Below are 144,179 nucleotides of genomic sequence, written 5' to 3'. Positions count from 1 at the left end.
ATATTCATTCATGGTGTGATGGAATGGGGCATGGAATGTGCTTGGGCGGCGGGTGGGGATGTTGTGCTATGGCCAGGGGGCCATGCTAAGTATGCAGGGTTAATGTTACAAGTGAGGCATTGTCGTGGAAAGTTCCCTCCATTACTTATTATGCAAGTGCACCAAGTCTGCCAGACGCTAGCACTTGCGCTGCCCATCTGCCCGACGCACGCACAATAAAGGTAACTATTACACATTAAGGAGTTGTAATGGCTTGTAACAACTATTATAGAAAATAAAATTTTAAAAAAAAAAAAAAAAAAAAAAAAATTTGACTCATAACAACTATGTTACAGCCCTCATAACAACCTGTTATACCCCTCTATAAAAATCATAACAATTGATTACGAAGCTAATATAGGTTTTTCATTTTAAAAAAAAAAAAAAAAATCATTAAAAATTTTTTTTTGAAGAGAGTAATAATCATTGCCTGATCGTAACAACTATTACAGCCCACCTGTATCATAAAGGTAACGGTGATGCCGTAATGGCCACTATCGCCATTACCGAATACCTTGGTTCCAAGCATGCAAGATGTAGAGATAGTTGATTTTGATTTTCCAAATGACTGTTTCATTATACGTGTGAGGCCCACTTAATCAAAGGATTACATGAGGAATAGGGATTTGATTAATTTCCGGGGCTGGGTGGGCATGCTCATCATTATTTATTGCTCGGTCCATATAAGCCCAAGCCCAGCCCATTCCCACTCCTAATTCTCATTATAAATTTGAAATTTAGTAGTTTTAGTGGTCCATATTTAATTGAATATTTGAACCATTTAATTCACTCGTGCATCCAAACGCAACCTTAAGACGATTAGTATTTTGCACCCATCAAATAGCATTAACTTGCATTGATTGGATGATCATGACCGTTGGTTGAACAATTTTGGACCGATCAAATAGTAATCAATGATCAAAGTTTCTTGATCAGAACCCGACTGGGTCCAATGCAGGCATAGAAGGTCTGTGCCTGTCTGGGCTTGATCGGTAACTAGTTGGGCTTGGACCTAATCCAGCCCATGATTGAGAAGCTGAGTACTGGGCTTTAAGAAATTCTAGGCCTTCTCCAAGCCCAGAACCTGTAATTTAGCCGAACAGAAAAGGTGGTCCCCACCTATGGGCCTATGCTTACGGTCCAGATTGGCCCACTCCATTTTTCACATGTACAGGTGAAAATAAATTATAGAATCCTGCCGTTGTTGGTTTACGGAAATGCGATATTTCAGACTTGTGGGGTCCATGGTTTGGTGATCCCAGTCGATGATCTGATGGGCCCTGCAGTGGATGAGGGTGCCTAAAACATCTCCAACGCTAAATATAGTAGCCCGCATATGTGGCCCGTCAATCAATGGTTTGGATCACACGAACGTGGGCCCCACATGTATCTATATCCTTCCCTGCATGCAAACTGGAATGGGTTGGACATGGGCCTCAGTTTTAGGCCCAATAGCTACTTAGGCATGCATATTAAGCTCAACCTGTCTGATTTATTTAACGATGGACGGTGCTATTTGGGCCCCACCATGATGTATGTGTTTTATCCACACTGTCATCCATTTTGGATCATTAATTTAGGGCATGGACCCGAAAATGAGCAGATCTAAATCTCAGGTGGACCACACCTCACAAAACGGGTGGTGATTGAACGGCTACCATAAAAAACTTCTTGAGCTCACGGTAATATTTATGTGTCATCCAAGCTGTTGATTAGGTCACATAGACATCGATGAAGGGAAAACGAAAATATTAGGTTGATCCAAAAGTTTTGTGGCCCCCAATAAGTTGTTAATGGTGGCGTTCAATCACCTTTTTCATGTGGTGTGGTCCACCTGAGATTTGGATTTGCCTCTTGTTTTGGTTCATGGATAAAATGAGCTGGAAAATGGATGGATGGCATGGATAAAACATAAACATCATGTCCTTCGCTACTGGACCGAACAAAAGAAAGGTTTCAACGGTGAGAAACTGCTTCTGATTGTTTGGTCCACTTGAACCTTGGAACTGCCTCATTTTTAGGCTCTTGTTCTAAAATTATCTGCCAGAATAGATGGACGGCCTGGATAAAACACAAACATTACTGGGAGCCCCACAGAGCCCGTGCCAGCACCAAGTCTGTGGTGGCAGTGGCCTGAAGCGATCCGCGTACGGCCCTTGATTGACACTAGAGGTGGGCATTTTTTACTCGATCCGGTGGATCCGACCCGATCAGACCCGATCCGACCCGTTCCGAACCGAACCGACGGCCTGGATCGGGTAGGATCGGGTAAGATCATTTAGATCCGACTAGTTTTCGGATCAAGATCGGATAGTGGTTAATCCGGACCGTTCCGATCCGAAAACCCGATCCGAATAGATCCGGACCGTTCCGATCCGGCCAGATCCAAAGTAAAAAATTAATATTTTTACTTTTTCTTATGGTGTGGTCCACTTGAGCTTTGAATATTCATCAATTTTGGGTTCAACAGCTAAAATAATTTGAAAAAACAAATGGACGGCGTGGATACACCACATGCATTCACGGTGGACCCCAACAAAGTTCACTCACATATGAGAGTTACTTGCACGGCACGTCAACAGGCGGGCAACAGCTGTTTACTTGCTTTGCAAGTCAACATGGTAGGTTGTGAGAGTATATATTAAAGTGGCTTAACAAAGTTACTTGGGCCCCACCATGATGTATGTTTTGTATCCAACCTTCCATCCATTTGGAGAGATCATTTCAAGGCAATATCCAAAGAATGAATGAAATCCAAAGCTCCAGTGGACCCCAACATAGAAAGTTCCATGGACAGAGACGCCCACCATTAAAAACTTTTAAAGGCTACAAAAGTTTTAGATCAACCTGGTATTTGTGTTTTCCCTTATTTCTTTATTTTTCAACTTTTGAAGAGGTTGGATTTCAAATAAACATTACGGTGGGCCTTAGGATAGTTTCAACGGTGGGAATCATTCTCCCCACTTTTTTCTGTGATGTGGTCTATCATAGATTTTTATCTACATCATTATTTGGCTCATGCCCTAAAGTGATATCTCAAAATTGATGGACGGTGTAGATATAACACATACAGTGTAGCGGGGCCCACAGAACTTGGTGACGTTACTTCAGTAGCCTGCCTGATGGGATGTAGTCTGCCCGATGCGACAACACATGCAGCAGGCGTTAATACAAATTTTTTATAGTCATGTGGGGCCCACCTTGATGTATATATGTTATCTAAGCCGTTCATCCTTTTTGACATGTCAATTTAGGCGTTGAACAAAAAATTATGATACATTAAAGATTGAAGTGGACCACACCATATGAAATGATCCGAATAGTGTCCAACCCGATCCGACTCGGTTTGCCTCACCGAGTCAGACTCGGATCGGGTCAAATAATTCAAGCATCGGATCTGTCCGAGTCAAGTGACCTGAACTCGGTCTCGGATCGGATCAATTTCGGGTCAACCCATTAGAATTCCGGATCTGACCGGGTTAGGCCGAATCCGGTCCGACCAGGACCGATGCCTAGCTCTAATTGACACAATTTTCACCATGCTCCGTAGAGCTGTACATGAGTTGAGCTGAGCCGTGTATTGCCCAACTCATGCTGGGCTTGTACTGCCCGTGTCCTAGCTCATAATCGGTTCAGCTCAGATCAGGCTTCGAGCTCGAATGCCCAGCTCGTGCTCAGCTCGTCCAAGTTCGAGCCAAAGTCGAGTCAAGTCTAAGCTTTTGAGTTGATTCACAAAGGTGAAAAAAGGGTGTACTGAAATCAATAAAGTACGGGTAGAGATCAATTCCAAAACCAGCTCTTCCATGAAAAAAGATGTAACAAAAAGAAAAAAAGGAAGGGTTAATCTCTACCGTCTAAGAAAGGTATCAGCAATGAAACCGCCGAGCAAACGGAGCATGAAAGAAGTGTCCAGGAAATTGGGGATGGTGTTAGCCGACGTAGCATTGCCCAAATGCATCATACCCATTAAATACGTCACGAGATTAACGGCGATCCCTACCATCGTCATCCTTTCCCACAATTCCACCCCTATAATCAGCAAAAACCAGAAATTGGTGAAGATCTGTTGTACCAAAGAGGTTTTTTTTTTTTTTTTTTGCCGGAAATCTTGGCAACGATCGTCCATCCGCCCGTTTCAAATCTGCCAGCAGGATAGCCCTTGTAATCCCAAGCATCTGGGAGGATCTTATCGTCATTGGTTTTTGGAAGAGCCATGCTCTGTAGAGAGGAGAAACACAGAGAGGAGAGTAGAGGAGAGTATAGAGGCTCAGGGAGGTTGGGGTTTTTTTTATTTTTTATTTTGAAGGGTTGGGGGTTTTTTTTTTTTTTTTGAGCGGGCACTGAGAGGGATGGGTTTTTTGAACGGGTGAGTAACTTAGGGTTTTTTAATTTTAGGTATATATACCTCTAGTTGAGTACCGAGTCGAGCCGATTTCGAGTACTATTCGAGTCGAGCCAAATTGAACAGGGTCAAGCTCGTGCTCGGCTCGAACTCAATTCGAGCACCAAAAATCAGCTCGTGCTCGGCTCGAACTCATTTCGAGTCGAGTCGAGTCGAGTCGAGCGAGTCACCGAGCTAACTCTGCTCGTGTATAGCTCTGCTCCATATTGGGAGCTGATCAGATGGGATGCGGATTGCGTCCTTACCCCACCCGATCAGTAATCCAACCAGGCATGGCTCGGTGGGGTCACCATGATGTAAGTGTTTTCTCAACACCGTTTTATCGTTTTTCTCATGTCATTTTAAGGCATGTGTGAAAAAGAGGTAGATTCAGTGCTTAAGTGGACCACAAAGTAGGAATTGAACGTCCACCATTAAAAACTTCACGGGAGCTAGAGAAGTTTCGGATCAAGTTAGTATTTGTGTTTTCACTTCATCCAAGTCTGCATGACCTTATTAATAGGTTGGTTGGTAAAAAAAATCATGGCCGCCCTTAGAAAGGTTTCAATGGTGGGTGTCATTGTCACTGCAGCTTCCTTTAATGTGGTCCATTGGAGTTGTGTATTTGCTTTATTATTTATTTTATAGCTTAAAATGATCTGCAATGAACGGTATGGATAAAACACTTACATCACAGTGGCCCGATAGAGCCCTGCCCGGCGGGGGTACGACGTGATCCGCGTCCACCAGATGTTACCTTGGGTAACACATGGTAGTTGGTGCCCTAACTGTGGGGCCCACCTTATGCATGTGTTGTATATCCACGCCATCCATCAGTTTTCCAACTCATTTCTAGGCATAATCTAAAAATGTAGCAGATCTAAATTTCAAGTGGACCACAAAGTAGGAATTGAATGCCCACCATTAAAATTTTCCTGGGGCCACAAATTTTGGATCAAGCTGATAATTGTGTTTTCCTTTCATTCACGTCCCAGTGACCTTATCAACAGGTTAGATGGCAGGTTAACATTACGGTGGACCTTACTAAGTTTTTAACAGTGGGCGTTCAATAACCACTACTTCCTGTGGTGTGGTCCACTTGAGATTTTGATCTACTTCATTTACCGGACTCTGCACTAAAAATAGCTGCAAAAACTGATGGACGGCGTGGATATACAACCCGTAAATCAAGTTGGGCCCCACGGTCAGGCCCAGTAACACCTAATCCGTTCTCCCGTCGATATCATGGACGGTTAAAAGCAGTGGACCATCTCAGAATGTGGGCCCAGTCGGTGACGACAGCCGCTGGATCCTAAATCACGACAGAGGCAAGACCAACTCCTGCATGCCCGTCAACCCCGAAAATAAAAGGAAATAAAAGGCGGGAGTAAGGCAACGTATTTTCGACACGTGGAATCTTCTCATTGGTTGAATAACTCAACTCCTCTTCTCTCATTGGCCAGGTTTGAAAGAAACACGTATATAGCCCGAGGAAATTGTATTTGATCTCGACCCCATGATAACAACAAAATATACTCGACCCCAGTTTTACTTAAACTAGGACTCGTGAATGAAAATCCAGACCGTTAATTTGATGGGAATAACCTTCGATGGATCATTACGTAAAAAATCACCCAATTAGAATATTCAAATCTTTTGATGTTTGTCCTACAAACAGACGGTTAAGAAGAAAATAAAAACAGTTGTCTACACTCAACAGAAAAGGCCAGAGATAGGATGGATGATCGTATCATTCAATCTGGTCCATCCTATCCACTGATTAAATGGACCCCACTTGTGCTGACTCAAGGCTCGAGAAAACTAGACAGTCCTCGGCCGAGGATCACATAATTCCTTTCCAGCCAAAACCCGGCAGCCCAGCCCCGTTGACGCGACTCAAGTTTCAGTGGAAAATGCAACGTGCAATAGCTCGAGTGTACTTTCAAGTGCATTGGCCCACACGCAGAACCGGCGAAACGTGTAAAAGATCAGAGCCGTTCATTATGTTTTCCTACTTGGTAGATATTACCTATCAAAATTCAGACTCTGATCATTATCATATCGTCCAAAGCAAAGGCGTATTTATAGGTCAATAAAAATAAATCAACGTTCAGAATGGAATTACATGTAATTCTCATGTAGTGGTCGGATCGGTTTTATTCTTTATTAAAGGCATATCGACAGCTGAGGCCACCTGATGAACGCATCAGATATTTCGTACGTGTGCGTCGACTTCACTTACAAGACGAATGCTCTTTCAAGACGATGAAGTGTGCGAATGTACTTGCAGCATTTCTTAGGCAGTATTCGTTTCGTCTCTGTCGCGATGCAGAATGCAGTGTGTATCGCAGATCTGTGGGTTCACATGCTAAGTGCTATGACTATCAGGACCATCCATGTAGTGGAATCTATGATATATGGACCACCAGAAGAAAATTAAGCTGAACAGATGAATTTAAAAGGAGGAAAAGAAAATTTTCAATGGTTATTATTCAACTTTAAAAATCAATAGTTAAATTTATAAATAAAGCGTGATGATTAGATGATAGACTATTAATCGTAGTAAATAGAGTAGCGGACAGTTCAAATCATTGGACCATCTGATTATGTGGGCCCCCGTGGGTGACGATGTTTGCTGGATCATAGTTCGCGACGGAGGCAAAACGAACTGTAGTTCATATAAGTCGGAAGCGATTGCCAGGGAGAGTTGCAAGCATCGAAGAGACTCTCTGTCGAAAAAGCCCCAATCTTTCTTCAAAATCCCGAGCTCTATCCCCTCCTGCATTCATCCCAAAAATCTCACAAAACCCTAACCCTAGAACCCAAAAAAAATCCCTGCGCCTTGCAATGGCGCATCTAAGAGCGGCGCTCCTGCTATGTATATTCCTTCTATCCTTCACCCTTCCCGCCATCTCTGGGTAAGATTGGATCTCTTCTCAGAAAATCTCAATCGGACATTTCTCTTTAATTTTCTGAAAAATTTTGATTTTGATTTTGATTTTGATTTTTTTTTTTTTTTTAAATTTTTTGTAGGAAGAGCTATTACGATATCTTGCAAGTTCCGAGAGGTGCATCGGACGAGCAGATCAAAAGAGCTTATAGGAAACTGGCGCTGAAATATCATCCAGACAAGAATCCCGGAAACGAGGAGGCGAATAAGAAATTTGCCGATATCAACAATGGTATGTCGTTTGGCATTTTTCCTCACATTGAAATTAGATTCGTTGATCATCAATTTGTTCTTTGTAATCTTTTATTTTCTTTCTTGTTTTTTCAAAATTTTAAAAATTGTTATAATCAGCATACGAAGTGCTTTCGGATCGGGAGAAGAGGAATATCTACGATCGGTATGGTGAAGAGGGACTGAAGCAGCAGGCCGCAGGTGGGGGCCGCGGAGGTGGGATGAATATCCAAGACATCTTTAGCAGGTAATTACATGCCTGCCCCTTTTTTCCTGATTTATTTTCTTACTTTAATCTTTCAATTGTTGAAGATGGTAGGATTTTTTACTTCTTGAATGAGGGTTTTTAAATTCCTGGAGAAGTGGTTGGAAACAATTGCCTATGCACTTGTCATTCTGAGGAAATTTGCAATGTTGGGTGGAGTTAAATGGCATTTTAAAAAATTTTGCTCTAGACTGTATGGGTGGGCCATGTCCTCCTGTGGTGATCCATGGTGGACCCTGTTGGGTATAGACTGTGCCCCCAATTGTCTCCATCATTGGAAAATATCAGTGGTGTTATTTGATGTATCGTTTTCTTGCTGAATGGGGGTCTTTGCCTAACCAGTCCATTTATGGGCCACCCATTTGACAGTTGAGATTGTTTGCTGGGGGAGGTTTCTGTGGCATTGGTCATACATTATGGGCCCATTAGATGAACAGTCCACTGAAAGGTGGCCTTGCATTCATTTGGTTGTTGGGACAAGCAAAAGATGCCATTTTGTTCCGACAAGCATCAAACAGTGCCTTGAATTTTCTCAATGAAATTGAACACAAGATTTTGTTGGTGGATATTGATTTGATCAGCCTTTTTTATAAAAAAGATTTATTTTTTTTCTTTCACTTCTATTAGTTAGTCAAGCAGGGTTTAACACGATAAATGCTTTTTTTAGCTTCTTTGGCGGGGGCAGTGCAGAAGAGGAAGAAGAGAGGGTCGTGAAGGGAGATGATGTTATTGTTGAATTGAGTGCTTCATTGGAAGATTTGTATATGGGAGGTTCATTGAAGGTATGAATGATATTTTTACTGGCCTTTATCCATTTTCATCTTTTATAGCATTTCGTATTCATGAATGTAGAGTTACGGACTGTCATAGTTTTGTTTGGAAGCCAAAAACTGCTCTAGAGCATAAGTTTTTGCAAATATTTTGCACCGTACTTTTGCAAAAGAGTCTAATGCCCTTGGCAAATGTTCAATGCAAGTTCCAGCTCTAGAAGCAATAGGACATCTTGATCTTGCTATGATCTTAGGTGCAGTGACTTACTTTAGCAGCTAGGAGCTATGCAATAACAGTAATGTGGCCATAACAGCCAGCCTTATGGCCGTTACAGTATGTGTTGTAGCGGCGTTTTTTTAAGAATGAAATGTATTGGTCCTGTATCGGCCTGTTACTGGCCCATAACAGTCGTTACAGTCCCGTTACAGGCCTTTTCTTTTTTCAGAATGGGCCTTACAGCCCTGCATCATGTAACAGGTCCCACCATTACCATTACAGCCATTATATAACTGCTTTTTAATGCCATGGCTGCTAGCCTTTGTGTCAATGTGTTGCACCTACCTTTTGTCTGTTGTAACAGCCCCAAACCAATGCCTGATTGATGACCTTCCAGCTGCTCCAACCCCACCAAAACATAAAAAACTAGAATGGACCGTTGTCACAGGTATATATATAAATTGGTCTGAGGGCTTCCTTCTAACAAGGGAAGGGGTTGACCACCAGTTAAGCATCTTCAATGCTTTATCTCCTAAAGATAGGTCTAGAGGGTCTAAGAAAGGGAAGCTCTGAACTGTTATTTATCCTCTCATCCCATTTGTCTTCACTCACCCAAACAAGTATGGAAGTCGCACTTCTGTGTATAGTGGCTGTCATTGTAAAGATACCAGCATGGTGCTTTTATTCCAGTTGGAAGGATGGGATTCTCTGTTTGTGCATTTTACATTTTCCACTATATCTTTCTGCACCAAGTTCCAATACTTGAGGCTTGGGCACTTCCAGATACTGACGGTGACTGACACTTACTGTCTGACATGGTTGTAGCTTGTAATGTGAAGAACCCTTATTGTCCATTTCGATGCCAAAACTTGTTCTTTAATTTCCCTGGTTGGGAATTTTGTGTCCTCTCTTTATGCATTTCACATTTTCTACTTACTCTTTCTGCACCGAGTTCCAACCACTGGACCCTTCTGCTTGAGAATTGGGCACCACATCACTCTCAGATGCTGAAGGGGCATCTCTGACACTCGGCAATCCAACATGACTGCAATATGAAGCAGATTCTAACCTGTCTGCATTGGTCCATGAAGTGCGGTCTTTACTGTCCGGCCATTGCATCCTTACTTGGTCTATCTTTCCAGACATTTAGGATATCTTGGACCTCTAGTAAAGTGTTCTGAAGCCCTTTTTTCTTAGTAACTGAAATCCGCAAAGGTATGATGGAGCTATCTTTGGAAAGGGAAAGCAGTTATGATGTAATGCTCATCTTCATCACCATCGTCATCATCTAAGCCTTATCCCAATTAATTGGGGTTGGCTGCATGAATCCTGTTCCGCCATTCCACTCTATCAAGGGCCAGATCCTTATTCTTTTGGAATGACTAAAATGATATGGATGCCACATAACATGTGAAATTCTCGGTTGCTAATCAATCTTTTCATATGACTAATCAATAGTCGAACTATTGCCCATTTGCCAACCTTCCTTTATTTAGGTTCAACAAAATCAAAAGATCATTGCTTTAGCGTATCCTAATATTGAAGTTCTTGTAGAATTAAAATCCATGGTGGATTTGCTAACCTCTCTCTCTCTCTCTCTCTCTCTCTCTCTCTCTCTCTCTCTACTTCTGCAACCATGTGGCCCAATTACCAGGTAATATTAATTGATAGAAAACCATTATATTTAACAAGAGATCGATTTTCTTGGTTGTGACAAACATGGAGCTTAACTGTTGTGCACCAAGTTTCTACATGTGGGACGATGGTTAATTTATCCCATGTTCAAAATATCACTGATATTATTGATAATACTGCACATCAGTGATACAGATACTGAGGGTAATGGCTCAATTTACAAGTAAAAGTTGATATTATTGATAGTATCGCCAATATCTCATGGTGTTTTCGATAGTGTGAGATATTGTTTACAAACCTTTGAAGTAAATACATTATATTGGCGAAAAGTGCCATAATGATAATATCAACGATACGAGTGTTAATACCAGCGGAAGTCCAGAAAATGAGAAATTAAATAAATAATAAAAATAATAATAACAAAAAACACCTCAATTTTTTGAAATTTTTTGGCGGGGATCTCTTCGAATTTTGCATGGATTTTTTTTTAAAAATAATAATAATTTTTTGTTTTATTAAGTCCTAAGTGTGAAATCATGTGCCTTTTTTTGTTTTATTAAGTCCTAAGTGTGAAATCATGTGCCTTTTTAACATCTTCTGAAATTTCGTTGAAAATTCCAACATTTTCCTAAAATTTCTCAATGCTTCCTTCGGAAGCTTCTTGGTTTCACAGTGTTATTACATTCTTGTGTTACTATTTCGTGCTTATCTCATACATAATTTAAAGTCTTCTTATCACTCAGATGAGAGGAAAAACAAGAAGAAAACTTCTATCACGCAATTTATTATATGGTATATATCCCTTAGAAAAAAAGGGTGGTTTCACAAATTTTTTGTTTTTTGGTTTTTTTTTTTTTTTAATTTTATTTTAATGAGTTGTGTTACAAAAAGTAGTTGATTTTACAATCAGTTATATGGATACTTATTTGCATTTTCCAGTGACCATTTCGGGCTCTCTTTTTTTTTCCCTCAGATTTGGAGGGAGAAAAACATTTTAAAGCCAGCCCCTGGTAAAAGGCGTTGCAACTGCAGAAATGAGGTCTATCATAAGCAAATTGGTCCCGGAATGTTTCAGCAGATGACAGAGCAGGTACTTCTGATTTTCAGTTAGCTTCTGATAGACACTATAATCAAGATCTGTTTTATTAGGGAACCTACATGCTACATGCTGCTTATGCAATTAGCCTACTCAAATGGTATGTGACACTTCTAGTCATGGGCACATATAGCTGCTTCTATCACATGTTCTCCCCTTATACATTTTGCAATCTTGTCCTTCCTACTAACTTGCATTGAAAAAGTTGCTTCTTTCTTTGTTATAACGTCTTGTTATTATATGCTGCCCTTTCAGGTTTGTGAGCAATGCCCAAATGTGAAATATGAGCGGGAAGGTTATTTCGTAACTGTTGATATTGAGAAGGGGATGCAAGATGGACAAGTAAGTTTTGTTACCAATCACTTCATATGCCAGCATTGCCCCTGATGATGTTTTCCAATAACCAAGTTTCTCAAAATTCAGCACATGTATATATCAAGTCTACACTTACTAGATATTTACTGTAAGCCCTAAATTTTAACCATTTCTTTTCACTGAAGTGTAGTGTCATGTTCCTGTGACTGGGATGCATGATTTTTATGTAGAGTACACATGGCCGTTGGCTTTTTTGTCTAACTTCAAAACCAGTGTAACTCTATGTCATTAACCCCTTGTGTCTTACTTGTATAGTTATATTCATGAATGTTTTGATTAGAGACTATGTTACAGTCTTACACTTAAGGAAATTCTACTGTAATAGAAACTGTTACTTAAATAGCAGGCACCGTGATATGAGCATACTCTATTTCTGCGGCCCTGCCCTGATCCCTGGCAGTTTATTTCCTAGATTCTTGATGTGCATTGCAAGTTCTAGAACATCAGTACTGGTAAGAGCATATTATCTTTGATAATCGGAGGGTGCGGTACCGGTACACAATATAATCTTCATTTTAATGATGAGAAATCTCCATTTTTTGCAGATAATCATGATCATTCATCTTTCTAAGCTGCCCATTATTTGTTACTGTTATTTTCACAGTTAGCAGATTAAATAACATATGTTTTTCAAGTATTAGGTCGTTATTAAGTGAGTAATAGTTTGACCACATATTTCTAACTTTGGTGGTCGAAGGGTAACCAGCGAGCTCCTGGGAACACCCTTGGCGGCTTGTAGGTTGGATAGAAGAAACTAGGGATATGTGCTTTATTCAGAGTTTAACCTTTTTCCGATATCCATAAAAAAGAAGATTCTATACCAGGTTCCTTGAAAGCCTCTTTTTTTTTTTTTCCTGTAAGGGGTACAAACAAATTCAGTGTATAAAAGTAGAAAATGAGTTGTATCAAAGTTCTTCATCATCATCATCAAGTGGTGTCTGTTCTGTTTAGGGCTGTCAATGGGTAGGGTTCAGGTAAGGTCCTACATTACATACCTGGGCTAACTGGGTTTGGGTCCTTTCAAGTCCAAGTCTAGTTCTTGAAGTCCTTAACCTGGATCCGATCAGGTCTGGGTGCTCATCGGATCTTTGGATCTAGGTTTTCTGTTGGGTTCTGGACAACTAAGATCATTTAAGTGGTTGGGCCCACTTGGATGGATTAGATCACATAGACGTGCCGCTTTGACATGTGCATGGTGTATAAGTGGATCTCCTACATGTATGTGGCTCAGGAAACCTCATTTCCGGGTTTGACTAATCAATAAAAAAAATTTTAATATATAATTTGACCATTAAAACTAAGTGGACCCAACCCGGACCCGACTAGACCTGATCCAGCCTGGTTTTAACTGGTCTATCAAATGGATCTGATCCAAACCCAACTAGCCCTGATTTTAATTGGGTACAAAGGTGAGACCCGAAACTGACCCGATTCCTTAACGGGTCCAATAAATAGGGCCTAGACCCATTAAAATCAGGTCTGGTCCAGTCCATTGGGTACCCGCGGGTCTGGGTGCCCATTGACAGCCCTAGCTCTGTTCCATCTTTTGCATGTGTGACGCCAACTTATTGAACCTCTACTCACATGTTACTCTGGGTTCCATCCAATGGTGATGCCCCTGCTTCCCAAGCATCTAAACTTGCTAATAGTTTGAAAAGATGCTACCCAGCTCTAATTTGTCACTGCTAAAAAAATGCTGTTTCTCAGCTGTAACTAAAGGATAAATAAAATAAAATCCTTGCAAACTATCGGAACTTGCCATTGGTGCTGCCCATCATGAATGAGTACAAATTCATTATGACCCATTGGCCTCCGACATGCTGCTGCTCTAGGAGACATGGTTCTTTAAACCTCTGCTGATAACGTGGACGTAGGGTTAATTGGTTCCATTTGATGAGAGGGAGATGGAGGGAGCACATTCTGGAATCGTGATGCTTGCTTTGAAATTTTGAATGACTTAAATCAGTTAGGAATCGTGATGCAACACATTCTTCATTAATGTAATCTTGATGCATTAGAAACATTTTTTGGCCTTTAGAAGTGATGCCTTTTCGACATTAACCTAACATAATCTTGGCCTCTCACAGGAGGTCGTGTTTTATGAAGATGGCGAGCCTGTAATAGATGGCGAGCCTGGAGATTTGAAGGTTGGTTCCTTTTATTTGGTTTCGAATGCAATCCACCATTCAAATTGGCTATACCAACTAACAATAATTATTATCTTATGAGCAGTTTAGAATAAAGACTGCTCCACATGATCGCTTCAGGAGGGAAGGCAATGACCTGCATACAACTGTTACAATTTCACTGGTAACTCTTCTCCGTCTTCTTCTAAGTTTTCATTATTTTCCCTCAAGGTTCTCTATTGTTCTGTATTTGTACCTTTATGATTGGTATGAGTCCTCTCTGCTAGCATGATACCATGCTTAAGCAGATGACAAGCATGCAAAGGAATTTTCTGTGTTTCTTTTTTCCTTCGAATTCCAAAACTTTCTTATGTTTCATGCATAGTAAGAATTTTCTTCTATCATCTATTGCTTGAGGTTATGTAGTGGTAGAATATGAGCTCATGGAGGATAGCTGCAACTTTCTATGTAGCAGGAAATGGGGGGAATACCTCCAATTTACATAGCCTTATAGCATAATAAGCAACATGATCCCCTTCGAGAATATGGACAGTGAGAAACTAAAAAAGATAGGCACAATGCCTTCATGGATCAAATGGACATGTCATGAGCTTACATATCTAGACCAAGGTATTCCGTAATGGTAATGGTGGCCATAATGGCCACCACCGTTACCTTTACAATGCGGGGTGTAATGGTTGTTACGGGGCCGTAACGGTTTTTTTGTTTTTTTGAAGGAAAAAAACGTCTGAAAAACCTGTATCGGCCCCGTAACGGACCATTATGGGGCCTTTACGGCCTTTACATGGGGCATAACGGGCCATTAAGGGGGTTGTAATGGCCTTTACGGGTCATTTTTTTCCACAACGGCTGTTACAGCCTTTACGATCTCGTAATGTGTAAAAGCTGCCACTCTAAAATACCTATTCTATGATCGGTCGCATATCTCGAACAGCAAGTCAGTTTGGTTTTCCCCATAATTACCCCTAATTACAAAGATCTTCTGAAAGAGGGTTTTTTTTTTTTTTTTGTACGTGGGCCATCATGATGGGTGCATCATATAAGTTCAGATGATCGACGTATGGGCTAAGCATAATATGGTATGGGGTCTATTTTGTGGGATATGATGTATGTATGAATGGTAAAACGCCAAGATGTTAGAGCCATCTCACCTCAGTACACGTGGCAGGGTGATGCATTGCATTGGACTGGATTATCTTTGCCTTCTATCTAATCAGTGGCCTTTCAAAGACATGGTACCAAACAAAAATGGCTAGCTGTTGCAATTCAGCCTCCTTTACGACCTCGTAATGTGTAACAGCTGCCACTGTTACCTTTACATAACAGCCTTTACGGCACACCATAATCTAGATAATTGCTGTTGTTACCTGAGTTGATTTACTAGATCAGTTGAAGCCCTGATTTAGATCTACAAACATAATTTACCTTTTTATGTAATTCATCTTCTTGGTTTTTTTTCAAGCTGCTCATAAAAGTGGAAAGCATTTTCTATCGAAATTGCCCCAGAATAGTGCAAAAGATGTGCACTTGAGAAGTTATTCCGCTAGAGATCTCTCATTTCTTGTTTATTCTTATTTCATTAACCTAGGTTGGGTCCTTACTCTGGCCGCGGTGGTGGACTCACAAGAGTTTCAACACCAAGTCAAGGGTTTGAGTACCCATAGGTGGTGAAATCCCACTACGGCGTGTGTGCATGTGAAAAAAAAAACCTAGGTTTGATATTTGTATCAGAGCATGTCTGGTCCATCTAGCAAACCAATCATCATCACAATCATCTGGACACAATCCCAACTAAGCAAACCAATGCATATCAACATACTGCATCGCTTGATCAGAAAACTGTTATGCATTGGGAGATGCATCACGTATCAGGAGATGTGATATGTATTGACCAGTGTTTAGCCCATGCCTTTCACCCCTCTTCAACTCCACGAATCCATGTGTTCTAAGATATAAGCTGGTGTCGATATGCTTTAGAATCTAAACATGGCAGGCTAGTGTATATATAAAGCTGCCATGTTTGTACTTTCAATTCAGTTGTACTCTTTTCCTCTCTTTTGTGAAAGTGGTCGCTTTCATGTTATGGCTGATTTCACACATCTTCTTTTTTAGCTCCAAGCTCTTGTTGGTTTTGAAAAGACCCTCAAGCATCTTGATGAACATCTGGTGGACATCAGCTCAAAGGTTGGTAAAACATACATTCCTTTGTTCTTTCTATTCATTATTTTTAGAGTTGTGTTACAGCCACACATGAGAGTAGGATAATGAATTCAATTCATGAAACATATGCCCGCATGCACACATGCAAGACTCGAGCCTCCCATGGCGTGGGTGGTGGGCCCCACCATGCATATGCCAGGTCAAAAAAATAGGCTGCCCTTGAGTCATGTATACCACACATGAATGTTGAATTCTGGTCAATATTCTTTTTACCATTCGTTATTCTTCATGCACATGGCTCACCTGATGAGTGGTCCAGCTTCATTTTCTGGCCATTGCACATACCAAGAGGGGTGCATGCCATGCATCCAATGAATGGCTAAGATATTGCACACCTGTGCCATATCGGCACGTGCATGCAACGATGGTTTTATGTCCTTATCAGTTGAGGAGCATCCCAATTCTAAGAAATGACTAAACTTGGTGAAATCTCAGGGGATTACAAAACCGAAAGAGGTGAGGAAGTTTAAAGGGGAGGGGATGCCTCTGCATTTCAGCTCAAAGAAAGGCGACTTGTATATTACATTCGAGGTTTTGTTCCCTAGTTCACTAACAGAAGATCAGAAGACAAAGATCAAGGCTATTCTTTCCTAGGATCATCTCTTTGCCAGTTTGGCTCTTTTCCCATTGTACCATGAATTGGGATCATTCAGCAGGCCCAAGGATTTTTACGAGTTTGTCCTCTGTTGAAAGGATGTACTGGCTGTAATACGAGTCTGCGTCCAGCTCACCGAAGGGCAGATTTGCCTTCTTTCCTAATACGGTTTTGTTTCGACTTTTGACGTTCTAATCTAACGAAGAGATATATGAGAAATAGCCATTCTAAACTTGTTATCTTGTGCTTCTTCTCCTTGGATATTTTATATTTGTTGACTGTTACTGTTGGTTTTTTTTTTTTTTGAATAGGTCATGGTGGAATAACTCTTCAATTTCAACTAGCATTGGTTAGTTGAAATTGAAAGAGTAATTATTTTGAATTATTTTTTAAGGTTGAAAATGAAATCTATACTACTATTAAAATCAGTATTATTTTAAAGAATTTTTACTTGTTTTAATCATCTATTTTTTCATGACTTTATTGTTCCAAAATTTCCCTCTTTTTATTAGCATATGCTTTTTATTTATTTATTTAATTATACACACACCACAAGGGCACCCGAACCCATGACTTCATGATTAAAACGGTCGGTCCCAAGGACCAAAATCTCTATAACGTTAGTTTACCCAACACCCGACATCTGCAGCGTCTAAGCTATTTGGGTCCTACCATATCATTTGCATGAAATCCATTCCATTCATTGCTTTGGGTCGATGCTCAGGTAATCCAAACCTTTGGTTTGATACAAGTCAATGTGGATGGGCATCCTAGAAAATCTCCCGTGCATCTCTTCCTAGCCGTCTATTTTGTGGGCCACAATCTGAATAGTTAAGTTTGCCCCATCTAGTTGGGGCATCGTCATCCAAGGTGGGGCTAACAAACGTATGGTCTGGATTACTCTTGGTAAACCGAAATCCAGAGGACGGTAGAGGATCATGCAATTAGTGGGAAATGGACGGTGGAAAACAGTAGGAATGTATAAATTAGATAGGCACGAGGTCATTGAGAGGATAGTTAGAAAGATATACATATGTGATATGGCCCACAGGTCCCAGCTTATTGGAGCTGATCCGACGCCTCTCGTGGCATGGATGTTCAATGTTTCTCTTTCATTGCCGCACACGTGGAATAACTGGATAGGATCTGAACCGCTCATTAGAACTCAAATTACACTGTTTGGGTTATCCTATTCCTTTGACACGTGGCGTTCAAATGGACACTAAAAGACAATCAGCATCCGACTTACATTACGTTGAGAAAAGTTCATTTATTGCACGGCTAGGATCAGTCCAGAGAAGGCCATTTGGTTATTGGCCAATCATTTGCGTGGACTATAGGATGTATGGCTAAGATCATCGCGCCAAGTTCCTCGTCAATGGTACACAATATGGCATCGCAATTAAGCTTATTCTACAAGTACAGGTGTGGGGCCCACCTTGACGTAGGGAACACATCCATCCTGTCCGTCCATAAGATGAACCCCTCTAAACTCACCCTGTATCCAAAAAACCAGAAGCATCCAAAACGTAGGTGGGTCACACCACAGGGAACAGTTGGAATGGGGAGTCCCACCATTAAAACCTTCAAGATTGTATGTGGGCCCCACCGTGTTTGTATATTCCATCCAATCCACACACAAGATGTTCGCCGATGGGACGAATCGTAACGAATGAAATCAGGCCATTCCAAAACTCAGGTGGGCCATGACAAATGATTTTATTGGTTTTTGGCATGTGTTCACATGGTGTCGTCCACCTGAGTTCTGGATTGGTCTGATTTTTTGGCGTCGAGTAGAACATGAGGGGATTCACATGATGGACAGATTGGATTTCCTTCATACACATCATGGTGGACCCCACCTCCCATGTTGTAAAAGAATCCGCCTCTTATTAATTTGCTCGCATTTTCAGCTAAAAGTTAGCGCCTTCCATCCAAGTCGTCCATCAGGTGGGCCCACTCATCAGATTCCCTGGCATAAATATTAGGTAGATATACTCATCAGATGAGCTACAGGATATGATCCAATGGATGGCTAAGAAATAAGAATCTCTTTGGTACAGTGTGGCCCACCTGATAAGTGAACAACCCTCTATATTTTGTCTCACTAAATCTGCTTGGTGGGGCCCTTCCATCTGACGAATAGGATCTTGCACACGTTTGCAGAATTGGCACGTGGTTACCAAGGGCTGCACGTGCCGCGTGAGCAACAAGGTGGTCCCGAGGACATCAAATTTTCAAATAAGATGAATATATGATCCGTTGTATTGTATCCTCGTGCTTTCACTCCATGCAAGTGAAGCCATTCTTCAATGATCCAGACCGTTGATCTGATGGGTCCCAATACTTTCTGTATAGACTTTGTGCTATCCTCATGTTTTCACTTTGTGCATCGTAGACGTTTTGCAAGGTCCATCCTCCAACAATCCAAACCATTGATCTGATGGGCCACAATGGTAACTCTGAAAAACAAAAGAACGACGATCCAAACCATTGATCTGATGGGCCACAACGGTAACTATATATTAAAAAAAATAATAAAAAAAAACACAAAGTGGAGATGCGGGGTATCGATCCCCGTACCTCTCGCATGCTAAGCGAGCGCTCTACCATCTGAGCTACATCCCCTGTTGATACTTTTATCTGTTATATATATATAGCAGAAATAATATTGCCTGGGGCATCTTAAGTAGGGCCCAGCATATCGTTGGTTCTGATGTTGCTCATTTTAAAATTATTTTCTAGCTCACTTATGATCCAATGGTGCTTGTGATGATCATAGCCATCCAAGCTATGGCTCACAAAATGAATGGTTGCAAAAATAATGTAAAAAGAAAAAAGAACAAAAAAACATTTAAAAGGTCAGGATCATATGATGGGTGTAACTTTTTCACATGGCTTGTCCCCAGTGGTATTGATGGACAGTCCACCCGTCCACGTCTAAATTAAAAGCTTTGGAGACGTTGCTAACCTTCTCATAATGGCAGGTGATGGTAGCATATATGTATAATAACGTGCCCATATGTAGATAATATTATATTTTTGCATTTATTGTCATCATTTCTATTATGAACCGGTGGGGGCCATCGTGATGTTTTTTGAGAAATCCACCTGATCCATTCATTTCGAGAGATCATATTAGGACGCGCGACGAAAAATGAGGTGTATCTAATACTCAAATGGGTCACACGATATGAAACCGTGGGCATTTAGTGAACACCGTAGATGCATTCTTATGGCTATAAAAGTTTTGTATCCGGCTATTTTTCCGGTGTTTTCACTTTATCCCATTGGTGATGACCTTATAAATAGATTTTGGATAGCATATAAACATCAAGGTGGAGCCAAGAAAGGTTTTGATGGTAGGAATTTCTTTTCCTAATTTTCCCTCTCATGTGACCCACTTGAGTATTTTATCCACCTCATTTTTTGTACCATGTCTTAAAATTAGCGAGCAAAACAGATGGACAGAATAGATTTCTCACATACATTGCAGTGGGCCTCACCCAACATCCCTGCACAATAACTTTTGGTAGGAAATTGCGTCAGAACCTTTGGACACCACTCCTGCACCACCTTGCCCGACTTGGGGTTGCCACTAACCAAGGGAAGCCAAGAATCTATGGTCAATTAGGCCCGTAGAATCACCTTGGATTTGAGAATTGAAGACTTTCCAATGCAAGGGATTTTGGATAAGGATCTTGGTGATGGTGAGGGAAGAGATTAGACACTCTCAATCCCCCGCACTTATACGTGGTCTCTACTTTGTAGGATTTATTCTTATTATCATGAGAGTTTTCAAAGGTCTTATATTAATAAACTAAATCGATTACTAATGGAGTCAGAAATCGACTACGAGCTACTATTTCAAATCACTACTAAGGAGACTACAATGTCTCGAACTATAATTTGTTTAAAAGAGATAATAGCAATGAAAAAAATGAAATGCAAATGTGGTCTATAAAAGGATGCAACAATATATATATATATATATATATATATATATATATATATATATATATATATATATATATATATATATATATATTGTAACACCCTGAAAATCGGGGGTCGTGCATATACTCGACTCTCAAGTTCCTGGGTATCACTTATAACCGATTTTATTTAATTTGCGTTTAATCAGATGTAAATGCGTAGCGTGGAATTACTTGGAACATGAATCACAATCACGACTAATCTGCTGAAATGAAAAGAGATCAATATATACAGGTCTAAAAGAATATAAATGGGTCGCATGAGGCATTACCTAACAAAATCACGAAAAAAATCATATGTCCAAAAAGAATAGAGTTGAGCCTATTGCTCAACGATCCAAATCCTGCCTATCAAGCCGATGGAGAGCCCCCCATTAGCTGGAAGTAAGGCAGTTTATCCTCCTCGTCAAGACTCGCGCCGTCAGGCTCCTCGTACTCTGCGTCACATGCATCTATGGGAGAGTCTGATTGGTGTTTTAAAGCACTGTCCAAGAGTAAGAATGAGTGATCAATTTAGTAGGTGTTATTAATCTTAAGTTGTAACAGGCATCAATTACATTATGAACTTAATGAAAAGCAATCATTCATAAATACCTAACTAATCTTATTAATGCATATGCATGATAGATGATATGATGCATGCCCAGGCTACAACACTCCCTCTAGCAACTCCATCTAACGATCGCGTATGACCAACACTCCCTCAGAGCGACTTCGACTGCCGAGTCGCCACCCTAACTAGTGCGATGTAATGTGATCATGTTAGTCGGATTCTTAATTAAGTCCATTCATCCAGCAGGTTGGGGAATATGATACACCCTGCGTATCAAATGACATGAACTAGTTACGAGGCTAAGACCCCCCAATGTGTGAGGCCAAGACCCCGCGATCCTTGATCCCTTCGGGTTCCCCATCCCCGACTTCAAGCACATGGGGAGTGCCGAGAAAAAGGAATTGCTCGCGGTCACTACGGGGAGGCGCGTCACCCCAGCGTAGGCCGACAGCTCAGACACAATGTCTCATTCCACCATGCCCGGCTTACGAGACGGTGGATCAGCTTCAATTGGTTATCGATGGACTACAACGGTTGTAGGGTGTTCCAAGTTTCATACATATGTGAGCAATCAAGGTTAATAGGCAAGATTGGTCAGTAAATAAACTATACAGCACAAGTTCAAGCAAGCACACGATAGACGACATCAGATACGGGCGACCCATGTAGTCTAACTACTGTTGCCCATCCGCACTTGCCCAAATCCATGGATTTAGCCCCAGGGTAGTCCTACCAACGGGACCACCCTCACTCTTCTCATTTCCTGACCAACCCAAGGGTTGATGATCATCCATATCATGCTAAACATTAGCGCATCAGCTAGCATAAGCAATATCATGCACCCATATTTATCACACACAATTTAGGTTTTTCTATAAGCAAGCTAACAGCGTTATGAACAAGGTGCATGTGTGTTGTGTGGGTTAGTGAGGAAGTTAAGCACTTCCTACATCTCGTAGAGCCCAAATTCACAAGAATTAATGAATCATACATGTTATAAAGCAACACCATATAAGAAAATCATGCAAGACATGAACATGAAATCATCCATTGTAACCGAGCATGTGAGAGGCACGAACAACATTAAATGAGAATTAAAACATGCAAATTCCATACAATTCCAACAATTATATGATTCCTAGGTTTCTATAGATTCTCCAAATATGTCATCCAAACAAACAAAATCATTAGACTCATACTACAATTGGTGCTAGGCCACCTAAGGTTAATAGTTCGCACCTATGGATCGTTGAAGATTTGAAAAATGACATAAGAACGCCAAACTCTGTGTCGATCGGCCAGAATCCTAAGACAATTACTTGCATGTTAGAATCCCATGTGAATTCACCCTCAACATGAGAGATTTCTAAGAGATGAGGGTTTTACCTACTCAATCGGTGGAAATGGGCTCTTCTGGTTGTGGGTGAAGGATTTGTTGAGGAAGAGGTAAGGAGTTGCAAGAATCGGTCTCCTTTGGGCCCCACTAGAGCTATGGCCTACCTTCCCTCTACTTCACACTCCCTTCCCCTCTTCTTCCTTTCTTCTTTCTCCCTTTTCTCTCTTCTTCCTTTCTTCTTTCTCCCTTTTCTCTCTTCTCTCTTTCCTTTTTTAGGGCAAAATCGTATGGGGAGAGGGGTGCCCAAAAGAAGCCCCTTTTATAATGCCAGATTTGGTGCAAATGGCCCCAAGTGTTGGATTTTTACTATACTAACCCTATGGGAGGGTTTTCTAGCCTCTAGGGCCCACTATGGGGCGTAGGAGTCGACACCCACCGTTGGATAGTTGGCCCTAGCAATGATCTACCCATAGACACAAACGACCTGTCATTTGGATGCGTCGATCGATGGGTATGATTAAAAGTCTGTTTAATGGTCACCGATAGTCGATCGGGGCTGCGGCTATATGGATATGAGTATGGAAATATCCTTACTTCACAAATGAAGTTTAGTCGTAAACCGACGGTTCGAAATCCTCAACTTTGCATAAGAGTGAACAACTTAATTCACTTAAGTTTCAGTTCCTTCCTTTAGGGTATTTGCACTTCTCATGCACTCGTCCTTCAGCTCAAGTTGAGCGGTTTTAGACACTACTCAGGTCCAGCTCCCGCGATGGACGTCGAGCCCAGCAAGACGGACATTACTCTATAATTTTGAAACTGGTGGGCCCACCAACGAGCAGTCTAGAGCTTGTTCAGAAAATCGGGGCATTTCTGTAAAAAATTAGGTATTGAGATTTCTCATGAGCAATGATTAGAATTTGAGTTAATTATGTTCATAGTGTGGCCTATTTATAACTAGTGAAAGTGGGAATTTTGTCATAATTACTCTAAGCCGTCGGTTTTAGGCTAAAAGAGTAACGGGGTTAATTTGATCTATTAGCCAAGATCCAAGCCTTATCTGACTCGGCTTCAGTTAGATCTTTAATTTAGTTATGATTGTCTTAATCAGTTAGCGATGGGTCGGTTAGATTTGGGGCCCTATGTGAGTAAATCATGGGGTTAAAGTTTATGTTCGAGTGATCGGGCGAGTTCGTTAGCTTCCTATAATTGATTAATCGGACTTGTGCGGTTCTTTACTGGTTCCACCCGTGTATAAATTATCACTGAGTGTCAATGATCAGTAAGTAATAATATAAATTAATTACATTTAAAAAAAAATTTAAATTTTTTTTGAAAATTCGAAACAGTGAAAATTCAGGATGTTACAATCTACCCCCCTTAAAAACAATTTCATCCCCGAAATTGTCTAAGGGTAATAAGTAAAGATATTATCATTTTATTTGCTTAAGTTTTGTTGGTTTCGAATTTATTTACGTTTTAGGGTATATAATAAATACAATAGCCTAACTCATTGTGATCTACCCCCCTTAAAATTTATCACTTTTGAGGTTTGAAAACAAATGTCAAAATCATCATTATCGTGCTAAGTGTTTGATGATAAAGTTTACCTAAGGGTGATATATTATACTCTTTATGATTGGGCTAATATGGAAAGACAGTTGTGTTAGGCTTTGATCTCATACATCGATCTTTTACCTAACCAGGGTAGAAAGATCGTTGTATCCCTTCCTAGTCCTAGTAGATCCTCGTCTTCTACTCGGTTAAAGCAGTGAGTCCATTGGTAGTCGCCCAGGATTGAGAATTGGGTCAAGCCGCGAATGCTTCGCAGGTGTATACTTCCGTAATTCCGTAGTCCGATCAATTTAAATGTTTAGGGAACGACCATCATTGGAAAGTTTAAATCTCATATTTATAAGGTTGTCTTTTGGGTCTTGGTCTACGAGAGTCCTCGTTTTAAATTTTTATATCCAAATTGGGGGTTCTCTCGATATGCTTATGGTCAAAGATCATCCTAAAAAGTTTCTAAAGGCATGAAATTTTATATGAATTACCATTTCAACCTTAAGGCTAGTGGGTTATGAGTAAACTGCACTTCGGTTTCATAAATTTCAAGAATGAAGAAATAGTCGAAAGTTTTAAGGTATTTTGGTGGTTTGAAGTGCTAATAACGCTAATAAAGACGCAATAAGGTAATCATACATACAAGCATTAACAAGGCGACAAGAAAATTTCAAGGCAATCCATACATTCATATTGGATTCAAAGTACCATTAGTATGGCTAGTTACATCATAGAGTATAGATTACAGCATAGATATTCCAAACGTAAGGGAAATACAACCTAGTCAAGCAAAAGTTCTAGTTATCTTTCAAAACATGTAGGTAGCCCTAACCGACTTAGAGCAAACTACTAATTATCAGTAATGTTATACTACTACTCTCCTGAGTCAGGCAAAGATGGGGGTGCTTTTTCCCTATGAGGGAAAGAATCACCGGAATGGAGAAGAATGAGGCAACGGTTACTAGGAATGTCATTTCCCTCGGCAAGGAAATGGATTCTTGATAAGAATGTTTTGGAAAAATGAAATGGGTTTAGTGTTGGATTTGTGAATGAGGTTTGAGATGGGTAAGAGTGAAAAGGATTGATGTTGGGTTTTGAGAGTAAATGGGTGAATGGAATGAGATTGAGAATGGGTGTTGAGATGGGATGGGTCTTGTTAAGGAGAAGAAGATGGGTTTGAAGTGGGTTTTGTGGATAAGAGAGTGAGAGGGTTGAAGTGGGATTTGAAGAATGGATTTGAGAGTTGTGAAGAAGAAGAAGATGTGTAACACCCTGAGAATCGGGGGTCGTGCATACGCTCGACTCCCGAGTTCCCGGGGTCACTTATAATCGATTTTCCTTAATGTGCATTTAATCGGGTTTAAATGCGCAGCCTGGAGTTCCTGGAACATGAAGCACAAATGCACCTCTCGACTGAAATGAAAGAGAACTAGCATATATATATATATACACACACATATGCATGACCAAGAAAAAAATAATAAAGGGTCGCACATGGTGTCACCCAACAAAATCACAAAAGAATAAAATCTCCAGAGAGAATAAAGCTGAGCCCTCTGCGCAGCGATCCAACGTGCCATCTACAGGTCCGATGAGGGCCCGTTCATCAGCTGGAAGTAAGAGAACTCGTCCTCCTCCTCGAGGCTCGCATCACCGGGCTCCACTAAATCTGTACAACCTGCATCTATGAACGGGTCTGCTTGGTGTTTTAAAACACCGTCCCAGAGTGGGAGTGAGTGATCAACTCAGTGGGGGCTATTATTCTCAAGTTATCATATGCATCAATTTTAATATGGTCTTAATGAAAAGCAGCCAATCACATACATCTAAGTAATCTTATTAATGCGCATGTATGCAGCATGATATGATGCATGCCCTCACAACAACGCTCCCTCGTGCGACAACATCTAACGATCGCCAATGCCAACACTCCCTCAGTGCGACCTCGACTGCCGAGTCGCTACCCTAACTAGTGCGATGCGATGCGATCGTGTTAGCCGAGTTATTAGTTAAGTCCATTCATCCAGCAGGTTTGGGAATCTGTCACACCCCACATATCATATGCCCTGAACTAGATGCGAGGCCAAGGCCCCCCAATGCGTGAGGCCGAGACCCCGCGGTCCTTGACCCCGTCGGGTTTCCCCCATCCCCGACTTCAAGCACATGGGGGTGCTGAATGTGGGGTCGCTCGCGGTCACTACGGGGAGGCGCGTCACCCGGCGTAGGCCGACAGCTCGAACACGTGTCCCATTCCACCATGCCCGGCTCACGAGGTGTGGACCATTTTCCATGGGTTATTGTGGGTAACCACGGTTATGGGGTGAGTTCCATCGGTGGCAAACAGGTTAACAATCATTTTGAAAAGGCTAACCCAACAGGCATAATGGCGGCACATCGGGTTAAGCAACCCGTCCTGCCCCACACTATCGCCGAAATCCTGGGTTTGCCTCGGTGGTCCTACCAACAACCACCTTCGTCTTTCATTTCCACCAACCCAAGGGTGGAATGTACCATACATGCCAACTACCAAGAACCAAACTACAACCCATTTCTCAGTTCCCATCAATTCAAACATTCTAAGCGCTTCCGTTTATAGAAGGGCGTAGCGTGGGAGGGGAAGTTGTCCTTCCCACCTCAGAAAAACAAATTTCCAGTAATTAAGGCTCAGTTAGGGCATCATCATATGAGCAAAACAAGAACAACAAGTTCCAAATTTGACCAAGTCAGAAGAAGTGGAACAAACATCGGGGAAACAAAAAAACATACAATTCCCACCACTCCAATAAGCTAATTTTCTAAGTTTTTCTCTATGTTCTCAAATAATAACCAAGCAATCAAAATCATTAACTCAAAAAATTTCAACCACCAAGGGTTAGTGCTCAGTCTCCTGGCTGTCCCCGCCAGGCAAGAGGGCCCGGGGGTGGAGGGAATCCAGGGGACACGGTCCTCACCCCACTGAAAAGCAAAAAAAGAAAAGGGAAAGGGCTTTTGTCATGTTAACCCTTGACGTGACTCACTTCTTTTATTTGAGATGGGCTTTCAATCCACATCATGCTTGACACTTTCTACTTTTTCTTTCTCTTTTCTCCTTTTCTCCCCTCTCCCTTTGTTCCTTAGGGAAATTCGTATGAGGGAGGGGTGCCCCAAATGAGGCCTTTTATAGTCCCATTTAACAACCCCAATGTTGGGTTTTTACAACTTTGACCATGAGAGGGCTTTCTAGCCTCAGGGCCCAAATGGGTGTAAAGTCAAAAAGTAGGAAGTGTAAGATGACTCTTGGTATGATCGGCCCCTTTATCCCTCACTTTTCTCTCCCCCTTCTCCCCCTTGGTTCAGGGAAATTCCTTATAGGGAAAGGGTCCAAATGAGGCCAAATCCCAATTTGATAAGAGTGGTGTTTTCACTTAATTAATCTTTCTTTAAGGATTTGTTCTCATATCACCTTAGCTCAAGTTGAGGGTCGGCCGCCAGGTCCGATTCCCGGATGGAATCAAGCCCAATGAGACGGAATTATTCTTATTTTGGAAAGTGGTCCAAACGACGGTCAACTTTTTGGATAAGGAGATTCTGGTCCACCATCTTTAGGTATTTCCTCCCATGATCATCTTTTAGTAGTTGGGGTTTGGGCCACGGTCCGATTTGCGATAACGGCCCTGAGACGGGTCCTAAGTTTTGGAACCTAGTACAAGACCTTCATGAAATTTGAAAAAATTTAGGCTGAAATGACTTTAATTTTATTTCAGGCGATACCAATTTTATTGGTGGGGGTGGGCAAGGCCAAATTCCACGGGTGTCCACCGGGTCCTGGTTGTGGCCCCAAGCCCTGAATTTGTCTCTTGAATTTTTATAATTTTATTTCCGTTCGAATAGCCGCCGGCCGTAAATTAAAACGGGTTCCCTTGGAGGCCCCACCCGGTTCTATAATGCTCTCCGGTCTATTCAATTGGGCTAATCTTGGTCTAATTTATTTGTGATACCTCACTATGAGTGGCTTAAATGAACAGTCCTGTGGTAAATCTTACGTGGACGCCTTAGGACACTATTCTGGTTGAGTGAGACGTTACACTACACTCGATGTTCAAGTGATTGGGCGGATTCATTGGCTTTCTACGGCTAATTAATCGGACTAGTGCGGTTCTTTACTGGTACACTCTTGTATAAACTATCATTAAGTGCTAATGATCATTAAGTGATGTTATAAGTTAATTAATTAAAAAAAATTCAAGAATTTTTGAAAATCCAAAACAATGAAAATCGAGGATGTTACAATCTACCCCCCTTAAAAATAATTTCGTCCCCGAAATTGCCTAAGGGTAGTAAGTAAAGGCTTCATTATTTCATTTGCCCAGGTTTGTTGATTTCAAGTGTATATGCATGGTAGAGTATATACTATCTATGCTAGGCTGGTTCATTTTACTCTACCCCCCTTAAAACTTTTTCACCCTGATGGTTTACTAAAATTTATTTATAAAGATTTAGATTCTTGGCGACGGTTTTCCTCTATCTAAAGTAAAAATATTTGTTTTCAATGGTAGACCAATACGGAGAGACGGTTGTAGTAGGCTTGAACCCGATACGTCGATCATCTACCTGATCAGGGTAGAAGTCTCATCGTATCCCTTTTTTGCCCTGGTGGATCCTGGTCTTCTGCTCGGCCAAAGCAATGAGTCCCTTGGTAGTCGCCCAACATTGAGAATTGAGTCAATCCGCGAATGCTTCGCAGGTGTATACTTCCGTAATTTCATAGTCCGATCAATCTAAATGTTTAGGAAACGACCATTATTGGAATGTTTAAATCTCCTATTTATAAGGTTATCCTTTAGGTCTTGGTCCGAGAGAGTTCTCATTTTAATTCTTGTCTAACTTAGTGATTTAAATCTCCCATGGTGCCTATGGTCAAATGATTATCTTAAAAAGGTTTCTAGTAGTATAAAATCTTATATGTATATCATCATTTCGATCTCATGTCTAGTGGGTTAAGAGCAGACCGCACTTTAGTTTCATAAATTTCAATAATGAAGGAATAGTCAAAAGTTTTAAAGTATTCTGGTGGTTTGAAGTGCTAATAACGTTAATAAGGATGCATAAAGGTAATCATACATACAAGCATTCAAAAGGCAACAAGAAAATTTTAAGGCAATCCATACATTCATATTGGATTCAAAGTACTATTAGTATGGCCAGTTACATCCTATAATATGGATTTTAGCATAGATATTCCAAACGTAAGGGAAATACAACCTAGTTAAGGAAATGTTTTAATTATCCTTCAATACATAGAAATAGTCCTAACTGACTCCAAACAAACTACTAATTATTCGTGTGTTAAGCTTCTATTCTTCTGGGTCGGACGAGGGTGGGGGTGCTTTTTCCCTATGAGGAAAAGAATCATCAGAATGGAGAAGAAGGAGGCAACAGTTGCTAGGAATGCCACTTCCCTTGGCAAGGAAATGGATTGTTGATGAGAATGTTTTGGAAAAAAAATGAAATGGGTTTAGTGTTGGATTTGTGAATGGGGTTTGAGTGGGTTTGAAGTAGATCTAAAATGGGAGAGTTCTCTCTAGGGTTTAGAAGAGATGGTGACCCTAGAAAGGCCGCGGGATGACATCGTAAGCCTTATCTTAACTATCCATGTAAGGTAAGCTAAAAGGATCTTAGGTCTACATAAGGAAGACGGGTCCTCATTTGTAACTAACCAAATAAACCTCATTCTTCAGTCCTAGTATAACAAATTCGTTTACTTTAAAGGCTCTCTTATGTTACTCTCCTCTCCAAAATAGCGTGACTGCATTATAGTGGTAAGCTGACTCATTCGCAACGAGGGTGTGTGCGAATGCTTCATAGTCTGCACTTAGGGAAGTACTCGAGATATGACACTAAGATCTAGGAGCTGGCCATGGCGGAGCCTCACATTGACTACCCTCGCATCTTGACATGGTCTCATTTAGTACTAAACCCAACACAACTATTGCATGCACACCTCAAATGGTAAAGCTGAGCAAGCAAATTAGGCGATAGAGTTCAACGAGTTATACCATGTATATACATATATATATTTTAAATCTCACTTTCTTTACAGTAGGCTTTCATCAATGAAGTATGATTAACCCCATTCGGCAAAATACCCTTCTCACCCATCAATAGCAAAATGTCTAACGCAACTTCTGTCTTACCCAGCTCACACCATCCATCAATCAATGAATTACAAGTGACCACATTTTGGCTCAAACCCCTTATCTTCTACACCTGCAACAAACTCAACTGGCATATGCATCATCTCATTCTTAAAGCAAACATTCACCATCGTTGTAAAAGTGAAAAGATCAGGCATGATCCCAACTCAAATTATCTGATCATACACATGAATTGCTACATGGGCTTCACGGCTCCTAACCAAATTATTGAAGAGACTGTTACTAGATCTCAAAATAGGCCTCATCCACACCTCCCCATATTATGGAACATGTAGAGTACATTCTTTGACATGCCATTTTCCACATATACCTGAAAAATGTTTTTAGTGGTGGGAGTTCATTCCTCACTGTGTGGTTCACTTCAGCCGTCTATTTGTCTGGCTCATACCCTAAAATAATTCGGAAAAACTGAATGAACGGCATTGATACAATCCATATATGACATTGGTCCCACGAAGCTCTTGGATTTGAGAGAGGTGAGTGGAATAGGGAGGAAATGGGGTGGGATTTGGAAGCCTAAAGTCCTGTTTGGTTAGTGGAATTAAATGGTGTTGAATTGTATTAGATCGGATTAACATCATTATTTCACAATGATTGCATGTCTGGAAATACCACGGTATTGCAGCCATCCAATCCCATGTTTGGGATTAAAAAAAATTACCACGGAAAACACCGAATTAAGCTAAATCATGTTTGGTGGACCATGAAATTTGTAATCAGCAGACCAAATTCACAACGGATGTTGTTCATTTGTACACGTATATAATCAGAATGCCACATGTAAATGGTGCATATGGATGGATGGCATGGTTTAACGCATGCCTCAATGTAGGGCCTACATGTGTAGTAGATTTCAAAATCCATGGAATTCATGCATGGGATCGAATGCAATTTCATGGAACTAAATGCAATTCCATCCCACCTAATCTTACCCTTTCCATCCTCTTCAAATGTTAGATGTAATTACACAGACCAAATGCAATTTCATTCCACCTAATCCTATCAAATACCATGTGCTAAACACCCCTTAAGGGCCTAAACATGTTTCTGTATATTGTCATCTTGATTTTATGGGCGTGGGCTATGAACAAATCACACTTTGCTTTCGTTGATTTCGGGTAAAGGAAGAATCAAAAGTTTTAAGATATCTCAGAAATTTGGAGGGCTGATGACGCTAAGAACGATGCAAAAAGGGAAGGAAGAAGAAGTTTTAGGAACTCATAATGTTTTAGCGAAGTTTGCATCGAATACGAACTTACAAGATCTTAAGTAATAAAATTCAATCCTTCTAAGGAGTTGTAATCCAACCATGCTAGAAACTACTTGGAATAAAAAATATATATATATACTAAAAATAATCTAATTTAATTATACAGGACGGTTCCTGGCTCAGCCCGCCTCCTCGCAAGCCGGTCTTTTCTTTCCCATGAGAAAGGATCACCAGGAGGAGAAAAAAGAAAAAAAGAAAAAGAAAAAGGGGGCAATGGTTGCAAGGAAGGTCATCTTTCTTAGCTAGAGGTGGATTGGATATGAGGAAGGGATTTTGAAAAGGGGCTTGAGATTGAGTTTTAGGAAAGGGTTTGGGGAATGACCTTTAGAAATGAGTTTTTTTTTTTGTGAACAGTTCTTAGGAGTGGGTTTTTAGAAGCGGGTTTGAGAAAGGGGTTTTAAGAATGGTCTTGGAGATAGGTTTTGGAAAATAGGATTTGAGAAGATGCAAATTTGAGAGAGTGGGTAGTGAGATTTGAGAAAAGTTGAAGAAATGGAGAAGGAGAAGGGATTTTTTTTTTTTTTGTAATGGGTTTTGAAAGTGACTGAGTGAATGGAGTGGGATTTGGGAATGAAGTGTGATGTTGGTTTTTGGGGAATGTATTTTGGAAATAGGTTTGGGTTGGATATGAAAAAAAAGAAAAAGATGGGAGTTAGTTGGAGAGAGTAGGTTTGATGTTGGCTTTGTGAATGAGATTTTGTAGATGGACTTAAGAACGGGGTTAAGAGAAAAAAAATGGTTAAGAAAGAGTTTGGGAAGGTGGTTTGGAGATGAGGAAGAGGATATGGGGAGTTTGTAGGAGGAGAAGATGGATTTTGAAGAGATGAGTTTGAGGATGGGAGAGTGAGGATGTTGGAGTGGGAGTAGAGGGAAATGGGCTCTACATATCCCCAATTTTTGCAACATTTTTATTTTTTTTTACTTTTAGTAACTAAAATATTTTTAAAATTTTTATAATGATTTATCATCAATTTTTAAGTCATGTCACCAAATTTCATATAATTTGGAGTCGTAAATAAATTATAAAAATTCTAAAAGTAACCACTATCTAAAACCAAATTTTTTTTGGATAGTTGTCAATTCATTCCAAATATAACTATATTATAATTTTTATTTTATTTTATTTTATTTTTATATAAAACTATACTTGTTAAGCTTCAATTTGACTTTTGAATCACCTAAATCGGAGTTATAACGAATGAGATATGAATTTTTGAAGTTGAACAATTGTTGCAGAAAATTCCGGTGTGGGCACGCCGGTTGGGCGTGGCCACGCCGGGCCCCTGGAGTTTTGGGCGTGGGGACGCCCGGTGGGCGTGGTCACGCCGGGCCCCTGGAGTTTTGGGCGTGGGGACGCCCGGTGGGGGTGGCCACGCCGGCCCACGGTGTATTTGGGCGTGGGAACGCCCGGTGGGCGTGGGCACGCCGGGGTCCTGCTTGGGACTCCTAGTTTTTCAATTTTTCGGGCACCGGTAAGGCCCCCAAGAAAGTACTATATATGATTTTAGGGTAGGAGGAGCTCATCTACGCAATGAACCTAATACTTTCATGAGATTCTTCATGTTTAGCAGTCAAAATCTAATTTTTCTACAGTTTTCCCCATTTTTGGTAAATTTTCATTCACCCTTAAGTCTTCATCCTAGAGCAGGTTGGAATGATCAAATTTGGCCTAGTATTCACTCATTTGGTCTAGAACGATGTTTTCGACTGTCAAATCTTTCGATTTCTGACTCGTTCCTACCAATGTACCCGGGAAATTCAAGAATAGGGTGATGCTAGGTGAATATTTAAAGAGATATGTTGGAGAGAGAGATTTCAACTTATGCCTGTCTGGCTAAGGGCATTTAGTTGTACTAAATGGGGTTGCAATGCTACTCCCAACTCAAGATTTGGGAATGGCATGTGAGGAATGGGTGTGGGACAAAATTTAAAACTTATTTTATAGGCTTTGTAGAATGAGTCTTGTGTTGGAAGGTGTGATATAGGATATTTGAAAGGAAATCCCGCGATTTACCTTTAATTGCATGCATCCCAAACCTTGTATTAGAAAACATGGGATACAGACAATCTAGAGACAATACCTTACACATGTATGTATTGCTACTCTTACCATTCCATTCACCTTAATCCCACCTAACGCAGTTGGCCAAACGGGCCCTTAAGGATTAGGTGGCCTAGACTACCTAAATTTCCTACTTAGTCGGATCAGGTCTCGCCGTTAAGCTCCTGACTTCTTGCCCAGGAATGGGCTGAAACGTGTCGTAAGGCTCCCAGGTCGAATTCTAATATTGTTATCTACTCTCTCCTTGGCCTAAGTCATTCGTAAGGCTCTTGGACCTATTTCCTAGCGTTACTACTTACTCTCGCTACCCAACCCCAACACTCCGGGAGTCTTACCTTCCATCTAGGAGCGACAGTTCAGGGACTAGGGTGGCTCCTAGAATTTTTGTGTTTTCTATTGTGTTTCCTCTCAAGTCAGCGGACGCATTAGTGAGTTCATGACCCACGGCCCAAGGGATTCCAAACTATTGCTCTGATACCATCTTGTAACACCCTGAGAATCGGGGGTCGTGCATACGCTCGACTCCCGAGTTCCTGGGGTCACTTATAATCAATTTTCCTTAATATACATTTAATCGGGTTTAAATGCGCAGCCTAAAGTTCTTGGAACATGAAGCACAAATGCACCTGTCGACTGAAATGAAAGAGAACTAGCATATATATATATATATACACACACATATACATGACCAAGAAAAAAATAATAAAGGGTCGCACATGGTGTCACCCAAAAAAATCACAAAAGAATAAAATCTCCAGAGAGAATAGAGCTGAGCCCTCTATGCAGCGATCCAACGTGCCATCTACAGGTCTGATGAGGGCCCGTTCATCAGCTGGAAGTAAGAGAACTCGTCCTCCTCCTCGAGGCTCGCATCACCGGGCTCCACCAAATCTGTACAACCTGCATCTATGAACGGGTCTGCTTGGTGTTTTAAAACACCGTCCCAGAGTGGGAGTAAGTGATCAACTCAGTGGGGGCTATTATTCTCAAGTTATCATATGCATCAATTTTAATATGGTCTTAATGAAAAGCAGCCAATCATATACATCTAAGTAATCTTATTAATGCGCATGTATGCAGCATGACATGATGCATGCCCTCACCACAACGCTCCCTCGTGCGACAACATCTAACGATCGCCAATGCCAACACTCCCTCTGTGCTACTGCCGAGTCGCTACCCTAACTAGTGCGATGCGATGCGATCGGGTTGGGTTATTAGTTAAGTCCATTCATCCAAAAGGTTGGGAATCCGATACACCCCACATATCATATGCCTGAACTAGTTGCGAGGCCAAGGCCCCCCCAATGCGTGAGGCCGAGACCCCGCGATCCTTGACCCCCCGGGTTTCCCCATCCCCGACTTCAAGCACATGGGGTTGAATGTGGGGTCGCTCGCGGTAACTACGGGGAGGCTCAGGCCGCACAGCTCGAACACTGTCCCATTCCACCATGCCCGGCTCACGAGGGTGTGGACCATTCCAGTGGGTTATTGATGGGCTACCACGGTTGTAGGGTGTCGCAGGTTCCATACAAGGTGAGCAAACAGGGTTAACAATCATGGTTGGTCGACGGTAGGCTAAACCGCACGAGTCTACATAACCGACATTGGGTGTAAGCAACCCATGTAGTCCAACTGGCGCCCACACGTACTCGCCCAAATCCACGGGTTTAGCCTCAAGGTGGTCCTACCAACGGAACCACCTTCGCTCTCTTCATGTTCGACCAACCCAAGGGTAGGAATAGTGACTCATAAGCCAACTACCAATGTAACATCAAACATATTCAACACCATGTTCTCATGTTGCTCAACATACAATTCAAATTCATCTACTAAGCAAGCTATCACGATTTATGAGTAAGAGTGCATGTATGTCATGTGTGTTAGTGAGGAAGTTGCTCACTTCCCACAACTCATAGAAAAACAAATTTCACAGGAAATAATTAAGGCATGCATGCTATAGGGCATCATCATATGAGCAATCCAACAAGACATCAACAAGTAATCATCAAATTTGCACCAAGTCATGTAAGAAGCGAGAACAAACATCATGTGAGGAAATCAAATAAAACATACAATTCCACACCACTCCAATAAGCATAATTTCCTAGGTTTTTCTCTATGTTCTCTAAATACATCAACCAAGCAATCAAAATCATTAATCTCATAATGAAATTGGTGCTAGACCACCTAGGAGTAATAGTCCGCACCTATGGATCGTTGGAGGCTTGGAAAACGACCTAGGAATGAGGGCCTTTGGGGTCGGACGGCCGGAATCCCTATAGCAACCATTCGCATGTTAGAGTTTCAAGCAAATCCTTCCTCAACTCAAGGTTTTCAAGAAAAGGGAAGAGGGCTTTTACCTAGACGATCAACGGAGCAAATGTGTGTTGTGGTGGAGAGTTCTTCCTTGAAGAAGAGGTAGGAAGGTGTAAGATTGAACTCCCTTGGGTCCCACCTTGCATACGGTCCACCTTCACTCTCACCTTCACTCTCTTCTTCCTCTCTTCCTTCTCCTTTTTCTCTCCTCTCTCCCTTTGTTCCTTAGGGCAAATTCGTATGAGGAGAGGGGTGCCCCAAATGAGGCCTTTATATAGTCCCAGATTTGATGACAATGGCCCCAAGTGTTGGGTTTTTACTATACTAGACCTATGAGAGGATCTTTCTAGCCTCTAGGGCCCATAATGAGGTGTACAAGTCAATATACACCGTAGGATAGCTAGCCCTAATGATGATCTACGTATGGATATGATCGGCCCGCCATTTGGATGCGCCGATCGACAGATATGATAAGAAGTCTGTTCAACGGTCACCGATAGTCGATCAGGGCCGCGGCTATACGGATATGAGCAGGGAAATATCCTTACTCCATGGGTAAAGTTTGGTCGCAAACCGACGGTCCGAAATCCTCAACTTTGCATAAGAGTGGATGACTTAATTCACTTAAGTTCCAACTCATTTCTTTAAGGATTTGCGCTTCTCATGCACTCATCCTCTAGCTCAAGTTGAGCGGCTCTGGGCCGTACCCAGGTCCGATTTTCGCGATGAACGTCAAGCCCAATGAGACGGACATTATTCTATAGTTTTGGAACTAGTGGTCCACCAACGAGCGGTCTAGAGCTTGTTTGGATAACCGGGGCAGTTCTGCTGGCCCTCTGACCATGAAACTTATAGGATAGGTTCTCCATGGCCCGATGAAGGGTCATGCAAATTTTGAGGATGATCAGATATGGGGTTTGGTTGCATGGGTCTGATTTGCGATCAACGGTCACCGTGCCACGATCGGGTCCTAGAGTTTGTGGACGGGCGTAGAAAAATACATTAGACCCTCATCGTAAATTATGAAGAAATCCGACGGCTGAAATGTCTTACATTTCAATTTTATTTACACGTGTCAGATACCAATTTTAGCATTGGTGGGGCGCATCTGGCAAGTGCCAAATTCCACTTCTGGGTGTCCACTGGGTCCGTGGTCCGTGATGGTCCCCAAGCCCAGTGAGATCTGTGCTCTCTTGAATTTTTATAATTTTCTGACCTTTCCGTGTCGCGGTATAGCCCGTACGGGCTGTCGTTAAATGTAAACGGCTATCTGGCTTGGAGGCCCGCACCAGGTTCTATCAATGCTCGTCTGGTCTATTCAATTGGGCTAATCTTGGTCTAATTTATTTGTGATACCTCACTATGAGTGGCTTAAACGAACGGTCCTGTGGCAAATCCTACGTGGACGCCCCAGGACACTGTTCTGGTTGGACGGAACGTTACACTATACCTGATGTTCAAGTGATTGGGAGGATTTATTGGTTTCCTACGGCTGAGTAATCGGACTAGTGCTGTTCTTTATTGGTACACTCTTGTATAAACTATCATTAAGTGCTAATGATCATTAAGTGATGTTATAAGTTAATTAATTAAAAAAAAATTCAAGAATTTTTGAAAATCCAAAACAATGAAAATCGAGGATGTTACAAGATGGGTTTGAAGTAGATCTAGAATGGGAGACTGAGAAGAGGAAAATGGGTGTTGGGTTTTCGAGGAGGGTTTAGAGAGGATGGTATGTATTGGAAATAGAGAGAATGGGCTTTAAACCTCTCCAATGGCAAGAAAAGTGGGCCCCACACGTGTACAAGTTGAAGGAGGGGAGAGGAATCCCGTTTTTGGGTCCGGGCGTAGGCACACCGGGCCACTGGAAGGTTGGGCGTAGGCATGCTGGGCCACTGGAAAGTTCCCTTGTTTTATGATTTCCCGGGCACCGGTAAGGCCTCCGGAAAAGTACCATATATGATTTTAGGGTAGAAGAGACTGATCTACGCAATGGGCTTAGTGGTCGGTTAGATTTTAGGCCCTATGTGAGTAAATCATGGGGCTAAAGTTGATGTTCGAGTGATCGGCGGGTTCGTTTGCTTCCTACAGTTGATTAATTGGACTTGTGCGATTCTTTATTAGTTCCACCCGTGTATAAACTATCATTGAGCGTCAATGGTCAGTAAGTGATAATATAAATTAATTACATTTTTTAAAAAAAATTTAAAAATTTTTGAAAATTCAAAACAGTGAAAATCCAGGATGTTACAATATATATATATATATATATATATATATATATATTACTAGCTAAATATATTGCTACTCCACCTAAGTTTCCGGCTAAGAAGATCGCAATGTCTCAACTTAGAGTGAACTTAAAAAGGCAAACTGAAATACGAGCGGGGCAAACTAGAAAATCAGCGGGGCAAACTGAAATATGAGATAGGCAAACTACAAAATCAGCGGGGGAAACTAGAAAATAAGTGGGGCGAACTAGAAAATCAGCGGGGCAAACTAGAATATCAGTGGGGCAAACTGAAATATGAACATGGCAAACTAGAAAAACGGCGGGGCAAACTGCAATATGAGAAACTGAATTTTGAGCAGGGCAAACTAGAAAAACAGCGGGGCAAATTGACATATGAGCGAGGTAAACATGAAAATGAGTGGGCCAAGGGATTTCCCTTCTATGCCTGTGAAGTTCTTGTCTATCGGGCATGTTTTTGCTTTTACTCATTCTAGTATCTGCGCAATTGCCTTGCATTGATTTCTATGAGCATTTTCCTTTTTGACAAGCATAGCGAGACAAACTGAAAATACTGTGGGACAAGGTAGAAAGTTCATTCATCATCCACCAAGATTACAAAGTATGTTATACATCAAAACACTAAATAAATTACAAAGTATGCTAATTTTCAGGTATGAGAAACTTGCACTTCCGGCGATTATGCCCAGTTTGTTTGCATCGCCCACACTTTATTGTATTCGATTCCTCTCCACGCGATGGAATTCTCACTTTTTGGGTCTTCCAACTGACCTCTAGTTAAACAACCATAATATACAAATGATCAAAGATAATGGAAAATATAGTTTTCTAGTGCATTGGGATTTAAAAAGACCGACAAGGTGCCGAGTATATGACCAAGAATTACTCAACTATGAGTAAGAGGTGTATAATACGAATATGCAAAGTGTGAGGAGGAAATGAGAGCTAAAACACTCCTACTAGAGGACATGATTATAGATCTCGGATCTTACCCCTACTTCGTTGATCTTCGATGTTTGAGATGGCTTGGACGCTTCTGTAAACTAGGATGGTTATATAAGCGGTTAAGAGGAATGATTGAGATGGACAATTGAGGTTGAGGTAAAACCCTCGAGAGTTGCTTATTCTCTCTCCCAAAGTATCTCTCTTCTAGCCAAGACTTATCTCTAGAGCTCTCCTTTCAAAATGAAGGAACGTGTCTTTATTTATAGAGATTGACCTGACAATATTGATAAATCCTAGCAATTTTGAAGGCAAACATTGCCACATGGCATGATCTGAGTGGTTGGAAGACATGTGACATCGTAGATTCACTTTGATAAGTGGTAAAACAAATATTTTCACTCTTAAGGAGGATGAAATAACCATTTTACTCTGAGATGAAAATCATATTGCTGCCCCACCACTGATTTTCTAAAACTGTTATCTGAAAAGATCTTAAGAGAGATCCTAGGATCTTCCCTAATTTGTAGAGATTTATACAACAATGTAATTTTCGTCTATTCATGGCTTTTGCATTTTTTACCGCAATGCCTCTTGGGGCCTTATTTGTTGTACGGACTTGCTAAAATGGGCTCGGTTGGTTGCCATGTTGTTATTGACACCTCCAGTGAATCTATGACAGGCCACTATTTATGATGAGTAGCCTAGGGATGGTATAGGTTATCCCGATCACGCTTTGTACTTCAAATTGCACACAAAACTTATCGAACAGATTGGGCCTTGTTGTGGTTTTAGAATTTTATGAGTTAGGTGAGTAAGCTTCTTAAGAGCTTCCCAAGCTCACAAGTCATCTTACATTATTGACGTAGGGAATGGGTGTAAAATGAACAGAGGAAGAACACAGTCTCCTTTACGTGATGTACCTTAAATACATAAAAATAAAAAAAAAATAAAGGAAAATTTGAGATTTTTTATTGATGTTTGTCTCTAAAATGAAATTACAATGCTTTAAATAGTAAAATGCAAACTCTAATCAGGAGTCTTAATTTAAATAAATTGAAAATTACCCGAAATAGTAAAATATACTAAAAATATAAAGTTATAATTCAATCACGCAGGATGATTCCTAACATGATAAGAAGTGATTCCTAAGAAGACACTATACATTAAAACTCTAAAACGAATGAGATACATCTAAATTAAAACTTATTAAAAATATAAAGTTTTTCTAAAACTGTAATTTAAAATGAAAGGGATCGATTTCTTAAGAAATGGACCGACACAACCCACTACATTGATTAAGTTCACCCCGGATGGTTTGTTACAATAGGAATTTATATGTTGTGCATCACATAATAATTCCCATATCAAAAGTTATGGTTGATTTACGGTTCACACTTCGAACGATAAGTTCACCAAATCCAGAATAAATTTCTTCCATCCGAACGCGCCTACGGCCTAGTTACGTCATGCCCTACAAAAAACTAAACTCAAATCTAACGGACTACGTTCGCTTTCGTTCAGGCTTCTTCCAGTCCAACTGTGTCACAAATAGATCCGTGGCCTCTCTACATCAATGATCCAAAATAAATTGCATTGTTGTTGGGGTGTGATGTATAAATAACCTAACCAATATGCTAAAGTCCCAAAATTGATGGAACATATTAAGCTAGGCTCTTTAAACCATTATGATCATAACATTCTACCATGCTCCACAGCCAACATCCCTAGAAACCCACTCTATGGCCTCTTTTCCCGAACATGGTGGTTGCACTTTAATAATTTGGGCTATACTCTAGTTTCAGAGGTTGCTCCTTCCGTGACTCAAATACAAGATATGTTGGTAGCTCTAATACTAATTCTTAAGCATCTAACTAATATGCTAAAAGTCTTAAAAGTACTGGTGGAACCTATGCAAGCTAAAGTTCTTTGAACCATTAGGATTATAATAGTTTCAACTCAAACAAATACAACCAATGGTGACTCACATTGACTTATCTTTTTCAAGCTGACTCACCTTAGACAAGTGCAAGATAGATTGGATGAGTCAATCCAAGTCCCAAAAACCGAGATGTTTCAACACTGATAGATGAATCGTTCCAAGTTCCAAAAATGGAATGATTTAACACTCATGGGAACAACGCCAAAAACTTATACCTAAAAACCTAAAAATAAATATCTTAGGACTCACTTGAGTTTTAAAATACTATAAATTTTAGGTGATGCTTTAACTTGCCATAATGTACATCTATGAATGAGTTAGACGGCCGATAAACAACAAGGTGGGTCCTATGTAAAACTAATAGTGGGTCCTATCTCAAGTTAATTAGGTGTCGCCAGATAACCTTGTAGTGGGTGTTTCCCTGGGGTTCATTTTGATCTTTGTGATATATATGATAATGTCTGGAATTAGAAAACTTTTAATTTTTTTTTTTTTTTTTTTTTTTTTTTTTTTTGTATTTTACTTCATTACAAATCGAATTTAAATTTTACACACACACACACACACACACACACACACAACCTAATTAGATTATCTCTATACATGGCCAATTACAATTAATGCTATGTATGACTAATTTAGGGCTAATGACAACTAATATAATGCAGCTGTTAGAGTTAATCTCATGGTAAATTCTGACATCCATCAAAATTTCCAACTCATTTTAAGACAAGGTATAAAAAATAAAGTAGATTTAAATCTTCATATAAAATAGTGGTGAGTGACCATTAAAGAATTTGTGGGTCACAAAAGTTTTGGATCAAGCTCATATTTGTGTTTTCCCTTAATCTAGGTCCAATATGTTGGATGGAAAATAAACATTACACTGAGCCTCAGGACGTTTTGATGGTGGTCATTTAATCACCATTGTTTCCCATTGTGGTCCACTTGAGAACTGGATCTACTTCATTTCTTGGATCATGCTCTAAAATTAGCTGAAAAACTGATGGACGGCATGGATATACAGCAGATACATCAGATGGGTCCCACGGTCAGGGAAACACCAACTAAAGTGTTACCCATCTGATCAGCTCCCCAATTATCCCCCCCACACCAAGCCAGAAAGCAATCGCACTGAGGTCCGTACGATGCACGTGATACAGTACTGGCACTGGCACTGGCACGTACACAAGCTAGCCGTACAAAACTACACAGTTTCCACTTTAAGTAAGAATCTATCGTGCGCCATGGGTGCCGTTTAAGAAGCCATACATATATAGCTTAGCAGCTAATGACGAACCTTGATGCAACAGCATATTAACGTCCTGCTACGCCAGTCTGTAACAAAACGGGCTCCATGGTTTGGTGATCCGGACCGTTGAATTGATAGCCTCACCCATGGATGAGGATCTGTGAAAACAATGAACAAGATAAAAGTTTTCTGACCGTTCAATCAGTGGTTTATAAATAAACAATCAAGAAAAAATACATCAACGGTCCATAAAATAAGGCCGAAGATTGGATGGCCGTGATCTTTCAATCCTAGAGAGTTATTGGGTACGATCCATTTTTTGTCGGTACCATAAAATCAACGTTGTGGATCACTGAGCTTGTGGGGCCCACTTGCGGTAAATGAGTGAATGGTGACACTATTTGTAATGGGACAAGACATGACAATGGGACGCAAAGGTTCAACGGTCCACTCGTGGCAAATCTCAGTCGTTGGTTGGGAATAAAGATGTCAATGCCCCCGGCTGGCGGGTTCGACTTTCGGGCATCGCTTGCCTGGACCAGGCTTGGGCCCGAGTATTAGGCCCGATGGGCTGGAGTGTACACATAGCCAGCATGTATGTTTGTGAGAAATCCACACCGTCTATCCATTTTTATGGATAAAGTTACGACATGGGCTCAAAACCCAAACGTATTGCACGAAAAGAAAAGGTGTGTAGAGAGATTCCTACGGTTGAAACCTTTCTGTGCTCGTAAGGTAGTAAATAAGAGTCATTTCTATTAGGGCTCGTTTGGGACCATGGATTCCGAACTCCCTGGATTTTAAATCCAGTATTTTGTTTGGCACCCTGTATGTAGAATCAACTTTAATCGAAAAGAAGCTATGCATGGTATGCTTATGGGGGGTTTGAATTTAATTATTAAATCAACTTTAATATCTCTAGTTAGTGGAGGTGTGTAATGTTTGACACAATGGTTGTAATAAGTATGCTGAAATATATATACTTTGCATGAAAATGATGAAATTCCAAGTCTCAGATGGGCCACAAGCATAAGATCATGTTTGAGTGACTAACCAACGATTTTTAACCATTGATTTAAATGGAGTACAATGTTTGGACAGTGCTGATCATCATATTAAAGTAATTATAGTAATACAATTGATAACCTAGTTGTTTTGAGATATCATTAGTGGGCCATGTGCCCAATAATTTAATAGCATAGTGACACATATTACACATGCAATTATTTAGAAGGATTTCAAGCTCTCACAGTGGATTTAAAACCCGAGGGGATTTGAAACCCCTGAATTTCAAACCACTAGTTACTTTATGGTTCCAAATAATTAGGGGATTTGAAACCTCCAGATTTAAAACCACTGGTTACTTTACTGTGCCAAATAACCAATAACTAGGAGATTTCAAATCCCCCCAAATCCATGGTGCAAAACACCCCTTAGGATGAAATGAAAACACATGAGAAATTGCCTGATTCAAGACCTTTGTGGCCTTACAAATGTTTTAAATGGTGGTTGTCCAATCCTTGCTATTTTCTGTCATTCGTCCACTTGACTTTTGAATCTGCCCACTTAATAGCCGACAAAAGTAGCCTTTTCACAGATATCATGGTTGGCCCTCCTAACTTACTGTCTGGAGATGTTCCTGCTTAAGGTAGTACACGCAATTATAGTTGGATGCCTCCGTAGCAAGCGAGGATTTGGTGGATCGAAGGATTGAAAATTTACTGTGAGCCAAAAGTTCGAGATCAGGACATTTGTGTTGTGCCTTCATCCTGGTCTTTATGACCTTATCAATAGGTTGGATGACAAATATTCATCAGCCCGCAAGAAGTTTTTAATGGCAGGTATTCAATCACCATTGTCTCTTGTGGTGTGGTCCACTTAAGATTTGTTTCTGCTTAATTTTTAGGTTTCTGCCATAAAAAGAGCTGGCGAAACAGATGAAAGGCATAGATTCAAGACACATACATCAAGGTAGGTCTCACAGTGATCCACCAAAGAGGCCCATGAGTTTTGTATATACCCCTCCATTCTAGGCCATGGGACTTAAAATCATCTTGATCAGCGACTCAGGTGGACCATCATAGGAACAACGGAGAGCAAACCCTAACCATATGTTTATGTTTGGAATTCAGATCCTCTGCTAGCCACAAGGAGATTTTTCCTAATTTTTTTTTATTTTCCTACATTGTGATTGGTCCACATCATCGTTGACATTGCCAGCACTACAACATTAAACGCGGTCTGTAATGATGTGGCCCAATCACATTGCAACAAACGGATTTTTCCTTCCCAGGGCAAATAAAAGATCTGAATTCTTATGTTTGGAGCCAACCATGATGTGTATATTGTATTGAAGCCGTTCATCAGGTGGGCCTCACTGTGATTAACCCACATTTGAAAGTTGGAATGATCCAAAACTTAGTCAGTCACGTAGGAATTGTTTTTAAATTTGCAGACGTGGCATGCAAGTCATTCAAAATAAACTGTTCAAAGATAGGTATTTGAAGTATCTACTTCAAATCTATCATGAACCAAAAATTGAGATTATTTGGTTATTCGGCCAACGCAATAGTGGATTTTATTGGTGGTTTAAAATAAAATAATCCAATGGTCTCATTTAAACAAACAAGCGTCCACAAATCAAATGTTATGGTTGGCCAAACATTTTTTGGGATAACTTGCTGATTTTGATTTCGTAATTTAGTTTAGCCCTAATGTACAAGCTCCTAGTGCTTGCGTGTGACGGATAACACGTTGCCAGAGGGACGCGGATTGCGTCCTACCCCCGCCCGGACGGATTGCGTCCTACCCCCACCCCACATCACAGGGCTCTGTGGGGCCCAGTGTGATGTAAGTGTTTTATCTACGCCATTCATCCTTTTATCAGATCATTTTAAGGTACAATACTAAAAATGAAGCAGGTCCACAGCTCCAGTGGACCACACCAAAGGAAGCTGCAGTGATAATGACATCCACCGTTGAAACCTTTTTAAGGGCCACCGTGATGTTTTTTAACCATAAAACCTATTCATAAGGTCATGTAGACGTAGATGAAGTGAATACACAATTATCAGCTTGATCCTAAAACTTCTCCAGCTCTCAAGAAGCTTTTAATGGTAGGCGTTCAATCCCCACCTTGTGGTCCACATAAGACCTTCAACTGCCTCATTTTTTGGCTCATATTTTAAAATAATATGATAAAAACGATTAACGGCATGGATGAAACACTTACATCTCGGTGGGCCCCACATAGCCCTGTAATCCGGCCGGCGGGGTAGGACACAATCCTCGTCCTTACCAGAGTACCAAATAACTCTCCAGTGCTTTAAGAGCATTATATAAGTTAGAGTGCTTGTGGTTGCAATGGTTTGCTTGGATGGTCCAATCGATCGATCTGAACTGTCCACTAAGTTTAGAATACATTTTTCAAGCTGGAATGCAAAAATCAATTGATTCGATGATTACTCGACCAATCTCCTTCGAAAGCTATGGATGGAATGGCTACTCTAGTTCAACAAATTCAAGGTAGAATCCTCTTTTCTTGGAGCTAGGCACAGGACAACTTAGACTCGGCAAACTTGATTGGTTCAACTCATTTAGATCCGACTTGATCCAAACTGAGTGGGTGAGTCGATTTAAATTGAATTGACTTCATCCCATCTGAACACGAATTGAGTTGAGTTTGAGTCACCTAGTAACTCAACTCGTCTCAACCTTAAATCCAGCTCGGTATTGCATCGACTCAATCTAAAACTCAACTCATGTGTGTGTTTTTGTGTGTGTGTGTGTGTGTAACTCAGATACGACGTTTCATATATTAAATACCATGTAGTTGATGGCAAGGTGACAATTATGGCAAGTGAATCTAGGTTTTGAGTTGTAATTTCAGCCCATTGATACCCGTTGCACCTAACCTGACTCAATGCCAACTCGACTCAACTCGACTCGGTTCAGATTAATTCAAGCTTAGACCTAGACTCAGATCAGGTTAGGCATGCTAGACTCGGTACCAAATCGGGTCAAGTTCGGTTAGGGTTATTTCAAAACCGAATCAAGCCAGGCTATCCCTAACTTGGACCGACTTGACTCGATCCCAATTCTATCCTTTCTCTTATTTATAAAAGAAAATATATAGTAGTCCACCTAGCCACCAAAGTAGATATGCTATTTTTCACATAAAGATCAACTTGTTGATATTTTCACAAGGATAACAATAAGATCTCATCTTTCTCATATTATATTCAAGTTGGATATGGTGATGCATGTACTTTAATTGCGATGTGAACCTACTTCTCTTTCTCTATCATAGATGAATGAAGGTGGAGGATTAGAACTGGACTGTGATCTTAGACCCAGCCATGTGGGTGGAAACCTATCTATAAAACCCACCTCGGTGTATACATTGAATATCAACGTATTGTTCATCTGTTTTTTCTAACTTATTTTATAGCATGGTCCCAAAAATAAAGTACCTACCAATTTGAGTTAGACCATAGCACGTGAAATAGTGATTTCTGATCATCCAATTAATACTTTTGTTGGTAGCAAAAGTTTTGGATCAAGCTGATATTTATTATTTCCTTCTATAGAGGTATTTGTCACCATATATAACCTTATTAATAGTTTGGATGGTCAATAAATATTAAGATGGAGACTAGAATATTTTTTAATGGTGGATGTTCAATGACCATCGTTGGTATTTGTGTGGTCCACCTAAAATTGTATTTCACTTTTTTTTAACATAGCTAAAACAAGCTAGCAAAACAGATGTGATACACAATGCATTGGGTGCAGCCAAACTCCCTCACTCTAATTTGCTAAACTACATTAACACCTCCTACAAAATGATGAAATTGTGGAGTCCATACTAGATGAGGCATAGCACAAAGATCATACTGAATTAGTTAGAACTATCTGATCGTAGACAAATCGGGAAAGATAAGCGTTTGACGGTCGAAATTCGACAAACATGTACCTATTACATAGATATCTGTCCATTCAATCTAATTTCCGGTTCCATCAAGCAAGGCCCATTGTTTTTACGGTTAGGATTTTGTTACGTGTGTAAGTACGTGTCCGTTGGCTAATTGCATGCGTATGGATCTGGTTCTCTACATGCGTATCCAATAACACCCGGCAAGGGCATGTCATCCATCGAGAAAAAGAGCTTGACCAAGGACAAGTCAAAGCTAACCTTCCAACTGGACGCGGATTTCCTGCGAAAGCCTTTCGCAGGAAGTTCCTTGGTGTACCGCACACCAGCGATATAGCCAGCAAGTTCTGTACGTCCCATCACGAGGTATGTGTTATATCCAAACCTTGAGAGAAAATTAAGAGAGATCTAAATATCAAGTGGACCACACTAAAAAGCAGTTGGGGATTGAACTTCTACCATTGGAACCCATTTTGAGGGTCACAGAACTTTTGGATCAATATGTTAATTTCTTCTCCTCTTCATCTAGGTACTTTTGACCTTAAAAACGGATTGTATGGGAAAAAAACATTAAGTATTTTTGACCTTAAAAACGGATTGTATGGGAAAAAAACATTAAGGTAGACCCTACGAATGTTTTAAGGGTGAAAATCACTATACCCGCTGCAATTTGTGGTGTGGTCCAGTTGAGATTTGGGTATGATTCTTTTTTGTTCTAAAATGATTTCAAAAAATGAATGAACAGTGTGGATATGATAAATACATAATTGAGGGGCCCACGTAACTTTGATATCCTTTGAACCGTTCGTACAACTCGGTACTCGAGGAGTGTCAGCGCTCGTCTTCGCACGACACGTACCTATACCAGCTATATCGCTGGTGTGTGTGGTACACCAGCCAATCCGCTTCCATCCAGACCATTCACCCATCCGGCTCGACCGTAGATGGCCCGTACACAAAAGATGCACCAGGCTCCTCGAGTAGAATACTGATTGAATATTGACTGTTGCTTACCTTCTTCTGACCAGTCATTGCAAACCGTACATCATGTGATCCGCCTCAAGCATACCGTACATCCCACAAAAATCATGACGTGCCAAAACTCAGGTGGGCCAAGACACAGAACCAACATAAAATCACACCTAAAGCATCTGAATTCACTTCGCAAGCAACGATTGGGTTGTTTCTTCATCCTGGTGGGCCGCGTCCGTGAATGGATTGGATGGCATGTAGACAGCACGGTGAGCCCCCCCATTCATTTTTTAATTAAAAATCTGAGTTTTGATCTCTAAGCATGACGTTGGATGGCTAACCTAATGGACGGTTTGGATGACACAAAAACATCAGGGTGGGTTCCACATAGCTTGAAATTATGGGAACTCGCATATGTTAGGACGTATGCAATCATTCCACGTGATTTTTTGGGTTTGGCCCATCCATTGTAGGCCCAACAAAATGAACGGTTGGGATATACCCAAATGTACGGGAGCCAAGTGAATGATGCTTCTCCATCGAAGAAGCTGATTAAGGCACGTAATCAATAGCTGTTGTTAGTTCATCTGCAAACCCATGACATGTCAATGCGTCGTCTACGATGTTTCCATATCTTTGAAAATGTCGCATTTCCTTTCTGTCAATTGGCTTTGAGTACGTCGCGATTAATATAGAACAAATACGTCGCATCACAGTACCAGATAGAGAGATTCTTGTACGATCTAAACCATACCTACAATCATATATGGAATATATGGAGACAAATTGTGATAATAAAAATAATAAATTATTTTTAACAATGATTCATAGAGTTGAATTTCAACCGTTGAATTAGCGGTTCGTGTTCAACTCCAAAATTTTCAGTTTTTCAAAAATATAATCTTCTATAATTTTTCGGTATATATTTTTAAACGAATATATAAAAATATTAGAGGTTAGATTAAACATTTAATCCATGGATTTAGGTTTAACAGGTCGATGGATACTGAGTGATTCTCAGTCGCGATTTACAGAAAATGAACTCTTTACAGTTTCCATCCCATGTCAATCGATTCAATACCCAAACACGCAATTGCCGCCTTCACAGGCAATGGACAGAGGGTGCACGTTTCAGTTGCTACCGACCGTACGTGCTGATTTGGTATACGTGTACGAGATCCAAACTGTTCATCAGTCCATCCTCAACGTGGAGAGACAATAAGATAGATTAATGAGGCCTGATCTCCATCTAGTAGGCCACATGTCTACCTTTACTTTCAACCGTCGGTGAATATATTGCTCGAATGATTTGCATGCTTGTGGTCCACCTGTTAAGCATATGATTTTTCGACCACATTATCTCAACAGTTGTACATGCCTCCTGAGCGGCTTGGATCTATTTCACATGCGACATGGTAACACGAGTGAGTAGTAAGCACCATGAGATGCAACTGTGCGAGTGCACCTAGCAGGACTCGGGAACAAGAGATGCGTGGAAGAAGAAAGAATAAGAAGGGTCGAGATTCGATGGAGTGTCCATCATCTGTGGAAAGCCACACGTGTGAGGGATTCCAGAGGAAATCAAGCTTGGCAGAGATCTGGACCATTCATCAGATAGGGGACACTGTCAACATGGACCAGAACTAATAATGGTCCACTGATCAGACGGGTCAAAAAATGTTCACACGGTCCAAATTCTAGGTGCACGTAGGGTTGAATTAATTACTCTGATTTGGACGTACTGACGCTGATAGCGGCGAGTTGGCCACTAAACAGTGCTCTGTGGGTCCCACCATGATACGTGTTTTATCTATGACATCTATTTTTTCAAATAATTTTAGGCCACGAGCCTAAAATTGAGACAGATCCAAACCTCAATTGAAAAATATGGTAAGAAAACAGTGACGAAGTGCGAACACAAATATCAGTTTCATCCAAAAACTTTCGTGGGCTTGTGGATGTTTTCAACGGTAGGCATCAAATAACCAATGTTTCATGTGGTGTGGTCCACATAAGATTAAGATCTGCTTTATTTTTTATTTGGTTCCCTAAAATGATGTGAAAACATGGATGGACGGCATGGATAAAACAAATACATCAATGTGGTGCCCACAGAGCACACGTACCTACGGCAACTGCCAGCGTCAGTAGGCAATCCCCGTCCCATTTTTTAGTATGTAAAATGTCCCCGGTCCGGCTGCCTGAGAATTGCCTGACACGTGTCAGATACACCCTCGTCATGGACACGTGTTGCCCCCGCTCCGGCCCTGACGGCCAGTCACTGAATCGGGAGTAAAGAAGAAAAGTCCACGCAAGCCTTACACATCTACACGTGGGCACACGTGCGAATATGCAATACGTTCGTGAGATCTGACCATGTATAAGGTTCAGAACGTAATTCATGGGAGCAGATTAGGTGCGGCCCTGACCGTGGGGCCCACCGTGATGTATTTTTTGCATATCCACGCCGTTCATCTGTTTTGTCAGCTCACTTTAATCCATGACCACAAAAAAGAAGCAGATCTAAATCTCTAGTGGACCATGCTATAGGAAAAAGCGGTGATTAAACACCTACCACTAAAAACTTACTCGGACACCATTGTAATGTTTATTTTCTATCCAACCTGTTGATAAGGTTCCACAGACCGGATGAAGGAAAAAAAAACAATATCAGCTTTGTCCAAAACTTTTGTGACCCACAAGAAGTTTTTAATGGTAAATCATCACTGTTGCTTGTAGTGTGGTCCACCTGAGATTTAAATCTAATTCATATTTTACATCATGCTCTAAAATGATCTGGAAAACGGATGGACGGCGCGGATTTTCAATAGATACATCAAAGTTGGCCCCATGGTCAATGCCGCACCGTGTTGGGTGAGGCCGAGGCCACAGCTAATCTGCTCCGGTGCCATGAAAAGATCGCACCAATGATATGATCATAGCCATCCAAAGTCAACCTTATCTTTGTAGCCGTACGTTTACCATCCACGGGCTGAATGATTAGATTCTACGGATGGGAATGATTCTTTAGATGGAGCCACTGCATAGATGGCTTAAATAGTTGATCAGACCGACCTACTTTTCCACACACAATCTCAACCGTCCATTTTATGGGAAAGCATGGGCTGGCTCAACTGGACTGCTGAGATTGTTTCCTGAACTGCCACGTGTCGATATGTACGATGTTCCTATTTCTTCCGGCTCCGGTTTTATGGTGAAGGTTGGTTACCGGTATGGTTAGAAATCGCTGACAAGCGCATTCGGCGTTTTAAGAAGAGAAAACCTTTGGTAATCAGTACTCTGTCAGTGTGTAATAGATGATACGCATGCACTTAGAAATAGCATATTTGGTATATAATTTTTAAAAATAAACCGTCCAAATTATGTTACGTAATGTGGATATATCATGAACCAAAAATTAAAAACTAACTATTTAAGTATATGACAATCTGATTGGTCGATATTTATTGGACGATTAAAAATGAAAAATATCCATCTTACGGTCCTTCTCCTACGAACAAGTGTCCACAAATCAGAGGTTAGGATTGTTAAATGAATATGTTGCAACTTGGAGACTGGTCTGCAAATATAGTAATTTTTATTTGAGTTTATAAATGCCACGTGTACAATTTCCGACTACCTGCGTATCATACGCTGCCAGAGTATCAAATAACTCCCTCTTTTAATAACCGTCACCTCTCACGCTTCAGGGAAGGCAAAAACGGTCGTGCCAGCTCTCCCTCTGTTTCAACAGGCTCCAGCGCACGTTACCGCCGTACGCACCCCAGCGCAAGTTAGCATTTCCGGCGCGCCACCGATCAGCTCTTCCATTGAAGCCGAGACAAGGAAAAGTATACATGGGCAGTCTCGGTTTAAAATCCGGCGGTGGTGCGCACGGCATATCATTGTCCACCGCCTTCGTTGGCGGTCCCGACATCCGTACGCACCCGGCGCAGGTTAGCACGCTGGGGCGCGGGAGCACTGTTTCAGCGAGCTCTCGCGGGATTTCCATGGAAAATGCATCTTCTTCGTCGGGAAGGCATTCCTTTGCTTCCCCTCTAACGTCTCTGTGGTTCCGCAGCGAGAAGGGAAATGACGAAACTGCCCTTGAAGACTCTGTTGTTGCTGATGGAGGGGGAGATGAGGGAGAAGAAGAGGGGATTGAAGGAGGAGGAGAAGAAGAAGAGTTTCTGCTGCCAAAGCGGCGGCGGAGCGGGAATTGGGTGCTGAAGATTCTGCGGATTGGATCTCTTTGGGCGGCGGAGAAAGCGAGAAAATCGAATACTGTCGAGGAGAGGAAAGACAACGAGGCAACGAGTGATCGGAGCTGTTGTGATTGCTGCTGTTGTTGCGGTGAGGAGGGATCGGATGTTTGTGGAGTTGGGTATGGAGAGGAGGAGGTGGAGGGGTTTGAAAGGGAGTCATTTTCAAAAATGCTGCGGCGGGTGTCGCTGGCGGAGGCGAGGGCGTATGCGCAAATGTCATATCTTGGGAATCTTGCGTATCGGATACCGAAAATTAAGGTAATGGATTTTGGGAATTTTGGTGTTAGGAATCTTTTTTCTTAAAGAGATTTTGTATGTAGGAGTGTTGTGGTTTGATGAGATTTCTTTTGCATAAAGATTTCTGAAAATTTCATCGAAACATCAAGATTTATTTAGCATAAATTTCCATATGGGAAGGTTTTTGCTTTGATGGAGTGTGTATTTTTGTACCCAATTTCATGATACTCGGCCCCAAAATTTCGATCTTGGAGAAATTATCACCCCGAGAAGGTTTTTCTTTGATGGGTAGATGTTACATAGCTTAAATTAGATTGCCCATTCGTAGATTGTTATTTTAGGGAGGTTTTGGATTGATGGGGTTGTTTTTGCTTCAGCCAGGGAATCTCCTGAAATACCATGGATTGCATTTTGTCACATCTTCTTTGGAGAAGAAAGCTCAATCTGCGAATGCTGAGATGGGGCAGACGCTTTCACCGGAGAAAAAACCGCAGTCCATCCATGACCAGAAGGAGCAGATATCTAATCAAGTTCAAGAGCTGGAAAAGGAGGTGAAGGAAGTTGACGAAACTCGGGAAGTTGATCGGCAGAGAAAGATTGGGCACCGTATAAGTGCATTAGCTGCTTTTCAGATTGCCGCTACTGCCGCTTCGTATCTGCATTCTCGGACAAGGAGCATTCTTCCCTTCAGATCCACGAGAGCAGAGACAACAGAGAATTTTCAAGAAAGAACAGATGATTCAAACCAAAAGATGAAGGTAATGAGCTCGGAAGTGGCTTCTTTTGTGGTGACGACGAATTCAGTGACTGCAGTGGTCGCAGGGAAGGAGGAAATGAAGCAAGCTGTCGCCAAGGACTTGAGTTCAGCGAAGTCATCGCCTTGCGAGTGGTTTATATGTGACGATGGGAACAGCACGACGAGATTCTTTGTGATTCAGGTGAAGGGCTGTTCCTTCATTTTTCCGGGTCAGTTATGTCAGTTTATTTGGTTAACTCGGCGGTCCGATCATGGTTTTTTGCATTTGTTAATGTGCAGGGTTCAGAATCACTGGCTTCTTGGCAAGCAAATCTCCTCTTTGAGCCTATTCAGTTTGAGGTATATGAAATTTACATGCCCGAATTCTGTTTGCTTATTTTCTATGCTGGTATGAGGACTATGATGTCTTCAGGGAGTGATTGCCGTACTGATCTAATCTGTTTGTGTAAAACACATCTAAAACAATTCGTATTTCGGCTGATTATGATCTCCTCAATTCAACTAAGATTAAGGGCCTGTTTGGGTGCCATTTAAAAACATGTTCTTCATTCAAAGGATCACACCGTCCAATAGTCCAATCCAATGCAGTAACCAAAACCACCATTCACTCTAATCCACTGTTTGATTTTTTCTGCTCATGGGCTGAAGGGGGGTGGCCAATCTGCATCTAGAACAATCCGTATTTCTGCTGGTTATCATCTCCTCAATTCAACGAAATTTGAAATCATTAAGGGCCTGTTTGGGTGTCACTTAAAATGAGTTCTTCCAATCATAATTATGTATGGGAGATCTCATTTTTTAAGTGGTACCCAAAGAAGCCCTAAAGGGTTTACAACTTATTTCTGATGATCAGCCTAACCAGGTTGGTGTCAATAGAAACAGAGGTAGGTGATGAATGTATGGTTTAACAATGTTGTGAAATTAGACCAAACGGCGATCCAATCGGATTCAATGTGAACCAGACACTTAAGCAGAAATGATTCCATACCAGCCCGCCACTGAGATCAAAACATCTGAAACCATTGGAAACTGATCTGACCAGCGGGTTCATTCACTTTTTCTAAAACCATGGAATTTAAACCCTTTTTTTTTTTTTTTTCCTGAATGGTAAGCATGGACTTAAATATAAATATTATTCACAAAATTGTCTTTTTTCATTTTGAACTATTAAACCTAATGCATTTTGTGGTATTTATGTATTACTAAATAGTGAATATTTGATATATTACTTATGTAAAATGTTTCTTTTTTCCTATTTCTATGAATTCTTTTCCCAGTATTCCCACAAATTCATGTTCGTCACACGAGATGTTTGTCTCCACTGGGAAAGGTGGTTCATGCTCAATTAGAAATTGTTGGGGCTGTCTGATGCGGAAGTGCTCCTTTCTCATGTAGAAATGCCGACAGTATCCAGTGCAAAATTGCTCCATGTTCATGTAGAAATTATGGGGATTGTGTGTTTATCACTAGTATTTGTTTGGGTGTTTTTGCATTCAGTTTTCTTTTTTCTTTTGTTTAACCACTGAGACACGATTATGGTGAAAACAGTTCAATGTAGCACATGTGACATAGGACAACTAACCACTTGCTCTAAAAGCTCAAACTAATAGAGCATGGCGAATCAATCTATTTATTTCATAGCCTAGGCCCCACATCCCATGGGTTAGGTCATCGGCCGCACCCCCCTCGTGGGCCCTACATCACATGAGTTCCACCCCCCCAAAAAAAAAGAAGAAGAAGAAGAAAAGAGTGCCCCCACAGGTCACCCCACTCAAGCCCAGGGTGAAAATGCCTACATGCTATCTCCTATCTTCTCATACAGAGTTACACAGGATACATGCTATCTCATATCTTCTCATACAGAGTTACACAAGATACAGAACAATTTCATTCTTTTAATTCTTGTAAACAAGGTTTGAAATGGTTTTGTTACATAATGTTTCATTCACGACCAATGGCGCTATGTATATTGCTCCATATTGGGTTGTTTTGGGGCTGATTCACCCGTTAAGATGTACCAGTTTTGTACCTTTAAACCTTGAATGTAAAGCCTAAAACCCTTAATTTCTTGTGGCGTAGGGACTAAATGTGCTTGTGCACAGAGGGATCTATGAGGCTGCCAAAGGGATCTATGAACAGATGTTGCCAGAAGTCCGGGCCCACCTAAGATCCCATGGTGATTGCGCCACCCTACGTTTCACCGGCCACTCTCTCGGGGGAAGCCTGTCATTGCTCGTAAATCTCATGTTGCTGATACGAGGCGAAGCACCACCCTCTTCTTTACTCCCTGTTGTAACATTTGGATCGCCATCCATCATGTGTGGAGGTGAACAATTGCTCCACGAATTGGGCCTACCTCGGAGCCATGTTCAAGCCATAACAATGCATCGAGACATTGTGCCCCGAGCCTTCTCTTGCAGCTACCCTGATCACGTAGCTGATCTTCTCAAAGCCGTCAATGGGAATTTCCGTAATCATCCGTGCCTCCAAAATCAGGTATTCTATCCTCCATCAAGATTTTTTTTTTTTTAATTCCAACTTTCAATGATGCAGGTAACCAAATGAATTTGTTGCTGATTTCAATAGATTTTGAATCCATCGAGCAGAGAATTTTGCATTTTGAAACTCGAATCACTGAAGATATACCCAATGCATACACAGTTTTTTGTTGAATGGCACCGAATGGATGGTTTCCTCCATTTTGGGTATTGATTGAAGCTAGCTGAAAGAGATATAGGGAGATTTTTGTGAGGGAGATTGATGGTTTTCTTCCCTGCTCATGTGCCAACATGGCGCATTGTCACAAGCATGTGACATCCAAGCCAGTCATCAGGTATGGCACACCATCAACATCCTCCTACATCAGGTGGGACATAAGTGTATGTGATAAATGGATGTTTAGAAAGGGAAAATAACCAATGCTCCATATTCAACATAGGTGTGGGGCCCACATGTTGAATGAGCCAGATCAAGCACGTGTGTTGCCAAGAAAATCGTCAATCCTGTTCGCATGAATCTACTTTAGTTGGAAAAAAATGTTGAAGGCCTTGCCAAGTTACAGAGGATTGCATTACATCTTTACAGACTATTAACCTTTCCCCGTCGGCTTTGTTTACGACAGAAATTGTTGTATGCTCCGATGGGAGAGCTTCTCATCTTACAGCCAGATGAGAAATTCTCTCCCCACCACCACCTCCTCCCTGCCGGCAGCGGTCTTTACCGTTTGAGCTGCCCTGTATCAGATTCTGGTGACTCGGCAAGGCAACTCCAGGTTGCACGGGCCGTGTTCTTCAACTCTCCCCACCCACTTGAGATTCTCAGCGACCCATCTGCGTATGGCTCTGATGGGGCCATTTACCGAGACCACGACATGAACTCCTACTTGCAGTCTGTACGTTGTGTGATCCATCAAGAGCTCAAGCACATCAGAAAGGCTAAGAGAGAAAGCCGCCGGCAAGCGTGGTGGCCACTTGTGGGTCCCCCGCAGGGGTTCCATGCCAGTATCGTCATCGGTCTGCCAGTCGAATTGGGCGACATGGGTCAGCAGCAGCTTAGCTTTTCCAGCTTCTTTCACAGTAGGCAGGAATCATGGAAGTGGTTCAGTAGGCTAGTTGCATCGCAGCCTGTCCGCATTCTCATTGTTCTCATCTTCCCCGTGCGGCTGTTACTCCAAGGGACGTTTGCTGCCATCGGTTTCCACTGAATACAGCCGGCTGGCTGGTTCTTGAAGTACGCATGGGCAGGATTTTGGTTCGAGGATGGGTGCTTGATTCTTTATTTGTTCTGATAGCAGAATCTTTGGGCCTTTACCCAAAACTCAGCATGACTCAGCTGAGTCTCTATGAAACTCACTTGGTGATTCAACATGAAACTCGCTGCTAAGTAACTAGAGATGTACAAGAGCCAAACCGAATCGAGCTTGGCCTGGCTCAGCTGAGCTTGGCCAGCAGGCTACCCCGGCTCAAACTCGACTCGGCTTGGTCAGCAGCTTGGGCCAGCCTACGAGCTTGAGTTCGAGTTTAGATTTTAGGATTTCTCATGTGTGTGCACACAAAATATTTATAGTAAGTGAACCCGATCCGAGTCGAATCAATTAGAACGGAGTCAAGTTCCGAGTCAAGATCGGACTCGGCTTGAAATTTTTTCGAGTTCAAACACTCAGCTCGACTCGGCTTGAACCCAGTTTCGAGCCAAGTTGAATCAAGCATTTCCGAGTCGATTCGAGCGAGTTAACCGAGCTAACTCGGTTCGTGTACAGTTCTATGAGTAACTCATTGACCCAGGTCAACAAAATCACCATGAATTACCTTTTTTTATTTTTAATTTATAATTAATAAAATATCCAGTCAAGTCTAATCGAGTCAACCCGACACAGCTAGAGTTGATTTTTAAAGTTTTTTTTTTTTTTTTTTCTCTCGAAAGTATGGCTTGTAAATGTGGAACCAGGGGTTTTGGTGGTCCAGACCGTTGATGAGTAATGGGACCGGGAATGGATTTATCATGCCCCAGAATTCTCCCTGATTGAAAGACCCCAGCCACACAATCTTTAGCCTCTATTCAGTTGAATGACTGTGGCTGCGTTTCTTAACAATCCATAGGCAGGCTATCAATAGTGTTAGGATTGCTTCATTGAGGTTCTTTCCGGGCTATGGTTGAGCCACTGAGGACCCCATCATAGCACTGATCTGGGTCACCAAACCATGGGCCCCACTTGTAAAACTAACGACCCTTGTGCTAATGAAAAAGCATTTCTTTTGGTTGGCTATCATGGGCTTCCCATCACTATAGTTGCCATCCACGTTTTCATGCTGCTGCACTTGAAACCATAGTTCTAAAACTCAAAAGTGACTCTACACGAAACGACTTAATAGGATTTCAAGCCGAGTCGCCTTATAACTCAGAAGTCGGAGTGATTCATCAAGTCGAGTCGATGACTCAGTCAGTCAACACTATATTTCTTGAATTTTTATTTATTTTTATATATATTTTATCTCCATACAACTATGTAAATATTTATAAATAATGTTATAGGTATCAAGTCAAGTAAAGACTTCATGTCAACCTGGCCCGGGTGCACATTGTCAGGAAGAGTCGAGTTTTCGAGCTTTCAAACCATGCTTGGGAGTAATGGCAAGTGGGCTCACAAACTCAGGAACAATCTGAGTTGATTGGATTCTATGAAATCCATATCACCCATTTAAATGTTCTTGATCCATCCATAGATCAAGTGGGCCACACATGTAGAGTAATGGTACCAATGATATACCTTCAGGATGCGTGTGATTTGTAGCATATAACACGTGAACGTGTGAAGTGAGGATGTGCCAGCCCAGATCAGGCTAAAATGACTGAGGCCAAGCCCGGCAAATCGACAAAGGGATTAAACACCATTAAACAAATCAAAGGTTATGATCATTCAAACAATCTAATTAATTTATGCCATGCATAGCCTGCATATGAAACGTCATATGCTCTGCCTGAGAAATGTGTAACCACCCTTGTTTCCTTACATAACACAATATATAGAGTTACTGTCCTGTTGGTCTGGTACAATGGACGTTATGACAAATTTCTTTTAAACTTTGATTGATACCATCCAAGACAGTGATAATTTTCTTCATAGAGACACCATACTTGTCAGGAAAAATCTCTACATGCACATACCTCACTCCAATCCAACAAAATTTCCTTAATTAGTGTTTGGTTGTACCACCAAATAGTATTTTGTGGGGATTCTCAAGTGCAGTTAATGTGCTTCGTGTTTGGGTTGGCGCAAAAACAATGTAACCCACATTAAGCAAGCAGTTATTTCCTCCTCTTTTTTCTTTTTTTCCAATCACAAGTGCAGATCATGATCTTATATGGAAAAACAATTTAGGATTAGCAGTACACCCAAATGAAGGCTCCTATCAACCTCACTGTTATGTATAACGTTTGGCCGGAATTTAATTATATTAAGGCCTGTTTGGAAGGTTTAAATGATGTTTACATCTAATTTCAATGCGCCTAGATTATAAATATAATGAGCATGATCAGTTGTTCAGGTTGTGTGCCTAGAAAGCCAATATGGACCTTGTCCATTCACAATGTGTATCTTAACCATTGATGCTAATGATCCTATCGGTAGATCATGATGACTATGGGTCCTGTATGGATATGCTATTATTGTCATATAGTTTATGTGAGGGTTTGCTTTAAATATATTTGAGAACATGGGTTAAAAGAGAGGGTTTCTTCAATTGTCCTTGGGAACTCGAGTTTGGAGTTTGGGCAGAGGATTGTGTTCCATGGATCTCAGTACCCTATTATTTTATAACCACCTAGCAGGTTTCAGGAAAAACCTATGGTTGTTTTTATGTGGCCATCCTGTGTGAGGTAACCGATGATGAGTCGCGATGGAAGGTCTTCACCATTGGGTTCGATGACAAGTTAGTACCATTCTTAGAGTGAGTGTCCATGGACGTGGGATCTTGTTATTAGATCCTTTTAGACACTTGCATTGGAAGATCATTTTAAGTCTCTAGACCGGGAGTCCCATCATGCTTGGACTAGATTGACCATGTATTTACCCCAGCTTTGACAAGTCCTTAGTTCCAAGGATAAATGGAGAGTTCAACTCCTAGTGTAATGTGCTTTAGCTCACCTGCAGAGTTAATTGCAGTAGTTCATATGTGAGTGTGGTTAGGTACATGCATTAGGATATAGTTGAGGCCCATGTGTTCAACAAAGAATCCCTTGGTTACCAAAGAACTCTTTTATAGCGTAGATATTGTAGATTAGAACATCCATCAAGTGGTTTTTCGCTAGGCTTGGCACTTAAAGGGTTCTGAATGGTTTTGCAAATGTTTTCAACCATTGATCTTTTGTTTTAACTATTAAAATGTTTTTAATCAAACTTGATGGCAATCCAAATGGTTGAAAATTTCGTGGTCCACTACTTGATTTGCATGGGAATTGGATCAAGGGTCGATGGCCATTGACAGTGGAGGGATTTGGTCAATTTGGGTACATAGGGCAAGATTATAGACTTTCAATTTAGCAGGGGATGTGAAGGATTATAGGGTGGGGGTGCACCATAGTGGTCTTAACTTCTCTTAGGGATTAAAGTGAGAGAGCCTTGAACATCCCTCACCCCCTTGGGGCGTCACCATGAGAGAGAGAGAGAGAGAGAGAGAGAGACACCCTTCTCTTCTCCCTCCTTCACACAGCCACACATCCACATCTACATCCGCTTTTGGACAGCTCCCATGCACCTATCTCAGCTGCTCTGAGGTTTGGTGTATTAGCTCACCTCTTCTCATTCATCTCGGATAGATCAGGTAGAGACCTACTCTGGAAGATTGGCATAAACAATTCTTCAATTTCTCGGCAGCATCTTCAAATAGGTAATTCTAGTTCTAGAAGTCTTTAATTTTGATTTTCTAGAAACTCGATATATCTAGATGGGAACCAGAGGGCCATATTCATTAAAATCTGGGTTTTGAAGAGCTTCAAAATTCCGCTGCGTTTCAAAATCCTAACACCAGTAAATGCGGAAGACGCACTGAGTTAAAACAAAAAAGCCCTTCTTGCAAAGTAAGAGTTGAAAGAAAGAGGCCCTACTTGCATGAATTATTTACAGGACATGATAAAGCATTTACAGCCATATTGGTATTGGTGCAAACCGCACGACAGTCTGGCCTTGGAGGGGTCCACTAGGCGATCATGTTCCATGCAGCAACAATGTGTTCAGTGGGATATTGGACAGGACGCAACTTAGGGGTCTAAATTTCTTTTTCGTGGGTGCAATATGAAAGAAAAATAAATAAATTTCTTTTTTCTTTAATAAAATAAATAAATAAAGAGACATAATATTGCTTCTTGAAAAGGGAGAATTCCGTTTACATAATTGAGAGGGAAAAGGTAAAAAGCATCCTCATCGACCCAATGTTTTTAGCCTCAACAACTAATTTACAGGGGAAAAACAAAACAAAACAAAAACTAAATCTTCTCATGAGCTCAAAAAGAGAAGATTGTATATGAAGGAAAAGGAAAATTACCCGCCAAACACAAATCCTCTGATCTTGAGATCTCTGAAGCTGACTCCCTATAACACTGTCTCGTCTCCTATGATGTAGCACCCAAAAGGGTCGTTCCTGATGCACTCTCACCATCAACGGTGCTGCTTGAACTAAGCTGCATGAACACAATCAATTTGTCTCAATACTGTTTTTTTTTTTTTTTTGCCTTTTATCCATGTGGCTATTCGCGACTCTGACTCAGATTGCAATTGCTGTGGTTGACTGACTCATGTTGGATCATTCATCTTTCTTATTTATATACCTAGAAATTATAGGGTCCGGATTCACCATTTTGTGCAAATGGGGCCCACAGTTTGGTGACCAGACAGACCGTACAATTTCACAGGCGCCATTGTAGACCGAGTAGGACCAAAACATTTCTCAGGTCAGAAGATCCTAACCGTCAGACAAGTGGCCAACAAGCATAGAGATTGGATGGGTAGGATTTTCGATCTCGGAGAATTTTGGGGCATTCCCAGTCACATTGGGCAGCATCAGGCAATCACAATAGTGTTTGTGTCCTGATGCATCAGGAACCTATAACTTCTCTTAAATGCATTAGTTCTCTTAATTAAAACAGACCACAACTTTTACAAGTATTAACTAAATATATGCCCGTGTTGACCCCAACCATTTTCTTCACAGCATGTTTAGTGTTGAATTTTCCATTTGCCATGTCAATCGATAGAAATATTACCCAACCAGCATGAAAGAAGCATGCATAATTTGCCAATGAAGGAAATAGTGGCGAGGAACAATATCAGATATGGTGAAAAAAAGATAACTTCTTTCAAAATCAAGGTGTTAAAAAACGGTTACATCTGTAACAGTAACAGTGCAACCTGTTACTCGATACAGGCCTACAACGCCCAATCTGGAAAAAAAAAAAAAGGTCAGTAACAGGCCAATACGGGAGCGTAATGGGCCAATACATTATTTGCTTTAAAAAAATATTTCAACTATTACAGGCCATATCATAACGGTCATGTGGCTGGCCATTACGCCAGCCATTATTGTTCCCAAATGCCTTGTTTAAAAATATTCCAGCAACAAAGGGATTTAATGGGTCTTTCATATCATCAATCATGAACTAATAGCGTAATGAGAACTTTCAAAATAATAATAATAATGATAACATAATAAGACCAGAGACTTCAGAAGGCTTGGAAATGTTACCTCTTTACTATAATGTCTTGACAGAAAGAATGGCTCTTGTTCCCGAATCCCACCATTCTCTTCAAGAATCTTAAGCAAATCCTACAAAGAAAATGCAGATGGTAGGAATATACAATTGTTGAACATATGTACACTAGAACAAAATATGTGAGTGTTTGGTGCCCAATTTATCGTGAGGTTCCCAGCGGGCTCTGAATATGGGCTCTCCTCCTGCTGCTGGTGGATTTATTTATTTATTTTTGAAAGATTCATTGTGATGATAGATTGCTCCCTGCAAAACGAAGATATAGGGCTGGCATGGCGAGGTGAGGGCCCATGTTTAGAACCTGTTGGGAACCTCATGAAATATTCTCCTGATAGTCCAGAATGGGCTCTTAAGACTACTGCCCCTCCCTCCCTCTTGTTTTTTTATTTACAAAAAAGTATACCTTTCCGGTCAAATTTTCAAACTCAAGCAAGTGCTCCACGATAATCTCAAGCACCACACAGTTTTTTTGTAGCATTTCCTTCGCCTTGTCATATGCCGCATCGTACATCTGTATAAGAGGAAGCTTATTTGAATGGATTTGCCTTACACATGTATAAATACAATAATGGTTCAGGATCATCAACCACAAAATATGCACGAACACTCAAGTTTTCAGTTTGTAAAAGGGAGGCTCATAGTTCAATGTTCCAGGCCATTGATCAGTTCATCCCCGCCATGGATGGGACCATGCCCCACAAATCTCCTTGCTAGGACAATCCTTCATTACGTGGCACATTGATAGTTAAGTAGAGATATAAAGCAGTGTCAACACGTCGTCCACTTCAACTTAAAAAGTGCCAATAGTAAGGGCCAGGATATTCCAATTTGGGAGGATTTTAGGGCATGGTCATGTGAGGTCAGATCAAACCAACAGTCTTGATCATTGTTGTCGAATCACATGTGCGATCATGTGCGATCGCATATGCCTATGCGCATATGCGATCGCGCAATCGCATATGTGATCGCATTTTATTTTATTTTCAAAAAAAAAAAATTTATATATATATATATAGATGGGAAATTTTCAAAAAAATGTTTTAAAAAAATTATAAGAAACTGAAGAGAACTTTTCTAAGTTAATAGATAACTAATTTTACATATTTAAAATACATTTGAGAGAGATAAAATCAATTAAACAATGAATTAAACATCAAGTCATCCACATTTAACAATATAGTTAACAAGAAGTAACAACAAAATCAACAAGCTATTTATTTATTATGGTAGAAAATCAACAAGCTATCTTCCTTGAAACTTAAAAGTGCTTGAATCTTGATCTTCCAACTTCCAAGAGAGAGGGAATGTAAGAGAGAGAGAGAGAGAGAGAGAGAGAGAGAGAGAGAGAGAGATTAAGATCACTTGGAAGTAGGAAATACAAGAAAGAGGGAGATTATGACCACTTGTAATTAAGAAATGTAAGAGAAAAATAAAGTAAGAGAGTTTTGGAGTGAGAATATTGCAAATGGAGGAGATTTGGAAGCCTTTTTATAGACAAAATGTTATTTCTTTTGCAAAAAAAATAAAAATAAAAATTCAATGTGCCATGGCCAATATGCGATCGCATACATCGCATATGCAACATATGCGATGGTATATGCCATGATCGCATATGCGATCATATGCAATTGCATATGCGCATATGCGATCACACATGACAACAATGGTCTTGATTACTGAAAAAGTGGCCAACTCGTGTGAACTCAAACAGATTCTTTCATTACATAACATATAATTGAACCAAAAGATCGTTTGAACAAGAATATGGAGAGAGAACCAAAAGATCATTTAAACAAGGAGAGAGAGAGAGAGAGAGAGAGAGAGAGAGAGAGAGAGAGAGAGAGAGAGAGAGAGAGAGAGAGAGAGAGAGAGAGAGAGAGAGAGAGAGAGAGATGCCACATGAAGGGGAAAAATTGCAGCTCATACCTTTTCAACTTTGGCCGCCATCTCGTATTCGTGGTTGTTTCCCATACTCAATGCTGTATACTGCCACAAGGAATATACAAAAACGTTTAAAAAGGCACAAGAACAAATTCTTGAGACTCTGAATGCTATTCTACTAGAAAAAAGCTTGAAATATAGTTTAAAAATAAAGGTCGAAAATCAAGGCCAACGAGAGCATATCAAATGCATATCAATGAAAATTGGTGCAGCAGTTCCAAGTGAATGTCAACTTCTGTGCGAAGGGCATTGCACTTACAAGCTTCTTTTCTTTTTCTTTTTTGTTGAAGGATGACAATTTATTAATAAAACCGGCACAGCCAAAAGAATACAAAAGAAAGGGACACAGCCTGCACATTCAACCCACTAACTGTCAGCCTCTACATTGAAAGAGGCCATCACCCATTGAATTGCATATGATTTCACCCTAAGGAAAACTTTGGATTGCCACTAGAATCCCGATAGCACCTATTGTTTCTTTCCTTCCATAATGCCCATGGCCCAGCTAGAAGAGACATATCCCACGCCTTTCTGCCCGGATTACAAAGACCACCTCCATGTGATGCGAACACCAAACCATTCAAAGTATATCAGCGCAGGAGGCGTGCGTTACCCGTGTCAATGTGGTTAGATGACGGATACGGGTCGGATCTCTAGAGGTTGAAGACCTTACACATGTGTTCGTGACATGTGTAAGTTGTTTAGAGGAGAATTTGGACCATTGGATCGCGAGGATGGTGTGATCGGACTGTTGGATCGTCACGGCCCACCTTCATTACACCACCTTCACGGTACTATCATCAAGGCTCATCGGGCATCTTAAATTTACATTTAGTTTATGAACATTTGAATTAATTAAGTTTTGAGATAGTTTATGCACAATTTTGTGCAAATTTTTTTCTTTTGAAACTTTTTTTTAGTAGGGGTATTTTGGTAATTTCATATAATTACGAATTTATAAGGGTTGCCCTAAACCCATAGCATGTGATGTTATGTTTATGAAAAAAAAAGGAGGGGGGGTGGTTTTGCTTCTGACGATTTCGTCTTCGACTTCCAGTGATTGGAAGAGGGCATGAGACCTAGGTAAACAATTTCTCATCCCCTACTTCTTTCTCCTTCTCTCTTTTCTCAAGGTATTCTTTTCTTTAACCTCATTCTCTTCCTTTTTTCCTAGAATCTTTAGATCTAGAAGCCAAATCTTGTTTCTTTTTATTTAAATCATTAGATATCAAAAGATTTTCATTCCCACATAAAACCCATCACCCAAATCTAAATTTGAAGAACCACCAATTCTTTTCTGAATTTTCCAAATTTCTCAATCCAGGAAATTCCTATTTTTCTGGATTAGAAAATCCACTTGGATCATTAGACAGACCTATTACAAGATGAAAGTTCTATCTTTCGCCGGATCCAACTAAATTCAGATTTTAAGATTCAATACTTCGTGTTTGTGATGGATGGCTCTAATCAATGCTATATTAACCTTATTTCTTTCTTGTGTTTATGATGTATAAGGCTGATATTTTATTTGTTTGTTAAGATTGCATGAATCTGCCCCTTTCATATACCATGCTCATTTACGGTTGGATTAGGCCGTCCTACATCAATTTTTGGTATCAAAGCTTAGGTCCTTGCATTGGGTTGTCTTAGATCGAGTTATCAAGAGTCTAGATTTTTATTTATTATTATTATTTTTTCTCTAGGGTTTTATGCATCGCATATAGAGTCTAGATCTGAAATTTTCAGATTTGGAAAGAAAAAAAAAAGAGCATAGATCTGAATTTTTCCACATTTGAATCATTCTAAATGTTTGGATCGTCGATGTCCATAGTCTTGTGTCAAAACAATCTCCTAGCGTCGTGTTTTAGGAAACCTAAGTTGAGTCTTATTGTGTATGCCCACTCGGACTAGTAGAGGATTTGGTCTACACCCGAATTTCAATATGGAACAGTTGACTGAGATGATGAACACGATCAACAAACGTTTGGCCGCCATTAAGGCGCAATCTAGGAACACGAATACCCGTATGGATCAGATAGAAGCGTCCCTAAGAGATATCTCCGACATTGGAGGGGATGAACAATCTCACGTAGGGAGAGTAGTTGAGGAACAGGTAGAAAATCGTGGTAGAGGTCGTGGAGCACGTGGCCGAGGGGTAGGACATGGAAGGGCGCGAAATCCACAGCCCGCTATCGAGTATCATGACCGTTATGATGTCGATGAGAGAGTCTTAAAGAGTGTTAAAGTAGATGCTCCTAGTTTTGATGGCCGTCTTGACCCAAAACTATTCCTTGATTGGTTAGCAGACATGGACCATTATTTCGAATGGTATGAGATGTTTGAGAACCGATAGGTGCGGTTTGCGAAAATGAAACTTGTGGGTCAAGCTAAATTGTTTTGGACAAAAGTGTAGGATCGAGAGATCTGGAGGTGTCCCAGTCGCACATTGGGTAGAGATGAAAGAGTTATTAAAGGAATAATTTCTTCCTCTCTTACCGTCAAAAGCTCCTAGATCAATGGCAAGCATTATGCCAAGGATCTATGTCAGTTGCAGATTACATCGCAAAATTTGAGGAGTATATGATGCGGTGTGATATTCAGGAGGATCCCTTAGTGACGCTGGCGCGTTTCAAGGTGGGACTTCGCATGGATCTGCAGCGTGAGCTTATGACCCATGCAGTGGGTGACTGGGATCAGGCTTACCAAGTTGTACAGGAGTTAGAGCTTTACCTAAAGTCTCCTGTCACGAGGCGCTTTGAGTCCCGAGACTCTACTGTTAGATCTGGTTTTCAAGGAACCAAACCTGACATTGGCTGTTAGCCTAGGGCGCAGGCTAGTGCACCGCCTAAGCCTAAGGATGATAAGGGAAAAGGTGTCCTTGGTGCCAATCCTGGCAATGGTAGTCATATGAGATGTTATGAGTGTGGAAGTACAGGTCATTTCGCATACCAGTGCACGACAAAGACTTGCGGGAAAGCCTTAGTCATAGACGAGTCAAATGAAAATGCGGATGACATGGGTGATTATGAAGTTGAGGAATATCGCCCAGAGATAGGTGCTAGTGATTATGAAGAAGAAGAACCAGAGACTGCACCGCTAGCTGTAGTTAGATGTGCTTTAGCGCAGGCCAAAAGGAGTGATGATTGGCGCTGAAGCACAATTTTCTACACATTTATCAAGAGCGGTGACAAAAATTGCAAAGTCATCATGGATAGTGGTAGTTGCACCAACGTGGTCTCCGCTAGCACAATCACTCGTTTGGGTTTGAAGCCCATCCCTCACCCTCAACCCTATAAGGTTTCTTGGGTTGATACGTCTTCTATGCCTGTGTCCCAACAATGTTTAATCCCCATCCAAATCGGTTCATATAAAGACATGTTGTGGTGTGATGTTTTACCTATGGATGTAGGTCACATCATTCTAGGGAGGTCGTGGTTATATGATAGAGATGTTACGATTTTTGGTCGCTCGAACGTGTGTACATTCACGCATGAGGGCAAGAAAATCAAGATTAATCCGTTGCCACCCAAGAGCCACATGGACAAGGCTAGGGATGTGAAAACAAGTGAGTCAAAGAAGGATGTGAGGAAATCTATTCCGAAGTCTCTACATATCATAAATGCAAAAGAGTTTGAGAAAGAGACAGAGGATGATTCGACGGTATACGCCTTAATGGCTAGGGAAGTTACACCCGAGGTTTATGTAAAGTTACCCCCTGAGGTGACTTCGGTTCTTGAGGAGTACAATGATGTATTCCCTGATAATTTACTGGATGAGCTTCCACCTATGCAGGACATCCAACATGCCATTGATTTCGTTCCAGGGTCTACTTTACCGAACCTTCCTCATTATAGGATGAATCCTGCAGAACATGCAGAGTTGCATAAACAAGTAAATGAGCTCCTGCAAAAAGGTTTCATCTGTGAGAGCATGAGTCCATGTGCCGTACTAGCACTATTAACGCCTAAGAAAGATGGTACGTGGCGGATGTGTGTGGATAGTAGGGCCATTAATAAGATCAAGATCAAGTATCGGTTTCCGATACCAAGGCTTAATGATATGTTAGACATGATGGCTAGATCCACCATTTTTTTCAAGATAGACTTCAAGAGTAGGTATCACCAGATACGCATACGCCCAGGAGATGAGTGGAAGACAGCCTTCAAGACGAAGGATGGGTTGTACGAGTGGTTGGTTGTCATTTGGCTTGACTAATGCACCTAGTACTTTTATATATGTGATGAACTAGGTTTTGAGACCCTTTATGGGGAAGTTCTTAGTGGTTTATTTTGATGACATACTCATATATAGTACCACTAAAGAGCTGCATCTCGACCACTTGAGATAGGTCTGTAGTGTCTTGAGGGCGGAGAGGTTATGTGCGAACCTTAAGAAATGTTCGTTCCTGTCTGATAGGGTTGTCTTCTTAGGGTTCATAGTGTCGTCTATAGGGATGCGAGCAGATCCAGAAAAAGTCAAGGCCATAGTTGACTGGCCTGAACCGCGGAACATACATGAAGTGAGAAGCTTTCATGGCTTAGCCACATTTTATCGTCGGTTCATTCGAGGGTTTAGCACTATTATGGCTCCCATTACTGATTGCATTAAAAAGGGAGAGTTCATATGGTCTAAGGTCACAGCTAAGGCATTCAAAGATATTAAGGGCAAGATGATAGAGGCTCCTGTCATGCGTCTTCCAGATTTTTCTAAAGTCTTTGAAGTAGCGTGTGATGCTTCAGGCGTAGGTATAGGAGGAGTACTAAGCCAAGAGGGTCATCCAGTTGCCTATTTCAGTGAGAAACTGAATGAGGCAAAACAAAAGTATTCCACCTATGACAAAGAATTTTATGCGGTAGTGCAATCGCTACGTCATTGGCGTCATTATCTTCTACCACAAGAATTTGTCTTGTTTTCTGATCACGAGGCTTTGAGGTATTTGAATTCCCAAAAGAAGCTTAACCCAAGGCATGCCAAGTGGGCAGCGTTTCTTCAGGAATATTCATTTGTCCTGAAACATAAAGCTGGGATCGAGAACAAACTAGCCGATGCCCTTAGTAGGAGAGTGACATTGCTCAACTCCTTGAGTGTAGAAGTTGTCGGGTTTGAGCAATTGCAAGATGAGTATCCCGTATGTTTAGATTTTGGGGGAACATACGTGTCACTCTTAGGTGCCCAACATAGTTCGGGAGAGTTCGTGTTGAAAGATGGTTTCCTTTTCAAAGGAGACCGACTTTGTATTCCCCGCACTTCCCTCCGAGATTTCCTTGTTTAGGAGCTTCATGCTGGAGGTATTGCTGGCCATTTTGGTCGAGATAAGACCATCGCCCTAGTGGAGGTTCGATTTTATTGGCCAAGTCTCAAGCGAGACGTAGCCAAAATTTTAGGGCAATGTCGAACATGTCAACTGGCAAAACAAAATAAGCAGAATACTGGATTGTATACGTCATTGCCAGTGCCACACGCACCGTGGCAAGACATCAATATGGATTTCGTGCCTGGACTTCCCAAGACAATTAAAAAGCACGATTCCATTTTTGTGGTCGTGGACTGTTTCTCAAAAATGGCCCACTTTCTCCCTTGTTCTAAAACCTCAGATGCATCCAACATAGTTAAGATCTTCTTTGAGGGGGTGGTTTGATTACATGGTTTGCCTAAGACCATAATGTCTGACAGGGATGTCCGGTTTACTAGTTATTTTTGGAAGACATTATGCCATATGATGGGTACGAGACTCCAGTTCTCGTCTGCCTACCATTCTCAAGCTGATGGTCAAACTAAGGTTGTGAATCGAAGTCTCGGAAATCTACTACGATGTTTGGTGGGTGAACATAATAAAACTTGGGACTTAGTCCTGCCAGTTGCCGAGTTTGCATATAACAGTTCAGTTAATAGGTCTACGGGTATGAGTCCATTCGAGATTGTTAGTGGTTATAAACCTAAACTACCCATAGATTTGTTACCTATGTCAATCACTCAGAGGACCTCAGAGTCAGCCGATGCATTTTCTCATCACATTCATGAGTTGCATGCAGAGAATAGGAGGCGGATAAATGCTAGTAATGAACAATACAAAATTTCAGCTGACTTACATTGTAGAATTCAAGAATTTTATAAGGGTGATTATGTAATGGTTAGGATGAGGCCAGAACGGTTCCCACAACGTACCGTTAAGAAGTTACAAGCACGCAGTGCTGGACCATTTAAGATTCTGAAAAATATTGGGTCCAATGCGTATGTGATAGATCTTCCACCTCGCATGGGGATTAGTTCAACATTCAATGTGGAGGATCTAATGCCTTGTTCAAGCCATCCCATAGACCCTAATTTTGTTCCAAACCATTGGCCAATTTCTGAATTTTCTTCCCAACCTACACCACCTATGCCTACTATACCTGAGATAAGAGAAGAAATTGACGGAATTGTGGATGAGCAAATTGTTTCTACTCGAGACGGTGGATTTCAGAGGTACTTAGTGAAGTGGAAGAACAGACCATCATCCGACTGTACATGGTTGACGGGAGCAGAGTTGCAGCGCCTAGATCCAGATTTGTTAAAAAAGCACAAGAGTTTTATCTCGCCGGAGTCGAAATCTTCTCAGCCGAGGGGAGTTGATGCGGACACCAGGTCATTCAAAGTATATCAGCGCAGGAGGCGTGCGTTACCCGTGTCAATGTGGTTAGATGACGAATACGGGTCAGATCTCTAGAGGTTGAAGACCTTACACATGTGTTCGTGACATGTGTAAGTTGTTTAGAGGAGACATTTGGACTATTGGATCGCGAGGATGGTGTGATCGGACCGTTGGATCGTCACGGCCCACCTTCATTACACCACCTTTACAACACTATCATCGGGGCCCATTGGGCATCTTAAATTTACATTTAGTTTATGAACATTTGAATTAATTAAGTTTTGAGACAGTTTATGCACAATTTTGTGCGAATTTCTTTTTTTTGAAACTTTTTTTAGTAGGGGTATTTTGGTAATTTCATGTAATTACGAATTTATAAGGGTTGCCCTAAACCCATAGCATGTGATGTTATGTTTATGAAAAAAAAAGGGAGGCTTTTTTGCTTCTGACGATTTCGTCTTCGACTTCCAGTGATTGGAAGATGGCGTGAGGCCCAGGTAAACGATTTCTCATCCCCTACTTCTTTCTCCTTCTCTCTTTTCTCAAGGTATTCTTTTCTTTAACCCCATTCTCTTCCTTTTCTCCTAGAATCTTTAGATCTAGAAGCCAAATCTTGTTTCTTTTTATCTAAATCATTAGATCTCAAAAGATTTTCATTCCCACATAAAACCTATCACCCAAATCTAAATTTGAAGAACCACCAATTCTTTTCTGAATTTTCCAGATTTCTCAATCCAGGAAATTCCTATTTTTCTGGATTAGAAAATCCACTTGGATCGTTAAACGGACCTATTGCAAGACGAAAGTTCTATCTTTCACCGGATCCAACTAAATTCAAATTTTAAGATTCAATACTTCGTGTTTGTGATGGATGGCTCTAATCAATGCTATATTAACCTTATTTCTTTCTTGTGTTTATGATGTATAAGGCAGGTTGATATTTTATTTGTTTGTTAAGATTGCATGAATCTGCCCCTTTCATATACCATGCTCATTTACGGTTGGATTAGGCCGTCCTACATCACCATGCCATTGCCTAAAGAAATCTGCAATAGAACAAAGAGCTCGAAAAAACTTTCCCATACCCCTCTTGAGAAAGGACAGTGCATAAAGAGATGGCTCACCAACTCCTCGACCTTACAACACAAGGGGCCCGCATTGATTAAAGTAAGGCCCCTTTTCCTCAATGGTGAACCCCTCTAAAACCTAATACCAGGGATTCAGTTTCTGCAGGAGGGGATATTTGATTACGGTTGTAGGCCCTGAAAGGAGGGTGAGGGGAAGACCTAAAGGGCTTGGGTCAAAGGTGATGGTAAGGTATATGAAGGCTTCTTCGCAGACAGGGCCATAGATAGGAACTATTGGTGAAACAATATTCCTAAAACAACCCCCAAGTAGCCGGGAAAAGGCTATTATGATGAGGGCTTGAGTTGATTATAACTCAAGATAAAATCAAGCATTCCCCTAATCTAAGAATCAATGTCAGTTGATGGGTTTCTAGTAACAAATCCTCCCTTATGAATGACGTGGCTAACTCTTTAGCTGAGGAATGTGGCCAGGATTGCTATTTGCATTGGGCATTCTTTGCTACTGGTGTGGAGCATTCTTATTATCTTCGTTTCATTTTTCAACAAATAGTTAGTTTAAAAAAATTAAAAATTAATAATTTTAATTAAAAAAAAAAAAAACAGGGGTGGGGGAGTCAATAAAAAATTGGAAGTCGTCAATTGAACCCGCACTAAAAATCAGCAATATATTGTGGTTCTGGAAACTTAAGGATAGAACTAAAACCTCATTGAAAACGAAAAACAACATAAGGGGCCAAAAAATGTAAATATTTGTAAAATAGCAAAGAACAGAAAAACCATGCCTATTTTTGTACATTTTGTACATTCAGTCAAAGTTTCAAGTGTCCAAGAGAGAAAATACCGCATTGCTAGAGAAGTAAATTGTAGGGCTATCATCAGGCCCCCAACCATATTGAATCACCATCCGTGTTGCTATCTGTGGCAAATGACAAACATGTTATTGTGGAAAGAGAAGCACCCTTTCAATGGCACTTGTTTAAATTGAAGAGCAAAGGTACTAGGTTATCGAGCTTCTAGAAGCAAAAGGCACAGTATATCATCTACCTCTTGCGCTTGCTGGAGTTCGGATGATGATAGAAAATTTTCCTCCCCAAAAGGAAGAAGCAATTGAGCTGCAATATATGAACCAAAGCAAAATACAAGCTTCTTTTCAAGGTATGATCTTGTTTCTACATTTCCATACATGGAACCTTCATTTCGGGCCTTCGTAATTTTTGTACACCCAATTCCCTGAAGATAAGTGTTGAAAATGACATCACATGGCTCATGAACAAAATGCTTCATCACAAAAATAAAGACAATTTATCAACTATTATCATGCACCTCAGGGTTCGTAATAATGAATGCATGTGAAATTTTTGGATTGGAATGTGTTTCCTTCATTTATCATCTCCATGAATTTGACATTTGGGTGCCTGGCCTGCTGGTGTTTGAAAACTGAGTTGTAGAAGAGAAATCTGAGTCCCCTTCGCTGTGTGAGGACACTTCAACAGTGCAACCCATCGCTGTGTGAGGGCACTTCAACAGTGCAAGAGACATGCTGGTGCTATGCAAAGTTAACGATGGACACTATGGCGAAGCACATGCGTCACTAAACGATGCCCACTCACTAATGGATTGAAGATGGTTCCCTGTGGCCTAAACATCAGGAGGAGGTTGAACGGTTACCTCTCCTAAGAGCAATTTTCAACAAGTTTTATTTTCTTCATCACAAAAATGTTTCATATGACTACAGAAGAGGATTTGGTGTTGAATGATCAGGCGAATTATGTAGTAAAGGAAGAAGACGAATGTTGGGCCTGTTCTGCCGCATTTTTCATTATGTTTCTATTTCTTTTTGATAAAGTCCTTTTGTCATTGTAAAAGAGAACCAAAAGGATTCTATCAGTTGTGCAAATGATGATTGTGCTAAAATTTCCACTCATGCTAGCCACTGGCTAGGTTTTCCTCATTCGAAAGACCCATTTCCTTCTGTAGTTTATTGATGAATAAACAGTGAATATCCAAGAATAGGCAATACACCAATCACCTTCAGGTAAAGGGAATGGTTCAATTGGAAAGAAATAGAAAGTCCGAATTGGTATTCTACAACTACTATTTTTAAATATAAAAAAATACTGAACGGAGTTTATCATAGAAGAAATAAGCCACAATACATAGAATTATTAACCCTTTTTTTCAAAGCATAGAATGACATACCTCCCAAGAAGTCCGCTCAAGCCATATATTGTCGACTTCATCAAAATTTGGTAGAAGAAGGGCAATAAGACCACGACCAGCCGCCCAAACAGCATGTGGAAATTTTGTCTCCCTTGTCCACTTACCAAATCATCCAAGTCTTATTATTGACGAATGTTAAATGGAAATAATCAAATACATGTGTACCATATACCAAAAAAAAAAAAAGGAGAGCTGTCTATGCTAACATGTGAACAGATGTTAGGAAAACCTTGTTACAATTTCCAAGTATCAAAAAAAACCATGATGTCGAAGAATAATTATAACCCCTAAAGGTTTTTGGGTACCATATTTGCATTTTCCTTTCTTGATTTACCTTTTTTCCTTTTTGTAACTCAATATGGGTTCTTATTTGAACCCAAAGAAAAAAAGTGGCTTGGCCGTCCAAGTTGCCCTTTCTTTAACACCGGAAAATTATATTTCTAGAAGTTTTGTTAGTAGAAATTTTCATGCCAAAAAAAGAGTCAAAAACTCTACTAATATGTTGAAGAGAAAGGATAATTCGTTAACCACATCAGGAGAATGATTGAGAACCATCAACTGATTGTAGAAGGTGATTCAAGGAGTGCAATTTCCTTGGAATGAAAGAAAAAAGAAGAACAGCAAAAGCAGATTAGAGAATTGCTATCTTTGGTAAGCACCAAGTTTAACCTCATTCCCTGGGAGGCTAATGACCAGGCAAATAGGGTAGCGAAATAAGGTGCATCTCAACTTTGTTCATCTAGGCATTCTTCTCCATTTACTTGATGGATGTTGTATGATATTTTTCTTCTTTTTCTTTAAATAAAATTCATGCTAACAATAGAAAAGAATGGATCATGCATGTGTATATATGTGCGTATGTGTGTATGCATGGATGAATGGATCATGCATGTGTATATATATATGTATGTGTCATTGTATGTATGTATGCATGCATGGATGATTGGATGGATGGATGGATTGATCGTGAATGTGTGTTTGTATCTATGCATGTGCATGCATGGTTGGATGTATGGATGGATCCACCAATTTTCCCATGTTTCTCCAATGTTTCCTCGAATCAAAGTCGCATGCTTTTACGTCCCCCATTAAAGGGAAATTTATCATTTGATCCCTAAATATACAAATTTACATCTTTTTTGCTATTATTCGACTCTTAAATATGCAAATGTGTATGTTCGCATCTCCTAAACTATCATTGAAAAATTCCACCATTTTTTCCATGTTTCCTTGATGTTTCTCTAAGTCAATGTTACATGCTTTTAGGCCCCCATTAAAGAGAAACTTATTATGCATCTTTTTGCAATTATTTGATACCAAAATATGCAAATACGTGTATTTCAGCATCTCCTGAAGTTTCAATAAGAAACTCTACCATTTCACCCATGTTTCCCTCAGTCAACTATACATTTTTGAGTATTGGCATATCAATACATGTTTCCATATCCCCAGCCAACAATACAGGTAACGATACCAATGCCATGAAACTGGATATAATTGTATCACTTCTGTCAAACAACACATAATTTAGAACCCTAAACAAAGGAAACTTATTATGTGTACTTGTTTTTTAAAATCTATTGAATTCCAAGTGTGTAATAATCTTTTTTCACATCCCCTTAAGTTTCATTGAAAAATTCAATCAATTCCCCAGTGTTTCCGATGGGGACATCAAAGGACCTACTCGAGTGTACCAGAGATGGAGATGACCACCCATATCAGCACAACTTTCTTTGTAGATGGGAGACGAGTTCCAGATGGACCCCACCAGGTCTTTTTGAAGACCCTACATGCATTGGACGTGCATCAGGAAGACCTCACCTTGGGATGATGCATGTGGGCTGCTTAGGAGATCATTTTAGTCATAGGAATTCTATTTCTTGTCGATCAGACCATCGGGCCACCAAATCTTTTAGATCTGGGCCCCTTGAAATATGATCTTGCTTTCTTTATGATTTTTGTTATTTTTAGAAGTTATTTGATAGTTAAGATTGATAATATATATTTTAATTTTCTTATTTTGGACTATGGGCCACTTTACTTAAGTGAGTGGCATAGTTGTAATTATGATGGATTTTAATTCCGAATTTTTAATTATAAAAGCACAGGGTGGGTGGAGTTTCAACCCTAGTGGTGTTATTGAGAAGAAGGAAAAAAAAAAAAAGAGTGGAGCTCTCTTGTGTGAAGGAATTTTCCTCTTTATTTTCTAGGTTTTTTTTTTTAAATTAAAAAAAACCCTCCCTTCCAATTAAATTGTGAAAAGGTGGAAGCTTGTTTGGTGGTGGATTCCAAGGTACATCCTTCCTCTTCCTCTTCTTCGAAAGGTATTGTTCGTCATACATCATTCCTCTCTCCTCTTCAAAAGGTATTCTCTTCTTCTCTTGTTTCCTCTTTTCCCTTCCATCACAATCTTCTAAACCCTAGATCTTCAATTTCTTATTTTCCCCAATTTCTAAAAACCCTAATTCCAAAATCCTCCATTCCCATGAACCATATTTTTCCAAATTTCATATTTTTCCCTTCCTAACCCTAATCATAAAACTTACAAATCTGTCCCTAGAGCATGGAACGTGCCTATGTTAAATTGGAAGTTTTATCCTTCCATCGGTCCTAGTTTTAATTGATTTATATGATTTCTTAGAATGTAGGCATGTGATTTAGGTTAAATTAGATTTTATTTCCTATTGTTTACTCCTAATTACTTGGTAGGTTAGCATCTTTTTGTTAATTGAATTACTTTATGGACTCTTTCATAATCTCCACAATTGCATGTTAGCATTAAATCATGTGTCTTGCATCAGTTTCACAAAAACAACGACACATTTTACGATGCATGCAATATTTCCCATGTGATACCGATATGTTTCATATCCAAGAAGCGTGATGCATGCGTTGATATCGATATTTAAATCAGTGCTCCCAATTATTTAGAGTTGGCTTTAAAAATCATGTTTCACCAATCATTCCTAAAGGCCTATCCTCTATAACCAAACAAGACTCCATATCCCTTCTCACCACCTTGATCCAGGTCCTTTTAAGACTTCACCTCATTCTCTTTTCAGGCCCTTCAACCTATATCAAGGCTCCCCTCCTTATCTCTATTGCACATGGCCAAGCCATATCAATCACAATCCATCATTTTATCTCTTACAAGGACAACTAGGCTACTTTTGATGACACCTCATTCTTAGTTCTATCGTTACTAGTATTCACACATCCATCTCAACATTCATAACTCTGCAACATTCATCCTTTGTTCATGTTGCCTGCTAACTACCCAACACTAAGCTTTCATACATGTGGCGTTCACACAATGCTTTAGAGGCACATCTCCACTTCATCCACCCAGCTTTAATGCTATTAGAAACATATCAATCTCTGCACTATTTGAACAATAAAATCAAGGTAATGAAACAAATTGCTTCAAGAATGACCATCCATCCATTTTTTTTCTACCAAGAACTTTAAACTATAAATGTCATTGCCATTTACACTGCCAAAGAGAAATCCTGTGCTCCATTTTGTCACCCTCTCAAATTGTTAGTTCCACCTCCAAAAGGTTAATTTAGTCATTTCCAAAAATTATTAAACCACTCGACAAAAAAGTTATATGACCAAATTTATCCCCATGGGTGTGGAATTAATTATTTTACGTGGTGAGAATGGATTGCCATGATGGATGAATAATATTGACATACACTCATCCTTGCTACTACCAAATATACAAGTACACTGGTAAAAGATCATACTACTGTATAACCAGAAGTAGAAACGATGGGTGTATTCACGAGTCAGAATGGCCACATAACGATTCCCACCAAGATATGATCGAGTGATACATAACACAATACCAATATTTCGAACATTGGTTATATTGAGTTTTTATTACCTGTAAGTTTCAAGAATAAACACCTACAAGGAATTCTCAGCAAGGATTAGACCAGTTTGGAACTTTGGAGACCAAAGACACGAGTGTTTATGTTATATTGTTTAGTTTTTATTAGGTTTGCACTGGAAATTACCATGCAACTTACTGGGACTATAAACCACATTTTTTATTATCTTCCAAATTCAAAGCAAAAGTAGATTGCAATAAATTATTCAATGAATGAAATGCTGGAAAAAATGGAAACCAAGAACAATTCAAGGGAAGTCAAATGCAATTATTTTAAGGAAAAGAAAAGCAATCAAGTTTCTCAGAGAAGATAATATTGAGCTCCAACAGAATGCAGAAAAAGACCATCACATCTCAAAGCCAAACATTGGTATGAACTTAGCCTGAAGAAGAAATTAGAAAGATAAATGACCAAAATAAGCATAAAGTAAAAGAAAGAAATAATGCACTTTTGCATTTAAAATTTGACTTCTAAAATAATTTTGCTTACATCAAGAGGAGGGCTCAAAAGTTCGATCCCATTGCTAATCTGACCATATGGTTCCATTAGATCAACGACTGACTGCATATCTTCACTAGTTAATGTCAATCCAAGATGATTTACTAGCCATTTGCTAATCCCCTTCACAAGTTTGGTTTTCCTCAACCCTCTCGGAACAACATCACTCAGACTCTATACATGTAAACAACCAGGAGTCAACACAAATCCTAAGAGGAAAAAAAAGGTCTATGATGCAGGTAAAAAGGAAGAGTAAACTATTCATTTAAATAGAATTTCTTTATCATTATATGACATGGATATGGCTTGAGAAATGAGCATTTGTTGTAGACATTGAAATCGGAAAGATGAAAAACAGATTTTGCATATTTCTAAGTATCTGAGCATATCATAGATAAAAACATGCATTAGGTTCACAAACATTATATTAAAAATAAGATTTCAATTCATGATGCTTTAGGTAGCATATGGTTTGCACCAAATTTTATGAAATATCGTTAAATTTTGCACCAAATTAGACTGGTTAATCATGAAATTCGATGCAACCGAAGGCAGCATTAGCATTTCAAGCAAATAATAACAATAGAAGTACCTATGTAACACAATAATGCACCTGCATTACATACAATGAAAGCAGATCCCCAGATATGGTAATTTTTTTATCTCATCACCATCATAACCACAGCCTCGTGGCCCTTGTCCCAGCTAGTCGAGCTCTGCTACAATAATTTTCTAATCTACAGCATTTTATTCAATAAGTATAAACATGCATCAACTGACAAAATTTAGCATGTGTTTTTGTGTTCCGTTAAGAAATGATGAAGTAAAAACCTGGCAATAGTAATCCTGTGATGCTGTCAGCTAAACAGAGCTACTCGAGACATGATTATGTGCTGGTAACTTACTGATGACACTATCTATTCTATGATGCAGATGATAAACTTTGTAAGGTGCTGTGCTGTTTTTAAGCAGTTTCCAGGCTTAGAATTAACATTCAAAAGAGTGAGATGCTGGAGATTCGGCTAGGTGAGATGAGGTATCTGCCTTGGTCGCTGAATTGGATGCAAACCGGGGAGCCTTCCTTTTAAGTATCTCAGCTTGCCTCTTTGCATTGCAAAGCTGGCCAAGCATCTTTGGGATGTGGTGATTGAAAAACCGCTACTTATCTTTGGGGGGCAGGATATTACGTTGATCGAATCTGCTCTCGCTAGTATGCCTTTCTAATTCATGTCACTTATCCAGTGTCCAGCTTCTATAGGGACTTCCTTTGGCAAGGAGATGAAGTCAAGAACAAGCTCCAGTTGGTTAAGTAGGAAGAGGTGCGCAAGCCAAAGAGGGAAGGAGGTTTGGGGATCATAAATCTCAAGTTCATGAACATGGCCTTCTAGGAAAATGGTAATGCAGATTGGTGAGGAGAATGTGGCATTAGGTTGTTGTTAATGGTGCAGAGGAACGTGGATGGTTTGCAAAGTCTTCAATCCAGTGCGGTGTTGGGTGTCAGGAGGTCCATGTTACTAGGGGATTCTTTCAGAAGGGAGATCACTTTCAATCTAGGAGAAGGGTTGAGAGTCCACTTCTGGATGGACAAATAGTTTCATTGAAAAATTAACCAATTTCCCAATATAAACTATATATCCCATGTTTCCCAAAAAGTGTGATATATTACCCGATATAAACAATATATCCCATGCGATAACCGATACATATCTGTATCCCAAGGGTACGATACATAACGCGATACCGATACTGCAAACATTGGTTGTTAGTAAATATGGTGCAGAGGAACGTGGATGGTTTGCAAAGTCTTCAATCCAGTGCAGTGTTGGGTGTCAGGAGGTCCATGTTACTAGGGGATTCTTTCAGAAGGGAGATCACTTTCAATCTAGGAGAAGGGTTGAGAGCCCACTTCTAGATGGACAAATAGTGCAGGAAAATACCTTGCACCTTTCGCTTCCTTCTATATTAAGGCTCGCGGAGGAGGAGAATGGTTCAATCACTAGTTTTGTCTCTTGAGTGGGGGGAATATGGTATGGTGTCCCCAACTTCGCAGAAACCTTCAAGTCAAAGATAGAAGAAGTGCACTGATTAATTGGCCTTCTCCATTGCTCTAATATGAATCTAGAAGAGTTGGCTCAATGAATCTGGAAGTAAGATGAATTGGGTCAGTTCTCAGTTAAGTCTTACTTAGTCGTGGCAGGCCATCGGGGTCATGGTGTGGTCGACCCGACTAACTTCATTTTGAAGTATAAAGGCCCTCCCCCTTCCCTTGCTTTTGACTGCAAGGGCTTACTTTAGACAAAATTAGGAAAGGAGGCCTTTTCATATAAAGTTTTGCCTTTTTTTATGCTTCAAAAAAATGCATTTAGGAGGCAGAGTTGGCATGCCACTTATTCCTACATTGTTCTCTCACAAAATCAGTGTAGTGGTGTACACACCCCACTCAATATAGTGTTTAAACTAATTAATCCCTTCATCATGGAAAAAAGGGTCTTGCACTGTATCAAGAAAAACGTGTTGCAAAACTTCTCTAGGCATTCAAATTAGAGCCCAAGCCCAAGTCTATCCATAGCAAGCCCATGCTGAACCCAAACTTAAGCCCAAACCCATAGCTTAAGCCCAAGCACAACCCAAACTTGGCTATGGCCCAAAAACCCACTCAAATCCTAGGAATCAAAGGATTTGGGGCTCAAAATGGACCTAAAAACATTAGGGGCACCCATTTTTTAACTAAATCCACAAGACGCAGAAAAAGTATTTCTGCAATCCAAGAATGAGACCACAAGAAAAAAGGTCCTTAGACGGCAGAAACTTTTTTCGCATCCAAGGGAAGATTTGGGGCCAACTTGGAACCTTAATCTCTTAGGTTCTTGTCATCCAAACCTCATGATCCATAGGTCCATTTTGTAGCCTATCAAATGATATTTCTAATGAACTTAATGTCAAGTTGAACTGATCTACAGGCGCAAAGTTATGATCGAAATACCAGACAATGAGCGTGATTGATTGACAGTTGCAGAATAAGAATTTGACCCAACTTGTCAGCCCCATATGTCCTCAACCATTAAGAATTTGTCCCTCAAACCAAAACCATTAGCTAGCCTATCAAACACCCTTTCCAACGGCCATAGATCACCCAAATCCAACAGCCAAGCATTGAGATCAACAGAGAGGCGTGCTAGACTGTACATGAAAAAATTTTGAAAATGACATCCATGTCCTTGAATGGAAATCCAAAACCAAATTTCCATATTTCTCTGACCTTTTGACTCGCTTTTTACCAAAATATCCCTAAGAGCCTTGGTTAACCTATCATCTTTTACAACACTACCCCTCTAACTAACCAAGCGAAATCACAAAACTACCTCTTTCAAACCATGAGATTCTCCCAAGTGTCTTGATCTTAACCATTCATTCCTAGCCTCTAGAAACCTCCTACAAACTTTCCTAAACCCAATTGTCCCTCGGCCCCCTCCTACACCCTTCCTTAAACCCAATTGCCCCTCAATCCTCTACAATTTGCACCTAATTAACCACCAAGAACTTGCCACTTGTCAATCATCCATAACTAGTTTACACCTTTGAGCACCCTCTACCATCACCCCTCTCCTTTATGAATAGAGGCCTTTTGCTACAAGAGGGGTTTTTGCCTCAAAATTCCTAAGTCCCCATGACCTATCTCTAGGAGCCCAATCCCAATACTTAGAGAAACTCTGCAAATCCTATGGAAAGACAAGAGAATATGAGCAAGGGGCTAAGAGCTTGGGAATTCCATCTTCCCCAAGGACATGAGAGTACAAGTCTACTCTTAGGAGTGGTAGGCCAAGGCTTCGGCGACCTTGTGGGGTAGAGGAATTCACTTTTTCTTCACCCTACTCCTCTTAAAATACCACATAAGGCAAGGCCCTCCCTCAACGAGCAGTGCAATTTCAATCCAAGGAATACAAATGCAAGCCCAAGAAGTACAAGAATTCCGAAGATCAAAGCCTCATCCAAGCAACAAGAAGACGAGCAAGCAATCAACTCACCACATTCCTAAGCCTCCCTCTTCTTTCCTTCTCCTTCTTTATTCCAATACTTTCTTTCTTTTCTTTTCTTTTACCCTTGGGCACAAGCTGACTGTTTGTCAAAATTCCAATTGTTGGAATTGCCTTCTCGAGTAGAGATCATATCTTTGCAGGTGTAGGGTGCTTCACCCCTCCCTACTACATAATTGTGGTCCTTGCCTAGAAGAGTGGTTTGGAGACCTAGTTGGAGTCAACTCCTCAAAATCTAGGAGAAGACTCTTTTGGATTTTGAAAAACCAACAAGGATTCTAACCATTTTTTAACCATACAAAAGCAATGAGCTAGCGGTAACTCCAAAATTAACCTCATAGGTTCTACCACACTCGATAGACCTTTGTCGCTACATCGACAAGTGGAAAGTTCTCTCCCTATTCTGCGTTGATTGGGTAATGCCCCAATCTTTTGAATCCTACATCAACGCCTTGCCATCCTTCTTTTGTGCAATTAATCTTTTGAATCCTTCAAAAACGAAATTTACAGCACCAACCAAATGAACTTGCTTATTCATCCTTGTGTAGTAAGTAACATTGGCTGCTAGTCCACACCTAAACTTTGGAAGCCAATCTTTTGAATCCTACATCGACGCCTTGCCATCCTTCTTTTGTGCAATTAATCTTTTGAATCTTTTAAAAACAAAATTTACGGCACCAACCAAATGAACTTGCTTATTCATCCCTGTGTAGTAAGTAACATTGGCTGCTAGTCCACACCTAAACTTTGGAAGCTATAGTATTAAACGAGAGGAAAGAACTTTACATCATTAGTATAACTTTCATGTTATATTTATCTAATGTTCATTTGTCGTTTCAGTTTGATCTATGTCAATTGTATTTATAACTCTTCACTAATCAATATCTTTGTATTGCTAGGCAGCCGTTCATAAAACTTTAGCCAGTCTACCTTTCAGAATCCAGCCCCTAATCATTGAAATAAGACTAAGATGGTGGAGATGAATAAATATATTTGTAACTCAAAGTTGAAAACAATGTGTAACTTCTTTCCATTTACATTTTCCCTTCACAACTAAGTTCAAATTTTGAAAGTGGAAATAGATAATTGTACTTGCGAGTCATCACTGGAAATTACTGTTAGGGTGTGCTTGGAATACCTGCAAATTATGGTGGGGAAGTGCGATGTCCACAGTGTAGAAATCAATAGTTGGCAAGATTTTCACATGGCAACAGTATCGTTGTGGAGATACCACAGGCACCCGGAAAAATGGATAACCATCTATTCTCCAAAAATAGATATAATCCCCCAACTTGTGAATCATTACAATTCACGATTCAGTTTTAACTCTATTAAGTGATATCTATTATAAACTGTGATTCAGTTTATTGATGTGATTGATTTGAACAGTCACCAGGAAATTTAGTGTTTGACATTATGTTTTACTTAGCCACTAGGTTAGACTCACCATGGAGAATTATATATACAAGGACTTTGGCCATTTTGCTACTTGAGCAGGATGTGGAAATAGGAACTGTCTCATTATGTCAACTGCACCTAATACAATTCAGTACCGCTTAATATCAGCATATGCTGAATCCGCAGCGAAAATCAAACACATGAAAAAACCATGGATATTTAACTGTAAGGTAGAAAACACAAGCCTCTTAAGACATCTATGGTTTTTACCACTTCCATCAAATGCAAAATGTGTATAGTGTATACAGCCTCGAGCATGAACATTAACTTGAAAGCAGAAAACCACTTGAGAATTACCCATTCATTTTTTAAAAGGTTTAGAAAATGAGAAATAGAATACAAAATATAACGTGAACCATGGTTTGGTATATCCACCAGATTTAAATAAGACACAAACTAGATGGTTATTAATCAAAGATACAATAAGATAACAAAATAAGTCATTGCTTACCGCAAACCAGCCACAATAGCTCATAAGTTCATCAGTATCGAGAAATTTGTTCCTAAAAGCACTACCTTCCAAGGCCAAAGGAACAAGTTTCAGTTCTATCGGCCGTAACAGAGCTGTCTTCTCAGCAACCTGCAAAAGATAATTTATTCATTTATTTACTTTTATTGTTTAACGCAAAGCTCCTCCTTAGAAGATAAGAGAGTGGACCCGTAAGAAATTTCTCCATTTTCAAATAGAACATGAAATATTTCATCAAGATTAGAGATTTCCTTCATCAAGTAAAACAGTGTTGATTCGTTTCCAGGATCTATTATACTATTGATATTAAAAGAAATCATGAGTCACATCTAGGGTGCAATTAGATTAATCTAATAAAAGAAAGTTAGGGACCCCCTGCCTACATTGCAGCCGTCTTCCTTGCTCCTTCCATTTTTCTCCAGGTTTTTCACTGCTTTTTTAACTTGAAGTGAAGAGATGTGGCAGAAACCACTTTGGGTGGATAGAATATTGTTTTGGTGAATCGGTGGACCATTTCAAGGAATCGAGCTCTAATTATATGTGCTGACATGCCACATGATACACATATGAGATCAGTGACCACCATATGAGTGGGTGTGATTGAGTTTTGGGCCAGATCATCTTAAGAGTGGGTCTGACCTCCAAGTGGCTCAGATCAGCCACAAAATGTTCTATTCATCGAACATAATGAATAACGTTAGCATTCCTCTTTCATGCAAGTGTGGCCAACATATCAACAATCAAGATTTTGGGTCAATAAACATGCGGTGGGGCTTACCAGTTGAATGACTTGGCTCTTACACATACTTTCTCAACTGACACGTGTTGACCGGATAAGAATCCACACATGGCACATTGCAAGTTTCATAACAGTGAATTGGAAATAAACAAATTGTGTATTTCTTTTCTTTTTTCTTTTTTTCTTTTTGGAGGGAGGTAACCAATGATTTATTGGAAAGAGAAAAGCAGAAAATATAAGAAGGAAATACTCAGGGACGACAACAAGATTGACCCTCTCGTCACTCCCTCAAAAGTCAAAACACGAGGCAAGCTGACAGGCCAGCAACCCAACAGCTACAAGAACTGAACAAGAAAACAAGGCATAAAGAATGCCCTTTGGATACAACCAAGAAACAGTAACCATTCACTGCTTCACCTATCATCCAAAGCCCCATGTGCAGGAATTAGCCAGTCTCACAGCACCCTGAATTTCCAGCCTTGCCATTGGACAATCTGTTAACAACTCAGAAACACTACATTTTATAATCTCAAGCAATGACAGTTTGCACTCGAAAATTCTCCTGTTCTTTTCTTTCCATACTCCACACAATATGGCAAAAGAGGCATTTTCCACAAAATTGTGATATCATTCCCTAACATTCGCATCAGGGGTCTGAGATTCAAACTACTATTAGTTTATTGTCAAGTTGGACTTGGAAGGAACATAACCGCAATTTGAGGGGTAGTTACTCTCATGGATGCAACTCAGGCGGGTTGGGTCAGGTTGAGGGTCAAACCCAGGCCTGACCTGACCTCAAGAGGACCCAGCTTGTAACCTGACCCAACCCAAATTCCAACCTGAAGTTCTTTATGCTCAACCCTAAACTGACGCAACCCAGCCCAACCTAACACAACCCAACCCAAATACATGTGATTTTTCTAACCCAACCCAAATTTTCTCATCCCAAACCCAACCCGATTTCAAATCAGGTTGGAGTTTTCCAGCCCGACCCAAACTCAGGTTTGCAGCCTTAGTTACTCCTCATGATCATGAATACCAGGAGAGACCATAGATTTTGCCATTTTCTCTTGATTAAAATTAATGCTTGAATTGATTTCACTTAAGCATCCAAATGCGGCCCTGTTGTTGCCAATTGGAAGCAAGAAAAGATAAAAATAAAAATCTCCCAAAACAATGCATGTAATTGGGAAAAAGTTCTAAGAAGGGAAACCTGTGTGCCTTGACTGGAACAAACTTCCCTAAATAAAAGAGGAAAACAGATAATGAGATGTTTCCTCATAGCCTTTAAAAGGATCTAGTACAGCCATTAAAAAAAAAAAAAGGTTATTTGTTTTACAGCTCTACCAATATCGAGTTGAATTTTATTTTTTTTTAAGGGTCGCTGCATTTTATTAAGCCAAAAAGGATGACAAGGCACCGTCCAAAAACAAGAAACCCCAAATGCCTTGCAAAATACCAACCTTGAGGCCCAAAAACCCCATCCCCAGATACATTAATGCCCTGGACCATTCTAGGACTATAATTTTTGAGAAAGATCTTTCAAAGTTACAATTTTTGTTCTGGAACACACGGTCGTTGCGTTCACACCATGCCACCCACAGAACTGCAGATAGGAAAAGGCACCAGATGAACCTTCTCTGCTTCACTCCTCCAGCATCACATAACCCAATTTAAAATGAAATTTTGAGCAAAGAATTATAATCAGGAATGAAGTGCTAGCAGTAACAAGCCAACCAACACTTCACCGGATTTAAATGCTATAACAGTCACATGTGAAACATGGACATAAGTACGTGAGAGGTCCAAAGAAACACTGAAAAACTTTGGATTTTGGAATGTGTTTGCCAAATTTCTGCAGGAGAGAAATTCCTAATATGCTCTATGAAAATATATTCAGGAAGACAAATAAAGTCAGGCCAGGCACATACTTCCTTTACTTGAGAGCTTGTATCGAGCAATGCACAACTCCTAAGCCATATGACACCTCAACTGTTTCATAACCATCAATGAACATGAATAGACTGGGGTTATTTCTATGTTTATCTTAAAATATATCCACCTGATTTTGATTGACTTAGCTTTATAGGACATCTTTGCAACAAAACTCAAAAAATAGTGCGCAGCTGTGAAGGTTGTACAGTTGCATGTGGATGGATGTTTAAACCAACCCAAAACATCAGAAACTCCACACGATGCACCAAACATCAAACTCATTAGTTGAACCTTACCAGTTGGAGAATGTCTCACCACAAACTTATTTGCAGAGAGTAACTAAAGATTCAGATCTCATTAAAATGTATTTCCTATGAAGTCAGATGACACACTAACCATTACCGTCACCATAGCCCTTTCCGAGTTATAGAGGATGCGCTTACCATAAGGGAAAAATAACAGAGAATCAACAACTATAACAAATAGATAACTGAGCTTCTTACTAGTTTGTGCAATTGCTTACTAATTCAAGGCCTCTGATTTCCATGGAAATTTATATGTAGAGAAGAATAAACAAGAGAAGAAAACAATCATAAAGGACTGAGCTTCAAAACTATTTGATCATAATTACCTCCAGAAGCACAAAAAAGGCATGCAAATAGACCTTCAAACTTATTGCACCACAGTTACCTTTTTCCAATCTACAAAACCAATGAGTTCATCATCCATAGTTTCTTTTGCCGCTATGCATAAGATCTTCTCTCTTTCCATGTGAGTGGGCCGTTGAAGATGCAATACTCTATCCATGCGACCAGGTCGTTGCAAAGCCTGGTCAATTTGCTTAAGGTTTCTAGTTGTAGCCATTAAAACAACCCCATCTTGTTTTTCAAACCTGCACATAGTGTGTTATAAATAAGTGTTGACCATCCCACTGAAAACAATTTCAAGATAGTACCACAGAGAGACTCCATCTTCCTTCTTCTTTAGCCATCATGATTTTAATGGTATGGATTTTAAAATTTGCAACAATAAAATTGCAGATTGAAGGTAAACTAAACAGTTTCATGAACCAGAAGATATGACTTTTTGTACTGGAAAAAAAAAAAGATCTCTACCCATCAAGTTCCACAAGAAGTTGATTAATAAATGCCTCATGGTCCTGCTCTTTAGTGTGAATAAACTTCCCACGAACACCGGCAAAGAGGTCGAAATCCTCAACAAAGATTATCACTGGTGCCTAAAAATGAATCACATAATTACCAGATATACAAATGTAAGATGTTTAAGAAACAAATAGCAGCTTATCTTGGAAGCTAAGTCTGAGAAATCAATGAAAATCATTGTAAGTAAATAAAAGTAGTTCCTTAGTAGAGCCTTGCTAAGCCGACACGCGTGTGCGATAAAGCTCATGCGCATGCCACACAGGTGCCATCATGGTGCGATAGGTCTGAGATCCAAATTCCAATCCAACTATCACAAAGACACCACTATATTGATGCCCTAGCCCAAGAATCGAGTCAATCAACTGCTCAGGTGAGCCACAATTTGCAATACAAATGTACAGCTCTAAAAACTTGTTTGATTTTTCTAACCCATCCACCTGTTTCCAATATTGGGACTCACATGCTCAATGGACCAGATTTATTTTTGGGAAGACATGTACAAGGTCAGATCAACTTGATGGATGAATTGGATCTTGAACCCGTATGCCAAGCTGGCACAAGTTTGGCGTGTACCTGAGCTTTATCGCACATGCTTGTGCAATTAGCAAAGCTCTGCTTAGCAACTCCGGATGGTATATGCTAGACAAAAGGTCCCTAAAGTATATATTTCGGAAAAACAAAAAGGATTGTGCCACAAGTATAAGATTTGCATTTAGTTGAGAAAAAACAATTAGAAGTTAAAACAAGGTTATAGAGGACAACCAAATCCCTTGCTGTTTGAAAAAGCTCCCTAACATTGGAGGCACTTTGGCCAACCCACAATCCAGCCTCCAGTTGGCGAGCCTTCACTTCAACAACAGGCACCTTAGCTTCTGCAGCAATCGCTAGTGCTAGGGAAGTTTTCCCTGTTCCCCTCTCACCTACAATAAGAACTCCCTGCAGTTTCAAGTATAAACTGCTTTAGAGACGCGTCAAACAATAAGTGCAGTGCATATCCATCCTTGAACTTCTAGCTTTCCGTAAGCCATAAAAGTAAATAAATAATTTTACGACCATAACACGTAGAAAATCATTTAGAATTAAGTAAAACATGTAACAGGAAATGCTCTCTAGTGCTGTTTGTTTCATTGCACAGTTTCCATTTATAAGGAGGCCATTTCCCAGTTATGAATGGTTCCCAATTGTGCTAGCGCCTGGCAGTAGTTTCATAAACCTGTTAGGGGTAGGGTTCTGACTTTTGAATCTTTATGAATACATGTTATGAGGTCTATCATTTGTAGTTTTGATTGATTGTGAGCATTTTGCTTTGGGTTTAGTTTTAATACAGAGAGGCAGATTCCCCCCAACTACCCTGAAAGGCCTCTAAATGGCACCCCACAAAAGCATTATCAGCTCTAGCCCATTCCAATACAAACCATTTAGCCTTGTGAAATACCTGGTTAGATGATGAGTCTAATATAGGTGAACATTTTCAGCAGGAGAAAGAATGAAGCTAGATGTGGCAAAATCGTATTTGCTTCAATGCATCAAAGACTAACACTGGATGAAGCAAATCACCATCTACCTTGAAATATCAAATAATGCTTAAAGACTTGCCTAAAAGGGCATTGGATCTCCACTTTGAAGCAAATTGGACAAGAGGAGAGAGAATTTCATTCCAAAATCTTTTTTTTATGTATTTCTCCCTCTTCGGCAATCTAAGCAATAAAATCTTTCATCGTCGTCTTAATCAAGAGATACATCATTGATCAAAAAACAGTTGCAAGAGAAATACAAGTGTTGAAGGAAACAATGGACATTTGAATGATCTTCCTTTTGATGCATCAAGAAGGGAGGCACAGGCACCATCTACCACATAAGGTATGATGCAGGACAATTAACCACTTGCTCTAAAAGCTCGAACTGTTAGAGTATGGCGAATTAATCCATTTATCTCATAGCCCAGGTCCCACATCTCATGGGTTAGGACCTCGGCCAAACCCCCCTCGTGGGCTCGTGGGCCCCCAATCACATGGGCCGCCCACCCCGAGTGTGTCCCCGCATCCCACGGGCTACCCCACTCGAGCCCATGTGAAATGCCCCTACATTAAGGTAGGATGAGAAAACTGAGCATAATGAATAAAAAGAAACAAAATCATCAATGTCAGTAACCCAACTGGTTTGATCGGTCTTTGCCATCTCCTATGTTAAACATCAAGGTGGAGAAGTTTTTACATATCCCAAGCACAACCCTAGCTACCTAAAATGAAATGGTATCCTTCCAAAACTGCATGACAGTGCAGGACAATTTCTTGTGTCAATAGCACAAACTATAGAGGCTTCAATTTCTTGGTAAGCCACAAATGTGCAATAACATTCTGTTCTGAAAATATGACAGTAAAATGCTTTGAACATCAGTTCTAGAGAAACTCACCCCATAAGATTCAAATTGCTTATGATATTGATACGTTACACTATTTACTTCACAGCAAGATCACTCGACCCAGCCGTGAAATTTGAACTAGTTTAGACTTTAGTGAAATAGTTAATCAGTGGAAGATATTCACTGGAAATGTGGCAAATGCAAAGTAGATCAAACGGACATTGAAGCACCTACCCACAGTTCACTTATCATTAACAAGAAAAGTATACCTAGCAAGAATTATCATATGGCCAGGAACAGGGATAGAATTAAGCAAAAGCAATATGCTTCCATGATCAAAGGAAGGAAAATTAAAATAAAATAAAATAAAATAAAATAAAAAACATCTATGGAGAAATGTGTCTTAAGATTATCATACCCGAGGTGCACGGGCACCCATTTCCCTGAAAGCACTAGGATTTTGTAGAAATGCCACAATTTCATTGATTTCCTCTCTCATAGAGTCAACACTAGCAAAGTCCTTTAACCGTATTGGTGGGTTCTTTACCCTCTGCAATGCAAGTTATTTCAATAGAGGCTTCCTTGGTGATATAATAATAAGATATACAAGTCTCAAGCACCATGGGTGTATGTTTAAACCTTCATTTGGTCAAAAGCAGATCTTATTGGATCAACGCCCTCCTTTTTCCTACGAATCCTTCTTTGTAGCTTAAACTGATAATAAACTTTCTGAAAATCACCAAACAAAGTACTAAGCAGATTCAGTTATCTGACCTTGACAGATGCAAACAAGAAACCGATGCTCATTCAAATCTTGAATTTCAGCTGCATGGAGTCAATCTGAACAGCAGAAAAACATACTTCCAACAAATTCAAACCTATTGATCATAGAAAAACAACCTCATTGCACTTAACCAGGTATCTTCCAACTTGCAGTCTCAAACTTAAGTCACTAAAACAGTTTATTAGGGATATCAACAACATTTTACCTTAGCAAACTCCAAGTTCTTATGAAGAGCAGATGGCAAAAAGGTCAAAATATTTTCTTACATTACATAGAAACAAAAGAGATGAGATTATGAGAATGAAGATAGATGAAATGAAACAGTTGTGCAATAAACTGACAATTTATTTTCACGCACTGGTCTTCTTATTCCAAGAATGACCTATTACTAATTGCTTTTTCACATCCACTTAACAAAATTATCATGCCATGAGACAAGGAGAAACCAAAATTATAGTATTTATGATTTAAATTGAAAACTTTTGAGGAAAAATAACTTTCAAAATTTTTTTAAAAAAAATTTAAAAAAACTTTTGAGGGAAAATAGCCATGTGGGGAAAAGAGAAAACCAGATCTATAAAAGTTAAATATATGTTTTGAGTCTAAAGATACTTCCATCTTGGACATATAGTTTACGCAGCAAGTGGCTAGAGACAGGTACAAGATATGTTTTCAAACTCCCACAGCAAGAGAATATGCAGGCATAATAACAAAACTAGGAATCATTAATTGAAATTGTATAGCTACTTTATAAGTTTATATTCTGTTTTTCAGCCAAAAATAAATAGACTGACTAAATTCAGTAATAAAGTTGCTATATGAAGAAAGGATGACGAAGTCATGCAGCCGTTGATCCATGGTTTAAGCATTGATTGATTTGGTTAGAAGCACATAATTTATACAAAATTATTACAAGAATAGAATTGATTAAAACAAGATGATACCACTCTTTGTAGTTTTCGTAGGTTTGGATCTCTACGTAAAGGTCCATAACCAAGGACTCTTGGGATCTTTTTCTTCATAAAGCGGAGCACATTAAAAACCACATATCCGTATATGATGCTTCTAATAAAGAACCAAAGAAACCACTGTAAGCCATCCCTCTTCCTAGCTTTGAAATTCATTTCTGCCTCAGACTGCCATTTCAGGTACCACGTTGAGCCAACAGTTTGATCTACTTCCTCTGGCCATGCCATCCCCAGATTCATTCTTACCTGGAAATAGAAAGGCAAACTGTTAAATGAACTTGGTTTAAAACTGATGGTTTGTAACTGCCTGCTGCTTTTCCCAGTACTTACCGATTTTGGGATGATAAACTCCGTAATTGGAAAACCAATCATGATCATTATGTCATCAGTAATATTTTTTATCTTAACAAAACACCATCGCCTCATGTAAGATACAAACCCAGACTTCCAGAATCCAACTATGCATTGATAAGACAACCTTGTAATCAAGAGAAACTGTTGGCGGATATCCAGCTCTGACAATGGGATCCACATCAAGTGAACGGCAGTTGGAATACCAGATGCTAGCATTTTAAGATAAAGCCCATCAAATCCTCCAAAGTCCTCAAATAGCACTTCGAATTCCTGCATCCGCTAGAACTTAGAGGCATAACAAGACAAGTTAACATTAAAGGAGATTGAACAACTAACCTTGATAGGTTAGGGAATTTTCCATGAGGTAAGCAATGAAATTGAAAGGTTTCATTCAAATCATGCAGACCCATCATATGAAATATTAACAAGACTAACCCGGATGTCAACGTAATAATCCTTGTCATCACCCTTGAGTGCAAGATACATGGCAGCCCAATCATGCCTAATGCGAACATTCTCAACTAGTTTCTTAGAAACTGCATAAGGAATAGCCATTGGATCCATCTCCCATCTATTTCTTTCATCGTTATACCATGTCTTGGCCACCACCCTATCTCGATCCAAAAGGATACGCTCCTGCCACAAAAATATAATCAGATACATAAAATCATTGGGTCTGGGTCAACGGACACAACCCTACCCAACCTCATAAACTCAATTATGAAAAGGTTTATTTTATCTCCCATACAACCAAAACAAAACATCATAGGTCAACCATCAAAGTAAAACCAAAAAGGTTGGTGAAGCAATGAAAAGAACCCCAATTAGTTATATATATATATAGACACACACACACACACACACACACACACACACACACACACACACGCACGCACGCACACGCGCGCGCGCACACATACACACACACATAACCCATTAGTTGTGAGCAAGTGAGCAACCTATATATCCGCAAAAGAGCTCTTTCTGCCCGATGTTTGCCTTCTCTACCAGAAGGATGGGGAATTTGTCGATCATCTTTTCATCCACTGCCGTTTCTCATCAGAGATCTGGTCTTTGATTCTCGATTGGTTAAAGGTTTTCTTGGGTCATGCCAAGTTCCATTGTCAGTCTCTTCTGCTCATGGCATGCTGGTGGGGATGGGTGTGTAGGCGATCAGAAATAGAGAGTACCTCTCTTAGCTGTTATGGGGCCATCTGGGGTGGCGGGAATTCTCATTGTTTCCACAACAAGAGTGGGTCGAACATCAGGGATTGGGTTCCCTAAAGGGTTGCATGTGGGTTGGGGTTGTTTGTTTGTGTGTTTCCTTCTTTTTCCTGTTTTATTTTGTTCTCCATCATCTTTTTTTTTTTTTTTTGGCCATTGGCCCTAATAAGGTGCATTATCATCACTCTTATAAAGGCAGCTCTTTCAAATATCCCCCTATACTTCATGTCAGTGTTTAAATGCCTAGCTTCGATATTGGCATGACTAGAGAAGTTAAGGCGTGACTTTCTATGGCTTGGGATGAGAGATAAGAAGAAATTTCACTTGGTGGATTGGAAGGAGGTTTGCAAGCATTTCCAAGGAGGGGCCGGCATAAAAGATCTCAAAAATATGAACCAGGCTTTGTTAGGCGAGTGGATTTGGAGACTTGGGACTGAGAATGGGGCTCTTTGGAATAAGATTATCAAAAGTAAGTATGGATGCTTGGAGGGAGGTTGGTAGACCAGAGATTCCTCCATCTATAGATCCTTAGCACTTTGGAAAGGGGTGTTATCCATAAAGTCGGAAGTTATGAAGGGAGTAGGTTTTGCTATTGGGAATGGTGAGAGTACATGCTTTTGGGAAGACATTTGAGTGGGATATGGTTCGTTGAAAGACGAATTCCCACGAATCTACTGTCTCGCCCCAAATCAATTCATCGTGGTAGCCGAATGCTTCTCCTTAGTTGGGGGAGAAGTTGTGTGGGATCCTCCATGCAGAAGATACCTTCGGGATGAGGAGGTTGATGAATACGTGGCCCTTCTTAATCGTATCCACCTTTGCTGGCCAAACCAGTCCTGCTCAGACAGCTCAGTTTGGAGATTTGATAAGCCCGGTGCCTTCTCGGTAAAGTCATTATATGACGTTCTTAGTAAGGATCCTACTTCAAGAGAAAAGGCGTTGACAAAACATGTTTGGAAGTATCAAGTCCCGCCCAAGATCGCAGCTTTTGGATGGTTGGTAGGCAAGAAGAAGGTCCTAACAGTGGATATCTTGCAAAAAAGGGGTATGATTATCCCTAATGTCTGCCTATGTTGTATGGGAAACAAGGAATCAGTGGACCACCTTTTTGTCCATTGTACTTTCATTAATCAGATTTGGTCAAACATCTTATCCTAGTTCGAAGTGTTGTGGTCCTTCCCTTCATCAGTGGGCAACCTTCTAAAGGCTTGGCATGGAGCAAAATTGGGCATCCAAAGAACCGGCTTATGGAGAATGTCCCTTCTGGCTGTTTGGTGGTCCGTGTGAGAAGAAAGGAATGGTAGATGTTTTTTTGCAGTGAAAGTAATTCGGCGGAGTCTATATCTCAAAGGGCGAGATTGTTAATAGTTGAGTGGGCATCCAATGTCGAAAAAATTAAGGGTTGTAATCTCCTTTTTTTTGTGTATTTGGATCACTATCTCAGCGGTTAGTCCATCTCTTTGTAGCCTTTTTTGGTTGTTTGCTTAATAAATCTTTATTTTCTTTCAAAAAAAAAAAAGTGCATTATCTTTCAAAGAATACCTATGTAATAGACTATTAGATAATGCTTGATTGTAATCAACCAATGTAATAGTCTATTTCATTGTGCTTGTGGGAGCTTTTGCTCTCATTACCGGTCCCAAGCCCAGATAAAGAGTGTTGTATCAGGTTGGCTGCCGGGGTCAAACTCATACCATTTCTAACATGAATCCGAACAATATGACATTCCAAACTCATGAAGTGTAGAACCCCCACATTGGGATTTGCTAAAGCTAAAATTTCAATGTGAGTTACGTGTGCAATCCTAATCACGATGGGATGTATGTACTGCAGAGTAAAGGGATGAGTACGGTGAAAACTTCATTGTTTATTAGGGTCCCTTTGGTTTGAGAGACTCCAACAAGGATGAGCAAAGGCCCTTCTACAAAGTATACAGATTTATTGTAATTCCATTACAACTCTTGCAGTGAAGCAGAGCTACCATAATGGCACTGGTGTGGCAGGTAGAAAATGGCGCGGTCCATGGAGGCAGACTCAAATACTGAGATGTTGGATTTGTGTTGATGTCTCGATGTATGGATGCATCCTTTATGTACATCCACTGTGAAGTGAACGAGGTGGCTGGCACTCTAGTATGGGAGAGATTTACTAAAAAGAAAATAGATAATAAAAAAATAAAAAACCTCTAGTATAGGAAGAAGTGTCAAGAGAGGTGTCAACTATTGGGTATTCCTTGTTCCTTCTGTAATCTTCCCTTCTATATTCCTTATTATTTATTCAACGATGATGATGATGATGAAATGTTGCAAAACCAAAGATGTATTCAGCCTTACTTCCAGTACTACATAATGAGTTCAGGCAAAAGGTACCTGTTGTTGAGCAATGTACTGCCTGCCACTGTCAACATTTTCTAACAACTTTCTTTTCAGGTCCGCCTTAGCTTCTTCGCGCCACTTTTTCCATCCATGGAACAAGCGAAGTCCAACAGCTTTGGGAACAACCACCTCTTTATCTCCAAACATCCACTTTAACTCAACTTCTGGGAAACCCTTCACTGCCTCATCTCCTGGTGTGTTCACTATAAAGCGTTTTTCATCTCCATACCTCTTCAACTTCTGCCTTATACGAGCTTCGAGAGTCCTTTGCATTTCCCTAGACTCTTTAAACCTTTGCTTTATATTCAAAACAAAATCTTTGGTAGTCTGATCCTGGAAAAGATCAGAATCTTCAACCTCCAAGACTCTTGGCAATATCATTTGCTCCCAATATTCTTTTCGGGCTGTTTCCAATTCTTTCTGGATGTCTGATCTGGAGAGCTGGCTAGTAGAACTCTCTGGCATACTGCAAGCACAAATGAGTCAGTCATACCATGAAGTGCAGCATTCACTTCACTCTTTCCAAAAGAAACTCTATCTAGGGTTGTCAATGGATCAGACCAACCCATGGGCCAACCAACCTGAGCTGATTAAGATCTAGACTAGGGGTGAGTTTATTGGTTCTGGGTCAAGCTTGGTTACATTACCCATGGTGAAAAGATCAGGCTTATTGGATGAGCATAACCACTTCAACATGGACCATCTTTTACAGCCATATGCTTTTATGAGCCACAGATTGGATGCTTAGCATCATCAAATCAAAGTGATTCTTTGGAATCATAAGCACTTCAAGATGGAACCTACTGGAAGGACATTTCAAGCTGATAATTGGAACTATTTTCTTTCTCCACTCAATCTTGATTGTCCATTTTTCATGCTATTGATTGGATGGTTAGAATCATCGGATGATTTTGATTTTTTAACGCCATAGCTTGCCCTCAATGCAATGGTATGAATGAATGAACAGTCAAATTGATGATTAGCCATGCCACATGTCACTTAAAACTTAAAAGCATTGAGGACATTGCTAACATCTCCATGAAGGTGGGGATGTTACAAAGAGGCGTCAACTCGTTTATTTTAGTCAACCCGTGTAATAGACTATTACATGGCGCCTGTGGGAGGTTTATGCTGTCATTGCCGGTCCCAAGCCCGGATGGAGGGTTGCGCCAGGTTGGCAAGCAGCGTGAAATTTTTGCCAAAACGATCTCATGTAGCCAACACCAGTTAGTTGGGATAAGGCTTAGATGACGATGAAGACACGCGCACATGCACACACACATAGGGAAATGGTAATATGAGGCTATGTGAGCCCCACCGTGATCTATGTCGGACATCCACACCATGCATTTGGTAGGTCCCCTCTAGGTTATGGGATATCCCAAAAATCAGCCATATCCAAAACTCAAGTGGGCAATACCATCTGAAACCATGTGAAATTGTGCCTAAAACATCTAAAACCACTTGGTGGGGCCAGGGGCCCACCTCAGTTTTTGATATGGCTTTAACTTGTCGTGACCCCTCATCCAAGTGGGACGCACACAATGGATGGACCACATGTCTAAGCTACATCTCAGTGGGCTCTATAAACAATCATGAAGGTTTCAATGGGTGCATATCTACTCTCAACTGTTGTTCGTGGTGTGGCCCAAGCAAGTCATTGATTGGCCTGATTTTTAGGCCCGTGGCCCACTATGGAAGGGTGCATTTGATTAATGGGGCAGATGTCCGACGTAGATCACAGTGGGCCCACATATCTCGACCTCATGGGAAGCATACCATGAGGCTGACCTCATAGTACCTTTTCCCATGTGTGTGTGTGCATGTAAACACACGCAAGCACATACGCACACGCGCAAATATTTGTGTGTGACCAATGTACAACCATATACAATGAGATGAGTCAGATTACTAGATCGCGACTCAACCTATAGCTGATCCCTTGCCACCCTTATCTATATCATGGTGGGAAGAAAAATGTGAAAGCAATAAAACAGTTTTTTTAGCAAGTACCTAACAATAGCAAAATAGATCCTGCAGGTATTTGGCCTGATGTAAATAGCCACATGCTTCTATTCTCCAACATAAGTAATATAGCTTTCTGCCAATAGAGCTTCATCAACTGCTAAGTTGAAATTGCAACTTACGTTGACTTAAAATCCTCTCAGAGTTCATCTTGTTCCTGGCCATTGTGGAAGGATTAACGGTACTTGTTGGGCCAAATCCAGATTTAGCCCGTGAAATGCTGGGGATATGATTGATGAAGCTCGAGAGGTATGCAGTCCCCATCAAGTTGAGTTCAGACAAGTAGAGAGAGATGCAACCAGATTACTTAAGCGGGTGCTGTTAGGGCTACTCTTCAGGTGGATTATAAGAGAAGTGCCTAACTCTTTTTAGTGGGCTGTTGTTCTGCCACAGCTGTTGCTTGTGTTCTCTTGTGATCATGTTGCCTGTCTTGCTATCAGAAAGCTCGCCAGCTTTTTGTATGGGTTGTCTCTCTCTTTTGTTCTTTTTACCGATAACATATTATCATAACTTTCCAAAAAAGATTTTTTTTCCCCCTTTAAGATGAAAGATGTCAAAATGTTGAGTCATTACACGATGTAGAGGGGTCTCTACTCTTGGCTCAGTGGTAGAAACTGTGTCTCAACTCTGAGGTCATGGTTCGAGAACCCATGCGTGCGTGGGGTGTAAGAGTGTGTGTGTTTCTCACCTTAAAAAAAAAAACTTGCACAATGTAGAGGTAAGCTAGACTAGTACTTCTATATTATTTGTTCTAGAATTTTACGTGGTCGTAACTAAGCATTTTCTCATATAATTGATTCATTTCTATTAAAATGATGGGTGCATCAGAAAGTATATCAATTCTAGTTCATCAAAAGGACTTCCAAATTGCAACTTGGAAGTATTATTAACCTACCTGATGTTTTTTATATAAATTAGCAATGCCTAGTGTAACAGAAAATGAATGAGTTCACTATTGTAGGGCTGAACCTTTCATTCTCTAAATAAGCAATAAGGACCTGTTTGTTTTGCCAGAATTTGTCGTAAATGGTGGTAATTAAGTAATAAATGCTTGCTTCAAAGAAATTCTACCAGCCACCACTTGTAGAAGTGGGTTTGGTACCATTTTAATTAGCAATTACATCCATGTATTTCAAGTCGAACTTGAAACATTGAGCTCACCCCTAGTTATGAATGGAGTTGTGGGGTTACGGGTTAGTCCCAAATTGATTGTTTTTTCACCTTGTCAGTCGAAGTTAATGCAATTTCTTTCACTCAAACATCCAAACACAAACCTAACGTTCAATTCAGAAAACACGGGTGCATTTACAACTAAGTACGAATTTGTAATGGGAATGTAAGTTGCAATGTTCATAAAATAGAAGGAAACCACCATTCACACTCACACTGTTTGACTTGCACACACCCGTTTTACCTTTCTGGGAACTGAAATAGTACACTGCGCTTCTGTACTATTTCAATTCCCAAAATGCAAAAATGGGCATAAGCAAATCAATCGGGCAGGCATAGATATCAATTCCCTGAAACAAAAAGCACCATTTTGAAACAAAACTGATACCTTTTGACCCTCATCTGCTTCCACTGCCTTTCAAACCTCTCCACCAAAACCTCGCATTCCCTTTGAATAAAGGAAAGCTCCCGAATGCCAACGCTATAAGCCATCGTCTCCTTCCTCAATATCACATCTTCAATATCTCCAACCTTCTCCCAAATCCCATTATACTCTCCCTCAGCCACAACCATACTCTCTTCCAATTTCTCAATCTTCTCCTTTATTTCCGCTCCACCACCCTCCCTCCTCTCCAGCTTCTCCTTCTCCCTCTGCGCCTTTGAAACCGAATCAAGAACCATGCCTGCCCTCTTCATTAACTCCGCCTTTTCTCTCCTCAACTCTCTCAGCTCCGCATTCAGTGCAGCCAGGATCTCCTCCTGCAGCTCCTTCCGCTTCGAGACAACCTCCTTCAGTGACTCCTTGACGCGGGCCATTTCCACTCTCCCAGATTTAACATCCTCAATTGTTCGCAGCAGCACCGAGACCGCCGCAAGCAGTCTCCGGGTGTAGTCCGAGAACTGATGATCGGTCGAATTGTCGGATTTCCTGCGGCGGACGGTATCTGCAGGGACCGCCAAAGAGATCACCGGTGCTGCGATGGCGCGCATCGGAATAAGACGGAGAGGGAAGAATCCGATTGTGATGCAGAAGACGGCAAGGGCGAGGGGTTTTTGGATGAAAAGGAGGGGGTTTTTGTCGATTTTCGGGAGGATTGAGAAAGAGGGAAGGGGAGGGGTAGGGAGGGAATTATGGGATTTGTGTGAGGACATTATCGTCATCATGCGGCGGGGGTTGGGTTTTTTGGTTTGGAGGGAATGGAGATGGGGCCGTTTGTAGAGGGAGGGGAAGGAAGGGACGTTGAGGGAGGATGGGGTAGACATGGTATGGTACATTGCGGGAGTTTGGAAGTAAGGTAGTCGTGTGTTTTTTGCGAGGGGAAGAATAGGAAGTTGCGATTTCGTCTTCTTCTTCTTCTTCTTCTTCCCCTCTTACGAGTGTTTTTCTGCTGCGGAGCTCAAATGATTTCAGTGTTGTTTGGGTTTTCGGATAAACTAAGAAGGGGAAGGGTATTTCTGTCATTTTGACAGGAATTTTGAGCGTTGTTGTGTGGTCTTTGTCTTTGCACGGTACACGCGCAGACGTTTTCGATTCTTACGGGGGCCATGATTCAGTGATCTGAACCGTTGGATTGCTGTGTCCCTCCGTTAGTGAGGTCTGTTGGCATTTCGATCTTGCCTTTTAGGAGGCAAGAGGGAAAAGCGGGGAAAGAAATGTATACAGTTGAAACCTTCCCAAGGTCTACCTGATGTTTATATGCCATCCAAACCGTTTATAAGGTCATTTCCAATGGATGAAATATAAATACAAAAAACTGCTTGATATAAAACTTTTGTGGCCATACATTGGTCAAAGATGGATAAATATTCTTGAAGCGTGGATGCCTGATTTCAGGTTGGTAAATAATGGATTTGATTGGCATGGCATGGCCCGGCCAGAATGGAGAGGGAAATGGGTCAAGTTTGGGTTGGTTCTAAGGGTGCTCCTTACCTAGGCTGGTTGGGTTCCTGTCTTTTTTGCTGTGTGTATGCAATAGGTTGCTTTGAAATTTAGGATCCATTGGGATACTACCAAATAAATTATTTTTCTCACATAAAATAGTTTGGTAAATATTATGGTAAAAATAAAGTTACTTATCTTAATAAATAATTATTTTTAGCTTTTAGACTTGGTATTTTTCTACCTCTCTTTCTCTCACATGGAGGCTCTTTCTCACCATTTGTGTAAAAGTAGGCCCCACGTGTAGATTGTCCACATTGAAGGTGGAGCTCACATGGTGGATGGTTGCATAAAAGGTGGGCCCCACGTGATGGATGAATATGGGTTCACAATGAATGGTCCACATCAAAGGTCCCATTATGATAAAAAGCTCATATCCAAATCGAGCTGGCATAATGGATGACCCACTTTAAGGGTGGGGCCTACATGATGGATAGTCCACATCAAAGGTAAGCTCTACATGATAGGCAATGGATATTGAAGTTGGGCGCCAAACGATAGATGAGCCATATTGAAGTGACTTTACGTGATGGATGGTCCACATCAAAGATCGACCCCACATGATGGATAGCCCGCATTGAAGTAGCCCTACATGATGGATAGTCCACATCAAAAGATGGCCCCTAATGATGAATCACCCACATTGAAGGTGAGGCCTACATGATAGGCGATCCACATCAAAAGTGGGCTCTACATGATGGGCATTTAATAATGGTGAGCCACACATGATAGGTGTTTCACGTTAAGATAGGCCCCACATCATGGACTATCCTCATCAAGGTAGGCCCCACAAGATGGAGGTCCACATCAAAGGTCAACCCTAATGACGAGTGGCCCATATCTAAGGCAGGCCCTGCATGATGGACGACCAACATAAGAGGTGGGGCCCACGTGATGGATAGTCCACATCAAAGGTGGGCTCTACATGATGGCAATGGATATTAAAGGTAGACCCTACATGATGGACAATAAACATCGATGATGGACCCACTAATAGATAACCAACATTTAAGGTGGTCCTATATAATGAATAATGCACATTAAAGGCCGGGTCATAATAGGGAATGACTCACATCCATGGTGAGCCCCATAATGATGGACAACACATCTCAAAGATAGTCTCCATATGATGAATTATCTACATCAAAGGTTAGCCCCACATGATGAATGGTGAGTGTGAAAGGAGCCAAACAAACTTGAAAGATAATTACTTGTTGTATTGGAAATTAAACGTGTTTTAAATTTTATTTATTTTTTAGTTTTTAGTTGATAAGTATGCTAGTTATCAAACATACCAGCTAAATAAGCAGAAGTAGCTTATCCAAAGGAACTCATGATCTAAACACCCCCTTTGTTACTACTTTTTAGTTGAATCCGAGTCAAACAAGGCCATTCATAGGGTATGGCCCACCCAATGGACGGATTATATCACACACACGTGCCCTTTTACTATTTTACATGCATATCGCTTAGCAAACCTCATTCAGTTGCTAGAGCAGTTAAAATATACTTCATGCATGACAATACTATCATAGCTTATTGGACCAATCTGACCTGATTTTAATGAGGTCAGACCTGCCCGATTCTAAATGGGTCCAAGGCGGTGGGCCTGACCCAAACCTGACTAGACCAGGTAATAAACCTAGTTTGACTTGAGCTTGAATCTTACAAAAGACCCGGACCCACTTATCCAACATTAGTAGGGTTAGTATTTTGGAAGGTGGGCCCAGCAAGTTGGGTTGGGCTTTCCAGTGGACATGTTCTAATAGGCCCGGGCCAGCCCATATACAGCAACTTAAATCTGAGCCGCCCAGATAAGTGGGGCCCACTTTAGCAAGATTCTAGCCCCAAAATTACAATGCAAATATTACACAAGAGTATGATCCTATTGGTACACACCTCTACATGCAAGAACACGTGCCGGGCACGCATGTGGGACATCTGATACACGTACCTGGCGGGACCCACCGTGCAGATGACCTGACCGAAGCATCAGATCAGCCCTCTATTGGGTCAGACAATCTTCCAATTTCCACTGTTTTTGTACGGTCATGATCTAATCAACGGCTGACCGGCCTTACTTGTCCAGATTTATCTACAAGGTGGGCCCCACCTGGTACAACAGCTCGGGTGGGCCCAGCAAACATCAACTCAAATGATGAATACATGACAATATTTAAAATTAAATCTAGAGACTGGTGGATAGCTACATTAATCAAATACTCCAAAGTACATAGAAACTAATGTAATTTTTAATCCTTGGATCCCATTTTAGGAAAAATTCAAGTGAATTATCCACACAAGAAGCCACTTTCTTGCAGCGTCTCGAATCTACTCCTGTACAAAATAAATAAATAAACAAAAATAAAATAAATAATTAGATTTATTATCTTTATTCCACAATTATGTAAAGTTACTATAACAAAAAAAATAAAAAATAATGTAGTGGGCTATCTAACCAGAGTTTCTCTGCCAGATGTGCAAGTAGGCCTCCGAGGGGGTAGCTGCTGATGAGGCGTTCGCTGTTAAATGGCATACTAGATTAGGTCATATTAGAGTCTCGAATACTCTGGTGTTGTGCGGTCGCGCAACAGGTCTTCTGTCTGACTGGGGTAGTATGCTCCCAAACCAACAATCTGGCAGTATTATTTTCCATTGCGCGGTCGCGCAACACCACATAAACGGAGTCAGCCACCCAGCTTAATAAGCCTTGTCGAGTTGGGACCGAGTTAGACCCGCGTGCGAGTTGCATAGCCAGGAGTTAGTTTCATTCAACGTCCTGGGCTTAATTTTCCTAACATTTTAGGCCCATCATGGGATTTGTTATGATTGTGACCGAGTTGGAACCCAGTCCATCTACACCGTTCAATTTAGATTTGGGATTGGGTTGGGCCTCGAATTGAACATGTAAAAATAATGCACATGCTCAGCTTGTTCATTTTTTGAGCCCGAAAACAGGACCAAACCGACAGGCCAAAAAAATAAACATAAGCCAGGCCAGCGGGCAGATTTGCCCAGAAGCCCAATGGGCTGACCGTCTATCGACAATACCTGTAATTTAGGACGTAAAGCTTCCACCACGGTTCTTGATTTCTGACCCAAGTCTGCTCCTTGCTGTTTTAATCATGATTTAGCAAAGATAATATTATCAATATATATAGGAAAAAATGGACATAAAATACGAAAAAAGGGCATCCACGGATTAGGTGGGCCAGACCATGTAGATGGCCTTGTCCAAGAATCTGTGCCATTCAAGTCATCAGGTAGTCACATGGTTGAAAATAATGGTGGGTTTGAGAAAATTAGCAGACAGTCCACATTCAATCTGTAAGTGGCCCACCTGGCAAGTGGGCCAGCTGAATTTGTCCAGTCTTTTTTTTAATAGGCCCACCTAAGGAGTAAATGAATCAGGACTAAAATTATCTGGGCCCACACATTATTATCCGGCCATAAACTTGTTTTATGATAATTACCTTGCCTAATGCCCAATCCGCTGAATCGAAAAAGGCGCGTTCGTTATCCTGCAACAATCTCAAGAATTTGTATTAACACGAAGACAATCAACGGTCCATAGTTGATGATGATTGGTCAAGTACCCATGTACGGCCCATCTCCCGTTATTCCGTATTGAATGGTTGATCAATCATCCTGTGGGTGGATCTAGGTCTGTCAATGGGTCAAGTTGGCCAGTTGGGCTTCTGGGTCTATCCATTGGCAATGGTCTAGATCCGAAAATTAATGGCCAGGATTGGACCCAGACTGACCTTTTCCGTTTACGCCCAGCACACTTTCTGGGCTGGCATGGACGGACCTTTCCAGATGGGCCCGGCCCATTGACAGTCTAAACCTAAAATACAGAAATAAAAAGCTCTTGAAAAGGTCATATGATTTTCCCATACCTTTGAAATCAAGGGCTTCTTTTTGGGGACAAGTCCTCCGTACTTTTTCCCTAGTGAATTTGCCTGTAACCATTATGAGTAGATTTCAGCATCTCATCAACCAAGGGCCCAGTAATTGGACGGTCGGATCACGTTGATACCATGTGGGTAGGGCCCAGATCCAGTGGATGATGATTGGGTCCTGCCCTGCCAGGACGTACTCTTTGAGGCCCACGTGATGCATGTGTTTTATCCACGCCGTTCATCCATTTTTCGATTTTGGGGGTGTGAGGTGGAAAATAAGGCAGATCTAAGGCTCAAGTGGACACCACAGCTGATATTGAACTCCCACCGTTAAAAACCTCTTGGGAGCTACAGAAGTTTTGATCAAGCTGATATTAGTGTTTTCTCTTCATCCAGCTCTACGTGACCTTGTGAACAGGTTGGATCTCACGGTGGGCCCTAGAAAGGTTTCAACCGTGGCCTTCATGACCACCACTGCTTCCTGTGGTGTGGTCCACTTGGCACTTGGATCTTCCTCATTTTTGGGCATATACGCTAAAATGATATGGAAAAATGGATGGACGGTGCGGATAAAACCCATACGTCACGGTGGGCCCCTCAGAGCCCCGCCTGTCCGAGCTCGGAAGAGGCAGGGTAGTACCCAATCCATGTCCGGGAATGATCCCACACGTCCGCATTAATGGGGCTCACACGATTAGTGTGGAATCCAAACCGTGCATCAGGTGCGTCTCCTTAAGTTCACGGGACTACCCAAAAATCAGGCCAATCCAAAACTCATGTGAGCCCTACCACAGGGAACAGTGTAAATCACTCGGAAAACCTTTAAATTCACGTGGTGTGGCCCATATGAGTCATGAAATTCCCTGATATTTGTTATATCCGTTTATCCTGTTTCATAGAGTTTGATCTACGGATTGGATCAGATATATACAGCATATAAATGTCCTAAACCAGATTTAAAAACAGGAAAAATGATCACGTGGTGCTACTCTTTTTGCCGCACATGTGTCACGAGTAAAGGAAATCCAAGCCGTTAAAAGGGTTTCTCCAAAGAGGATCGATTGATATGAAAATTAGGTTGATCCAAATACTAGATGGGCCAAACAATCAACGAGTCTGTCCGAGTCGCCCGAGTAAAAGAAACAATAATCCGTGCAATCGAAGCACACGTCACAGCCGCCGGCCGTTATGCCTCTTACCGTCTATTTGTAGGCCTCAAATTAAAAAGGTTAGATTATCTTATAGAGGATATTTTTAGGGCATGGTCTATCTACGGTGGGACATATCAGACCAACGGTCCGGATTACCGAATCGTGGGACCCACTTGTGAGAACCAAGTATAAAACAAGACGACGTAAAGGGGGGTGTTTATCTCCAACTGACGTTTTGTCTTCATCTCCAAGTTGAAGATGGGACCCACCTCTATCTCCAAGTTGAAGATGGGGCCCACACAAAGGATAAGGAAGCAGTGAGAGCCCTTTTTACATAACGAGTTCGGTTTCCCTCCGTCGCGACTTAAAATTCAGCATTTGTCGCTATTAACTGGGGCCCACGTGATAAAATGGTTGATGATATCAACCGTCCGCTTTCTATTTAATACCCTGTGAAAGCCATCATCCCATCATTACGCTTCAGAATTCATTCCAACCTTTGATTTTTTACAGCTGAATTTAATCCGTTGAAACATATTTTCAGCTATAGTTCTAAGCCCTTATAGAATAGTTTCCAAAATATGTGCGGTTCCGATCATTGGAAAACTCGATGCGGGCCCCATTGTCCTGCGAGACACGCACTGGTTCTGAGTCGCGACTGAGGCAAAAAGAACTCTTGCATACCTGAACACTCTATTTTCTAACATACTTTAAACCGTATATTTGGTGGTCCTTTTAAATAATTACATAAAATGTCCCATCCAAAATAGGGCCCGTATTTTGGACGGTCTGGATTGGTTTGATATGTCCCACATCTATTGTAGTAGTCTGATCCAGAATTAACTGCGATTCTCACTGATATTCCAAATGCACGGCGTTTGGAGCGGATTAGGTGAGACTCACCCAAGACGGCGCGGCCCTTACCGTGGGGCCCACCTTGATGTATTTATTATATATCCACGCCGTTCATACGTTTTTTCATATCATTTTATGGCATTATACCAAAAATCAAGCATATCCAATTATCAGGTGGAGCATACCATAAGAAACATTGGTGATTGACCATTAATGGACCACAAGGGTTTTGGATCGATCTGATATTTTTTTTCCCTTTAATTGAGTCTTATGTGACCTTATCAACATATTGGATGGTAAATAAACACTACAGAAACATTAATCTGCGCCCTAAGAAAATTTTAATGGTAGGACGGTCAATAACCACTGCTTCTTATGGTATGGTCCACCTGATAATTTTATCTGCTTAATTTTTGGTATAATGCTCTAAAATGATCTGACAAAAAAGATGGACGGCGTGGATACATAATAAATACATCATGGTGGGCCCCACGGTAACCTAACGGTAAGGGCCGCATGTCTTGGGTGAGGACGGGGTCTCACCTAATCCGCTCTACACGAAGTTAGGTATCTTCCCTATTAAGGTTGGGAGCGAGGGAATGTCAATTTAGGTCGATTTGGGGGACCACTGAAAAATGTAGCGTGCAGGACATCCCACCGTCCAAATGGCCCACCGAATGTGATTTTGAACAGTTCATCTAATAGTACGAATGATGGATGGCCACAAAATGAAAATATCTCATCCATTCCACTGCCCCCAATAACTTAATTAGTAGACTTTTGTGCATTGGATGCAAACCGTTGGATTATTATCTAACTGTCCATCGTAGCCCACTTTGATACCACAACCTGATAATTGAACGAGTGGGATATCCTCAGTGGGCCCCACAAATGGACGGCTCCAATCAACGAGTGTTGGACATTAATCTGCAGTAATCCTGTGGGGGAGGGAACTTTCATTTTGATGTTATCAAGAGCCGCTGATTTCTTCTTTTTTACTAAAAGATATCCCAAAAATACCGAAAATTCCTAGATAAAACAAGCAGTGTTGAATTTCCCCCCAAAAAAAAGAAGCATATTTCTGTCATTTTCTTGCAAAATAAAACATACCCAAAATCACCTAATGAGAGTGGGCCCCACAAATGGACGGCTCCAATCAACGAGTGTTGGACATTAATCTGCAGTAATCCTGTGGGGGAGGGAACTTTCATTTTGATGTTATCAAGAGCCGCTGATTTCTTCTTTTTTACTAAAAGATATCCCAAAAATACCGAAAATTCCTAGATAAAACAAGCAGTGTTGAATTTCCCCCCAAAAAAAAGAAGCATATTTCTGTCATTTTCTTGCAAAATAAAACATACCCAAAATCACCTAATGAGGATAGAAACAATAAGTTCCATAAACTTCAAGACTATTTCAATAAATTTCCGAAAACCACTAAACTACTTTAGCTTACCTCCTCCTCTTGGGAAACAAAATCCTCGCCTCTATTGGAGCCTGCCATCTCTACCTCTCCTTAACTCCCTGTCACCATAAAATAAGTAAATCAAATAAAATCAAGAGTGAGATTAGTTCACCAAACATATTTCATGAAATCTAGTCCAACCAAACACAACCCAAAAAAATTTCTATGAAAAAATTGCAAACCTACTTATAAATTCAAAAATTCGGTAGTTATTGAGCAGATTATGAAAAAAAAAAACAACACCCATTAGAAGCAATTAAAACATGTTAAGCTAGGCCCTTAAACTATGACGTCATAATAATATTTCATTATATAAAAATGCAGTTTAGACGCAAAAATTAAAAACATTACTAGTTCAAAAAATGTATGCTTATGATTAGGCAAATGTATGCAATGTCATCATAAATGGCTGGTTGACAACTTCAATGGTTCTGAATTGAAAAATTGATACACATCAAGTTAGGTTACTAAACCATTAGAGAGTGCTAATACTATGTCACCATAAAAAATAAAAATTAAAAATTAAAAATTTAAAAAAAAAAAAAAAAAGAGAGAGAGAAGAAGAAGACGATTGATCAATTGATTGAGACAATGATGAATTGGCTCAAATTCAATCAAACGAATCAATTGATTGATTGGGACACTAACTCCAATTGCTTGAGATTGAATCCAATTCAGGTTGCGGAGACTATTTCACTATAAACCAAGGGGCTGGATGATTGATCGATTGACCCCGCAATGATTAGAGACCAAATTCAAATTGCAATTCATAAATGGGAGAATTGAGAGTGGAAATAATATCAATTCACTTGTAATTATCTTAATTAAAGAAGGAAATTGATTGAATTTTGGATTAATATATAAAACCCAATTGGTTAAAGTAAATATAATGAAGAGAAATGAAATTTTAGCGCAATGTGAGAGAGAGATGTAACCTTACCTTAGCTTGCAAGAGAAAGAGAGGAGTGGGTGGAAGGAGGAATAGAGAGGAGAAGATAGAAAAAATAGAGGCTGATGAAAGAATATGTGCTAGCAAAGAAAAGGGAGGATTGAGTGTAGGAGAGATAATGAGAATATCCTCTCTCCCCCTCAAAAGCAAGGAATGAGGGCCAAAAAATAAAGGGTTGGATTGATGCAGTTAAGATATCACGATCCAAGGCGAAGACAAATGCGTTCCGTACGCTCCCACGTGCCAGTCACCGTCGGCAACGGAAACGGATGGGCTACTCCCCCTGCTACAGCAAATGGCAGGTGGTCGGTGCTCTGTGGGCCCCACCATGATGTATGTGTTTCATCCATGCCGTCCATCTATTTTTATAGATATTTTATGTTATGAGAGAATAAATGAGGTATATCTAAATCTAAAGTGGACCACATTATAGGAAACAGTGTTGAATGAACGTTGACCATTAAAAACGTTTTGGGGGCATAAAAGCTTTGGATGAAGATGATATTTATTTTTTCCCTTTATCTGGGTATTTATGACCCAATCAACAGATTGGATGTAAAATCAACAGTACAGTAGGCCTTAGGAGGATTTTAATGGTGGATATCCAATCATTATTGTTTTCCTGTGGTGTGGTCCATATGAGATTTATATCCGTATAATTTTTTATATCCATCCTAAAATGATCCGTAAAAATGGATTAACGGAATGGATGAAATAAATACATTATGGTGGGGCCCACAGAGCACCGACCATCAGCGACGGGGCTGGTGTCAAGTGGAGTAGCCAATCCGTCTCCGTCGGCAACCGACACTCCGTCTTCTAGATATGAGTAATGATATAGTGGTCATACGTGTATGGGAAACTTTTCATGCACATAGGTGTATTTGGATTTCTGGTGTCCCATCATTTATCTGGACCGTCCATTGGATCTAGTATGCTATTCATTGGTTGTAGTGAAAAATTCATACTGATCGAACGATCCGAACTGTCAATTTAGTGGATTATGGAAAATGGAGGGAATAGATCATTCATAGAAATAGATCCAGTTTTAGTACCATCTTATCGGTACATTTTTTTTTTCAGCCGTGGAAGAAGGGACTGGATCTAATGGATGGTTAAGATAGGAGCTGAGAAATTCAACATGTCCAGATGCAAGTATGTGTACGGGAAGGTTTCCGTACACTAGCTGACTGGATCATTTATCCTGTAACCTTCACCCGCTTTGCCAGTTTCCATCATGGTGCATAAAATCTTAGAAGACTCACGTGCGAAATGCTAAGGCTAGACTTTTGCTCGAATACATCCGGACGTATTAAGATACGTCGAGATACTAGCCGTTAGATGTGCCGTTTTTCAATGATACAGACCGTTTATTTGTTAGGGATTCCCTAGACGGGGGATACCACCAATTCAGCTCAAATTTAAATATATCAACCCATTGATTATACAAAGGTTAAGATGACCGTTCATGTTAAAAAAAAAAGAGCCAAATTATTCAACGGTTGAAATAATCCAAATGGGAGCTCTTTTTATTAATTTATTTTATTTTCTTTCCAAAACACAAGATGAGGGCTATCATATCAACGGTTTGGATCATTGGAAACTAAATTACCGACGTATCTTATTGCAGTACGTCGCGATGTATTCAAACCTAGCACTTGTTAGTTCGACGCGCATGTATTCAAACCAAGCACTAGTTAGTTCGACGCGCATGTAAAGCCGAGCATATCCACACGGGAGAACACGTGCATATATGGAACACGTGTATGAGATCTGAGCTTCCAAGAGGTTGGAAATAATGGTTGGATTTTCTTCCTCAAAATAAAATTAAATTTCATTCATTAGGTGGGCCACAACATACAAAGTAAATTGACGGTTAGCTATTCCGTGGCCTACAGGAAGTAAGAAAATGTCGTGATTTTTATTCAAGAAGATCTAAACAATGTAGATCACCTGATCGAAAGCTCAGATCTCACACGTGTCACATTATGTCAAATGCACCCGCGTGCGAATGTCTACGGCTCCCACGTGCGAATGTAGAAAATAGGTGCGATATCTGCACCTGTCATCGTCTGGGACCCGGTGTATACATGCCTGGGCTCACTGATATGATCGGTTGACTCATCAGCTGGGCCACAGGGAAAAATAGATGGTGAGATAAAATGAAAGGGCCCACATTCCACATATACGTGTGATTGACCTGACGAGCGAACGGTCCTGATCATTTTGCCCATTTAATGGTCGTGATGGGCCCCACCTGATGAGTGGCCCGAATACCTCATGCATGTGATAAATTGGCACGTGTGCAGCATATCCCCTCTATCATCACGCGAAGCGCTTATAAGCGCACTCGCGTTACGACCGGTTCTTTCCCTTAGATAGGCTGCTATACAACGGCTATAGGATACGTTGCGACATTAGCTTTTGGATATGTGTGCATATTTAGATGATCCAAACCGTTTATTTGATGGGCCTCACTTTATATTAGGGATATATGAGAAATAAAATATCTTAGTTTGCATTACTTCAATCTTTTGATGATTTGATTATTTTCCTTTGAAAATTTACGGTCTAGTTAACCTTTGAATAATTAAAGATTTAAAATTTTTAATATAAGAGTTTTTGAAAACTCCATCCATAAGGAGGACCATCGGATAAACGGTTTGGATCATGTAAAATAACATCGATACAACGAATAAGGTGCCTATATATCCGTTTGTAGTACGTCGTGATGTATTGTAGAAAATTCCTCCATCCTATCCTAACCTATGGGTCTGTTTTTAAACTATTAAACCAACTCGCGCGAGTCTACTTCACATGTGATTCGCGGCTCAAATATCGCGACCTGGCATACATGTTCGAGATCAAAGCCGTTTATCATGCGCGCCCAACGTTGTATTTGGAATTATAAAAGCGTCTCCTAATGTAGGCCAGAGAATGGACCGTAAAAATAGACAGTAAACAAACGATGACCAACGGTCCATATTTATCATACCCATGTGGAGTCCACATGATGATTGATGGGCCTGATTTTGGGCTATAGAATCTAAGACATGAGGCAGATCCTATGAGCAGTTTGGATCTTATGTAAGCATGCCAAGTTGGCACGTGCATTCACAAATCATTCAGGTTCGTACGTGACATGGCCGTTTGTCATTTCGCTGTTTCATGGGTTGGCAAGGTTGGGTGGAATTCCTGGTCTTAATATCCGTACACGTGGCAGCGTAGTCCTCCATTTTGTATTCCCACACAGGTTTACGGAAAAGGGTCGCATTTGATCTGATGAGTTGGACCAGATTTTGGTTCATTTCCCTTCGTAAATTTTGGACCACTGCCGAGCAACCAGACCATCCATTTGGTGGGCCATGGGATGAAAAATGATTGGCTCATAATTTGTACTGGTTGCATGATCTTAACCATCTGATCAGGGGACGGAAAATACCTAATCCGACGGTTGAGAATCAGCCAGTGATTTTATTACGTTCGTATCTAAGAGGTTCCAAGATGGTGGATGGTTCAGATTGTCAGATCAAGGTAGCCATAAGAATAATAACGGCGCTATACTTACCAGTACCACTCCAACTCCTCGGACTTGAAACTCCCCCACTTTCTGTAGAATGCTTACTCATCATGGCGCGCAATATCCACCTACATTTCTGGTAGTTGGAAGTCGGATAGTCGTATAATGATTGTTTTGTGCTAGAGAAAACCTTTGATACTCCGGCAGTGTGATGGATGATACGCAGGCTGCCCTTTTAAAAATTACTTGAAATTGCAAGGCTGGAATGTAAGCAATTCAAGTTATGGGTGCCCGTTTAGATGCATCATGAACTAAGATTTGTGCTTGTTCGATTATCTGACTATTGGATCGGTGTACACTTGTTGGACGGTTAAAAGTGCAACTTCAACGAAAAAGTCTCCATGAATCAGAGGTTGGGATTATTCAACTGATCTAGATTTTGGAGGTAATGCATTCTACGTGTATAAATTTAAAGTGCTTGAGTATCAAGCTTCGTAGTCTGCCAGAGTATCAAATGACTTCCCTTTTGTGCCATTCTGAATGGATGCCCCTTTGTTTTTCACAGATCCTTAAACGGTGGCGTCGGCTAATCAATATACACTGAGCTAACATGTGTCTCAATGTAGAAAGCCAACATGTTGGGTCCATTTTGAATGGATCATAGCCGTAGAATTACACTAATTCGGACAATCTTAGCCATCGGAAAGCATCCGTTAACTTTGGTCCATTGAATCTATCTTTTATCCATCCATTTGGTGCGGAGAAATTGGACAACTGAAAGTTAAGATCACGTGAATCATATATTTTTCAGCATATGTTTCATACACAACGGGTCCCACACTTTGGACTATCTCGATTAACATAAAATTAAGCCATTTTGTATGAGGTTAGGGTTTCCACCATGCAAGAAATAGTGGCTAACTTACATCGGTTGTCTTAACTTTTGCGCTTCCATTACATCCAGTGGTGTACACAAACCAGCTAGCTCAGTTGGCTTGCTCGACCCGGTTTGAAAAAGTTCCATTTGACCGGTACGTAGTTGAGTTCAAGCTGAGTTGAACTAATTATTTAAGCGTGAAAATGAGTTCGAGCTAGCCTTAGTTCAACCCAACTCGAAACGAATCCAATTCGAATCAAACTTAGATTGAACCGGTCCAATGACCCAATTACTTCACTATTGATGTTGCTCACCAAGTATTTGATGAAATAACTTAACAATTTGATGAAATAACTTAACAAAGTATGGTTGGTGGTATGGAAGGCATGTACATAAAATAAATATATTTTTTTCTTGATTTTTATATTGCTTAGAAAGTGTTAGATAAAATACTTATAAAATCATTGCTAGTGTTTTATATATGGTAGAATTTTGCAGGTGTAATTTAAGTGTCTGTCATAATGCAACACAAGTGAACCGAGCTCGTTCCTGGCTCAAACTTGGCTCGAGCTGCTGGTTGAACTGAGCAGAGCTGGCCGGTTAGGCTTCTGGAACGTCAGCAACCGCATGTACCACAAGTTACAGTAGTACACTTTTTTTTTTTTCTTGGCAATGCATCTCATGCTAAGAAAATCCGAGCCGTGAAAAAGATCGCAATCATCCCGAAAATCACCTAATATGAAACAAATCTGACACATTCAAGCGGTGGGCCAAAACTGCATGTTGGTAGCATTGTAGTCCGTTCACTAATTATAATGTTGGGGCCCACCAGATAAGTGGGTTGGCATGACTTTTCACTCCATGTGATCCTCATGATGAAGTCTGCCTTTTCAACAGATCGGATTTCGTACATATATGAAAAATTGGTGGGAAATAATGTGTGGTAAGAAGCTTACGGTACTGGGACAGTACCTGATCATTTACCCTGCTACATGTACATGTATGCGCGTCTGTCACATGCTGGACGTGGATTCGGTGGATCCGGGTAACCACTGATCTCGGTGAATCTGTGACGCTAGATCCCAATGTGTTATATATGTTTTATATCCACGCCGTCCATCTGTTTTTTCAGCTTATTTTAGGCTTGGGACCCAAAATAAAGCAGATCCAACGCTTAATTCAGACCACACATCACAGGAAACAGTGGTGATTGAACGGCCACCATTAAAATCTTCGTGGGGCCACAAAAGTTTCGGATCAAGCTGATATTTTTGGTTTCACTACATCTAGATTCGTATGACTTTATCAACATCTCTTATATACATGCTGGATGGAAAATAAACATTACGGTGGGCCCTAGAAAGTTTTTATTGTGGGGTGTTCGATCACCACTATTTCTTGTGGTGTGGTCCACATGCGAATTGGATCTGGTTTATGTTTTGTATCATGCCCTTAAATGAGCTGGAAAAACGGATGGACGGTGTGGATATAATACATATACATCACGGTGTGCTATACAGTCACTCATATACCGAATCCGTGTGCTCACATGTTACGAAGAACGTGGAAATTAATTGGGTGGCGGCCACCGATATCCCTGATGTCCGCACTCCGTGGGACCCACCGTGATGTATGTGTTTTATCCACTCTATCCATACGTTTTTCCAGCTCATTTAGGATATGAGGCTAAAATTGAAGCATTTCCAAAGCTAAAGTGGATCACACCGTAGAAAACAGAGGGGATTGAACGCCTACCGTTGAAAAATTCTTGGAGGCCACAGAAGTTTTGGATCAAGCTGATATTTGTGTTTTCCCTTCATCCATGCCTGTGTGGCCTTATGAACAGGTTGGATGGCAAATAAACAGCACGATGGCCTTAATAAGGTTTTAAGGGTGGATATCATTATCCCATTGTTTCCTTTGGTGTGGTCCACTGGAGCTTTGGATATAATTCATTTTTGGGCTCAGGCCCTAAAATGATCTGGAAAAACAGATGTACGGCGTGGATAAAACACGTACATCACGATGGCACTACACTGCCCCGTCACCAGTGAAATCGGTGGTGTTGGTGTCACTACCGAATCCGCTGCGGGAGTATGAAAGACAATATTAGATGCAGTTATCGTGCACGTGAAATAAAGGAAATTTATGATCTGCGTGGCCCACCCATGTGAAAACAAAAGAGCCAATAGAATAGGTGGGCCCCACTTCAACGTGCCATCATGGGTTGTCTTTCAATTGTTTGATTGAGACGTGAATTTCCTGCAGCAACGGTTGCAGAAGCACATGCAACAAAAAGTTCTGTATGGCACATTATGATATCTGTGTGAAATCCTCTCCGTTAATCAGTTGCTCCATCTAATATTAGAACATAAACCCAAAAATCAGCCTGGTATAAAACTCAAGTAGGCCACACGAAGGAATGATTAGGGACGTACACCAACCGATAAAACCTTCCTAAGGCCAATTCTCATGTTTATATGCTTTCAAACCGTTCTTAAGGTGAATCCCACCACGATGAAAGGAAAAGATCAATATCATCCTAATCCAAAACTTCAATGGGACATATGAAAGTTTCAACGGTTGGCATCTCCATCTACACCGTTTAAAATGGTGTGGTCCACTTTAGTTTTGGAGCTCCCTAATTTTAAGATTCGGTTTAACATGAACTAATGCAGCTGATGGATGGAGTGGATGTAACACATACACAATGGTGGGCCCTGTAAAACTTTCTGTTGCACAGGTTTCGTACAACCAGCTGTGGGAAATTCGCGTCCATTTGATTGGACCAATTTCAGAAACGCCTTAAAAGATCCTCCATGATTGGAATCGCGGGTAAAGCCCAGACATGTAAAGACAAAACAGCTGACATCGTTGTCTCGAAGATTTACGAGTTGCACGCGCGTGTTAAGTCCTGTACATCCGCACGCAGGCGCTCGTGCCAATGTGGAAGACTTATGCGAGATCTGAACTTTCCATCGGGTGGGAAAAACTATTTTAGTTTTTTTCTTCAAAAAATAGGTCATTTCAAAGCTCATGTGGACCACATCATACAAGAAAATAAATGGACGGTAGCCAGAAGATTGTCTTAAATGTTGTTGTACATAGTGGCCCACCTGAAAAGTGAGAGGATCCAGTTTTTAGGCAGAAGATGTAAGCATTTTTCTAAGAGTTTGAGATCTTAGATCTCCCACATGAGTTCTATATCAGCACGTGTACATGTAGTGCTCCACACATGCTGGGAATTAGGAAACTTCTGTAGCTTGGCAATGATTTTCTCCACACGTGCCGACATGGCAAGCATAATTGGAAAAATAGAATGGACGGGGACGGCCCACTTCAAGATACGTGATAAGTGGGACCCACCTTACAAGCTACTCAGGTTTTTTCCCACATTTTGGCACGTGTGCTGCGTGTAGGGGGAGTCCCGCGTGGGCCCTAGCAAACCTCTTCCAGAAAAAAGCGCGTGGCCCACATCGACGTATGTGTTGTATATCCACGCCACCCATCCGTTTTTTCAGATCATTTTAGAGCATGATCCCAAAAATGTGGACCACCCCAGAGGAAACGGTGGTCATTGAAAGCCCACCATTAAAAACTTTATAGAGTCCACCGCAATGTTTTATTTTCCATCCAACCTTTTAATTAGGTTGCAAAGACCTGGAAGAAGGGAAATCGCAAATAGCAGCATGATCCAAAAAGTTTCGTAGTCGCCAGCAATTTTTAATAGTAGGAATTCAATCCCTATTGTGTGGTCCACCTGAGACTCGTATCTGCTTCATTTTCTGGGGGCATGCACTAAAATGAGCTAGCAAAACTGATGGACGGCCTGGATATACAACACACATTGAAGTGTGCCCCACGGTCAGGGCCACATCCACCTGGCTGGATCCGGGGTCGCACCGAATCTGCGTTCATACTAACCTCCTATCTTAATCTGATCAACAGGTGATTGATTTCACATACGTTTGCTAACCAACACGCGTGTATAACCTAACGTCGTACACGCCCTACATCCACCACATTGCACACGTGTGATAGATCCAACCCATCCATAGAATGGGACCCAATGCATCTGTACCTTGAACCAATAATCAGGCTGATATATATGCACATCACACGTGTAATTCACATGTGGCCCATTGTCCCATTTTGACCATCCGTTTATTTCGTAAACCGTGGCCCAACCAATGACTAGACCCGCATGATTCCAAGAACATGTCATGAACATATTGTAACCCACCTAACAGACGGCTTCGATTGCATGACGAATCAGTCGTATCGAAACATGAAAGACGTGTAAAAGACACTTCTTTCATTGATTAATTGCAACTTCTACACCGAAGCTGACATTTCTCAGATATCATAATATCTCCTTTGGCGTATTCACGTCGTGTGTGCCCGTTAGCCATCAAAGGAGCCACTATCTTCGACCATGGCATGGCACGTGTTGCACGTGGAGAGAAAAAGTGGTTTGCATTTTGCGCCATGATCCACCTCTTATTATTACTAGACACATGTTTGGTAATTTTAGACCATACAATAAATTTTGTCCCATTCATCCTTAAATATCCACCAAACATGTCTTTGGTTAGTCTAAATAGTACAATATTTTGGTTGTACATTAAATTGTGGACAATAATTCGACCGTTTTAATTTGAAATTTTGTTTGATGAGTGTAATTTATTTATAATGTTTTTATATTTGTTTTGATTGGTTTGTTGGAATTATGTCATGGAAAACTAATGTGGGCCCAAATCGCTGGCTATGTGGATATGATGGTAATGATCTCAGCCTTAAATAATGATGACCAAGTGTTTTATGTGGACAGATTGTTAGACCTTAATTTCTATGAGGTGATGCCCTGAACATATGTGAATATGGGTTAAGTATAGGAGTGATTTCTCTAATTGTCTTCAATAATTTAAAATTAGACTCGATGGCTATTTGGCTTAGAAGAATTGTGGTCCATTGATTTCAGGACTCTATCATCCTATGACCACCAGGGTTCTTAGGAGAGACGTGAAGTCATCTCATGATAAAAGGTATGATTATTATGTATGAAGGGACTAACTTAATTTAGGATAGAAACTCTCTATCATTCGGAGCTGACTTAGTGTCTTTGTGCATTTACTACTGCATATGAGAGGGTGAGTGTACCATTGATATATGATCTTCTTGACCCAGATGGATAATTGTATTTGTGACTAAAGATCAAGTCACTAGTTTGGGAGGTTATTTGGCTAGTACATCGGATTAGAGTCAATGATGCATTACAATTTGATTAATATTTAGAGTTGAGGATGTGTGAGGGCCAAGATCTTAATTGTTTGTGCTTTTGCTTTTTTTTTTTTACAAGATTATCACATGGCAATGGAAAATGAGACTGACTAGGTGCATCTGTTGAGGTTCATTAATTCTTGCATAGGCCAATAAAAGATTTACTAATTTCTTAGGAATGTATTTATGGCATAAATCTAATAAATTAGATAATCATTAAGATATGTTCTCATTAGGACTGGAACTTAAATAATTTTAAATGACTTTATAAGAGTTTTAAACTATTAAAGTTTTAACTTTAATTGCACTTGATGACCTAGATCTAATGATCTACCATTTGACCAACATGAAATTGGATCTTTAGCGGATGGCCATAATAATGAAAATTTTGTATCATAAATATATACATGGATAAGACAGGTTATAAGTTCCCATCTGTATATACGGGCTGTGAGAATATTTAAGGTGGTAGAGTACCATAAATTATACATCTATGCAATCCTGACTACTTGTAAATAAGATTCTATATTACATGAGAGTGCATGTCTACCAAGCGTGGATGTGTTACCTCAGCCCTACCCTAAAGGTTTGACATAGAGTTTTCACTCTCCCTGCACTGGAATAAATTGGGGAGACACCTATGTTTAGCCGGGGATCGACATTGGAATTCTGTTGAGATGTGGAGCCACATCTGGGGGCCACTCGACCAGTCGAGTGCCCTGCTCAACTGGTCGAGTGGCCCACTCGACCAGTCGTGGACTGGCTCGACTTAAAGTCCAGTGAGCATCAGTTTTTGGGTTCCGAGGTGCTCGATCGGTCGTGGCCCACGCTCGACTAGTTGAGGGGTCCGCTCAACCGGTCGAGCAGCTTGCTCGACCAGTCGAGGTTACGCAGATTCGTTTCCGGATTTGATGCAGACTGCGGATTTTTGAGTCAGTTTTTGCAGAGGTACGAAAGGGAAGTTGCCTAAACTCTAAATAGGTGTCCCTAAGGCTTTTTTAGTATATGAGAAATAATTCTAAGGTGTGGGCAAAGAGTTTTCTCTGTACTTCCAAGGTAGAGGTTAGTATATTGCCTTGTAATATTTATTTTTCTTCATAGTGGAAGTTTGCATCCGTGATTTTTTATCCTTATTTGAAGTTTTTCCATGTATGTCTTATCTTGTGGTTTGTTTGGAATGCTTTGATTCTGTTTTCAGTCTATATTTCTTCTTGTTTATCGTTTGTGGGTGAGACTAAAGATTGAATCTCAGTTCACTGTATTGTTGGCATGCTGCGCAATAACTGGTATCAGAGCTATTGGTTCAGTTTTATTGGGAGTGATGATGGAAGAAGAGAAGACTAGAATTGAGAAGTTTGATGGTTCAAACTTTGCCTTCTAGAAGATGCAGATGAAGGATTATCTGTATCAGGAGGACCTCTATATTCCTCTATGAGGAAAAGAGAAGAAACCAGAAAAGATGACAGATAATGAATGGTTTTTATTGGATCGAAAGGCTTTAGGAACGATTCGACTCTCTTCGTCTAAGAGCGTCGCCTTGATATATCCAAGATGAAAACCACAAAAGAATTAATGGAAGCCCTAGCCACCATGTATGAAAAACCCTCGGCATCCAAGGGTTCATCTTATGAAACAACTATTCAACATGAAGATGTCCGATGGTGGGAACGTGGTGAACATCTAAACGAGTTCAATACGGTCACAAGCAGTTGGAATCCGTTGGCATTGTTTTTAAGATGAGGTCGGGCGTTATTAATCTTGTCTAGTTTTTCAAGACGGTTGGAATGGTTTGGTGATTCTTTGTGAGCAATTTTTCGAGTCGACAAAGTGAAATTTGATGATATGGCGGTCTAATTCTCGTGAAGAATCTAGAAGAAAGGCATCGGGAGTTTCGGGAATTTCGGGAATGCTCTAAACGTTGAAGGAAGAGAAAGATCGAACAAATGAGACAATAAACACGGACATTCTAAGTCGAGGAAGAAGTCGAAGGGACCGAAAGCAAGACGGGTGTTGGCATTGCGCAAGAAGGGGCACATGAAATGTAATTGCAGGGCCTCAAGAAACAAGAATGAAGCTCTCAAGGCGGGAAGAATTCGGTGAATCTATTTGAGGAGAGTGACACGAGGCGTTGATCTTGTCTCTTGATGCGAGGAATGAGTCTTGGGTTATAGACTCGGGTGCTTCGTTTCATGCCACTTCGTATAAGGAAGTTTTGCGTAATTATGTATCAGGTGACTTCAGAGTCTACCCGGGTGATGATGAGCCGTGCAATATCGTTGGAAAGAGATACGTTCACATAAATCGAGAAAGATGGAGCGACTTTGAAATTGAAAGATTTGAAACATGTACCGAGTTTGAAATGGAACTTGATCTCGGTGGGGCAGTTGGCGATACCGGTTATGTGAAGACATTCACCAGTGATTTCCTAGAAAATTACAAAAGGTGCCTTGGTAATATCTCGAGGCAAGAAGAAAGGTACTTTGTACGTGACTTTAGGATTGTATAGTTCACTCGTAGTCGCATCAACTAGAGTGAATGGGCAATTATGACATCAGAGGTTGGGACATATGAATGAGAAATGGATGAAAATGCTATTGTCAAAAGGGAGGCTACTAGGCTGAAGTCTATTAACTTAAAATTCTGCAAGGACTGCGTATGGCAAACAGAAGAGAGTAAGTTTTAAGAAGACAGGATGCGTTCTAAAGACGCATCTGTTGGAGCTTGTACACACCGATGTGTGGGGACCAGACAAGTATTATCTCTTGGTGGTTCATGTTACTTTGAAACTCGAAAACCGGCTCACAAAATTCTCGATCGCCGAATCCGGTGTCGGTGAACCTCCGTAATACCCCATTCTTGGTTTTTAGTTCTCATAGCAGATTCCGATCATGGGATCTTACAAGGAGGATTTTCCAATGTACATTTAATTCGTAATAAGCATAACTACAAGTTTACCCAAATTACAAAGGCAACATCATCATCACATATCCACTAATATAAACATTTGAATACAGTCTTTGAAAGGGAAATACATATGATAAAATCAAAGCTCCATAAGTCTCTGCATGCTCCAAGCTCAACGCGCCACCTGACGCCACCTGCTCGTATCTATCGTGCATAAGCTTATAAAGCTTAGTAGGTAGTGAAAGTGTGTGCATAAGGTAAGTGCCAAGTAAGCGATATCGGAGTAATCGAGTAAGCGAAAATACGATAAGCCTATAAATCATACAATACCGAAAATAGCAAAATCATAAATCATACAATATCGAGTAATGCGAAAATATGATGATAGACCCATAAATACCATTAGTCTTATACAAAGGCTATGCGATGCGAAATATAATAAAAACAATATTATATATGAAGCAATGTAGATCGATTATGCAATGCGGGCAATAAGCCAAATATCAAATGCCGATGATGCAATGCAATATGCAAATCCCGATGAGTCCACGAATACCGTCGAGTCGTATCTAGGTTGTATAAATGCATAACATAGTAACCCCAAATACCATATGCTGCAGATGTAATGCGATATGCGGTGCGAATGGAATAACCATGTTTGGAGTGTGAAGTCGGGATGATAGTACGTAGTATCGTAGGCTATAGGGTCCATCACAAGGGACTTCTATCTAAATCAGTCCCATACCTAAATTTGGATAGTCGGACTCAATGTGGTAGACTCCGATCTCGGGTTAGTCGTGCGCCCAACCGAAATCCTGGCCATTGTGAAAGTATACGTAATAAATAGTTGCGCACCACCGGCCGAGTGGATAGTGAATGAATGAATGAATGAGTATGCGACTCTTGCTCAATAAATCCACGTATCATATTGTTCATCTCTAGGATCATCAACGAAATATAGTACACTCCAAATGGCACTGCTCCTCTCCCGCCAGTCCAAGTGAGCGTAAGAAACCTCACTATCTGCTGGCCAATAGTTTGCCAATATATACCCAGCACGTCGATAGCGGACCCATTCACGAGCTAGTCAAATTCAGCCTAACTATGCCTACTCCCTCAGGCGGGTAAGGTTACACCCTCTCCCAACCGACCACAACATAGTGAGAGATGTGGCCTTCTGGTATTCGGTACTCGGGCACTCATGTATCCACTCAGTCTTGACATTGGGGCGTCCTCTAGTACCAAGAGGGTTTAAGAATTTTTACCCAGGGCCATCTATGGCAGCCGATGCTAAAATAAATTTTTGGTCCCGTCGGCCATCCACGATATGCCTATAAAGGTTACGACCTCGATGTCACTAGGGCATACAAGAATCATAATGCATGATGCATGAGTCATACAATCTAGTTATGCATCATCTGCGCATACCGTGCGCTCATGTGAGATAACCTCGCCTATTAGGGAGTCTCATAACAACATGCTCAATGAAATATGCAATGATTAACCACATCTCATAACAAACATGCGGATGATGCGTATGGGCATGTATCATGATGCTATATTATCACATGCTCATAATCGGTATCGAATAACCGGGCATGAACAATCGACCTCGACAATGTGAACATTTAACCAACATTGCCCCCAAGGAATAACCCACATAGATCCTAACATATAGTGGACCCATGACCTCACACAAGGGTCAAATATACAACACCATGGGCCTCACTCAAGAACTTAATACACATCACGATAAGCCTCTCACATGGGCCTAATATACATCACAATGGGCTCCATCGCCTAGCCCTCAAATGCATCACAATGGGCCTTATCACATAGACCTCATGTTCATCACATTATGCCTTAAACACGGGCTGAATACATATCACAATGGGCATCAACTACGGGCTGCATATATATCATATTGGGCCTCAAACATGGGCCGCATATACATCACATTGAGCCTCAAACACAAGCCGAATACACATCACAATGGGCCTAAACTATGGGTCGTATATACATCATATGGGTCTCGATAATCGGCCACCACAATCAAAATCGGCCTCGACAATCGGAATCAACCTCAACAATTAGCCTCAACAATCGGAATCAGTCTTGACAATCAGAATTGGAATCGGCCTCGACAATCTGACTCGGCCTCGACAATCGAGATCGGCCTTGCCAATCTGACCCGGCCTCGACAATCGGGATCGACCTCGACAATCGGAATCGGCCTTGACAATCGGCCTCGACAACCAGCCTCGACAATCGGAATCGACAATCAGAATCAGCCTCAACAATTAGAATCGGCATCGACAATCGGCTTCGATAATCGGAATCGGCCTCGACAATCAGAATCGGCCTCAACAATTAGCCTTCACAATCAAAATCGGAATCGGAATCGGCCTCATCAATCTGACTCAGCTTCGACAATCGAAATCGGTCTCGACAATCGGAATCAGCCTCGACAATTAGAATCTACCTCGACAATCAAAATCGACCTCAACAATCGGAATCGACCTCGATAATCGGAATCGGCCTCGACAATCAGCCTAACAAAGTACCTAATATACATCATCATGGGCATCAACAAAAGGTCACGAACACATCACGGTGGGCCACATGATATGGGCCGTACTAATGGGCCTCATATACATCGTAATGGTCGCATCATTGGGCCGTATCAATGGGCTGTACTATAGGCCTCAAATACACAATAAGTGGGCCTCATGGGTGGGTCACAAATACATCAAGGTGGGCCTCATGGATAGCCACAAATACATCAAGGTGGGCCTCACGGATGGGCCACAAGTACGTCAAGGTGGGCCTCATGGATGGGCCATAAACATATCAAAGGTGGGCCTCATCTACCAAATTGATGGACGGTGCGGATACAACACCTACATCATGGTGTGGTCCACAGATGGCATAGATAAAACACTTACATCATGGTGGTTTCCACCATCCTGTAGACAGTCAGGGTAAAACCCATACATCAGGGCCCACGTCTTCAGATGGACAGTGTGGCTACAATACATACATCCTAGGTGGGCCCCATGCCTATCAGAATGAATTACAGCTCAGATATACATCACATGCATCAATGGTGGGCTACGAAACTCGCTGGCATGAACTGCAGTGGCAGCAAAACTGCTGGCGATCTAGTAGATGGATGGCCTAGATACAAAATACATACATTAAGATGGGCCCCACCTGTTGTCAGGTGGGCGGTTGGATAAACACATACTTTATGATTGGGCCCAGAGAACAGATGGACGGTAGGGATACAATACATACCCATGATCAGACCCACATCTGACTGACGTCCATGTAATGGATAATTGGATATAGCACATACATTATGTGGGACCCACAAAACTTGCTGACGTCAGTCCAGCAGCTATCTGCTGCTGGATGGACGGTCTTAATAAAACACATATATCATGTGGGCCCTACACCGTACGTGTGAGACTGGATGGTCTGGATCACCACCGTCCAGCCATCCCGTTCCACATCATGTGGGTCCCACGTGGGGCCCACCATAATACAAGGCTGTTAAAATAATATAATATATTTTAGTATAGTATAATATATTATATTATAAATATATATTATAATATATTAAAATGCATATGAGGCTCCAGCGTCCAGCGTCCGGTCTGAATGGACGGTTTGGATATTGGAATGAGTACATCAATGTGGCCCCACCTCCACACGTGGGACACGTGTGGAGTGGGTCCCATGCCTTGGAAAAATAGATGGCTGGCGTGGATAATCACATACCTCATGGTGTGCTCCATGGTACACCGTCCAGGGGTAGACGCTTGGATATATAATACATAAATCAAGGTGGGTACCACCTACCCACACATATCACACGTGTGGGATGGGCCACTCCATCAACAGATGGACGGCGTTGATGAAGCATGCACATGCATCTCGGTGGATCCCGCATAATGGACGGCTTAGATAAAACACCTGATTTTTATTAGTTTGCGTTTAATCGGGTTAAATTGTGCAGCCTGAAATTTTCTAAACATGAAGCACAACCACACAAGTCTACTGAAATGAAAGAGATCAAGTATATATATATATATATATATATATATATAGGTCTAAAATATACATGGGTTGCACCAGGCGTTGCCCAACAAACTCACAAAAGAATATTATGTAAAAAAAAAAAGACTGAGTCCACAACTCAGCAATGTAAATTCCACTCGTCAAGCCGATGGAGAGCCACCTATCAACTGAGAGTAGGACAACTCGTCCTCCTCGTCCAAGCTCGCATCGACAGGCTCCTCGTACACCTCGTCACCTGTAGCTACAGTGGAGTCTAGTTGGTGTTTTAAAACACCGTCCTATAGTGGGAGTGAGTGATAAACTCAGTGGGTGCTATTAATCTTAAGTTGTAACAAGCATCAATTATAACATGAATTTAATGAAAAATATTCACTCATAACAACTAACTACTTTTATTAATGCCTGTGTATGATGGATAATATGATGCATGCCCTTCCTACAACACTCCATCAAGCGACTCCATCTAACAATCGCGTATAGCCAACACTCCCTCAAAGCGACCTCGGCTGTCGAGTCGCCACCCTACATAGTGCGATGCAATGCGATAGTGTTAATCGAGTTCTTAGTTAAGTCCATTCATCCAGCAGGTTGGAGATTCTGCTACAAACCACATATCAAATGCTCTGAACTAGTTGGGAGGCCAAGACCCCCCAATGTGTGAGGCCGAGGCCCCTCGGTCCTTGATCCCGTCGAGTCCCCCACCCTTGACTTCAAGCACATGGGGAGTGCCGAGAGAAAAGGATCGCTCGCAGTCACTACGGGGAGGCGCGACACCCCAGCGTAGGCCGACAGCTCGGATACAGCGTCTCATTCCACCATGCCCGGCTCATGAGGCAGTGGACCAGTTTTCAGTTTGATTATCGATGGGCTATAACGGTAGTAGGGTGTCCCAGGTTCCGTACATATGTGAGCAAACAGGGTTAACAATTACGGTTGGCCAGTGAGTAGGCTAGACAGCACGAGTCAAGCGAGCACGTGACGGACGACATCGACCTCAAAAAGGCCCTTGTAGTTGAACTACTGTCGCCCACCCGCACCCGCCCAAATCCATGGGTTTAGCCTCAGGGTAGCCCTACCAATGACACTACCATCTCTCCTCATGTTTCCTGACCAACTCAAGGGTTTAAGAACGATTCAAAACAAGCTAACCATCAAGGTATCAACTAGCGTAACAGTATCATGTTTACATACATCTCAACATATGGTTCAAATACTCCTAACAAGCAAGCTACAACATCATGAACAAGGTGCATGCGAGTGATGTGGATTAGGGAGGAAGTTAAGTACTTCCTACACCTCACGGGATCAAATACACAAGAGTAATAAATCATACACACTAGGAAGCAACACATATGAGAGGAATCAAACAAACATGAGTATGTAATCATTCATATACCAAATCATGTGAGAGGTGAGATCAACATCAAATGAGAACTAAATATGCAAATCCATACAATTCCAATAATATATCATTCCTAGGTTTCCTCTAGATTCTTTAATAGAACAACCCAAACAAACAAAATCATTAAACTCCTACTATAATTAGTACTAGGACACCTAAGGATAATAGTCTGCACTAAACTCGGTAAGGACCGAGGTCGAATCCACAGGACCTGAAACCTGTATATTATCCGAAACTAGGTAGAAATAGGACTAGACTAAGATGTGATCTAAACCAAATAGAATTTAGAAAGTAATTGTGGAATAATTATTTAAAACTTTAAGGAATTCAGAAGAAGGAAACTAGGGATTCAGAGGATCCACTTGTAGAGATCAGGGAGATCTTATGCCTGCATCAAGAATCATGGAAATTAAACCGAACTTATTTGATCTAGTTTTTACGAGATGAAAGGTGTATGAATTAGAATGGATTCCATCATCTAACCATGCCCAGGAGACAAAGCAAACAACAGGATTAAACTAATTACCAACCACTCAACAATGTATGAGGATCAGGAAGGGTACTGTCATCCAACCATGCCCATGGAGCAATGATGAACAACAGGGCTTCCTGACTTCATAAACATAAAAAAAGGAAAGAAATATTCAAAGCCCTTGCAATCCCATTGTAATTTCAGTCACAACAGACCATTAAAGGCTAGGAAAAATATTCCTTTAATAATTAAATATATCAAATTCAGTTTAGAAATTTGGATTAAATTACCAGCATACAATGGAGTCTCCCATCTCGCTACAGGCTTCACCTCTTAGCCCTAGCTAAGAGGTTTAGCCACACATGATATGGGCTAGATTATAGAAAAAGAAAAGAAAAACCAGAACCGTGCCTTGTCCAGCTTCTGCTTCTCACGTGCCAAACTATTCCACGTTTAGCCCTTCTCTCTCTGTCACATGTGCCAGCAGCCACGTTCCAAAACAAAACCGAGCCTCCCCCACATGCAGCAGCAGCAACTCCCTTTTTCTCTCCCAGCCGTTCACAGCAGCAGCCGTAGCTCCCCAAAACGAGGCTGATTCTCTTTCCTCACTTCCGTTCCGTTCCGTCCTCCACTCAAACCCAAGACCGGGACCTCCTTTTAAAGATGAACAGTCTCCTCCGAGAGCTGCTGTCGAGTCCCGAACGGAATAGGTTGCGGAACCCGTTTTTACGCAGCCAGCTTGCATACGAACGCAAAACAGTTTGCGTTTGTATGAATTTTGAGATGGAGGAACGTCCCAAACTCCGTTTTTTTCTTCTTGGTTGGGGTAAAGACCCACTTATAAGAATTTTGGACGGTCTGGATCACTGATCCGACCCTGATAATGATCACAGAACGGACCACCGTGGCCGGTTTTCACGGACGCGCGTCCCTGCGTAAACAGGGTACGCTGTGACAATCGGTGGGCCCCACAGTATGGTTTTTAGAGAAATCCACCCCGTTCATTGGGTTCCTGGCGAAAAAAAAGGCTGGAAGGAGTGGTTTTGGTCAGGTTTTAGTGCGGCCCACTGTATTTTCTCCCTACCGTCCGTCCTGCGTTTGGACGGTTAAAATCCGATCCACGCTTTCTTCTGCAGTTCTGCCACCTAGGAGTTGGTTTTGACCATCCTATGGAATGAATGTACGGTCCAGATCAACTTTCTGGGGAGCGAGGGGGGCCCACTGATGAAAAATGGACGGACAGCGTCCGTCCGCTGTTGCTGCGGAAGAAGAAGACGGGTCAGCCCGTCTTTGACCGGGCTGACCGTCCGGTGCGGCGCGGGCAGCGGTGCACTATGTACACGCGATGTACATGCGGAGTCCACTGAGATGTTTGTGAGAAATCCGCTCCGTCCATCCGTATTGTCAGCTCAGATAACGCGTTGGGACCCATTTTCAAGTACATCTGGATAGCGGGCGGGCCCAAAATCAATGGTTTTATGGGCTGATATGTCTGTTGGGCCAATTCCACAGCGATCCAATGGATGAAATTTTACGTGTACGGTCCATTTATGGTCTTTAGGCCACGTATGGAGTCTCGAACTGATTGGATGGTGGGAACCTTATGATCTTGCATTCTGGACACTTTTCAGGCCGTTTGAGCTTCAATTCCTCGATTTTTTTGGATCCCTGGCGTGCAAATCTATCGATCTTGGTCTCCTAGGGTCCGTCCCATGCTTTGGTGTCATTAGAGCGTTAAGTCCATGCTTTAAGCACCCTTTTCGGTCCAAGCTCGTACATACACTCTGCATTATAAATACAATTAAAGCAGGCTATTAAACGGTATCATGCATGTAAATCTATGCAACAACTGGGTCTGATATGCAATATTTGACCCTCAACACAACCCCCAACCAACATTTTGCTAGTCCCGAGCAATGTATGCGAAAAATAAGTTGAGAATTACAGGTGAATTTCTATGAACTCAAGTGGTTTTGGAAAACAATCCCGATATTTAGAATTCAACAATTCATTAATGTTGGGCCTTACTCTCTCCTAAACTCAAACATGCGGTAAACTTCGTAACCAAATTCAAAGTATTAGTCCCTTAATTAGAAATAATCTTAAACATTGAGTTCCACAGGTGTAAAGTGTAATCCCAACTTTCAACATTAATATTCAATTCTTTATTTCAGGATATCGTTGGTAATCAACAAGAGAATTCATAATAACCAAAGCTTGCCTCAAAGATCATCTTTTCATTCCTTTAGCTTTTTCTCTCTCTTCTTTTTTTTTTTTTTTTTTTAATCTGAAAACCAAGAAGGGGATTAAGTCCTCACCTATAGGGAGCAAACCTATAGTGAAGATTCTTTGCCTAACCTTTTTCAACGGTATCTTTTCCTTTTAATTGATTATGACGGGCAATTGTTCAAGTTGGTTCCTTTTATGCTTACTGATCACCAAATTAACCCTTCAGTTTCAAACTGAAATCTTAATGTGTAAGCGAGATGTGACATGTGAAATCATGACTCAATCAATGTTTACAACTTCTAATCATGGATTAATAATTAAACTTAACTGTGAAATCTAACGAGCAACTGAATCCAAGGGCAGTAAATCACCAACATTCCATATCCTGTAATTCTAAATCAAAGATGGTTGTCAAATCACTTTGAATTCTCCAGAAAGTCCAGAAAAAATTTAAAAATTTTCACAAATTTTTTTTTGCTCAAGAAAATACTGATTAGGTAACCCAATCTCCCACCCCCAACCTAAAAGCTACATTGTCCTCAATGTAAAAGATATGAGTATGGAATGCACAAAGGACAACAAAAGTAAAGAAAAAGTGAAGGGAAGATAGTACCTGGATGATGAATCGTGAGAGACTTTCCAAGAGATCGCAGCATGGAATCCAGTCAGCACGAGAGAGAAAGTAACACAAAACTAACAAAAATAAAATCCTACCTATACCACTTTCGCAGTGCTCTCGATTGCATTTAGTGCATGCAACAAGCCTTTAAACCCCTAGGTTACCCCAGTGGACGAGTTGTAGTCTCGTGAGGGTTTGCGTAATGTTACCCACAAACATTGAACTAGCTAGAGAATGAAATAAGTTGAAAAGCTGGGTTGCCTCCCGGGAGCGCTAAGTTTAACGTCTTCAGCAGACCAAAGCAACTACCCTAATCCTATGAAAGCGATAAACCTACTTATACCTCCATCGGACTAGGAGATCGATCCTGGTAAACATGATCGATCGGAGGCATGGACATGTCCTCTGAATCAAATTTCTCGACAAATGGCTTTAAACGATGTCCATTTACTTTAAACTCCTTGCCATTGTCGGGATCTCTTATCTCGACGGCCCCATGAGGATAAGCGGTAACAACAATGTAAGGGCCGGTCCAACGAGATCGAAGCTTACCCGGAAAGAGATGTAATCGAGAATTATACAAAAGGACTTTCTGGCCTGGCGTGAATGATTTTCGTAGAATATGTTGATCATGAAACGCCTTCATCCTGTCCTTGTAAATTCTCGAATTCTCGTATGCGTCGTTCCGGATTTCTTCAAGTTCATTCAACTGAAGTTTGCGTAGCGAGCCAGCGTTGTTCAAATTGAAATTTAGATTTTTGATCGCCCAGTAGGCTCTATGTTCCAACTCTACAGGCAAGTGGCAAGCCTTCCCATAGACGAGTCTAAAGGGAGACATTCCAATAGGGGTTTTAAAAGCAGTACGGTAAGCCCATAAGGCATCGGTCAATCGAATTGACCAATCCTTACGGTCAAGGTTAACCGTTTTCTCCAAAATGTGTTTGATCTCCCTATTGGAAATCTCAGCCTGTCCACTTGTCTGTGGATGGTATGGGGTGCTCACCTTATGAGAGATACCGTATTTCTTCATTAAGCTCTCGAATGGTCTATTACAAAAGTGTGAGCCCCCATCACTAATGATGGCTCGAGGCGTTGAATCGAGAAAGGATGTTTTCTTTTAGGAATTTAATGACCGTGCGATGGTCATTCTTTCGACATGGAATCGCTTCGACCCATTTAGTGACATAATCCACGGCGAGCAAAATATACAGATTTCCAAATGATTGGGGGAATGGTCCCATGAAATCGATGCCCCAGCAATCAAACGCCTCAATGATAAGGATGGGATTCAAAGGCATCATATTTCGACGGGACAACGCTCCCAATTTCTGATAACGCTCACAAGCTTTGCAAAACTCATGAGTGTCCCTAAACATAGTAGGCCAGTAAAAACCATAATGCAGAATCTTGGCCGTGGTCTTTTTAGTAGAAAAGTAACCACTACAGGCTTGAGAGTGACAGAAGGAGATGACACTTTGGTGTTCATTGTTCAGTACACATCTCCTTAAGATTTGGTCTGGGCAATATTTAAACAAATACGGATCATCTCAGAAGAATTCGCACACCTTGATGAAAATTTTCTTCTTATCTTGCGCAGTCCAATGTGATGGTGTGAAACCTGTAGCAAAATAATTAGCAATATCAGCAAATCAAGGTGAATGGGAAACTTTAAACAGTTGTTCATCGGGGAACATGTCATTGATATGGGTCGCCTCAAGGGACTCAGAGGTATTAAGGCGAGAAAGGTGATCGGCCACTACGTTCTCTACTCCCTTTTTATCTTTAATTTCCAAATCAAATTCTTGGAGTAGAAGGATCCATCGTATCAAGCGGGGCTTAGAATCATTCTTAGAAAGAAGATACTTCAGTGCCGCATGATCTGTATAGATAATGATCTTGGATCCGATCAAGTAGGACCTAAATTTGTCCAAAGCGAACACTACAGCTAAGAGTTCCTTTTTCGTAGTCGAGTAGTTCACTTGGGCAGGAAGAGTTCTACTCGCGTAATGAATGACGTAGGGCTTCTTATCTTTTCTCTGGCCTAGGACCGCCCCAAGAGCATAATCAGAAGCGTCGCACATAAGCTCAAAAGGAAGGCTCCAGTCGGGTGGCTGCATGATAGGTGCAGTGGTTAACGTGCCCTTAAGCTTGGTGAAAGCTTCCTGGCACTGCTTAGTCCACTCGTACGGAACATCCTTTTGAAGAAGATTACATAAAGGACGAGAAAGAAGACTAAAGTCCTTTATGAATCGCTTGTAAAATCCTGCGTGTCCTAAGAAGGATCGCACGTCTCTGATGTTCTTGGGTGGAGATAGGTTAGAGATAAGATCGATTTTTGCCTTATCTACCTCGATTCCTTTGGACGAGATGATATGCCCAAGGACAATTCCCTTCTGAACCATAAAATGACACTTCTCCCAATTAAGTACCAATTTCTTTTCTTCACATCTTTTCAGCACACATTTAAGGCTTTCCAAGCACTTGCTGAAAGATGGACCGTAAACAGAGAAGTCGTCCATGAAGACCTCTAGATATTGCCCCACCATATCAGAAAAGATACTAAGCATACATCGCTGAAAGGTGGCAGGGGCATTACATAGTCCGAATAGCATCCTTCGATAGGCAAAGGTGCCGTAGGGACATGTAAATGTGGTCTTTTCCTGGTCTTCGGGGCTATCTCTATCTCGTTGTAGCCTGAATACCCATCAAGGAAACTGTAATAGGAATGACCAGTAAGCTTTCCAGGATATGATCAATGAATGGTAAAGGAAAGTGGTCTTTCCTCGTGACGGTATTCAACTTCCTGTAGTCAATGCACATTCTCCAACCAGTAGTAACTCTAGTTGGCACGAGTTCATTATTAGCATTGGCTACGATGGTGATTCGGACTTCTTAGGGACCACTTGAGTTGGACTCACCCATTGACTATCGGATATAGGGTATATAATACCCACGTCCAACAATAGTTTAAGAACCTCGGCTTTAACCACTTCCTTCATGTTTGGATTTAGTCTACGTTGTGGTTGCTGAGCGATTTTTGCATTATCCTCAAGATATATGCGGTGAGTACAAATCAAGGGATCGATTCCTTTGAGGTCCGCTATCGTCCATCCCAAGGCTCCTTTATGCTCAATGAGAGTAGATATAAGCATACTCTCCTGTTCTTTCTCCAGGTGGGCAGAGATCACCACCGGGTATGTCTCATCTTGACCCAAATATGCATATTTCAAATCGAGGGCAAAGGTTTTAGGTCAAGCTTCGGCGGCTTGAGGTTAGACGGTAGAGGCACTACATCGGTTTGTGGTAATTCTTCAAATTATGGCCTCCACCGGTTAACTTCAAGTACCGGTGCAGTTTCAAGCAAGGCGCACGTCTCCCTAATCATGTCATCATCAAAATCATGGGAGTGGGCCGGGCACGTCTCTAGAGGGTCAGAGGATAAGGTTAGAGGTGTCGTATCTTCCACGAAAGAGTTAATCATGTTAATGTCGTGGAAATCGTCATCATCCTCTCAGTTTGCCTTATTGAAAAAAATGTTTGACTCCGATGTCAAATTTCCAAAAGACATAGTCATGATACCATTCCCCGCAATTGATAATTGCATTTGACGTGGCAAGGAATGGGCGACCAAGAATGACAGAAACGAGTGCTCATGTTATTGATGGGTTCGGTGTCCAGGATGATAAAGTCTACGGGGTAGTAAAATTTATCAACTTGGACCACCGCATCCTCCCTTATCCCTCTGAGTACACGAACCGAGCGATCGACAAGTTGTAGTGTGGTTAGGGTGGGTTTTAATTCCCACAAACCTAACTGTTTGTATGACGAGTATGGAATCAGATTGACGCTTGCTCCTAAGTCAAGAAGTGCATGATCAATTCGATGGTTCCCGATTACACATGATATGGTTGGGCTACCGGGATCCTTAAATTTCTGCGGCACGTCTTGCTTCAAGATGACACTCACTTTCTCAGTCAAGAAGATTTTCTTTTGAATAATTTTTCATCTTTTAGTCGTGCATAAGTCTTTCAGAAATTTAACATATGAAGGTATCTGTTTAACGACATCAAGAAAAGGAATATTGACTTTCACTTATTTCAACACCTCTAGGATATCCTGAGAGTTAGAGAGAGGTTTTGGTGAAACCAACCGTTGGGGGAATGGAGCAACTGGCTTCTTTAGAAGTTCTGGTTCTAATTTTTGTGGGGCATCACTGGATCCATCATTGTTGTCCTCTTCTGGTTCTTGAGGCTTTTCGGGCCTAACCGGAAGAGTTTTATCAATGATCTTTCCACTCCTAAGAGTGGTGATGGATTTAGCGTGCCCCATCTGATTTGAAGAGCTGGGATCATTGATCTCGTACTGCGGTTTAGGATTGGGGAGAGGTTGTGCAAGAAGCATCCCCTTTTCTATAACCGTCATACGAGAATCTATCTTTTGCATAAAATCTGTGATTCCCCGCATTGCCTGAGCCAGCTCTTGTATGGAATTTTGAACCGGTTCCTCTTAAGGTTTCACTTGATTTGGATTTTGATTGAAGAAACCTGGAGGAGTCGCCGTTTGTCCATTCCTCCAACTAAAGTTTGGATGATTTTTCCAGCCAGGATTGTATGTGTTAGAGTTAGGTCCAGTAAAAGGTCTTTGATAATTATTTACGGCATTGGCTTATTCATTCAACACTCCTCGAAAGGCGGGTATTGTAGGACAGTTTTCAGTTGTGTGAATGTTGCAATCACAGATGCCGCAAACAATTTCATTGACCTTATCCTTCTTTCCTTCCATGGCCTCAACTTTCCTTATGAGCGTAGTCACTTTACACTTGAGATCATCCTCTTCTTTTAAGAGATATAATCCACCTTTCTCCTTTAATTGAGTCGGCCTAGACGTGGTGTTCGCCATTGGGTAATAGTCCCATGATTGTGTTTTTTCAGCGAGACTATCGAGGTAATCCCATACCTCGTCAACATCTTTGTTGATGAACTCACCATTACACATTGTCTCGACCATTTGGCGCATGGAAGATGTCAATCCATCATAGAAAAAATTTGTTATGCGCCACGTTTCAAATCCGTGTTGTGGGCATGAACTAACCAAATCTTTGAACCTTTCCCAACATTGGAAGAATGTTTTATCTTCCTTTTGGGCAAAGTTCATGATCGCTTTTCTGAGGGTAATCGTTTTATGATGTGGGAAGAATTTTTTTATGAATTCCCTCTGCATGTCGCTCCATGTGCCAATGGATCTAGGACGCAGTGAATGTAACCACGTCTTAGCTTTCTCTTTTAACGAAAAATGAAAGAGTTTCAGCCTAATTGTATCCTCAGATACATTAAGAAAACATAATGTAGCTATAATCTCATCGAACTCTTTCAAATGTAAATATGGACTCTCTGATTCAAGTCCATGGAATTTGGGAAGGAGTTGGATAACTCCTGGCTTGATGTCCATTTGTCCTGTATTTTCAGGAAAAATCATGTATGAGGGCATACTCACTCCCGCCGGTTGTAGATAATCTCGTAAAGTACGAGGCGGGGTGCTGTTGCACCTCATTCTCATCTTGGGTATCCTCCACCCTGGGTGGAAGTGGAGGAGGTTGGTCTTCAGCCATAACCTCAGTTAACTCAGGGGATTTCGAGCGGTGTCTAGTCCTGCGATGGATAGTCAACCCCTCAACCAATCCTCCTTCAGTCAAGAGACGTCGAGTGTCGTCACGGGCCCACTTGGGCATGAAAACACTCGCAGCCCTCAATTAAAAACTTAACCCTAGGAAAATCTAGCAAGAAAGAGAGTTGGAAAGAAATTACCAAATTGGAGTCCTGAGTTAAAAACCTGCAAAATAAAATAAGTTAGATTCTAAAAAAAGAAGAACAATTCTTTAAAAGAAAGATAGAAGTGAACTAGCTTCTAAAAGAAAGAATTCCTAAAAGAAAGTGAAAATTTCTAAAATAAATTAAGAGAGTCATAAACTAGAAAGTAGATTACTAAAAGAGAATTGAAAAATAGAAAGTAGGGAAGGAGCTTACCGAATTAGAGATTTCTATCTTAAAGGCCTACAAAATAGGAAGGTTAGTTTCTAAACAAAAATTTTGAAAAATAAACTAGGAGATAAAAAAAGAGTTAAGATTAGAAAGTTACTAAAATAAGAATAGAAAGTTAAGAAATAACCCAGTTTCTATTTCCTACAGACGAGAAGATACTAGAGTTAGAAATTTTCTAAGATTTAAACCTTAATTCTAAAAACAGAAAAAGTAGAGAAATTAGGAAGGAATTACCAATTTAAGAACTTATGTCAGGATCCTACAAAACAGGAAAACAGGTTAAGTTCTAAAAACAGAATAAAATAAAAACTTCTATCCTAAAGTAAGTAAAATCCTAATCCTAACCTAATTCTAAAACTAATTAATTTCAAAGAATCGTAACCGCCGCCAACGGCGCCAAAAACTTGTTCACTCCCCAAGTATAGGGTTGTGATGTAGTAATAAACTCGGTAAGACCGAGGTCGAATCCACAGGGACTGATACCTGTACGTTATCTGAAACCAAGTAGAACTAGAACTAGACTAAGATGTGATCTAAACCAAATAGAATTTAAGAAACAATTGTGGAATAATTATCTAAAACTTTAAGGAATTCAGAGGAAGGAAACTAGGGATTCAGAGGATCCACTTGTAGAGATCAGGAAGATCTTATGCTTGCATCAATGTTTATGGAATTTAAACTGAACTTACTTGATCTGGTTTTCAAGAGATGAAAGGTATATGAATTAGAATGGATTCCATCATCTAACCATGCCCAGGAGACAAAGCAAACAATACGATTAAACTAATTACCAACCAATCAACAATGTATGAAGATCAGGAAGGGTACTGTCATCCTACCATGCCCATGAAACAATGTTGAACAACAGGGCTTCCTGACTTCATAAACATAAAAAGGGGAAAGAAATATTCAAAGCCATTGCAAACCCATTGTAATTTCAGTCACAACAGACCATTAAAGGCTAGGAAAAATATTCCTTTAATAATTAAATATATCAAATTCAGTTTAGAAATTTGGATTAAATTACCAGCATACAATGGAGTCTCCCATCTCGCTACAGGCTTCACCTCTTAGCCCTAGCTAAGAGGTTTAGCCACACATGATATGGGCTAGATTATAGAAAAAGAAAAGAAAAACCAAAACCGTGCGTTGTCCAGCTTCTGCTCCTCACGTGCCAAACTATTCCACGTTCAGCCCTTCTCTCTCCGACACGTGCCAGCAGCCACGTTCCAAAACAAAACCGAGCCTCCCCCACGTGCAGCAGCAGCAACTCCCTTTTTCTCTCCCAGCCGTTCACAGCAGCAGCCGTAGCTCCCCAAAACGAGGCTGATTCTCTTTCCTCACTTCCGTTCCGTTCCGTCCTCCCCTCAAACCCAAGACCGGGACCTCCTTTTAAAGATGAACAGTCTCCTCCGAGAGCTGCGGTCGAGTCCCAAATGGAATAGGTTGCGGAACCCGTTTTTACGCAGCCAGCTTGCATAATAACGCAAAACAGTTTGCGTTTGAATGAATTTTGAGATGGAGGAACATCTTAAACTCTGATTTTTTTTCTTCTTGGTTGGGGTAAAGACCCACTTATAAGAATTTTGGACGGTCTGGATCACTGATCCGACCCTGATAATGATCACAGAACGGACCACCGTGGCCGATTTTCACGGACGCGTGTCCCTGCGTAAACAGGGTACGCTGTGACAATCGGTGGGCCCCACAGTATGGTTTTTAGAGAAATCCACCCCGTTCATTGGGTTCCTGGCGAAAAAAAAAGCTGGAAGGAGTGGTTTTGGTCAGGTTTTAGTCCCACTGTATTTTCTCCCTACCGTCCGTCCTGCGTTTGGGACGGTTAAAATCCGATCTACGCTTTCTTCTGCAGTTCCCACCTAGGAGTTGGTTTTGATCATCCTATGGAATGAATGTACGGCCCAGATTAGCTTTCCTGGGAGCGAGGGGGCCCATCGATGAAAATCGACAGCGTCCGTCCACTTCTGCGGAAGAAGGAGACGGCCGTCTTTGGCCAAGCTAACCGTCCCGGGCGGCGGCAATGCACTATGTACATGCGATGTACATGTGAGGTCCACTATGATGTTTGTGAGAAATCCGCTCCGTCCATCCGTTTTGTCAGCGATAACGCGTTGGGACCAATTTTCAAGTACATCTGGATAGCGGGCGGGCCCAAAATCAATGGTTTTATGGGCTGATATGTCTGTTGGGCCAGTTCCACAGCGATCCAATGGATGAAGTTTTTCGTGTACGGTTCATTTATGGTCTTTAGGCCACGTATGGAGTCTCGAACTGATTGGATGGTGGGAACCTTATGATCTTGCATTCTGGACACTTTTCAGGCCGCTTGAGCTTCAATTCTTCGATTTTCTTGGATCACTGGCGTGCAAATCTATCGATCTTGGTCTCCTAGGGTCCGTCCCATGCTTTGGTGTCATTAGAGCGTTAAGTCCATGCTTTAAGCACCCTTTTCGGTCCAAGCTCGTACATACACTCTGCATTACAAATACAATTAAAGCGTGCTATTAAACGGTATCATGCTTGTAAATCCATGCAATAAATGGGTCGATATGCAATATTTGACCCTCAACACCACCTCTAAGGATAATAGTCTGCACCTATGGATCGTTGGAGAGTTGAAAAACGACCTAGGAATGAGGGCTTGAGGTCGATCGGCCGGAATCCCTAAAGCAAGCACTTACATGTTAGAAATCCATGCCAATCCCTTCTCAACACGTGGGTTTCAAGAACAAGGGATGAGGAATTTACCTAGACGGTCAATGGACGAAAGGGCGGTCGTGGTGGAGGATTTATTCGTGGAAGAGGGGTAGGAAGTTGAAAGGGTTGATTCCCTTGGCCACCCCTCGATCTAGGGTCCACCGTGCTCTCTTCACTCTCTCTTCCTCTCCTCTTTGCTCTCTTGCTCTCCATTTTCTCTCTTTAGTGGTTGTAGTAAAGGAGGGAGTTATAAGAGAGCTAGGGCTTTATTTTCTAGACTTGGACCATTTGGCCATAAGTTTCCTCAAATGCCCACAATGGCCCTTTAGGACTCTCTATTGGTGTTGGGGGTGACCCTAATACCCCCCTTGACCACCAACTTTGGTGTGTAGGTGCCTCATGGCCTAATGAGGGGTCATGCAAAGTTTGGGAACAAACGAATGAACGAATACGGGGTTTGATCATTCGGTTTCGATCTTTAAATGGCCCTGTGGGGTCCATTCCGGTGATTGGGGCAGTTCTGGTGGCTCTTTGGCATGAAACTTATAGGGTGGATGCTCCATGGCCCGATGAAGGGCCATGCAAAATTTGGAAACAATTGGATATGGAGTTTGGTCATATGGGTCCGATTTGCGATCAAAGGTCATCATCCCACGATCAGGTCCCAGATTTTGTGGACAGGCGTAGGAAAATATATTAGACCTTCATCATAAATTTTGAAGAAATCTGATGGTCGAAAAGCCTGAAATCTCAGTTTTAATTACAAGTGTTAGATTCCAATTCTGGCATTGGTGGGGAGCATTTGGCAACTGCTAGATTTCAATTCTGGGTGTCCACTGGGTCTATGGTCCATGATAGACCACAAGCCCAGTGAGATCTTCAGTTCTCTAAATTTTTAGATTTTTCCGACCTTCCGGCGTCGCGGTATAGCCCGCACGGGCTGTAGCTAAGTGTAAATGGCCATCTGGCCTGGCAGCCCACGCTAGGTCCTATCATGACCCGTCTGGTCTATTTAATTTGGGCAAATCTTGGATTAATTTATTTGTGGTACCTCACTACGAGTGGCTTAAACGAACAGTCCTGTGGCAAATCCTACGTAGACGCCCCAGGACACAGTGTGGTTGGAAAGCACATGCATCTCGGTGGATCCCGCATGATGGACGGCTTAGATAAAACACATCTATCATAAACTCGGAAACCGGCTCACAAAATTCCCGATCGCCGAATCCGGAACCGCAGCCTCCGTAGAACCCCATTCTCGGCTCCCCGCCCATTCGCCGAGTTCCGATCCTGGGATGCTACAAGGAGGATTTTCAACTTCGTTTGATTCGTAATAAGCATAACCAAAGGCATAACCCACAAACAACAACCAAAAACTCCATCACATTTCCACTATAATCAAAAACTTTACAAGTACAATGAGCATAAGGGAAATACAATGAAGATAGACCAAAAGCTCCAAAAGAAGATCAGCTACGCGCCCAAGCCTCAACGCTGCTACGTCACCCGCACGCAACGGTCGTGCATAAGCTTATAGAAAGCTTAGAGGGTGGTGAAAGTGTATGCTTAAGGTGGTAATGTAGTTATGTAATATCAGAGTAATGCGGAACATGCTGATGAATGCCAAGAATACCATTGGCCGTACCAAGGCCATGTGATGCAAGAATGATGTCGGCCATACCAAGGCCATGCAATGCGAAATGCAACACAAGCATACAAATCCTCATCTAAGTCCACATGTCAATACGGCTCAAATCTGGAATACTGGGGTCTAGTACACTCCAAGCCGATTGCCGCCCCATCGCGCGCAATAAGGTGAGTGGAAAAGACCTCACTATCCGCCCGCCAATATCGGGCTCGGCTCGTCATAGCGGACCCATTCCTCGAGCCGGTCGAACTCAGCCTAGCATTGACCCCTACTCTCGGGCGGGTAAGGCCGCACCCCTTCCAACCGACCACGACACGTGGAAAGCGCAACCATCCGGTAATCGGCACTCAACGCTCATGCATCCACTCTGGCCTAGACGTTGGAGCAACCTCCTCGGTACCATAAGGGTTTAGGGACTTTCACCCAGGATATCTATCGCACCCCATGTGGAACAGTTTCCGGTATCCAATCCCGCCAACCACGATACGTCCGTGGAGGCTACGCCCGATGTCGCTAGGGCATACGGTAACCATATCATACAATGCGAATGCATGAATCACACTATTCACCATGCAAATCCTGCCGTATCGTGCGCTCATGTAGGGCAACACCCCTTATACGGGAGCCGCATCACCCCAAGGCATATGCTATGATCAGTCATTTCTCATATCAAGCATACGTATGATGCATATGATCATGAATCATGGAACTAAACATGTTATATGGGATGGATGATGTTCATAATGAAGATAGGCCTAGATGGCCTACACAAACATGTACGAGCCTAACAATGGGCCCTAGGAAAAGTCATAATGCGGACATTTAACCACACTATACTTGCAATGTGGACGTCAAACCACCATTGCTCCTAAGGCATAGCCCGTCGTAAACATCATTACATAAATCATAATGGGACTGCACATTGCAATGAACCTTAGGTATAACTCATTGGGCCTTCAATACATCAAATGGGCCGTATCATATGGGCCTCATGTTCATCAAGCGGGCCGCACCAATGGGCCTTATGTACATTGCAATGGGCTATAACCCGTGGGCTTTAGAACGTATCAAATAGGCCTAAGTTTATGGGCCTTATACGTGTCATATGGGCCTCGACAGTTAGGCTCCATATATACATCAAATGGGCCTACTTACCTGGGCCTTATATGTATCAAATGGGCCTCGCCAATTGGGCCCCATATGCACATCAAATGGGCCTCAACTCATTGACCCCATTACATCTTAATGGGCCTCGACCCATGGGCCCCTAATACCTTAAATGGGCCTCGACCCATGGGCCTTATATATATATCAAAGTGGGCCCCAACCATGGGTCACAAGTACTGAGGTGGGCCTACCACCATCAATAAATTATATACAATATAATATATATACACACACACATATATATATATATGTAACATATAATGTTATATATAATATAATATTATATATAATATAATATTATATATAAATATACACACACCAACACACACACGCACCCACACACACACGCGCACACACACGCACAATGGGCTCCACCGTCCAGGCGGACGGTGGAGATAAAACACATACATCTGTGTGGGCTCCATGTGGGGCCCACCGTAATGTTGATATTCCATCCAAACCCTTAATAAGGTCAAGTAGACCTAGATGAAGGGTGATAAAAATTTTCACCTTGATCCAAGACTTCTGTGGGCCCAAAAAGGGTTTCAAAGGTAAAGGTTCAATCCCACTGTTTCATACGGTGTGGGCCATCTGAGCTTTAGATC

The 144,179-nt window shown here is 41.0% G+C and overlaps 4 protein-coding genes and 2 non-coding genes across 11 annotated transcripts; 3 read left to right on the top strand and 3 right to left on the bottom strand.

The window, feature by feature from the left end:
• Positions 1–7,116: 7,116 nt before the first annotated feature.
• Positions 7,117–17,155, top strand: LOC131230864 (dnaJ protein ERDJ3B). The gene is made up of 10 exons (XM_058226889.1): positions 7,117–7,338; positions 7,454–7,602; positions 7,722–7,848; positions 8,534–8,648; positions 11,462–11,578; positions 11,840–11,926; positions 14,047–14,106; positions 14,192–14,269; positions 16,219–16,290; positions 16,762–17,155. The coding sequence occupies exons 1-10, from the start codon at positions 7,268–7,270 to the stop codon at positions 16,918–16,920; spliced, it is 1,035 nt and encodes a 344-aa protein (XP_058082872.1). The 5' UTR covers positions 7,117–7,267; the 3' UTR covers positions 16,921–17,155.
• Positions 17,156–19,476: 2,321 nt separating this feature from the next.
• On the bottom strand, positions 19,477–19,549 carry TRNAA-AGC (transfer RNA alanine (anticodon AGC)). The gene has a single exon. It is a non-coding gene; the product is annotated as a tRNA-Ala (tRNA).
• Positions 19,550–52,202: 32,653 nt separating this feature from the next.
• Positions 52,203–57,493, top strand: LOC131230996 (phospholipase A1 PLIP2, chloroplastic-like). The gene is made up of 5 exons (XM_058227043.1): positions 52,203–53,028; positions 53,385–53,945; positions 54,044–54,103; positions 55,844–56,260; positions 56,886–57,493. The coding sequence occupies exons 1-5, from the start codon at positions 52,363–52,365 to the stop codon at positions 57,465–57,467; spliced, it is 2,286 nt and encodes a 761-aa protein (XP_058083026.1). The 5' UTR covers positions 52,203–52,362; the 3' UTR covers positions 57,468–57,493.
• A 4,061-nt stretch (positions 57,494–61,554) lies between these two features.
• LOC131230975 (probable inactive ATP-dependent zinc metalloprotease FTSHI 5, chloroplastic) lies at positions 61,555–101,784 on the bottom strand. Of its 3 annotated transcripts, XM_058227010.1 has the most exons (19): positions 100,748–101,780; positions 97,159–97,630; positions 94,001–94,201; positions 93,542–93,835; positions 93,188–93,457; positions 92,099–92,188; positions 91,878–92,009; positions 89,860–90,033; positions 89,050–89,171; positions 88,625–88,826; positions 85,243–85,371; positions 79,291–79,473; positions 74,885–75,004; positions 73,730–73,915; positions 73,527–73,601; positions 64,952–65,011; positions 63,429–63,536; positions 63,001–63,081; positions 61,555–61,939 (listed from the first exon to the last, which is right to left on the bottom strand). In XM_058227010.1, the coding sequence occupies exons 1-19, from the start codon at positions 101,632–101,634 to the stop codon at positions 61,871–61,873; spliced, it is 3,855 nt and encodes a 1,284-aa protein (XP_058082993.1). In that variant the 5' UTR covers positions 101,635–101,780; the 3' UTR covers positions 61,555–61,870. The 3 variants fall into 3 exon arrangements, with proteins under 3 accessions (XP_058082993.1, XP_058082994.1, XP_058082995.1); XM_058227011.1 differs by lacking the exon at positions 85,243–85,371 and having other exon boundaries at positions 100,748–101,781; XM_058227012.1 differs by lacking the exons at positions 61,555–61,939; positions 63,001–63,081; positions 63,429–63,536; ... (1 more) ...; positions 73,527–73,601; positions 73,730–73,915 and having other exon boundaries at positions 74,884–75,023; positions 100,748–101,784.
• Positions 101,785–104,457: 2,673 nt separating this feature from the next.
• On the bottom strand, positions 104,458–109,842 carry LOC131231208 (uncharacterized). Of its 4 annotated transcripts, XM_058227322.1 has the most exons (6): positions 109,663–109,777; positions 106,198–106,260; positions 105,772–105,819; positions 105,350–105,412; positions 104,758–104,820; positions 104,458–104,635 (listed from the first exon to the last, which is right to left on the bottom strand). In XM_058227322.1, exons 1-6 carry the CDS (start codon positions 109,708–109,710, stop codon positions 104,630–104,632), a joined length of 291 nt encoding a protein of 96 aa, XP_058083305.1. In that variant the 5' UTR covers positions 109,711–109,777; the 3' UTR covers positions 104,458–104,629. The 4 variants fall into 4 exon arrangements, with proteins under 4 accessions (XP_058083305.1, XP_058083307.1, XP_058083309.1 ...); XM_058227324.1 differs by lacking the exon at positions 105,772–105,819 and having other exon boundaries at positions 109,663–109,842; XM_058227326.1 differs by lacking the exon at positions 105,350–105,412 and having other exon boundaries at positions 109,663–109,800.
• Positions 109,843–137,071: 27,229 nt separating this feature from the next.
• On the top strand, positions 137,072–137,178 carry LOC131232030 (small nucleolar RNA R71). Its single transcript, XR_009164637.1, has one exon. It is a non-coding gene; the product is annotated as a small nucleolar RNA R71 (small nucleolar RNA).
• Positions 137,179–144,179: the final 7,001 nt, after the last annotated feature.

Source organism: Magnolia sinica, chromosome 17 (assembly GCF_029962835.1).
Source record: "Magnolia sinica isolate HGM2019 chromosome 17, MsV1, whole genome shotgun sequence".
NCBI lineage: Eukaryota > Viridiplantae > Streptophyta > Magnoliopsida > Magnoliales > Magnoliaceae > Magnolia > Magnolia sinica.
This window is presented reverse-complemented; position numbering and strand designations above follow the sequence as displayed.

Excerpts from the sequence above, each read along its gene's own strand:
- LOC131230864 (XM_058226889.1), top strand. The coding sequence starts at position 7,268 with ATGGCGCATCTAAGAGCGGCGCTCCTGCTATGTATATTCCTTCTATCC. Across the intron at positions 7,849-8,533 it reads ATCCAAGACATCTTTAGCAG|CTTCTTTGGCGGGGGCAGTG; the intron begins GTAATTACATGC and ends TGCTTTTTTTAG. Across the intron at positions 16,291-16,761 it reads TGGTGGACATCAGCTCAAAG|GGGATTACAAAACCGAAAGA; the intron begins GTTGGTAAAACA and ends GTGAAATCTCAG.
- LOC131230996 (XM_058227043.1), top strand. The coding sequence starts at position 52,363 with ATGGGCAGTCTCGGTTTAAAATCCGGCGGTGGTGCGCACGGCATATCA. Across the intron at positions 53,946-54,043 it reads CGAGATTCTTTGTGATTCAG|GGTTCAGAATCACTGGCTTC; the intron begins GTGAAGGGCTGT and ends GTTAATGTGCAG. Across the intron at positions 56,261-56,885 it reads ATCCGTGCCTCCAAAATCAG|AAATTGTTGTATGCTCCGAT; the intron begins GTATTCTATCCT and ends TGTTTACGACAG.
- LOC131230975 (XM_058227010.1), bottom strand. The coding sequence starts at position 101,634 with ATGTACCATACCATGTCTACCCCATCCTCCCTCAACGTCCCTTCCTTC. Across the intron at positions 93,458-93,541 it reads AGTTTATCATCCCAAAATCG|GTAAGAATGAATCTGGGGAT; the intron begins GTAAGTACTGGG and ends TTCTATTTCCAG. Across the intron at positions 73,602-73,729 it reads AACTCCAGCAAGCGCAAGAG|ATAGCAACACGGATGGTGAT; the intron begins GTAGATGATATA and ends CATTTGCCACAG.
- LOC131231208 (XM_058227322.1), bottom strand. The coding sequence starts at position 109,710 with ATGGCAGGCTCCAATAGAGGCGAGGATTTTGTTTCCCAAGAGGAGGAG. Across the intron at positions 106,261-109,662 it reads TTGTTTCCCAAGAGGAGGAG|GCAAATTCACTAGGGAAAAA; the intron begins GTAAGCTAAAGT and ends TAATGGTTACAG. Across the intron at positions 104,821-105,349 it reads CTTTACGTCCTAAATTACAG|CGAACGCCTCATCAGCAGCT; the intron begins GTATTGTCGATA and ends GCCATTTAACAG.